The sequence below is a fragment of the Cupressus sempervirens genome, chromosome 10, assembly GCF_028749045.1.
Source record: "Cupressus sempervirens isolate cs-2001-9-10 chromosome 10, ASM2874904v1, whole genome shotgun sequence".
NCBI lineage: Eukaryota > Viridiplantae > Streptophyta > Pinopsida > Cupressales > Cupressaceae > Cupressus > Cupressus sempervirens.
In genome coordinates this window covers 767,765,795-767,909,973 of record NC_143127.1, presented here as the reverse complement: position 1 = coordinate 767,909,973, position 144,179 = coordinate 767,765,795, and the positions used below count along the sequence as shown (strand labels likewise).

At 34.4% G+C, this 144,179-nt stretch overlaps 1 protein-coding gene across 5 annotated transcripts; it reads left to right on the top strand.

The window, feature by feature from the left end:
• Positions 1-71,792: 71,792 nt before the first annotated feature.
• On the top strand, positions 71,793-110,876 carry LOC149536119 (V-type proton ATPase subunit G-like). Of its 5 annotated transcripts, none has more exons than XM_089803349.1 (5): positions 71,801-72,132; positions 108,012-108,163; positions 109,782-109,871; positions 110,054-110,154; positions 110,257-110,876. In XM_089803349.1, exons 3-5 carry the CDS (start codon positions 109,784-109,786, stop codon positions 110,272-110,274), a joined length of 207 nt encoding a protein of 68 aa, XP_089659475.1. In that variant the 5' UTR covers positions 71,801-72,132; positions 108,012-108,163; positions 109,782-109,783; the 3' UTR covers positions 110,275-110,876. The 5 variants fall into 5 exon arrangements, with proteins under 5 accessions (XP_089659473.1, XP_089659475.1, XP_089659476.1 ...); XM_089803350.1 differs by having other exon boundaries at positions 108,012-108,214; XM_089803347.1 differs by lacking the exon at positions 108,012-108,163 and having other exon boundaries at positions 71,793-72,132.
• The last annotated feature ends 33,303 nt before the right edge of the window (positions 110,877-144,179 follow it).

The following is a 144,179-nucleotide window of genomic DNA, read 5'->3' as shown; positions in this document are numbered from 1 at the left end:
GAACTTTGTATTCATGAGGGGGTCATCATGTAGCTAGTTATCTTCCCATAAATCAACATTGTTCTCATTCCCCACAACCCAATGAGCTCCCTTCTTGAACATTTTTCTTGTTTTCACAATATTGTTCCATAAAAAAATTTCCTAGGGGGAGTGCCACAATCTAAAGATGTTAATTCAATGCTTCACCCTTGAGATACTTAGCCCTGATAATACTACACCAATTGCTCCAGGAGAAAAACAATTTCCCACCAATCTTAGCCAGGAGGGCATTATTCAAATGTCCAATTCTTCTAATGTTCAGTCCCCCCATTGATTTAGGTTAGCAAACTTTCTCCTAGATGACTAAACTTATTTTTTGTTTTTCCTCCATTCCAAACAATAGGAAATTTCTCAAAAAAAATCAATAATCTCTTTATATCTTCCTAGGAGTTTAAAGAGCGAAAGGAAATACATACGGATTCCCTGTAATGAGGTCATAGGAAGCTGAAGCTTTCCTGTATGGCTCAAAATTTTACCTTTCCACCCCACAAGCTTCCTTTGTAATCATTCCACCAATCCATTCCAATATTGTGAGGTTACTTCTTTCACTATGAGAGGGCGACCAAGATAGGTATTTGTTAAGCACGCCTCTTAGCATTCCAAAATTCTAATAACTTTCCTCCTCAGGTCCTTGTTTGTATTAAAGAAATACACTTTTCTTGTTTTTCATGAATAGAAGATTGGCCAAACAGGAAGGTGTCATCAAAAAATTGTTGGATCACCTACAAAGGGCTAGATGTAGCAGGTTTGATGTCTTTTATCATGCCACTTCCAACCAGGGATTTTGAGTTTCTTCCCATCACCTCCACTAAAATGATTAATAAGTAAGGAGAGAGGAGTTCCCCTTGCCTAAGCCCTTGAGAGGAGGCAAAAATATTACTTGGGGCCCCATTTACTAGGACCAAGAACGGAATGGTATTAACAACAGCCTAGATTATACTAATAAACTTCTCCTTGCATCCTAATTTGATTAGAATCTCAAATTAAAATTCCCTCAATATCTTATCATAGGTTTTGGTAATGTCAAGTTTTAGAGCCATACCTGGGTTCCCACACCTTTCTATAGAATGTAACACCTCATGGGTGGTGATGACCGCATCCAAAGTTTGTCTGCCAGGGACAAACCCATTATGATATGGATCTATAAACTTATCAAGTAGGGCCTTGATACATTTCATCATGACCTTAGAGATGATCTTATAAATTATGTCACAAAGGCTTATGGGTTTGAATTCCTTAAGATATGTCTCTCCCTCCATCTTAGGTATTAACACTATGAAAGTCTAGTTGAGTTCCTTAAGTAGCATGCCCATTCTCACAAAATCACCTACACCATGTGTAACATCATACTTGATAATATCCCAAAATTCCTAGAAAAAACCAGGAGGGAATCCATCTAGGCCTGGTTCTTTGAATTGGTTCATACTAAAAACAACTTTCCCCACTTCCTCCTCTATAACTTTGATAGTCAAATCATTGTTCATTTGATCATTCACCACTAGGTGCATAACCCTTAACATATCCTCTTGAGTGTTAATGCTAATTTGATTTGGTAGGGGGCTGTAGATCTCCTAAAAGTATTTAGAATCCATTTCCTCTATCTCTTCTTCCCAAAGTATTTCCTTCCATTATTGTCTACTAATAGATTGATAGTTTTTTTTTCTCTTTGATGCCAATCTATGGAAGAAGGCAATGTTCCTATCGCCCACCTTCAGCCACTAAACTCTAGATCATTGCTTCTAGAATATTTCCTCCATTCTAACAGTCCTTTCCACTTAGTCTAACATTCCTTTTCTTCATTATGATGATTCAAAGAGCAAATACCACTTCCTAGACTAGCTTGGAGGGATTATAATTTCTTTTTAGTTATCTTCTTTTCCTTGAAGATGTTGTAAAAAGATGCCTTGCTCCATCCTCTAACCTCCTTGCAAATTATTTCAAGTTTCCTAGCCATGCAGATCATAGTAGATCCTTGGACCAATATGCTCCACCATTGGGAGACATATTCTCTAAACTTTGGGTGAGAGTGCCACATTATCTCGTACCTAAAGGGTCTTCGTCTATTTACCTAGTTCTACTTCCACAAGAAACACAACATGGAGTGATCAGAGATGGTCCTCAAGTAGGCATTTAAGGAGGTGTGCTAGAGAATGTCCCATCCCACTGAGATAAGGACACAAGCAAGCCTAACCTAAATTAGATTGTTCCCTAATATGTTATTCACCTAGGTGTAGGGGGTTGCTTGAAGATCAATAACTATCAAATCATTTATCTTCAAAAAAAAAAGCTAAGTCATGCATACTCTTAGAGAAGTGCTATAGGCCACCCAATACTTTTGAAGGATACAGGGGGGTGTTAAAGTCTCCCATACATCAAATGTTATCCTACCTCATGGTATTAGCAATTTTCATTGCCTCCTCCCGTTATGGGTATTGGGTGAATAGAAGTTAAATAAGTTCTAGCTACAAGATTTGGTAGTGAAGCCCGCCACTATAAAATGAGGGTTTAGGAAAATTTCCCTACTTGTCACTCTGTTTGGATTCCAAGGTGTTGCTATGCCTCTTCAAGCACCCATCGCAACACTATAAGAGAACTTAGCTCCTAGCCATAGATAGTTAGCCACTTTATTGAACACCTACTCTATCATTTTTACTTCTTGCAAAAGAATCATGTCAACCTTAAGTTCCATAATCTTTTGTTTGACTTCATACTACTTCTTGGGGCTATTCAACTCTCTCACATTCAAGGATATTATCTTCATCTTTTGTGTGATTTGATCTCGACCAGGGTCCTCTATTTCCCCTATGCTATCTCTTTGATGTCTCCTTAATTTAGAGGTTTTTAGTTAGTGGCCTCCCTACATTCACTGTTGTTCCAACGTCTTCTTTGTTACATCCTCTTCCCTTCCTTTTAGGGACAATCCATCCATCCCTATCCAGGATGTCAAAACTAGTTCCATTTTGGGTTCGGGAATATATTTCAAAAATACCCAATAGTGCCACCACTAGAGTGTCATCCCTAAAAGGTGAGAAATTTCCCTTTACTGAGGAGATGTTATAGGGTTTTGTGGCCTCAAGAAATTCCTCCTCATCTAGGAGGTTCAAAAAGAAATTCTCTTTTGCCCCCAACAAACTGGGTAACCTACTTGATCTACAATACATCAATCTCCCCTTCTTCAAGTTCAGAATTTGCTTTGTCCTCTACCATATCGGTATTGTCAAAAATCTCCTTCTCTTTTGCGTTATTGGTATGCCACATTTCCAAGATCCTCTCATACTCCTTTTCCTTGGTTTAGTTCTCATCCTTTTCCAAGGGTTTATCTTATTCACCAAAAGAATACGCCTCCATCGGCTACACGATCACTAGGGTATCCCCTTTGGCCTCATCCTTAGGATCTAAATTCTTCAAACACTTCATCACAACCACTCTAGGTGAGGAGACTTGAACTCATTAACTTTCTCACTTCGTCTGTAGTCCAGAACCAAATGGCCAAACATATTATAGTTTTGACAAAAGGGAGCTACATTTTTGTATAAAATCTATTGTGACCAAGCTTGCCATTTTGATTTTAGAGCCATTGTAGTTGAAAAAGGTTTATTCATCCCTAGATTGTCACAAATTCTAGAAAAACCTAGCTTAGTCTTGGAGATAGTGGATAAATCTAGCTTAATGAAGTGTCCAAAGGAATCTAATCCATTTGAACACTCTCTCATCCCAATATTCTAGCAGAAGCTTGGGTAACCTAACCCAAGTAGGTGCCAAACTAAATATGTCCTAGGTAAGGTAGAACCCTAGTTTTCATCTAGTGATCATCAACATATTCTTTCCATAGTGCCAAGAGTTCACTAGGATGGTATTATGATCTGTCTCAGTAGTGAATTTGAACAGGAAGAGGGAGCCTTTCATCGTTGAGACCATTACCAATCCAAATAGTCTCCATCTTGAAGAGCACCATTTCCTAACCATGTCCACACTAGGTTTGAGAAAAAAAAAATTACCAACAAGGCTCAAGGCGGGTCTCGAGGAAATTGAGTCAACCATAGAATTCAGAAGAGAAATCTCCAACCTTGTAACACTTGAAACCATTGTTGGTTTCACCCTAGTCTCAACAGGACTCTTGGATCCAACCACTACCTCATTCCAATTTGGTTTGAGGGGATCAATTCTCATGTGACTCAAATCCTTTGTGGGTCCCCTCAAAGGTCAAAGTCCCAAATAGGCCAACTCATCAGAGACTCTAAACGCCTCAACTGGGTTAAAACCCTAATGCATAGAACAAATCCCATTTTGGGCATTTTGGGTATTGGCAAACCAAACAAATGTCCAAACAATCCTACACCTGAACCGGTGGAGGAGGAAGGGGAGGGGGAGGGGGACTCCATCCCTTCAAGACAATGAAAGCATGTAAGGTGCAAAGGCAGGAAATTGCAGAGCTCTTGAACAAATATTCTGAAGATTCTATCTAAACAAATAAATAGATAATATGTTGTTAATAACTTTACATAAAATAATTTATAAATAGATTAAAAGCTATTTAACATTCACTTCATCAACAAATCAAACCATCTAAATGATCTTAATTATTTCATTATAATATCAAAAATTTAAGTCAAATTTTATTTTTATTTTATTTTATTTATTAAACAAAGTTTGAAAATGAATATAACAATATCTCTAAAGTACATCATAGTACAAATACTAGTAAACAGCTTAAGGCTGTCTCACACTCCTATCAAATTAATTAACAGTTTAAACTAAATATCTAATAAAGGAATCATCGCAATACAAGTGTAAATATTATAAAATTTATATATATAAAAAAATCTGAAACAAGATAAGTTTCACTACCATAGTTGATCTTAGCAACAAAAATAATAATAATAATAATAATAATAATGAAAATGCCAAGAGCTTAAAAAATACCATACTTCACACATATGCTTATGACACCTTAGCTATTTTCTTTTCTAATAACGAACACATTAGTTATTAGAGGTAGAGAGAAAAATTTACACTAGAAAATATTTGAGATTGTGCTTTGAAGGATCTGTTCTGCAAGTTTATCAGAGGGTTCTCCACCGGATAGGCATCTTCAAAGAGAGTGCAACCAAAACCAAATAAAAGAGGATTGAAAGAATTAAAATAAGTTAAATGCTTAACAAAAAGTATTACTTGTGGGTCCAAATGAGCTTTCCCTGTATTATTAGTCGTTTTTAAAATAAATGTCAATCCATAGGAAATTGGTCAACTATATAGTTTAGCTTCCCATTTATCATGCCTTAGTGAGAATACTTTTTGTCCTATATTAATGATTCAATATTATTTTACAATCATTAAATTTAAGTCTTAAAATTATTCAAATATACTTATACAATTTTTCATCATAAACATATATTATAATTAAATAAATCATATTTAATTTTTTTTAAAATATTTCAATTATTACAAAGTCAAATCTATTATTAACTTAGTAGTAACTGCTAGGTGCAAACTGAATACTATCCCAAGGGACTTGGCAGCAACTGTAGAACTCGGTAGAAATTGAAATGCTTGGTCAACACTGTTAACTATACAATATACTTGGTAGATACTTACAATTTGAATAAGTGTATGCCACTAATAATAAACATGATTGAGATGTCAACAATCTCCCCCTTTGCATTAGTGACAAAAACACTTATCAGTCAAAACTGAATTCAAAATGTTCAAGAACACCTTTATCCATCACCTTATGTCTCCAACTCGGTAAAGTATACTATTTTTGAGATTTTTCAAATTTGGTTTTATAAGAGATGTATTTCTATACATGAATAATATAGTAATGCTCCCCATACATAATATATAGTATACTTTACGTCTTTTCACATCTAATATATACATTTTCTCCTCTTTTCTATACATCTTTTTCCTTTTCACAATACATCTATATACATCTTCTCCCCCTTTATGCAATATACATCTTCTAAAATCTTCTCCTCCTTTTTGACATTAATACCAAAGATTTATGCTATATATACTATACAGTAATGCCAAAATGTGACAAGAAATTTGAATGCACCTTCAAGATAAGTGCCAAAGTCTTGTCCCAATTTTCTTGCAACACCTTGCATGTGTGCAATGCAATCTGCACTTCTGCTAACAGTTTTATCACATGGTCTGCAATGGAGAAGTTGTTGTCATGGATGAGTGTTTTTGCATGTGCAATGTGTTTCTGCAATGCATCCATGTTTGGGAGAATTATACTCTGTATATTTATCAATGTAGCTCTTATTCTTGCCTCTTCTCTCAACAATTCTACCTATATATCAGTTAGAAATCTAATCTTGTTGTAATAGGTAGAGTTGTAGCTTGGGTCAAGTTGAAACTATTGTGCACTTGCCTTCAGATCCTCATCAATCTTTAATAGTTTATCTTTTATTTCCTTAGTGAAAATTGATTGTGCAGAGTTTATCGAATAGCAAAGACACATTGTTACAAGAGGTCTCCAATGAGCCTAGAATAGTAGATAATTCTACTTGATGGATAGCAATGTATTGAGCCATAAGTTCTAAAACTTTATTGTCAAACTTCTTCTTAGCTCTCTGCAACAATTTTTCTTGTCCATTCAAATCATTATTGAATTTTTGGACTACTTCTGCTAATTGATTCAAAATTGGTTAAGAAGTATCAACCTCTATGTTTAGAGCCTCTACAAGGATATTCTTTGCATCCTCAATTATCTAGAATTCCTTATTCCTTTCTTCTCTAAGCCTCTACTACTTAGCTTTCTTCTAAAGAATTTCTCCAAAAATATGCATCTGATCAAGATTGAGATTTGAGATGTCCCAATTAGGAATAACAATCTCCTCATCAAGATCTATGTCTTCTTCCTTCTTTTTTCCTCTACCCAAAAATCTTGTGATTGGTTGAGGCTTGGTCTCAATTGTCTTTGCACTTATTAATTGCATGCTAGGAATACAAATAATTTTAGAAGTGGTATGACTCACTGAAAATGTTGATACTGCACTTATTTCTAAAATACCAATAGTAGAAATACTTGGAGTTACCAAAATTGATGTAGAGGGAAGTGTTGGTTGCTTGGTAGATGAAGTGCTTGTCACTTCTATCAATGTGGTGCTAAGTTAGATGGGTGCAAAAATTGATTGAGTGCTTGTGCTAATTATGTTTTTCACAATCAATCCTACTAAAGGTTTCTCTAGGCTTGATGTTTTCAAAACTTTGCTTGAAGAATGAGGAAGTGAGGCTATGACCGCTATAGCAATTTTCACTAGGTTGGTCTCCTTAGTAGCTTGTACATCTGGTAAATCTTCCTTGGTAGCTCCCTGCCCCTATTCCTCTTCCTCATCATCTACCTTATCCAAATGAGTAACTTCTTTAGCATCAATTTCTTCATCCTTTTCTAGTTCATCATCATCATCATCTTTGTCACTGACACTAACTACAAAATCACTCAACTTGTGAAGAAGATAAACATTCTTCCATGTGTTTGTAGCATTCTTCACTACATGCCCAATGTCTTTCAATAGTACAAGACAAGTGTTGAATCTCAAAGTAAGCTTTTCTTCACTTTTCTTCAGAGATTCCTTTATCTCCTTGTCATCCAAATTTGACATGAGTTGCCTCAAGCTCTATTCATATATGTCTTTTGCAATCTTCATGGCATTCTCCCATCTTGGCTTGACCTTCTCCATTAGAACATTCAAAATTTGCTGAGCAAGCTAGTCTAGGGAGTACTTCCACTTACCCATTTTAGTTATTAAATTATCTTCTATTTTCTTTTTCTCTTCTACATTCCTAGACTCATACTTAAGTGCATTGAAATATTTTTTGTCAAATCCTTATTCTAATTCTTTCATCCTTTCCTCAAAAGTCGAGGCCTCTTGAAGATTACATCTCCTCCTTTATTTGCTTTCTTCCTAGATGATCTTCTGGTAAACACAATAGTAAATGTCAAGGTGAGGTTAGAGAAGAGATGGAAGATGGTGAATTTGATTTTTTCATCAATTAATTTCTTGGAAACTTGGGCTCGGTAGAGAATGAGGTTGTGTCTACTAAGAGCAAAAGAATCTGCCATGTGCACTGGTAGGCTGGCTAGGAAAATAAGCCTGAAGCTAAACTAGAAGTTTTGTAAAGATCTTAAATATTAGCTTATTGTAATTATTTAGTGTACAGGCATTAATAAGAAAGTAGTCATGGAAGAATTATGGAAGCGAACAAGAGAAGATAAGACGAGTGAGTCTATAAAATGCCTAGTGTTGGCATATTATAAAATGAATTCTCTTATATTTGGTTCCAACCTCAATGATATAAATAATTTTTCATCCAGAGTTCATAGGATGTTGTAGCTTAAGTATTTTGAATAGCAATCCAAGTTTCCTATAGAAGTTGATGAAGAGACAATTGAAAGGGAAGAAAACATGACTGCCAACACAGTTGAGAAAAGAGGCTTATCAATTTACCATGCAGGAGGTTAGAAAGTCCAAGTTATTTCTTAATCTATAAAAGAAGAGTAGAAAAATAAAGAATACTTCTCTAATAGTGTGGTTTTTAATATGGATCCAAAAGAGTTCACCACAGAAAATGGTGAAGGGAAATACAAAGAGAAAGAGCCACATAGCTATCAAGGATTTTGTAGTGGAGAAAAGACAATTGATAATGTTGCAACCTTGATAGAGGTTAAATTCCAACCGCCAAATATTTTCTATCAAAATGGCAAGGTTAAGGCTTAGGATTATTATCAGAGGCAAAAAATAAGGGGTCATATCCTCAAGTTGGTCATCACCGGAGTTCCCAGAGTCCCAAACAAAACTAGGAGGATGTGGGAAGGGCACAGTCTCCTGAACACTATGAAAGGAGTCCAATGGATGCTGTGGAGAACAATATTGTTCCCTATTCTCAATATGTGTAGACCCTAAATTCATCTTGGGGCTAGTCACACAAGTCCTGGTCTCTCTATAGCATGCCCGACAATGACATGTTTGCCTCACATGACCCAATTTTGGAGACTTTATATGAGGAAAATATTTTCTCGACCACATAGAATGATGAACAAGCTAGAGCTTAATGCACATACAAAGGAGTCAAACCTTGTGACTAATGCAGAGTAGAGAGGGAATGAATCGATCTTCTAATGAATATTTTATTCCAAGTCACTCACACACAGAGGTGCAATATATATGGAAATAATTATCTCTTACAATCCACAGTCAATTATGGATGTCAAGCTTATATGGTGAATGTTAACTTCAATCCTTTGCATGATGAAATAAATGTAGGAGTCCAAACTATTGGCCCACTATCATACACAGCATGGGATCAATAAAACACTAGAAGTTGTAGTCAAGGAAATGTTACATTGTTCTTGTGTATTGCCAATGAGAATATTTGTAAGGACTCAGAGACTGTGGAATTTGTTGATAGTGAAAATCCTATATAAGGGTTGTGTGCAACCCATGTAATCGTATCAATTATTGATTAATAAAGTATTCTCTACTGGAGTGTGGGCATAGCCAAGTTTTTCTAAACCATGATAAATACCTATGTTATGTATTTCATCTCCGTTGATTATGTTTCTTTACTCAATTTAATATTTACACATTTGACATCCTCCTATGCAAACTAGAAGTTTAAGAGTCCAATACATTCCAAAATAGACCAGATAAAATATTAGTCTCATCATTTATATTGTAATGTTTAATATATTATAAATATTTATTCAGTTCTAGTTATTATGATTTTATATTTTTAATCAGAAATTCAAATGTGCATTTAAGAGTCAATAATCAACTTGACTTGACTTGGGCTACAACATGATGACAAGTCAACTAAGGTATAGCTTCACCAAACAACTTAACTCAAACTACACAAGTTAACTTGAATTGATTCTCTGACATAATAAATCATCAAATTAGTACGTGGAGAGTATAAAAAAACTTTAATCTTTTTCTAAATATTTTAATTAATGAAAAATCAAATATATTAACAAGTGGTGAGTACTTGTAAAGTTTTGTAGTGAAAGAATTTAATAGTAACTAACATTTTTATATTTAATAATTATTTGTATAGATTATTACAACTATATATTATACTTTGTAAGAAATTAAAAATTGATTTATTTAGTTTATTATTTAATTATCTTAAGTATTGATTTTCATTTACCTATTATAATAAATATTAATTATTTATTTATTTTAATTCTAAAATATAAATTTTATTTAAAGTGAGATTGTTTGTCAAATTGTAGTAAGGAGTTCTTGAAAACTTGTTACATAGATTTAGAAATGAGATAATTAATATTTTAAAATTTAGATTTAGAAATGTAGATGGTGTAATGTCATTAAATTTTCCTAATATATAAGATTAAAGTTCTTTTCTTTATAGCTAAAAAGAGCTCCTATAACACAAAATTAAATCATCCAATCATATAATTATATAATAAATTAAAATAATAAATAAATTATAAAACATTAGACATATTTCAGTTGTTTAAAAATACTTATTTGTGATTGGTGAAACTAATTGAGTAATCAGACAATAGTACATTGCTACAACAAGGTACAATAATTAATTAGAATTTAGCATCATCCAAAATCTATTAAATATAAAATTGTTTATTTTGAAAATTTATTAATTCTCTAACTCAATATTTCTTAATCTAAATATAATAAATTTAATAAAAATAATTTAAAGTAAATAAATAATTAATTGAGCTTAATAAAAGAATTTTGGAATAATTTACCATTATAAGTGTGAACACAATGATAAGGAAGAATCTAAAATAATCACCAAACCCTGTTTTAACTATTTGATATTTCCTTTACTTTACCATGAATGTAAATGATTGTGGATGTGCAATCATGAAATTTCTAGATGACTTTATTCTATGCTTGCTACTAACGTGAATTCGAGATTTACAAGGAATGATACAAAGGTCTAAAGTTTTACATAAATCCTTTTAGATAAGAATGTTTCATAAAGCTCACATTTTTAAAATACAATTTGTTGAGAGATACAAATAGAATTGTAAACATTTTAGCATGCAAACTCTATACATGTGTGTAATTAATGATATGAAGTTTTCTGATCAGTAAAATTTCTACTTCTTGGTAATCTTGCAATTATATAACTTTACTCCATCCTACAAAATTTAACAATAAAATTGATTTCATGTGAGTAGTAAACCTTGGTGGACAAGTCAAATGTAAGATTCCTGATAAGACCTCTGATAACACTTTTTTTCCCTTGGAAATACAAATTGTCCTTTATTCCGCTCATTGTTTTCCCAACACAATCTTGTTGCTCCCAAATTGTTAGATAATGACAACAATTGAAGAAAAGCAGAAAAAAATAAGATTGTGAAAACAATCTTTTTCCTATTTTAGTAAAAGAATAGTAAGGCACAAAATAATGTTTGAATAGAAATATTGTAGCAGCAATTGTGAAGTTGGAGATGTAATGAGTTTCTTCTAAGAAATATGAATACTAATACTTGTCCCGTGGATGTTTCCTTGACATATTGACAAGGTTTTATCACATATATATGTGCATTGTCATTTCTCTTCTTATTACTACTTATTTCTCTTATTATTTCTTTGTGTCTAACTTGTGTTGTAAGTATATTGTTTTTGGTTAATGATTTTGCTTCCATATCAAGTGGTATCAGAGAAATTTATTTTTGGAGTAGTTGTGTTAGAATTTGGTGTTGAGTTTTTTGTAGCATCAAATGGCAAAGGGTTTGAATGCAAGATTTGAGGTGGAGAAATTTAATGGCAAAAACAACTTTGAGCTATGGAAGTTCAAGACACATGATTTGTTAGTGCAACAAGGATTGCATAAGGCATTAGCTAGAAAGTCAAAGAGACCAATAAATATGATAGAGGATGATTGGGAATATTTGGATATGAGAGCCCTAAGTACAATCCAATTGTGTTTGGCAGATGAGGTTCTTTTTAATATTGTTGAAGAAGATATAGTTGCAAGTTTATGAGGTAGAATGGAGAGTCTTTATATGACAAAATCCTTGACAAATTGAATCTACTTGAAGAGGCAACTGTATAGCCTATGAATGAAGGTATAAAAATTGTTGATCATTTAAATGTTTTCAATACTCTATTTTTTCAATTGGTTAGTAGGGATGTAAAAATTGAAGATGAACACAAAGCAATTATATTTTTATGTTCTTTTCCCAAATCCTAGAATCACTTAGTTATTTCTATTAGTTTTAGTACAATTGACTCCCTTGAATTTGATTTTGTTGTGGGAGCTTTGTTGTCTAAAGAGGTATGAAGGAAGTCTAATATAGAAACCTCCACACCAAAAGAAATGGTGGCTATAGTTCGTTCGATAGAAAAAGGTGAAGGTTAGAGAGATAATCTAGATCCAAGTCAAGAGGCAAAAAGAGTAAGGGAAAATGTTGGTATAAAGCAGGGCATCTCAAGAAAGATTGTTGGAAAAGAAAGGAAAAGAATGATGAATCCAAAAAGGAAGCAAGTCTAAATGAGGTAAATTCAAGTACGGTTGGTGAAGTGTTACCTATTTTTGATATCTTACAACATCAAGATGAATGGATTTTAGATTTTGGTGCTTTGGATTTCATGTGTCCACATAGGAGTTGGTTTTCTTCTTACCAACCTATTGATGGAGGTGTTGTTTTTATGGGAAATAATGTTCCTTGTAAGAATGTTGGGATTGGGAGTATTAGAATCAAGATGTTTGATGGTATTGTAAAGACAATAATAGAAGTAAGACATGTACTGTTGTTATATCTTATTGGAAAGAATGCTTCTGAGAGGGGGGGGGGTGAATCAGAAGTACTAGCTTCTAACCTATTTTAAATCCTTAATAACATATCTTTGAAATGAACATGCATGCATAGAAACATTAAGCAATCATGAGAAACTTATATGCATCACCACATAACACTTGAGATTTTGGTAACCCAGAAACCTTACAGGAATAAAAAGGTAAAACTGGGGTGGGGATGATACCCACAAAATCACTGCAGTAATAATGTTTGACCACTTCTAATGATCTGCCCTATTAAAGGCTTTACACTGTATCAATAGTGACCTGGTTAAAGGATTTACAAACACTTTACATGAAGTTTTACCGTGTCAAAGGATTTAATCACATGTGTAAAGGATCTACAAAATAGCCGTTAAGCTAACCTATCATCATAGGATTTCCTTTCTAATACAATGACTAAAGAGTATTAGGTATAATAAACCTGATAGCTTACAATCCTTGATTGCTAAATACAGGCACTTGATCTGCTTTCTTCTGATCTTGATCCTCTGAGATCTGATATTCTTCACTTTGAAAATAGTTTTCCTTTCACACCTTCATCCCTCTTCATATAATGAGACTTATTCTTCCTTATAAAGACATTCAAAGACTTAGGGTTAGATGTGGATCTATGATCCATATTGAATCTCTATTTCCCACTCATTCCTTATACTTCTATCATTGGTTGTATGCCTTCTCCAATTTTCTTATTGGCTGCATGTAGATTGCATAGGAAATATAAATGATTTGATCTTATCACTTAAATCCTTTGAGATTCATCATATGTCAACCATGAAAATGGGTTACATATGAGTTTTTGAAGTTACAAACTCATATGTTAATTCTGAGTTACTCGGCACTTACAGATTTCTGATGCTCGGCACCTTCTGTAACTCAGCTCCTGTATCATTCCTATCTTGCTGGGCATTGTTTATGACTCGGTACCTGAATATTGCTCAGCACTTGGATCATGCTCAGCACCTATAGTCACTCGGCATTTGATCTTCACTCGGCACCTCATGGCTTTCCTAACTCAGCATAAGCTGTGGCTCAGCATACATAGTGTACTTAACTTTAATGTAGAAAGTGGTTAAGTGTGTTGGCACTCAAGTGTCAAAACCATTCTTAGACTAACATGTACCAGAACTAAAAATGAATTTAATTTCCTTGGGTTTTTTGGATTTTGGTGGTTATAAATTCTCTTATCAAGGTGGAGTTCTTAAATTTTTTTAATGAAATTTTAGTGGTGCTAATGGCTACAAAATTTGGAAACCTTTATAGGCTAGAAGGAAGTACAAATATAAATTATGCAATAGTGGGATCTAAGGAAAATGATGAATTTACTCATTTATGGCATCAATGATTGGGTCATATGAGCAAGAAAGGGATGAAGGTACTAGTAAATCATATGTTTCTCCCAAACTTAAAATCTTTGAATTTGAATTTTTGCAAGCATTGTGTCTTTGGAAAGTAATGTAGAAAAAAGTTTAAATCTGGTAGCCATACAAGAAAAGGTATTCTAGACTATATTCATTCATATGTTTCAGGTCCATCCCCTATAGTTTCTTTTCGAGGAGCATCATATTTTGTGATATTTATAGATGACTACTCAAGAAAAGTATGGGTCTTTTGTTAGTTTGTGGTGACTGATCAAGAAAGTATTGTACGTACTTCATGAAATAAAAAAAATTGGGTCATGGTCAATGTTGTGGCCGACATATGGTCGACATGTTGTAACCCTAAAGTGGCATAAAAATACTTGTATAAAATGGATTAGGATTAGGTATTTTTATTAAGTTTTGATGCGAAATTGGTTCTTGTGACAGTATTGAGTTGTAAGGGATTACAAATTGTAATTAGGTTGTAATCACTAGATCATAATAATATCAGACTTTTTGTTTGGTGGATGTAGCCCAAGGATTGGGTGAACCACATTAAATCTTGGTATCTTGTGTTCTTTTCTTTGTGATCTATTATTTTCAGTTATTGGTTATATTTGCATGTAATTGTTATCTCTATTCGTGGTTTAATCATAACATCTTTTTTATTAAAAGTAAAGTTGATGTGTTTGGTGTATTCAAACATCTTAGAGGTTTTGTTGAAAAGAGTACAGGCAGATCAGTCAAGTATTTGAGAACAGATAATGGAGGTGAGTTCATATCTCTAGAGTTTGAGAACTATTGCAAAGAAGCTAGGATCATAAGGCATAAAACACAATTTACACTCCTCAACAAAAATAATGTTGTTGAATGTATGAATAGGAGTCTTCTAGAGAGAGCAAGAAGTATGCTCAGTAATGCCAAATTGCAGGAAGAGTTGTGGGTAGAAGCAGTAAATATAACATGCTATCTGGTAAATCGATCACCATCAATTGCAATAAATTGCAAGATTCCTGAAGAGGTATGGAGAGGTCATTTATGTGATTTTTTAAATCTGAAAATATTTTGTTCTGATGCTTATGCTCTTGTTTCTAAAAGCCAGTGTTCTAAGTTAGACCCCAAATCCAAGAAATGCTCCTTTGGTGGCTATGGTGATAGAGTTAAGGGATATAGATTGTGGGATCCTACTATCCATTAAATCATCATTAGCAGAGTTTTAGTATTTAATGAATCCTCTCTAACAAAATCAGATTTTGGAATAGGAAGAAGTAGCACAATATCAACAAGTTCAGTTGGAAACTCATCCATCTATAGGAGAAAAGGAGCAAGTAGATCTCTTTGAAGAAGAAGGTGCAGATTTAGAAAATGTACAAGAAACTATGGAAATACAACAACCATCTCTTAGAAGATCTACACAAGTTAAGAATCCAACTAAAAGGTATGATGATTTCATTTCATCAGTTATTTTTATTTCTAATGATGGGGAACCAAGTTGTTATCAAGAAGTAATGAGTTATGCTAAATGGAAAATAGAAATGAAAGAAGAAATGGATGCATTAGAGAAGAATAAGACATGGGACTTGCTAGAACTTTCAAAGGGTAGAAAGGTTGTTGGTTGCAATTGGGTCTACAAGCTAAAGAAGGGTGTTGATTATAAAATTAAAAGGTACAAGGAAAGGCTGGTAGCAAAAGGATATTCTCAAAAAAAAGGTATTGATTTTCATGAGATTTTTTCACTAGTTGTTAAGCTTGATTCTATTTGGATTGTATTAGCATTAGTTTCATTACTTAATCTTGAGTTAGAGCAACTAGATGTTAAAACAGCATATCTACATGGAGATTTCGACGAGGATGGAACAACCAGAAGGGTTTGTATAAGATCACAATAGAAAATTTGTTTACAAACTCGAGAAATCATTGTATGGCTTGAAGTAGTCACCCATTCAATGGTACAAGAAGTTTGATTCCTTCATGGTGATCCAAAACTTTGTAAGAAGTGAGTATGACCATTGTGTTTACTTTAAAAGTTTAGAAATTGGATTATTCATTATCTTGGTATTATATGTTGATGATATGCTTGTAGTAAGTAAAAGCATGGCTGAAATTAATAAGTTGAAGGCTCGGTTGGCTAGGATGTTTGATATGAAGGATTTAGGAGCAACAAAGCAAATTTTAGTTATAGAGATACATAGCAATAGGGAACATGGTAAGCTTTGGTTATCACAAAAGAAATATGTTGAGAAGATTCTCATCAGATCCAATATGCAAAATGTGAAACCTATTAATATCCCTTTGGCTTCCCATTTTAAGCTTCTTGAAGTTTATGTCCTAGTACTACTCGAAAGAAAAGGATTGTATGTCTCATGTACCTTATGCAAATGCAGTAGGAAGTTTAATGCAAGTGATGGTATGTACAAGACCAAATATTTCACATACAGTGGGTGTTGTCAGTAGATACATGACAAATCCAGGTAAAGAGCATTAGGTAGCAGTGAAATGGGTGCTTCAGTATCTTAGAGGCACAAGTAATTATTGTATCACCTATAATGATCGTAGTGATTCAATGGGTGGTTATGTTGATTTTGATTTTTTAGGTGATTTGGAAAAAAGGATATCTACATCAGGTTATGTCTTTACTCTTGCAGGTGGAGCAATTAGTTGGATGTCAAAACTCCAAGCAACAATTGCTCAATCTACAAATGAGATAGAATATATGGTTGTCTCACGGGCATGTAAAGAGGCAATTTGGTTTAAGGGTATTTTTGAGTGAGTTTGGAAAAGTGTAGGATAATATGATTATATTTTTTGATAGTCAAAGTGCTATCCATTTGGCTAAAAATCTAACTTATCATAGTAAAACTAAGCATATTGAGATTAAGTACCATTTTGTAAGATATGTTATTAAAGAAGGTGGAGTATCGCTTGAAAAGGTCCATACACCTAAAAATTGTGCAGATATGTTTCCTAAACCAATGTTGGTAGAGAAGCTAAAGTGGAGTGTGGCTTCTCTTTGTTTGCAAAAGGGGTGATACATGGGCTTGGGCAAGTATTAGGTAAATTGTTTTCAAGGTGGAGATTGTTAGATAATGGCAACAGTTGAAGAAAAGCAGAAAAAAACAAGATTGTCAAAACAATCTTTTTTCTATTTTAGAGAAGGAATCATTTTTATCTTCAAAAGGAAATTTTAAGTTTTTTAAAGGAATAAATCAAGTTTTATTCTATATTGTGAAGTTTTTATCTTATCTTCAAGAGGTTATATATTTCTTCTCTATGAAGGCATAAAATAATGTCTGAATAAGATTATTGCAGTAACAACTGCGAAGTTGGGACGTAATGAGTTTCTTCTAAGCAATAAGAATACCAATACTTCCCCCATGGATGTTTCCTTGACATTTTGTCAAGGTTCTACCATGTATATCTTTGTATTGTTGTTTCTCTTGTTATTGCTATTTATTTCTCTTATTATTTCTTTGTATCTAACTTGTGTTGTAAGTATATTATTTATTGTTAATGCTTTTGCTTCCATATCATGAACATTAAATATTTAATTGACAGATGTTTGTTTCAAATAGAATAACATTTCCTCTCTACCAATTACCTCTTACATGCTTTAAGATGTTGCATAGTTATTTGCAAGCTGAAAATATTAACTTTGTCGACATTATTGATTGGCTATAAAATGCCCTATTTTTGTAATTAGTAAGAATATATTAATTATATTATATTAATTCAAAATTTTAATAGGTTTTGATTAATAATGAATAGTTTTAATAAACTTATATAAGATTACATAATTTTGCTTTTAACTCAATAATATTTATTTAAAATCATTGTAGTCAGTCATAGTCAATTTTTCTTTACTTTAGACTCACGATCTATTATGATAATGTATAATAACATTGCATCATGATGATGTTGCTTCTGGATTTGATTGTGTAAGTTTTTTTTATCATCAACGTTTCGGATCACACTCTGTGATCCATCATCAGGATGAGAGAAGGATGTGATCCTTCTCTCATCCTGATGATGGATCACAGAGTGTGATCCGAAACGTTGATGATAAAAAAAACTTACACAATCAAATCCAGAAGCAACATTATCATTAGCAATAGATTGTGGAAATCTGAGATTATTAACATTGCATCACTCTAATGAAGTTGTTAGTTCCACTTTAACATAATCAAGTCCTTACTCTATTCTATATGCTCTAAACCCACTTTACTAAATTCTTCAATCCCTCTCTATTGTCCTCAATTGAAATTTATGTGCGTGCATATACACCACATTCTATAAGTATGCAATAATTGTTTTAATAGAAAACTAATGTTTAGTGGTAGATACATTTTAGCTCTAATTCTGATTAGAATATCCTTATGTTTGAAATCTTAATAGGAGAGAATATTGTCATAGTTGGTAGTCTAAAATATTAAGCTTGACCTGATCTCCACGCTCAAGAATCAACTTGACCTGAGGTTCAGAGTCACGAGTCAACATGGGCTCCAGTCAACGTGAAGTGTGTCGATTTATAATATTTTTACCGTCTCATGGGCCCTTTTCTGAATTCCTTGGACCGATTTCACACTTGAGTTGCTTTAATATCATGACTTAATTATGAATCATGCTGCCAGTTCCGCTAAGTTTTGTTGTTTAGTGCCTACACGCATTTCAATATGGAATCTTCAACTTCTTTATCTTTTTCTTTTGTCTGTGGGGTTTTTCAGAATGGAATCTCACGAAAAATATGCATTTATGAGGGGAAGAAGCAACAGAAATCATAGATGGAGTAAGGTAGGTGAAGATGAGCAGAATAATGAGAAGCAACACATGGTAAGGCTTAATACTTTTATGCATTAACTCATCTATTCATGATATGATAAGTTAATGTTCGAGTATACTTTTTTGAAGTATACTCGAACATTGCCATATTTCGCTTCTAGACAATGTTTGTTAGCCTGTTTCGGGTATTTTGTCATTAAGAATACTGAAATTTTTGAAGCTCACACTTAAAAAGGAACACTATAAATTATACTGTTGTTAACAAAATATTCATTATTATTATTTTAGGTCAGATATATATGGATTCTATTATCCTCCCTACAAATTGTATCATTGAGTAAATTTTAAAAAAATGAAAACACAATGAATTTTTTTAAAATTTTCATCATTTGATCTTCATCATCTATATATTTTGTGATCAAAAACAATAAAATTTTTGAGAAAATTTCGGTATATTTTCGTGAATCTGAAAAAGAATCATGTTTGACTTTGTTTTGTCTCAATATATTAGGCTTAACTTCAACTTAGCTAAAAGTAAACTTGACTTGAGTTTCAAAATCAAGAATTAACTTGGGTTCCAGTCAACCTGAAGCATGTTTCTTTATTTTATTAGTTACTGCAGGAAACTATAGTGGAGGACTAATAGTTAAACAGTGGTTACACCAAACATTAACAACCAAACACCATTCAACATTTTCTAAGTATTTATGTTAGCACTTATGTTGATGAAGTTGCACATTTTTTACCCCATCTTTTTATGGAAAGAATTTTGTTCATCTGTGATTGGCACTACAGAAGGTGGGCTGAACTATTTGTAAACCCCAATGCAAGAGAAGGCACAAGAAACTATGTCATTACTAGTGCATTGCAAGGTTGGCAGTGCCTTGCAGATGACACAAGAAAGTGTCAAGACAAGGGAAGGCCAAACAATCACATGAATAGTCCAAGTGTCTTGTTTTGTGTTTTTGCATTTTTAATACATTCTAGCTAAGTCCGTTATCACTGTATAGAAGTTTGTGCCTCAGAAAAGAAGTGAGAGAGAGTCTTTGCATGATGCATGTCCTTAAAAATGGATGCTTGTAGGCAGCTTGTTGGGCTCGCTGGTTTGATTTTATGTTTGTGAAATAATTTTGTTGCTTTTGCCTCCTTGTGGGTTTTGGGAGTGGAAGTTTGTGTCAAATGGTTCTATGATTTCAGTTTGAAAATTCCCAATGTAGCAGCTTTTAGGCTTATTTGTCCATGATTTGTGCATACGTATCAATTTTCAAACATGTCCATCTATCGAACAAATCTCCTTTATTGTGATAAAACATGTTGTAGTTAATTGAATAGATTTGGCCATCAAATGTGTCCTAACAAAGTTGTTCTAGATCTCCATATTTGAGACCTTTGGCTTTGAGGAAAGGGTGGATGAGATCAAGTAGATCATTCCAATTGTGGGCACCTTATATATCTCTCCATATGTCACGCAACCCTCCTTCTCTTTATTATCGCTTACACTCTAGGAAGTGCATAACCCAATGTTTTCTTCTTCAAGCTAACGTAAAGAAAATACTGCCATTTTTCTGCTAAAATAGATAGATTGATAAACGAAACAATAGGATATTTGATTAAGTGTTACAAGTAATTAATTATTATTTCTAAAGATCACAGTGGGCATCGGGAGCATTGCCCACAAGCCTTGCTTAGAGGAGCCATTTGGTCTCTGATAATTTAGGGGAACATTGGTTGGAAGCTATTTTGTAGAATAGAAATAGGTTATCTCTGATCTATTATTCTAACTAGTAAATGGTATCTAAGATTGTAATACCAATAGTGATTTTCTGTGGTTTTTTAGTCTTTGAGAAACTGTTCTTTCTAGTTTCATTTGATCTCATGAAATAATTTTGTACAGATTTTTTATGCAATTCTTATCATTTTTTTACAATTTTTTTTTTTTTTTTTCAAATGAAAGGCATAAAGAGCCTATAAATTTTTTTGCAATGTTACTAGAAGTGAGGCTTAGGCATTTCAAGACTATATCCTAATTAGACCAACAAATTTGATAGCAGAATCGCAACAAGATAACAAACCAAAATCTTAAATACATATACTTGTATGATAAGCATGAATTTGTCTCTACACTATTATAAAATGCATTTCCACATGCCTAATCTTCAGCAAGCTAGCATCTAAATTTCTAGATTTTCTTCAAACTAGCTTGCCAATTTGTTCAACTTTCTAAGCTAAACATTAAAGTCTCTAAATTAAATTGTATGGCACTAAATCCAATCTATTGGGAATAGATTGAAGTAGGTCTTGTTGAGATTGATTTTGGTCCATATCTTTGATGAAAACTCTTTAATATTGTCGGTCATTGCCATACTAGAGGTAGTATATAGATTTTATATTTTTTCAATCACTGCCATGACGCAAATAGAAAAACAAGAAAGTTGCTTTACCACAAGGATTATTAATGAAAAAATTTGATAAATTCTTTGTGCAAATTTTTGTTGCTCACATGGAGTTGAGGCATTTCACCAAGGAAGGTTGGTTTTTACGAGTACATGTTGGGGTTTGGCCATTTGCAATGGTCTAGATTTTAGATATTTGGTTAAATTTAAAAATTATTTTCTTATTTTTTTATTTTATGAGTTGGAATCCATAATATTTTTTTTTTCTTGCAGTGAAGAGTTTAATGCATAAAACCTATCAATTCTTATTGGTAAGATAGATTATCCCTATAGCCGAATCACCATACTAAATGTGAGGTTATGCTTGTAACTGGAAAAAATAGTATAATCATCCTTCTTTATTTCATTGACTCATCAAACTAAATGTTTAGAAATCTGGCAGTCATTTTTTTAAAAATCTTTTATTACATCTCTACTTAAATCTCTTTTGTTTTGCATATGGTGTTATCATTCTATTTAATTTTATTTTCCAATTCTTATCAGTGTGACAGTCTGCATCGAAGCATGACAATATTGTTCTCATCTTACTTTTACTCCACTCTCAAACATGAAGGTAAACAATTTTGATTTTCCATTTGTACTAATTGCATACCAAGTAGTGTCCTCCAAAAAATTAAATTAGTAAATTATATGGAAAGAAGTTTCTTATCTTAGTGATCTAATCAGCTGCATAAACGATAGAAGCATGTTTTAATTCTGAGAAAGAGTATAGAGATATTAAGATATTGTTTATGCAATGTGCTTTTCCATGTCCTATCAATATTCTAATTCTTCACTTTAGAGTAAATAATTGATCCCAATAATCGTCTTCAAAGTTATATATCTTAGAGACAACTATAATGAGAGAACTAGGCATAATATCTAGAATAGCACAATATCATTAGGAAAAGTTAGCTACACAATTTATGCCAATTTTCTCAATATAGACCTTTATTTTAATTTTAAGTCTTGGGAGATATTTAATTAATTCACAACTTGAATAATTCACACAAAATATTACGTAGTCAAATCCAAAAATAATACAAATTGTTGTTTATTAGGGAATTGATATTTTTATTTTCAATCTTCAATCTTCTATATTTATGCATGAATATTTCATAAATGGCTATTACTCTTTTGGCCTCCCAAAATAAAATACATATATTTTATGCATGAATATTTCTTAAATGGCTATTACTCTTTTGGCCTTCCAAAATAGAATACATATATTTAAACTCCATAAGTTTAAAGTAGGTGGTAGCAGTAAACATTGTAGGTTGAACTTAGGAAGATGAATTGATAACCATTTTCAGATTTGAAACTTAGTATTTTATATATGTTCATTTGTATTCCAAGTTTGAACAATTAAGTTTGTGATGAATAAAGTTTTTTTTCTCCTCAAATGAATGATTAAAATATAGGTAACTTAACTTATGAATGAAGCAATACCAAAGTAGCTGAATTGAAACAATAGCATCCTTTCCTAGGTTATGTCGTGTTTCATCTAATCATAGTACTATGAATAAGCTACAAGCTCACAAAATTCAAAGCCCATATTGTAAATTTTTTATTGTCAGAGAAACCAAGGTTGTCATCGCTAAATTGTTTTAAATTTGTTTGTATTGTTCCTTATAGTAAGTAGGTATAATTTTTATGGCAATTCTCTAAGCTGGGTTGGTATAACTTTTATTCTAATTCTCCAAGTTATTGTATGACATATTCACCTGTATTACACAATTTTTTTTTAATGAAAACAATTAAACTATTTTTTTTTCTTTTTTGATTAGGTACAATCCATTAATGATGAATCTAAGTGTAATCTCTACCAACACTCGGATATCTCAACATAACTTTTTCCAACTTCTCCTTCATCTTCTCTTATTTTCCAAAGTCTCCCTACCAACTTTTGGCAGGAACTAAGCTGCCCTGTAGCACTTATTTTTACTGCCTCTTAGGTGCTTTTCTTAATAGCTTGGATCTATTTCACCCCTCAACTAGTTTGGTATTATGAATAGATCATGCTCTCAGTTGGTAAAGTTTGTTCTTTAGTGGTTACAAGACCTTCAATATGGAATATGTGACTTCTTATCTTTTATTCTGTTGTCGGTGGGGTTTAGCATGTGGAGTCTTCATCAGCATGCAGAATGGAATATTATAAGAAAATGCACACATAATGAGATGAAGAAATTAGGAATAGAGGTTGGTAAAGATGAGGAGCAACATTGTAAGAAATGATTCTCTACATAATAAGTCATATGCATATTGCACTACAATATTTCTATTGTAGAACCAAACCTTTGTTGGTATTTCTAGAGTCAAATTATCTTTCAATTTTTAAAAAGTGTAGCCATATTAATCATTTTAATGTTTATTGGGCACTTTTTTTTTGTTTTTAATTATATATAATAGATTAGTAAAAAATAAAGTAAATCTTTTATGTAATTATTGAAATTACTATTATAAAAAAAAATTTATGTTTAATTAAGTTTTTCTTTTTTTAAAGGCAAGACCCTACAACATAATGGTAAACTCTGAGTCTCTAAATTAGACTTCTTGTGCTTCAACTTCTGGCTAGACCCAAGGGATCTCCTCCTACCCACATTGACCTCAACATCAAAGTCAATAAAATTAATATACTTTTCTATCTTAACCTATTGGAGGTCACAAGAAGGGGTGGATTTAAGCCTTTTTGGATATGAAAGTAGGGGCAGCATCAACAAAAATTTGAGTAGAGATGGAAAGAAAAGGGTTGGGAGGGAGACATTGAACAAAAATGATACAAGGGGAATAAAGAGCCAAATAGAAGTTTCAAAAGGCAGAACATGAAGGCTTGATGTAGAATAGTGAAGGATTTACCATATTTTCTTTTCTTCCTAACATTCAAAATAGTATCTTCCATCAAATGTAGAATAAGATAAGGGAATGAAATAAGATCACAAAATTCCTAAAATGACTTAAAATGGAAAAATGGTAATAATAGAGGATATAAAACTAGCCTTCTAGAGTGAGATAGCACATGATAGCATAAAATACCTCATCCTAGGGTGGGGGAAAGGGCTTCTCTATCAAAACCACCATGCATACACACTGATTCTTCATCAAGTTAGAAAAAATCCTTAAGTTAGCTTCGTCAAAAACCCTAGTTTGTTTACACCATTTCTACCATCAAGGGATAACCCACTAGTTGTAGAAATACTTCTTCATTCATCTCGAATGATATACCATTAATGGTAGCGTATCTATCATTCCAAGAATCGATAAAGTGCATAGAAAAAATCTCAAATCGTAACCCTCAATGCACTCCACAAAGGGAACCATACCACCCTCACATAAATAAACCCAAGCCACCTCATTCCCTTTGATAGAATCCTCAATTTTACTTTGGTCAATCTGAAGAAGGCTTCCTCCCATATCAACACTCTTTCCAAGCTCCACAATCAGGTCCTCAATGGTATTTGACATAATCATTCCTTCTTCAAGAAAAGCCACATAGAAAAGTCAAACAAAAATGTACCTGCTAATGATCTTTTTCTTCAAACAACTCACCCTGTAGTGATATTTTATGGGAATGATGCCTAAACAACATGTATTCTTCACATGGGAAAAAAGAACATTAAAGAAAACACTATATTCTATTTAATATGTCACTGCATAAAAGTATTAGGCCTTACCATATCATGATTATGTGGCTCCTCATTATTAATTAAGTTAGTCATATTGGTTCTAACAAGATTGCCCCATATATTGTCATGGGTGTTGAACATATCCCAATGACAGAAGAAAAGATAATAGGATTAAACTAAAATAATCATAATGAGCTAGAAACCAATTCAAATTAAAAATGGCATTCCTGCCTGCCCATAAGATAGCCAACCCAAGGTGGTCATTAATATACTACTAAGTTTTAAATAGTTGAATCATTAAATTTCCATTAAAGTTGTGTTTTCCCTACAAGGGCTTGAATCAAAATTGGAAGGTTGTCCACATTTCTCTAGCACCTTTACCCCATAAGATTATGATCATACATTGCTAGGTCGTATGTCACCTCATTCCCCTCACTATAAATATAACTGAATGGAGGCATTATCAAGTCTATCAATTTAAGGTCTAGATTTCATTAATGATCCAAGTGATCATCTGATTCATATTTTGTCCACCTCGAACTGCCTCAACAATGAGCTAAGAGTCACCATTAACCACCAATTGAGATAGTAGCCTACATACCCAAAAAGAGACCATAGCTTCAACCTCATTTATTGACACCTTGCCATAATTTCCCACATAAGCCACCACTAATCTACCTTGTTTATCCTAGGTGATTCTCCCAGATCCCTCTAAGTAGAGCCATCAAAATTAAATTTCTACGATGAGGTCAAAGGAGACTGCTACTTAGTATTTTGCCTAACGATAATTTTAGAATTATCAAATTTTGATATTAATGGAAGAATGTTTCATTGCTCCACTCAAACCTAGTCACTCATAGGAGGAGGAAAAGGGGGAGTTTTCCACTTCCAATTAAGAGTACATTCCTTAAGGAGATTAATGGTGATTTGAAAAATAATCGAATGTGGAGAGGATTTTTCTCTAAAGATGTAATTATTACACTCCTTGCATATGTTCCAATAGACATACAGAGGGATAGCCTTCTATATGGTCCTTATAAGAAGATGACTTGAGGGGAAGGTTTGGTTAGGGATAAATTGTTGAAGATTTCCATTGAATACCTAGGATAGTCCCAATTTATTCAGAATTCCTAACCAAACCACGAATGCTTACAAGCAATGGATGAGAAGGTAGTCAATAGTTTCCTCCTCATTAATACATAAAACACACCAATGGACCAATTAGAATTCCCTCCTATTAAGATTGCCAATTGTGAGTATATTGTCATGAAGAGTTGACCACAAAAATAAATTAATTTGAAGAGAAAAAAAGGGATTCCACACATGCTCCAATAGTCTAAATTAACCCCTAAATTAATACTAATATCACTAAAAGGATTCAACACCCAAACTATAGAATCCTCTTTAGGGAAGAAATGGATATGAATACCCTTGATAGATAAGTTTATTTATAACCCTAGCCTCTCTTATTAAGGATATCCCATATAGAAAAGTGTTATCAACAAATTGTTGTAGCACCTTCAAAGGGAGAGTTTATGTCAGTTTATTCCCTTTCATCCTACTCTACTCAGCTAAAGTAATTAAGTTCATTTAAAGTACCTTTACCACCATAATAAATAAATATGGTGACAAGGGGTCACCTTGTCATGATCTTTGATGTGTCATTCACTAACACACAAAATTGGACACTACCCACAACCTCCTTAATTAGTAGTATATTATTTTTCTCCAAAGCTAAGTTTAGCAAGGATATCATATAAGAATTCCCTCCTAACCTTGTCATAGGCTTTCGATATATCAAGTTTCATAGCCATACCTAGGTTTCTACTTTCTCCATGGAATGCAATACTTCATGGGAGGTAATCATAGCATTAAGAATCTAGTGACTAGGTGCAAACCCATTCTAAGAGGGACTGATAAGTTTATTCAGATGGTTTAAGGTAGTTTACTAGATCACTTTTGAGATGATCTTATAAATAGTATTGCATAAACTTATTGGTTTGAGCTCTTTCATTGTACTGGGTAATCCTACCTCGAGAACAAGGACAATATAGGTTTGATTGAGTTCCTTTGGAATTTTACCTTTCCTTATGAAATCATTGGTCACATGAACCAAGTCATACCAGTCAAACTCATGTTTTACTCAACTTCTTGACTTTTATCAATCATCTATTCTATACTTCAACTCATCGTTCTTTTTCACTTAATATAATAATCAAACAACATATTTTCTTGTCAAATATTGACTGATCAAGTGCCCTTGTAATTCCGTCATACATATGCCTCTTTACCCAATAACTTTACTAGTTTATCTTGTTATCTCTCTTTTCAAATCATCTTCATCAATTAAATAATATGACACTCTAAAACTTTCAGCAAATGCCTTACCAATAAGGTTTAACATCAATGACAACATAATAAGTGTTCCAATTGTAGTTTCCAATAGTAAATACCATCTAAGGTAGAAGTTGTGTGTTAGATTTAATAGAGGTCCTTATTATAGGAACAATAAGATCCCTACCCTATAAACTTGTTGCATCAGGTCCCTACAACTACAACAGGCAAAGTAGACTACAAAACTTTCCCTATGATACACAATGGAAGGAAGGGAAGCTTATCCATCTTCCTATTAAGAATAAAAATGACAAAAATAATCCTTATCCTTTGTAGAGGTATTTAGCAAATGTTGTAGAAAATGTGCCCTAGTGTATTTCTTGCTAATCACCACACTTGTCTGATTAACTTTGTGTAGTTGAACAATTACTATCTGTTGCTCAAGAAAATGATTCAGAGGATAATATTGATGAAAGAAACACTAATAAAATGGTATGCAATCTTGCTAGATATTATTTTTAACATATTAATATTCCCAATTAGGATGCATTTGAGGTTGATGTGAATGTACAGAGACATAACCATGAGTTTTGATTAAGTAAAAATAGGTTTTAAGGACCCGAAACCTTATTAGAAAAGGACAAACTCAGAAAAGATTGTCTCAAATTTTAGCAATAGTTTTGAGAGTGAAAATTTAGAATTGGATCAAAAGAATTGTTGAAAGTTTTAGAGAGTTTGGATTTGCATGCATTCACAGATTGTCTCAAATTTTAGCTATGGTTTTAAGGTAGGGTTTAAAAACCCATTGTAGAATTTTATTAAAAGATCTGTCTACTTCGTGTCTACCTGGGTGTTTGCATATTGCTTATTAATTTATTATATTGATTGTTGAATAAAGAATTATGTTGTAGATTTTGAAAAAGGAAAAGTTATTAATCAAGAAAACTTGACTGCAAAAAATCTGTAGAAAATTATTATGACTATATTATTTTAAAACTCCTTCTAATATAACAAAAATTTGATTATTGAATATTAGAAGAAAATAATAAATTGAACAGTTAGGGTTTCAACTTTAAATTTGTCATTAGAACCATGAGATTATCATAAATTTTCTAAATATAGATAAATATTATTCTTATATTTAAAATAATTTAATTGCAAAATTTATTGGGAAAAGAAAAAAAAAAGATTAATTGAGTGGAAAGCATGTTGTAAATAAACGTATGCATGCATGTGAAAACAAATATGTTAAAAATAGAAACTACGTATAGTATGGTTTCATGCATGTGAAAATAAATATGCTAAAAATATAAAGCTAAGTATAGTATGGTTACATGCATGTGAAAACAAATATGCTAAAAATAGAAAAACTAAGTGCTAAAAATAGAAAACTAAGTATAGTAAGTTTGCATGATTTGAGAGATCAAAGACATGCGAAAATACTAATTGCATGTATATTTTTACTTTATATAATTTAATTTTCAGATTTATTTATTTAAAAAATAATAATAATTTATTAATTTCTAAAATTAAATAAATATTATTCCTTTAGTTATAAAGTGAATGTTAGTATTAGTGATTATTTAAGTCTAATTAAACTCTTAATTGCATATAAATGATTTTATAATTATTAATGCAAGAGGGAAGTTAATAAATAAATATTTAAAATTTTATTATAGTTTAAGAGAAGTTGTGGTAGAGTTCACTTTGTAATCATTTAGTTAATAACTATTTGACATTATAAGAGAAATTATAAATAATTAAATTAAATTTATAATTTTATCTCTAGTTGCATTAATATGAACTAAAGGAAAAGTAAATATTAATATTGGACTTAAATAGAAGTCAAATTAATATTATAGAAATGAAATTGATATTAGTATGTAATCTAATAATATACATTTATGTCATTAATTAAATTTATGATTTAAGATTATTTAAATTAATAGCATGATAATATTGCATGATATTTTATATGCACAAAAAGATTGGATATTTAAATACTTATTGTTTTAAATACATATATTAGTATAACAAGTTATATTAACATATATATTCTTACTTTATTTCTAAACACGTCTTTATGACCTAAACTAAACAAGAGAAATTTCAGGAATTAAATCATGTGGCTGAAAATTATGTGTTTTCTAATATTTTATTCATAATCTTGTGATGTTTATTTTCTTGATAGTTTTTCTTTGTGGGTTGTTTAGTTGGCCAAGTTAGGATGTGTACTAGAAGTGTTTTTGAGATTTTTTTTTTGTGATTATTTGACTGGATGTCATGATCAACTTTATGATTTGAATTGAGATTTACGTTTTATGAGATTTATACTATTGATTATTTATGAGAACTTGGGTTTCGAGAACCAATGTTATTTTTTGGGTTGTCTATTAAGGAACCAAATTCAACCAATATTACTTTTATGGTATGGTACACTATTGTGGTTTGTGATTTTTGGGAAGGTAGTCTAGGTGCATGCCTATGGGAGTGACTTGCAATGGGGGTTGGGGCTCATAGTGGCTGCCAAGATAACTCATTGTAAGTTGTGTAACAAGTGATAACATAGTAATTAAAATATCTTGCCTAGCCCTTTTTCTTGAGATACATTAAAAAAATAAGTTAGAGATTTTTCCTCATCCATGCCTTGAGTGCTTGTATAAACTAGGGATGAGATGGAGATGATATCTTGAGAGGTATGACTCATTTCCTCATCTTCGTGAAAGGGTATCCTAGTTATGCATAAAGTCACTAGGGGGTCAGGGTCTTGAGAGACTACCAAGGTAACCTTGGAGTTGGCTCATGTGATGACACTCCATAGTATGTAGCCTAAGTCTCCTTCATGATTTTTTTATATTTGCCTCTAGTGGTATACTTGTTGAATATTATTTTTGATGTTGTACTTATTGTGAGTTGTTACTCATTGATTGGATTTCATTTATTGTTGACAGTTGACTTTTATTAATAAATTATCAATTATTCATTAGTGGTTTTTTTATTGTTGGAGTTAGTTATTGGTAGTTTACTTTTATTGATGATAGTTATTATCTGTAGGTCTTTGTGCTTGTGACACTTGACATTCATTTTGAGGTGGTTGTATATTTTTGGTCTTGGTATTTGTATGTTGACTTGGTATGAGATGTTAGTATTAGAATGAGTGTCCTTTCGATTTTGATTATCTTTTCTTCTTGAGTAGTTTATGTTGCCCTTGAGGTAGTTTTGGCTATCAAAATTCCTTGCCTAGGATTAATTTATGATTTGATTATCTATGTGTGTATCGTACATTATCTCTCCTACACAGTGAGAGTGGAAGCCTGATTAGGTGACCACACAGTTGGGAGGTAGCCTATTTTCTTACTAATTGGGTCCCCCTCAGATTAACAGATGTTGGGTGCTCCTTGATATAGTCGTACCATTATCATTCTTCCTCTTATCTTGAAGACTTGAATTTATTTGATTTATCTATGCATCATGTGTTTTGAGATCCTACGAGATGTTGTATTGTATATTGATGTACTTGTATCTATTTTCACATACCCTATGACATGTGCAGTGGATGTTATTCATTAAATTTGTTTTCATATTATTAGTTGTACTTATGCATTTTCTTATATGACTATGTATGTGTTTATTCATTTTATGATTATGGACATTGTAATTGACACTTAAACTTATTAATAAAACTTTACTAAATTTAATTCAACGTGAAGGAACTCTTAAGGAATATAAACTGTATTTGTAATTGATTACGTGTTCTTGATGTGTATGTATATATTGCTTCCGCATTATTGTTACTTTAATGTTATTTAAACTTTTAAAAAAATTAGTAAACTTTGTAACATATTAGGTTTATTTCTTTTGGGTTCCTGAGCGAGGCGTTATAAGTGTTACTCCCATAAATATTCATGTTGCCAATTAGTGTCAAAAAGAGTGAAGGAGAAGTGAATATGTTAGTTGATGAACACTATTGCCGAGTTCTTATATTGCCCAATCAATGAAGGAGGGGATGAATGAGTTTATAGTTAGAGCTGAGCTTAGTACTTGCTGAGTGTTTCTATATTCATCGATAAGAGACATTACTAAACAAGATGGTTATAACTAAGTATAATTATCACCGAGAAACAACATTTCTACCAAGCAGGAATAATATGTTTACCAAGTGAAGTAGAGTACACCTCAATGTTTGAATTGACACTAAAAAATAATTTTAATGATCTCATCGAGTGGGAAACAAGATTCTCATAGATCGAGGCAAAGATTTGAAAATATTTATCCGCAAGAGTGTATTGACCGTTATATGATTTCAAGGTAGAGAAGACCAATGATAAAGAAGAAAGGAAAGTAAAGAACATAGATTATTCTAGATCATTGATTTTGATCAATGATACATTCTAGAGAGTTCCTAAACCCTAATTATGTTAGAGATAGAAGAGGCAAAAGAAAACAATAAAAGGACCTCTAGGAAGACATTTTAAATTTTTTGTTGAAATGTGGAAAGGGGTACTATTATTGGTGCTAATATGGAGAAGATCTTTATGATAGAAGATTAAAGTGTCAAAGAGTATTAGAGATCAGAGATTCAAAAAGAGTTGGAAGGTACTAAAGATTGGTCATCGCAAGGTGATAAATAGAAAAGTATAAGAGAGATCTTATTGGAAAAGTAAGTTACATTCTACAAATTGGTTTATTGCTATTTTATATTCAATATAGAAGACTAAATCCTTTCACAAGTTAGACTTAATAGTCTTATGTAAAATTTCTTAACCAAGTACACACTTAGCATAGTGTTGTAAAATCCTTAAAGAAGGTAGATCTTAGCAGATTTGTGTTGGGATTCTTTAGAATAACTAAGAGGGGGGGTGAATCAGTTATCCAAGGTCTAGATGTATAAATAAAACTTTTCAATTCTTAGTAGTCTCATATCCATAAATCTTTATCATGCATGCATCCATTAGATCATACAATACTTAACTTTGTAAGTTACTATCCCAGGTCAAAATAACTTTGCAAAAATGTAAACATGACACATCATAAGAACATTCACACAATTTGACACAAGAATTTTATGTGGAAACCTAATTTGGGAAAAACCACCAATAACATGCTACTAATTATCACTCTTTTGAAGTGATGCCATGTGAAAGGCCAACCATGTTAAAGGTTACAATGCAAACTATTAAATGTGACTTGGTTAAAGGATTTCAATCACCCTATTAGGAATGAGCCTTGTTAGAGGACTTTAGACCATTCCATTAGAATGTCTCTCGGTCAAAGGTTTTACAATGACTATTAGGTCAACCTTAATCCAAAGGATTTACCCTAGACTAGTACAATGATTAGAAAGTAATAATAAGGCTTGATCTAATAACAACATACAACACACTTGTAGATAACATATCTCTATTTCAGTCCTCCATTTTGTTTAGCTTTCACACACTTCAGCTCTGATAGCTTGTTCACCCTTAAAGCATCCATACCCTTAAGCCTTCTTGCTTTGCTTGATAATGCAGTCTCTTCTATTAGGTCAGTGAATGAAGAAATACCCTAGACTCTTTGTCTTCCTTAGGTTCTCACACATGACAACCTTTTCTTCTGACTAGTTATCTCTATAAATAGAGAATTAAGATCTCTTTTTGCTTAACCACAATCGTTCATTTTAGGTTTAGGTAGGATACAATGAATCTACCCACTTTTCCATTTGGTTCCTCTAGAAACTTCTTCTACAATATTCTTTGAATTCACCTCAAAATGGTTTACCTTGAATTTTGTGCCACCAACTCATCATAGTTATCTTCCACATGCTTCACACAATTCAAGAAAATAAAATAGTCAGCTTAGATTCATCAAATCTTCAATTTAACATTATTTTTTATCATTTACCAACTATATTGTTTAGTCACTCTACCAACACAAGTTTACTCAGAAAACATTATAGTTTATTGATGCTCGGCACCAACTAAAATTTACTCATCATATACTAACAATCACTTGGCTTGCACTATTTTTCATCTTTGTTTGGCACCTCTTGTATTTCACTCTACTTCCATTGGTTTCTGCTCAACTTGCACTAACTACTCAACAAGGCTTGGTAGACACTTTTCTTACTTGATCTTCTTCTATTCTTAACTTGAGTAATTTTTCATTTCAAACTTTAAGTAGATAAACAATACACTATAGTAGCAATGTCTTACTTGGTCTTAGTGTTTCTTTTACATACCAAATAACTCAACCTTTCTCTAGGTGCTATTGTTATCTCCTCTTTTCAAATCCTCTTCACCAATCAATTGTCTCACCAACAAATAGTAGGTTTGACATCATTGACAAAATAATGATTTTTCTATTAAAGGTTCTTTTCTTTAAAACAATCTTATATCAACAATCTCCCTCTTTGGCATTGATGGCAAACCAATACCAACAACAACACCAAAAAGAAAATAAATCTTTGAAATTTCTCATTCTATCAGTGTAGTATATGTCCTTCCTCTATGTAGGGTAATGTGAGCTTTGTCGATTTCCTTTACTATATCTTCTCCCTCTGAATTATATCTTCTTCTTTAGAGTATCTCTCCCTCTTTCTGATATTCAAGTTTCTATATGCTCTATTCTTATATCTCCTTCAGTACTTTCTCCATGTTACTAGGTTTATGTATATTGTTGAAGTTGATGAAAGATCAACCCTGGAGCTCCCAAGAATCATCTACATGCAAAAAACTATCACAAAGAAAGAGTGAAGCAAAAAGCTATGGAGGCTAGAATTGTTTGATCCACAAATGAGACATTCTTGATGAGCAAAAAGAGAAAATACTATTATCAAAAGTGAATTAATAATTACAAAGAGAGATCATCCTTATAAAGGAGATCAAAACCCTAAAAAGATCTAACCTAGGTTACATCATAATAATTAATAAAAGAATTAATTATTAGGTGCCTAAAGTTTAGCTTAAGAAAACTAGAGTTAATTAGAAAATATCTAATTACTATAACACTCCCCTAATATAAACTTAGGGAGTAGCTAAAAACCTAGAAATTACTATTAAAAGTAGAATTGGATCCTGGAAATAAAGCCCAATGAGGTACCCAAGCACAACCAAATCTCTGAAAAGAGGAGAATTAGAGAAAACCACATGGAAAAAACCCTACTCCAAAAAGAAATGGAAATAATGTTGAAAAGAACTAGTGAAGGACTGAAGAAGCCTCCAAACTAGGGAATATCCATGAAGATAGGAACAAAAGATGATCACGAAGAACACCACTGAAGCATGTAGAATTTGTAAAACTCTGTCAAAAGTAACTATTGATCTAAAGAACCTCCACTAAAATAGAACTTGACCAAGTAGGGAAGACTACAATCTGCATCAAATTAGGAGACACGCAAAGGTAAACAACTGAATTTTAAAATACAAATGGCATGAAACACCAATGCTAGAAGAGTTGATCAATTGAACCAAGGAAGCATGAGAAATAATAGAAAAACCCCCCTAATGCAGACAAGGGTGAGGTAACAGGCAACTAGAAAAGTGGGCCAAAAGAACTACATGTCAAGGAACCACGGTCAAGATTTACAAAATAGTACATATGTGTGTACTTAGGTGATCTATCTCAGACACGATATGACGCTAATGTCACTGAAGGGACACTCACTAGACAAAGGAAGATGGAAAACAATGAAAAAACATCAACCCCCCATGGCACTTTATCAGAGTAATGCATGTACAAGAAGGCACAAGACATAATGAATCCCAATAATACAATAATCTGCATGAGTGTCCTTAGATGACACTACTCGAATTAGAAGGCAAAACAACTAAAACAAAAATACAGATGGACTATGGCACCTTATCTTAGTGTGTTTGCAAGAATGCATACAAATGATGTCTAAATAGACTAGAAGAGACATAAGAATAATATAATAGATAGTACAAGTCATGACAAATCATCTAAAGCAATGAAATCGATCCTCAGACCTGAAACAATCAAGATATCCACCAAAATGTAAAAATGAAAAAGACTAAATAGAATGTGCCTAGAGAAGAATCTAAAAAAATAACTAGATCATTGGAAAGAGATCAGAAAGACCTTTCCAAGGATATAAAGACTTCCCAAATCATAGATCGGATGCTCAAGATATGTCTCTCAGAGTGCAAAACTATACCCCTAACTTTGATAGTAGAAAAAGCCATTAAAAAGCATCAAAACTAAAAAATAAATATACTACTATAACGGGCTTGGAACAAGCTTTCCAGTGATATCTTATTTTTGGAAAATGGAGTCCATATGCCTGAAATATGAGCAAAAATGTGAAGGTCGGTCCAAATAGAGCCCTAGGAGGTGATAGGAACGTTGATGCAATGTTGATGCAACGTTGATGTCAACAAGTGATGAGCCCAAATTTTATGGTCAATTGGTCATCAAGGAAAAGAAAAATACCTAAAAAATTATCCCTACCGAAAAAAAATATCCAACCATCGGAAACATAGAGTTGGGCAAAGGGTCGGTGCTGGAAAAAAATCCAGTGGCCAAAGAGTGTCTTTTCCAAGCAAAAAATCACCAATTGACCAAGGTGGAATCGACGCATGCAAGCCAAAAATAGATGTCTTGGAAATAACATCATCATCACCAATATAAATGGCCAAACTCCACCATTGATGCCAAATAGCACTAATAAAGGTGTCTACATAGACTAAGCATGTTGCAAAAAGGAAAAGAATTTTGATGCGCAATCAAATGGTCATATCAATTAGCGCACAAGGCTAAGAGGGTCATACACATCAAGCACCCTCCATACAACTCCAAATATCTCCCAAGTGTGACAACAAATAATGCCAAAGAAAGCACAATCGCAAAAAATCCTTCAATTTGGCCAAAAAATGCCAAACCACATTCATAGCAATTTTTCTTTTTGCTCATCAAAAATGTCTCATCTCTTGATTAGGCAATTCCAGCCTCCATCACTTTTTATTTTACTCTTCCTTTGTGACAGGTGTTTGCATGTAGGTGATTCTTGGGAGCTGTGGGGTTGATCTTTTATCAACTTCAAAATATATGTATGTCTCCCTTTATCTAGTTATTTCTCCCTCTTTGACAAAATTCCAAGGACTTGTCATCTTTGTATGCAAATATAATCAATTCTAGATTCTCCCTTTATAACCTTTAATGTGACTATAAATCTTCTAATTTAGCTCCTTCATTACTTTAGGCAGATGCTAAAGTAATATCCACTACATCAAGTTGTAAGATACAACATTTAGCTCAGTTGATGTAGGGCACTACTTATGCTTCTTAAGTAGCTTTAGATAGGGGTATCACCCCTAGTTTACCTCTTAGATACTCATGAGAATCCTTAGCTAAAGATTTTGTGAAGATATCAGCTATCTATTCTTTTGTATTCACATATTCTATCCTCACTTCTTTGTCTTGAACTAACTCTCTCAAGTAATGATACTTGATTATTGTGTGCTTAGTCTTTGTGTGCATTACAGGGTTCTTTGATATATTTATAGAACTTGTATTATCACAATAAAGTACCATAGGATCAGTGATTTCCTCCTTCATACCTTTGAGTAGATGTTTGATCCATACAATATTTATACAATTTACTATAGTAGCCACATATTCAACTTCAATAGTAGATTGAGATATGCAATTTTGTTTCTTGCTAGTCCAGCTGATCAACCTCTTTCCTAAGAAAAATGCTCCACTACTTGTGCTCTTTCTTTCATCAATGTTTCTAGCCCAATCAACATCAATGTAGGCTCTCAACTCAAATTTTTCATTTTTCTTGTAGTATAGGCCATAGTTTTATGTTCCTTTCAAATATGTCATAATTCTTTTAAAATCCATTTAATGATTCTCCTTATGATTTTTAATGAATCTTGCAACAATCCCAATAGATAATGCAATATAAGGTCTGCAATGCACTACATATTGCAATTTGCCAATCATAAGCCTGTACAATGTTTAATTCATCATCGTTCTTTGACAACTTGTGTCATGTCACCATAGGTGTGCTAACTAGTTTGGAATCTTCCAATCCAAAAAAATTCAATAGTTCCTTCACATACTTAGACTGGGTGATGTATATACCATATTTCATCTTATATACTTGCAACTTAACAAAGAACTTGATCTCTCTGATCATGCGATGTGAACACCTACTATCAATGATCCATCTGTCACTCTTGTCCACATAAGATACTGTTGGAATTATTTACAATAACTGAGAGGGGGGGTGAATCAATTATCCAAGGTCTAGATCTACAATTAAAAAATTTCACATCTTAGTGAACCCATATCCATAAAACATTTTTATCATGCATGCATCCATTAGATTATGTAATCACTTAAACTTGTAGGTTACTGTCAAATAAATTTGCAGAAATGTAAACATGAAACATAAAAAATTCAATAACACATTTGGCACAATGATTTAACATCGATACCCAATTTGGGAAATACCACTAGAAACATGCTACTCATTCTCATTCTTTTGAAGTGGTGCCTTGTAAAAGGCCAACCCTATTAAAGGTTACAATGCATACTGTTAAATGTGACCTAGTTAAAGGATTTCAATCACCCTATTAGGGATGAGCCTTGTTAGAGGACTTTAGATCATTCACTTGGAATGTCATCCAATTAAAGGATTTACAAATGAATGTTAAGTCAACCTTAATCCAAAGGATTTACCCTAGACTAATACAATAGTTATAGAGTAATAGTAAGGCTTGATCTGATAACAACTTACAACACACTTGTAAATTATAGATCTTTGTTTCAGTCCTCCATTCTACTTGGCTTTCATACACTTCAACTCTAATAACTTGTTCACCCTTCAAGCATCCATACCCTTAAGCCTTCTTGTTTTTCTTGCCAATGTAGTCTCTTCTCTTAGGTCACTAAATGAAGTAATACCCTAGACTCCTCATCTTCCTTAGGTTCTCACACATAACAACCTTTGCTTCTGACCAGCCATCTCTATAAATAGAGAATTAAGATCTTTTTTCATTCATCCTCCATCGTCCATTTTAGGGTTAGGTTAGGTTAGGTAGGATTCAATGAGTCTACCCCTTATTTCATTTCATTCCCTTCTTTAAACTTCTCCTTCAATTCTCTTTATATTCACCTCAAAATGGTTCACCATGAATTCTGTGCCATGGGCTCATCAATCCTATCTTCCACACGGTTCACTTAATCTAAGAAATCAAACTTATCAACTCAGATTCATCAAATTCTTGATCTTCCTCATAATGCTAACACTCGACATTAACTGGCTTCTGATGCTCAGCACATACTATATTTCTCACCATCCACTATCAAAACACTCAACATGAACTAAAGTTTACTAGTGCTCAACATCAACTAAACTTTACTCAGCTTACAGTGAAATTGACTTTGCTCGGTTCCAACTAATTTTTTTCTCAGCTTGCACTAACTTTGCTCGGCACCTACCATCTACTCAATCAAGCTTGGTAAACAAACTTCTTTTAACTTGTTCTTGTAGACTTACTCAATGTAACCAATCTTTGCAACCTTAAGTAGATTACCAATGCATTATAATATCACTATCTTAATTAATTCTTGTACTCCTTTTCATATCATAACTCAACCTTTCCTCTAGGTGCTATTATTACCTCATTTGATCAAATCCTCTTCATCAATCAAATAAATGATAGTACTTAAATCATGTAAACAATTATCTTACTAGCAAGTAGTAGGTTTGAAATTAGTGACAAAATATTGATTGAAACACATTTATCATACTAGTGTCAATCTATTTTCAACAATCTCCCTCTTTTGAATTGATGGCAAACCAAACTAACCACACTTACTCAGTCATCAGCTAATCAGTAAGACCAACAAAATACCAAAAAGAAAATAATTCCTTGTATTGCAATCTCTCCCTCTATCAGCAACTTCCATCTTCTAAATAGGTTACAAAATTATGTCCTAATCAATAGAAAATCAATCAACTCATCTGTATGGCTCCCTTTTGATCACTTCTTATATCTCTCTCAACATTATCTCCCTCTTACTAGGTAGATGTAATCAGCAAGTATGCTTGTACACTTTCTCCTTTTGAGTAGATATTTCATAGTTTTGTATCTTCTATATCTAGATTTCTCCCTCTATGATTTCCTAAACTCAATACACTTTTCTTGACAATAATTTCTCCCTCTTTGACATCAATGTCAAAGACATGTCATCTTCATACGAAGATATGAATATTTTTTAGTTTCTTTCTCTGTCACCTTGCTTGTGACTAATTTATAGCTCCATCTCTTCGATTACTTTAGGCAACTCATAAAGTAAGATTCATTACATCAATGTGTAACATATGTAAATCAAATTGTTTGATGTAGGGCACTCCTCATGCTTCTTTAGATAGCCTTTGATAGGGGTATCATCCCTAGTTTACCTCTTAGATACTCATGAGCATCCTTAGGTAATACTTTTGTGAAGATATCCGCTATTTGCTCTTTTGTATTAACTTATTTCATCTTCACCTCTTTATCTTGAACTAATTCTCTCAAATAATGATACTTGATTGCAATGTGCTTAGTCTTTGTATACATCACAAGATTCTTTGATATATTTATGACACTTGTATAATCACAATAAAGTATCACGGATTCAGTGATTTCCTTCTTCATACCTTAGAGTAGTTATTTTATCCATATAATGTTTGTACAATTTATTGTAGTAGCAACATATTTAGCTTTAGTAGTAGATTGAGAAATGTAGTTTTGTTTCTTGCTAGTCCATGTAACTAGCCTTTTGCCTAAGAAAAATGCTCCTCTACTGGTGCTCTTTTTTTCATCAATATTTTCAGCCCAATCAGCATTAGTATAATCTCTCAATTCAAATTTCTCATTTTTCTGGTAGTATAGACCATAGTCCTCTATTTCTTTCAGATATCTCATTATTCTCTTTACTTCCATCAAGTGATTCTCCCTGGGATTAGCAGAGAATCTCGCAACTATCCTTATAGATAATGCAACATCAAGTTTGCTATGTACTACATACTATAATTTCCCAATCATAGACCTATATAATGTTTGATTCACCTCAGCTGAATCATCATTCTTTGACAATTTATGTCATGTCACCATAGGTGTACTTACTAGCTTGAAATCTTCCAATCCAAAAAAAATCAATATCTCCTTTACATACTTTGACTGAGTGATGTATATACCATATTTCATCTAATGTACTTGCAAACCCACAAAGAACTTGATCTCTCCAAACATAGACATCTCAAATTCTTGCTTCATTTCATTTGCAAAAGCCTTACATAAAGTATCTTGACCTCCAAATATGATATCATCAACAAAAATTTTAGATAACAAAATACTTTTTCCTTTCTCTTCCTTCAAGTATAGATTGTTGGTATCATCAGTCCTTTCAAATCCAATCTTCACTAGATAATTATGTAGCCTCGCATACCATGCTCTTGGTGTTTGCTTCAAACCATATAAAGCTTTGTGTATTCTAGATACCCTGTTTTTGTTGTTAACATCACCAAATCCTCTTGGTTTTTCTATATAAACCTCTTCCTCCAATATACCATTTAGAAATGCAAACTTAACATCCATTTCATAAACTTTGAAACCTTTGTATGCAAAGTAAGCAAGCAGAGTTCTTACTCCTTCCAATCTTGCAACAAGGGAAAATGTCTGTCCATATCCCTTCTTCTTGTGCATATCCTTTACAAACTAATCTTGCATTGTTCCTTATGACTTCACCATTTTCATCTAACTTTTTTTGGTATACCCACTTGGTATCAATCACATTTTTATCTTCTAGTCCAAGAACTAGAGTCCATGTCTTATTTTTCTCAATGTGTTTAATCTCTTCTTCCATGGCTTCACTCCAGTCCACATCTTCTAAGGCATCTTTCACTATTTTAGGTTCTTACATACTCAACAAATATGTACCATTTCTCAACTTTTTCCTTGTCATTGGTCTAGCATCTTTATCTCCAATGATCTGTGCAGTAGGGTGATGCCTCTTGACATACTTAGACAATCTTGGTTCAGCTCTAGCTTCTACATTTGGTCTCTCAACTTCTGAACTGTTTACCTCTCTATCGAGTAGTTTAGCATCTCTTTCATGTACACTAATTTTAGAATCAGAATGTGCCTCAACTTCATTATGTAACTCGGCACCTAAATGTAGCTTGGTTCCTGAATGCAACTCGACATTCATAGTATATGACTCAATAATCACTAAAACTTGTTGTTGGTTTGCAACTTGGTTGACAACATCTTCATTAGTAGGCATACCTTCATAAAAGTATACACATGATTTATATTTTTTTGGTTCCTTCATAGGTTCAACCTCATATACTTCTATATATTCATTAAATTTCACATTTGTGCTTTTCACAACTTTGTTAGTGTTAGCATTTAAGCACTTATAAGCTTTACTTCTTGTGGAATAACCAAGAAATATTCCTTCTTCACTTTTTGCATCTAGTTTACAATTCCTAAAATCTTTGAGAATATAGGATTTGTTTCCAAATACCTTAAAATATTTTACATCGGGTGAGTATCCATACCATAGTTCAAAAGGTGTTGAATGAGTACCTTTCTTGACTTGTACATGGTTCAAGGTATAGATAGTTGTACTTACAGCTTCTCTTCACTATTTCAAAGCAACATTTTTCTCTGTCATGAGTGTCCTAGCACTATCCATTATAGACCTATTCCTCCTTTCAGCAATTCCATTTTGTGGAGGGGTTATAAGAGAATATGTCTATCTTTTGATTCCTTTGTCATTACAAAACATCTCAAACTCATTTGAGGTAAATTCTCCTCCTCTATCAAATCTCCAACATTTTAGAATTTTACCTATTTCCTTTTCAACTCTTGCTAAGTACCACTTAAACATTTGGAAAGCATCAAATTTCTATTTCAGAAACATAACAATCATCATTCTAGCATAATCATCAACAAGTAGCATAATGTAGTTATCTCCTTTGTAGCTTTGCACTTCAATTGGTCCACACAAGTCAGTATGAAAAATCTCTAATATTTCTTTAGAGTTATGAGTCTTACTCTTAAAAGTTGACTTTGTCATTTTGCTTAACTAACATTGTTTTCAAATTATATTGTCAGGCTTCTTCAACTTAGGAAAACCTCTAACTCTTCTTTAGTTACTGATATTGACTAAGTTGTCAAAATTAACATAACATAATCTCTTGTGCCATAGCCACACATCATCAAGTTCTACAAGTAAACAAGTAGCATCCTCTATATCAAGGTAGAATAGATTACCTCTAGTTTGATCACCTTTTCCAATCAGTTTTCTATCAATATCATATATCTTAGCAATCTTATTCTCAAACTCAACCTTACAACCCAAATTATTTAGTTGTGACACACTCAACAAATTATAGTTAAGTCCTTCAACATAGTAAGCATTGTCATATAAAATATTTTCTGTGAACTTGATAGAACATTTTCCTTTTATCAGACATGGTGCATAATTACCAAATCTTACACTATTTCCATCATAATATTTTAAGGTAATGAACTTACTTTTATCTCTAGTCATGCAATGTGAACACTCACTATCAATGATCCATCTATCTTTCTTGTTCACATAAGACACTAGTGCAGTTTCCTCATCCTCATCAAATTCATCCTTCATTGCAACATACACCACTTCATCATCATGATCTTTAGATCCATCTTTTGTTTCCTCTTCAGTAATGTAGCAAGACTTCTTGCCTTTATCTTTGTAGTCTTTGTTGTCTTCATCTCTTCTACTTTTGTACTTGTCACCACCTCTATAATTCTTCTTCTATGGACATCTAGTAGCAATATGATCAACCTCATTGCAATTGAAACACATAATAGCTAACTTACCTTTAAACTCACCTTTACCTCTATGAAATCTCCTTGCTAATAGTGCTTCAAGTTAATCTACATCTTCCTTATCTATATCATTGTCATTAGACACATATTTTGTCTTCTTCTTCTTCTTCTTCTCATCAGGTTCCTTCAATGATAGCTTAGCTTTGAAAGTAGATTCAATATTTTCAAGTCTGTAATTATCAAAATTGGATAGCTCAAAAGTAGTAAGCCTACCTACCAGACCTTTAAGAGATAGATCATTCCCTGGCATACATCTCAATTCTTGTATTGCAGAAACTCTAATAGCATAAATAGGCAACAATGTTCTCAAAATTTTACTTAATACAATATCATCATCTATTTTACTAGTAGCTCCTTTTATTACATTAACAACATCTTTTTTCCTAGAGAAATATTGAGCAATATTCTCACCTTCTTGCATTCTCATGTCATCAAACTTACCTCTGAGACTTTTAACTTTAGATCTTAAAACATTCTTGTCACCTCCATAGATAGTGTGTAGGGCATCCCACATTTTCTTTGCACTATTACAACTTTTGATATCATCAAACTTGGCATAGCTTTGGGCAGAGGCAATCTCCAACATTGCTTGGTTGTGTTCTTTCTTTTTTTTCAGATCTTCAACAGTTAGGGCTCCAACAGAATCAGTATGCTCAACACCAATGATAGATTTTGCATGATCTCCTAGACCTCCTAGGTGTAGCTTCATCAGACTTTTTCATGCAAGAAAGTTATCTCTATTAAGCTTGGGTACTTCTCTTTTTGACATCTTGATCTTTGTATTTTTGGTACCTTCAAACTAGTCCTCTTAAGTAGATAGGCTCTAATACTAATTGTTGGAATTCTTTAGAATAACTGAGGGGGGGTGAATTAGTTATCCAAGGTCCAGATGTACAATTAAAACTTTTCATAGCTTAGTGAAACCATATCCATAAAACATTTTCATCATGCATGCATCCATTAGATTATGCAATCACTTAAACTTGTAGGTTACTGTCAAATCAATTTGCAGAAATATAAACATGAAACATAACAGATTCAATAACACATTTGACAAAATGATTTAATGTGGAAATCTAATTTGGGAAAAACCACCAGTAACATGCTATTCATTCTCACTCTTCTAAAGTGATGCCCTATGAAAGGCCAACCTTGCTAAAGGTTATAATGCACACTATTAAATGTGACTTGGTTAAAGGATTTCAATCACCATATTAGGAGTGAGCCTTATTAGAGAACTTTAGATCATTCACTTGGAATGTCAACCGGTTAAAGGATTTACAAACAAGTGTTAGTTCAACCTTAATCCAAAGGATTTACCCTAGACTGATACAATGATTAAAGAGTAATAGTAAGGCTTGATATGATAAAAACTTACAACACACTTACAGATTATAGATCTTTGCTTCAGTCCTCCATTCTTCTTGACTTTCATACACTTCAACTCTAATAGCTTGTTCACCCTTCAAGCATCCATACCCTTAAGCCTTCTTGCTTTTCTTACCAATGCAGTCTCTTCTCTTAAGTCACTGAATGAAGCAATACCCTAGACTACTTGTCTTCCTTAGGTTCTCACACATGAAAACCTTTGCTTCTGACTAGCCATCTCTATAAATAAAGAATTAAGATCTTTTTTCATTCATCCTCCATCATCCATTTTAGGAATAGGTTAGATTAGGTAGGATTTAATGAATCTACCCCACATTTCATTTCATTCCCTTCTAGAAACTTCTCCTTCAATTATCTTTGTATTCACCTCAAAATGGTTCACCATGAATTCTGTACCACTAGCTCATCAATCTTATCTTCCATGTAGCTCACTCAATCCAAGAAATCAAACTTGTCAGCTCGGATTCATCAAATTCTCAATCTTTCTCATAATGTTGACACTTGGCATTAATTGGCTTCTGACGCTTGACACATACTGTGTTTCTCAACATCCACTGCCAAAACAATTGGCATGAACTAAAGTTTATTGGTGCTCGATATCAACTAAGCTTTACTTGGCTTACACTAAAATTAACTTTTCTCGGTTCCAACTAATTTTTGGTTCAACTTGCAATAACTTTGCTTGGCACCTACTGTCTACTCAATCAAACTTGGTAGACAAACTTTGTTTAACTTGTTCTTCTAGACTTACTCGATGTAACCAACCTTTGCAACCTTAAGTAGATTATCAGTGTACTATAATATCACTGTCTTAACTGATTCTTGTACTCCTTTTCATATCATAACTCAACCTTTCCTCTAGGTTCTATTGTTACCTCATTTGATAAAATCCTCTTCATCAATCAAATAAATGATAGTACTTAAATCATATAAGAAATTGTCTTACCAACAAGTAGCAGGTTTGACATCAGTGACAAAATAATGATTGAAACACATTTATCATACTTGTATCAATCTATTTTCAATAGATACTACTACAATTGATTCATTCTCATCAGAATCATCCTTCATTGCAACATACACCACTTCATCATCATGGTTGTCAAATCCATCTTTAGTTTCCTCTTCAGTAATGTAGCAAGACTTCCTGCCTTTATCTTTATAATTTGTGTTGTCATCATCTCTTTTACTTTTGTATTTGTCTCCACCTCTATTTTTCTTCTTCTTTGGACATCTAGCAACAATATGACCAACCTCATTGCAATTAAAACACATGATAGGCAACTTACCTTTGAATTTTCCTTTGCCTCTATGAAATCTCCTTGCTAGCAGTGCTTCAAGTTGTTCTACATCTTCCTCGTCTGTGTCACAGTCACTAGAAACATATTTGACCTTTTTCTTCTTCTCTTTAGGTTCTTTTAATGATAGTTTAGCTTTGAAAGCATATTCAACATTCTTAGATTTGAAATTATCAAAATTAGAGAGTTCAAAAGTAGTGAGTCCACCTATCAATCCTTCAAGGGCCAAATCATTACCAGGTGTACACCTCAGTCCTTGTATGTCAAAAAATCTAATAGCATAGATGGGTAATAGGGTTCTTAGTACTTTGTTGATCACAATCTCATCTTCAATCCTACCAGTTGTTCCTCTAATAGCATTGACTACTTCTTTTACTCTAGCCCAATATTGAACTATATTCTCACCTTCTTGCACTCTCATATCATCAAACTTACCTCTTAAACTTTCAAATTTGGCTCTTAGTACATTTTTGTCTCCTCCATAGATATTTTCTATAGCATCCCACATCTTCTTAGCTATAGCACATTCTTTGATGTCATCAAACTCAGTGTAGCTTAGGGCAAATGCAATCTCTAACATTACCTTATTGTGTTCTTTCTTCTTTTTCAAACCCTCAACAATTAGGGCTCTAGCAAGGTCCACATGCTCAGTGGTGATAGTAGATTGTGCATGGTCTCCAAGACATCCTAGGTGTAGCTTCATCAGACTTTTCCATGCAAGAAAGTTCTCCTTGTTAAGCTTGGGTACCTCTCTTTTGGACATCTTGATCTTTGGTTTCTAGTAACTTCAAACTAGTCCTCTTAAGTAGATAGGCTCTGATACCAATTATTGGAATTCTTTAGAATAACTGAGGGGGAGGGTTTAATCAGTTATCCAAGGTCTAGATGTATAAATAAAGCTTTTCAATGCTTAGCAGACCCATATCCATAAATCCTTATCATCCATGTATCTATTAGATCATACAATACTTAAACTTTGTAAGTTATTGTCCTAGATCAAAATAACTTCGCAGAAATGTAAACATGAAAAAACATAAGAACATTCACACAATTTGACACAAGAATTTTATGTGGAAATCCAATTTGGGAAAAACCACCAGTAACATGCTACTAATTCTCACTCTTCTGAAGTAATGCCCTGTGAAAGGCTAACCCTATTAAAGGTTACAATACACACTGTTAAATGTGACCTGGTTAAAGGATTTTGATCACCCTATTAGGAGTGAGAATTTTTAGAGGAATTTTGACCATTCCATTAGAATGTCACCTGATTAAAGGATTTACAAATGCGTGTTAGGTCAACCTTAATCTGAAGGATTTACCTTGGACTGATACAATGATTAGAAAGTAATAGTAAGGCTTGATCTAATAACAAATTACAACTCAGTTGCAGATTATAGATCTTTGTTTTAGTCCTCCATTTTTCTTGACATTCACACACTTCAACTTTGTTAGCTTTTTCACCTTCAAGCATTCATACTCTTAAGCCTTTGTGCTTTGCATGCCAATTGCAGTCACTTTTGTTCTGCCACTAAATGAAACAATACTCTAGACTCTTTTTATTCCTTAGGTTCTCACACATGACAACCTTTGCTTCTGACTAGCTATCTCTATTAATAGAGAATTAAGATCTTTTTCTTCTTAACCACAGTTGTCCATTTTAGGGTTAGGTAGGATATAATGAATCTACCCACTTTTCTATTTGGTTCCTCTAGGAAATTCTACAATCTTCCTTGAATTTGCCTCAAAATGGTTTACCTTGAATTCTATGCCACCAACTCATCATAGTTATCTTCCACACACTTCACATAATTCAAGAAAACAAAATAGTTGGCTCAAATTCGTCAAATCTTTGATTTACCACTATTTGTTGTCACTTGGCAACTATACTATTCAGTTACTTAGCCAACACTAATTCACTCAGAAAACACTAAAGTTTACTAATGCTCGACACCAACTAAACTTTACTTGGCATATACTAACAATCACTTGGCTTGCACTAATTTTTATCTTTTCTCAGCACCTCTTATATTTCACTCGGATTCCATTGATTTCTACTTGGCTTGTACTGACTGCTCGATAAGGCTTGGTAGACACTTTTCTTACTTGATCTTCTTCTAGTCTTAACTTGAGTAATCATTTAGTTTAGACTTTAAGTAGATAAATAATACACTATAGTATCAATTTCTTACTTGGTCTTAGTGCTTCTTTTACATACCAAATAACTCAACATTTCTCTAGGTGCTATTGTTATCTCCTCTTTTCAATTCCTCTTCACTGATCAACTGAATGATAGCTTTCAAAACAAAAAGAAATTTTCTCACTATTAGGTAGAAGGTTTGACATCATTGAAAAAATAATGATTGTTCCGTTACAAGTTCTTTACTTCAAAACAATCTTATATCAAAAATTTGATCGTATACTCTTAACAGAGTATGTCACCAGAAGTGAAAAGGGTATTGTAACTCTAGCAAGGCACCCTCTTACTATAATAGTGATAGATTTTTGGGTACCATCCCTCACCACATTTTTCCCTCTAACCAAGGGTTTCTACATGACCAAATACATGTGTTATGTATTATGAGTTTTTGTTTTTGTTTATAAGGTTTGGAAAATATATTAGATAAATTTATTTCATTTATAAGTATTGTGATAAGTAATAAGAGCTTATTGAATTGTGAAAAGGATAAGGGCATCACAAAGTTTGTTTAAGGCTAAAGTTTTAGAGGATATTGATTCACCCCCACCACTACCCCCTCTTAGCACCCCACCTTTCCTAATATTCCAACAATTGATATCAAAGAATAGTTCTCTTGTTGAGGATTTTACCACCTAAGAGCATAAGATCTTAATCTTGGAGAGGTAAAATCTTAACAAAACCATTAAAAATTAGTAACTCTAGAATTATGGATGGTCATGAATCAAATCAATGAGATGAAAGATAAACTAAGGTAGTCAATGAATAGAAGGAAGCAAATTGAGCAACAAATGAATGAAACTACATATCACGAAGAGACGATTGAAGAATTTTCAGATGGAAACATGTCTAATGAATTCAATACTACCATAGCTGATCTGTTGGAGAAAATCATAGTCTTATTGAGTAGATAAAATTGTTAAAAATGGAACAAGAGTTGTAATCTACCATGATGTGTGAAGTAATGGAGCAAAAGAGAAAATTTGAGGATGAGAAACAAATAATTGAAGAAGATAAGAGACAAATCACTACAAGACTAGATGCTAAGGATGGAGAAATCACAAGGTTGACTCAAAACCATTAGGATATAGTAAATCAGTTACTCAGTGAAAATCACGAAATTGATAGAAAGATGGAAGAGATTATGGAACTGAGAACAGAAAATGTAAAGTTGAGATGTGGATTGACATTAGAGAAAAAATAATAATAAAATACTGAAGAAATCAGAGGAAAGCATGAGAATATTGGATGAACAAGTTAGAAGATAGAGGCGACCAAGAGACACATCTGGACTAGATTATACCAAGCATTCTACTATGAAGCAAGGAGAATCATATAAGAAAGTTGAACAAAGTAATGTCTATAAAACCCCAAACCAAAAAAGCCCACATGCTATTATTGTGGAAAACTTGAACACACAACAAATGTTTGTAGGAGCAAAATCGGTAAGTCTGATGTTACTCCAACATTTGATGGTTACAATTATCATTGTAATAAGTACAGTCACCAATCATATCAATGTAGATCCAAGTTTTGTTAGTCCCCTAAGAAGTATGCATTCAATGGTTACTGTCATATGTGCAAACAATTTGGACATAAATCTCAACACTTCAGATCAAAGAAGAAGTTTAACTAATCACCAAGAAAGGTAGATAACATGAAACAAAAACACAACATTTACACAAGTATGACACCAATATTTAATGTGGAAACCCCATTTGGGAAAACTATCAAGTAACATGCTACCACTTTCACTCTTCTAAAGTGAGCTCAGTTAAGAGCCAACCCTGTTAAGAGTTACAAAATACACTGTTAGGTGTGGCCCTATTAAAGGATTTAATCACCTTGTTAGGAGTAGCCTCATTAGAGGTCTTTAGAACATTCCATCAAAATGTCACCTTGATTAAAGGAATTACAATATGAGTGTCTGGTTAACCTTGATTAAAGGATTTTACTGCCACAATGGTTAGAAAGTAACAACTAGGTGCATTTGATAAATTACAACTCATTTTGAAAGTTTATGTCTCCAATTCAACTCATTCCTAGTTCATTGACTAGACTTCATCACATTCTCCACCTCTTGAAACTTCTCAAAAATTCTCATTGAATCCTCTCCTTAGATTTCTTAACAAACTCAATTCATTCATTAAATGCTCTAGCTCATCAATCCTTACCTTTTACACATTTTAATCAATCCATAAATTTAACTATGTTGGCCTCAAATCTTGATTCTTTCTTAAATTGTTAATTTGTTGACACTTGGTCATCACTATGTTCTTTAGCTCAATCATTACTAGGTAGCTCAGTGACTACTGATCTGTCTCGCTTGACTTACACTAGCTTTCTCAACCATCATTCTCCTCGACCATTACTTCAATTTACCTTCATTTTTCTCTATCATTTCCAATACTCAACTAATATTATTTTTCTCGGCTATAACATAAATTCCTTAATCTTCTACTTGGTAATGTTTAACTTCTTCATTGACCTAGTAACTTGTCACTCTGTCAAACTCATCGTTTACTTAACTTCTTAACCTCTATTAATTTTCTCTTCTACACTTCAACTCATCATTCTTCTTCACTTAATACAATGATCAAACAACACATTATCTTGATAAGTAGGAGATAACTTCTACAACAATTCAAATTGTGATATTGCTATCAAGATTTAATTGTGTGATTTTGAGTCAAACTCATTGACCCATGTTTCATGAGTAGTAATTCAACATGAATTCAGCTCTCATGAGAATAAATGGAACACTTAGCAATCATTGGATCTAGATGATGCTCACAAGGGTGAAGCACTAGGACTTCTCGAGAGCTCACCCATCCTAGTACTACTCTAGCCTGAGCGTGCTTAACTATGAATTTTCCTCCATGGTTAAACCCAAATCTTGCAACCCCATTTGTAAAACCTTCACCAAGTGTTGTACCTTATGAACCATTCATTATAAATCCCATTGATCTCATCAATTGATAAGTAGGAGATAATTTCCACAGCAAGGCAAATTGTGATATTGCTATCAGGATTTAATTGTGTGATTTTTAGTCAAACTCATTGACCCATGTTTCATGAGTAGTGATTCAACATGAATCCATTTCTCATGAGAATGAATGGAACACTTATCACTCATTGGATCTAGGTGATGCTCATAGGGGTGAAGCATCGAGACTTCCTGGGAGGTCACCCATCCTAGTACTACTCCAGCCTAAGCATACTTAACTACAGAGTTTCCTACATGGTTAAACCCAAAGCTTGCAACCCCATTTGCAAAACCTTCACCAAGTTTTGTGCCTTATGAACCATTCACTAGAAAGTCCCTTAAGCTCATCAATTGATAAGTAGGAGATAATTTCCACAACAAGTGAAATTGTGATATTGCTATCAGGATTTAACTGTGTGATTTTGAGTCAAACTCATTGACCCATGTTTCATGAGTAGTGATTAAACATGAATATATCTCTCATGAGAATAAATGGAACACTTAGAACTCATTAGATCTAGGTGATGCTCAAAGGGGTGAAGCACCAAGACTTCCCGGGAGGTCACCCATCCCAATACTACTCCAACCTGAGCACATTTAACTATGGAGTTTCCTCCATGGTTAAACCCAAAGCTTGCAACCCCATTTGAAAAACCTTCACCAAGTGTTGTGCCTTATGAACCATTCATTAGAAAGTCTTTTAAGCTCATCAATTGATAAATAGGAGATAATTTCCACAGCAAGTCAAATTATCTTGTCAAATACTAATTGATCAAGTGCCCTTTGTAGTTCCATCATACTTACTCCTCTTTACTCAACCAGTTTACTAGTTCATCTTTCACTTTCAAATCCTCTTCATCAATCAAATAATATGGCACTCTACATTGTTATAAAATTTATTACTAGTAAGGTTTGACATCAATGACAATATAACAATTATTCCAATTGTAGTTTCCAATAGGGTTTTGTGGTTGGGGTTTTATGAGGGCTTGCCTTGGTCAAGCCCTTGGTGAAGGAATTAATCGTAAATGATTGAAAGACAAGATAAATGTTATGATTCACCTTTCTTGAAACACTTGTCAATAAGGATTTTGTATATAACATATTTTAGATATTGAACTAGGAATGTAGGGTATCTCCACACTTTGCAATAGATCTACATTAATTCCATCATGGTGCCATGGATATAAATATACATCAATGAAGAAGATGATGAATGATTCGACGTAGATATCCTCCCTTGATGGCTAATAACAAGGTAGATCTTGAAGAGGAAATACTCACAAAGGATCCTTCAATGATAGATAGAAATCTCCTTTCTTGAATGCTTGAAAATTGTGAATACTTAAACTCCTTAAATGCAAAAGGTAGAATTATTGACTTAAGAGAAAAAGCTTGGGAGTGAAATCTGAACTTGGAACTAAACTATGAAAATGAAGCCTTCAAGTCTCCTTATATATGAGTTTTCGAGCTAGAAAGCAATATAATCTGGCATGAGAGGAAAAAAAAACTAACTGAACCCTCGAGGCCTTTCAGGCCCTTAGCCCCAAAATTTTCAAGGACTGGGTCAACGTAGGTCGACCTAGCCCAGAATAGGTTGACCTAGGTTGACCTTGTCTAGAACATGGCAACCTAGATTGACCTAGTCCTAGGGACCAAGTCTAGAGTGCCATAGAAAGTAGAGGCAGATACCAAGAGAAATAGGGTGGAAAGAGGAAGAAGATAGGAAAAAAAGGGTATCAAGCACAAGCATATCCATAGTCCAAAGAAGGCATTATGGAAAGGGTGCTCAAAGGTCTTAAAAGGCTAGTGCATCCATTTTAAGATGGTACAATAACAATAAACATGGAAGTAGGATCAACAAGACACCCATAAGAAGGATATTTAGCAATTTGAGTATCAATTATAAAGAGGACCATCATGAGCCTTGAACTTATTAGCATCACTAAATGAGATAACAAGAGCTCAAAGATGCTTACAATTCAGCTTAGGTTTTAGTTCGTTAGATGTATAGGTAATGTATTTCTTAGGTGGAGATGGAGGTTTAACTACACATTCCACATCATTAACACTATTATCATTCTCTCTTTGTAAGGTATCATAAGAAATATTCACTTTAGGAGGAGAAGAAGAAAGAGGATATTGAACAATAGTATTGGTAGTGTGTTGAGGCAAAGGATTAGTATAGATTTGAAGATTTTGATTTAAAGGAGGTCCCACAAATTTATTCCCATTATCATGACTATAAATAGATAATGCATTAGAATTAATCAAATCTTGAATCACATGTAACAAAGAATAGCAGGCCTCAGTATCATGTCCAGGCTAGAGATTAAATCAACAAAAGGCTTTAGTATTAAAGCATGGACTTGATGTAGAAGAAGGAAGAAGTAGTTTAACAGATGGAAGTATAATCATATTAGCTCTAACCAACCTACTCATAATAGAATGTGAAGACTCAGAAAGAGGAGTAAACTTATTTTTCATTCAAAAAGAAGAAGGAAGAAGTAGCGACACCTTGAGATGCAACAAGTACTTGATCATCTACTGTATTCGTGGATTTGTTATTCTTGATGTATAGTTTTTAGGTTATTGAATTTTTTTATGATTAGGTGTGGCATCACTCTTATCAAAAGGTACATGAGCCATTGGATTGGTTCTCTCAAACTAACTCACTTCTAATTCATAATGATGAAGTGTTGAACAAAGTTTTGAAAAAGAGATAAACTTAGTAAGAATAATCTTATCTCCAATGTCTTTTTGTAAAGTCGCAATAAACATATGTTGAATATCAAGATTAGGCATAGGATAAGAAATGTGAGCATGCAAATGCTTAAATCTACTGACAAAATCAATCACTTTCTCCTTAGGACCTTTTTTATAGTGCATCAAACCAGTCAAAGAAACAAAAGGACCAATATTATATTGAAACTTTTGTATAAAGGCATTAGCAAGCTTATGGAAAGAATCAATAGAACAAGGTGGCAAAGAGTGATACCATTGCAAAGCTTTGCCATGAAAGGTGTGAGAAAATGACTTAGCCAAAATTCTATGGTTATGAGCATAATCACTACATAAAACTTGGAAATTTTTAAGATGTGTCATAGGATCACCTTTACCATTATAAGTGTCAAGGCGAGGCATGTCAGCTTGTTGAAGACTAGTGGTACAGATAATGTCAAAATAAAAAGGACTAACTATTGGTAATTTGGCTAAGGTAGACATTGTATGTTGTCATTTATGGTTACATATCTTCAATATGAAGAGGGCAGACTATGAAGAATGAGTTATGGCATTCATACTTAGAAAATTGTCTAAGTATCACCTAGGTTATCTGGTAGAACATATATAGAGTTTCAATCAATGTGGTTTAATAAGGAAACATGGACATGTGCAAAGTTGGGTATGAATACCTAAGATAGCAAGGATGACATGTTCAAGTTTGTAGGTTAGTACATACAACATGACAAGAGTTATGGATAGTTTACTAGTTACGACATTATATAGGAAAAACAAAGCATAACAAAAAATTGGATATTTTGGGTTAAGGAATTGTTTTTTTACCAAAATAATTACTTAACTAATTAGGGATGACATCCTAGATGTTAACCCTAAGAGGGAAAAAGTTAATAATGTATTTTGTAAAGTGTGTAAAAGCATGAAGGCCAACTGGGCAATAATATTGTAATTATAAAGGTATAAAGGAAAGATAGTGAATGTGAAGTTTTGATAATGCATGTATGTATTATGTGATGTGTGAAATCTGCTGTATGAGCAGGCTTTGGTAAGGTTAGATCTCAATTTTTCATTTTCAAGTCTGAGATCTGATTCAACTTTGCTATCATCTTTCTTCAGGCTCAATTTCATATTAGTGATTTTTAGTTCATGCTTCAAGATCTCATTTTCTTTCTTCAACTTTGAAACTTCATCACTATCCTTGATTTGATCCTTAGGCTCTTTCTTAGTCTTGAGAAAATCAATCTTGTCTTTTATCTTTCCAATGTAGTATGTTGCATCCTCATATATCTTTCTTTCAAATCATCTCTTTCTTTCGTAAGAATATCAATATGCTTAAGAGCTTCTTCTAAGTTCTTCTATAATTGTTCCATATCCATAAGGATTTTACTCAAGTTGTTAAGCCTCTTCTAAGTAACTATGCTCTAACACCAATTGTTAGAAATAGAAAATATTGAGAGGGGGGTGGTGAATAAGTATTTCACAAACTTTAGCCCAAAGTTGGATATTATTAAGAATCTCATAACTATCATAAGAAATTAAACTAACTATGATGAATAGTAAACATAACCATGCAATAAGAGAACTCATAACACCATATTTTGCTAACTAGGGAGACCCTAGCCAAGGGAAAACCCTAGTGGGGCTAGTACCCACAAAATGATCCGCTAATCAAAAGTATCTTGTGAAAGATATTGACCATGTTAGGAGTCTATTACATCTGTATAGTGCCTTAGTATTTGTTAGAGGACTTGGGCCTTGTTAGAAGCCTCAACCCTATTGGGAGCTATAATATACAAATACAAAATGTATGCAAGATGAGCCCACTACCAAAACACGTAATGTACAATGTAGTTCCTTTAATACAAAGAGATAGATACAAAAACCTCTTTACATTGCTAATGATATCTTCAATATCTGATACTGCCTTTGTTGATCAAAAAATTCACATTCCTCTAATCAAACATCAAATTTTTTACATCACATGATACATGCATAAATCATCAAAACTTTATATTTTCAATTTTTCCTTTATACCTTTACAATTAAAATATTACTACCCAGTTGGCTTTCTTGCTTCTACACACTTTATAAAATGCATTATTGTCTTTTGCTAACTTAGGGTTAACATCTAGGATGTCATGCCTAATTAGTTAAGTAATTATTTTGTAAAAAAAACAATTCCTTAACCCAAAATATCCAATTCTCTGTTATGTTATGTTATGTTATGTTATGCCTATATACTATCTATAGACACCCAAAAATTGGCAAAGACATAAATCACGTAATTCTGATCAATCAGTGCAAATTAAACAAAAAATCATCTATCAAATTAATAAGACCTAAATCAACTTCAAAAGAGGAGAGAAACAATTCAAAATCATAAATGAAATTCAAAAAAAAGGAGAGAGAAAAGACAAATTTTTGAGAATAAATGGAACTTTTATTAAATCAATAAATCCATTTATTCTTACAAAATAAAAATCCTCCTTTTATATAAAGAATTAAAAGAAATCCAAATTTTTCCACAAATCATGACTTTTGGGCTCCTTCTCTTGTCTCTCATGAGACATTTTTGTTGAAAATAAAAATCCAAATTTAGCCATAAATCATGACTTTTTGGGCTCCTCCTTTTGTCTCTCATGAGACATTTTTATTGAAAATAAAAGTCTTATTTAGCCACAAATCATGACTTTTGGGCTCCTCCTTTTGTCTCTCATGAGACATTTTTGTTGAAAATAAAAGTCATATTTAGCCACAAATCATGACTTTGGGCTCCTTTTGTCTCTCATGAGACATTTTTGTTGAAAATAAAAGTCATATTTAGCCACAAATCATGACTTTTGGGCTCCTTCTCTTGTCTCTCATGAGACATTTTTGTTGAAAATAAAAGTCATATTTAGCCACAAATCATGACTTTTGAGCTCCTTCTCTTGTCTCTCATGAGACATTTTTGTTGAAATAAAGCCTTATCTAGCCACAAATCATGACTTTTGAGATCCTTCTCTTGTCTCTCATGAGACATTTTGTTTGACGTGAAAAGCACATGGAGCCTCCAATCAAGACTTTTGAGCTCCTTTCCAATTTCACTTCTACCCACCAAGTGAAAAGGTAAAACCCAAATTCTTACCCCAACCCCTTCTAAAATCCTATAAATAGAAGGAGAATTCAAGAGCAAAAGAACCCAAGTCTTAGGCATTTTGCACTATAGGCACATCTTGATTCATCATCTAGCATTCTTATTGTAGCATTTTCATAGCATTTTAGCATTATTTTGTATTATTTAGCATCATTTATCACTTGTTAGTTCATTACATATTTATTTTTCAACATTCTCCTATTCTAGAACTGTCACTAAGATGCTAGTCTAAGAGCTATTTTAGCAGTTGTATTTAGGGAAACATGAGACACTTGTAGAGATTACATTTTGATGATGATATCTTGGGTTTAGTTTAGTTCATCGTCAGTCCATTTGCATTCTACACTAAGGTTTCATGAATACACATTTACACCGTGTACACTACCATAACTGGTAAACTGTCCATAACTCTTGTCGCACTAACCTGTAGACTATAACATGCCATCCTTGTCATCTTAGGTATCGGTACCTAACTTTTCACATGTCCATGTTTCCTCCATAAACCACATTGATCAAAACTCTATATGTTCTGTCAGAGAAACTAAGTGATACTTGTATATGAGCAATGTTAGTATGCTAATAGAAACCAAATTTAAATAAAGCTTCTACAAACTAAACAAAATTCATAAACTTCAAGATAGACTAAGATGAGCTCTCAATTGAGAATATGAGCCATTAATGGGCTCTCTCAATGAGAAGCTCTCTTGTTGAGTAGGTTTGTCTAAATAGATAGGATGTATGCTCAAGCTTATGCTTCAAAAAGGGCTTCAAATGGAGTTGGAATTTGGGTGTGAGTGTATGGTTTTGATGTAAAATGGCTTCTCAAAATGGCATTATGACTTTACTTCATGGATTGTGTTATTTTGCAAAGGGGAAGGATCCAATTTATAGGCAAGAGGCTTGAGGGATTGAGGGCTAAGATGCAAGGATGGGAAAAAGCTCATGGAGGGCTCAGATTGCATGAGAAGAGAGCACATGGATTGTGCTTCTTTATAGCCAATCAAAGAGTGACACATGTCACATGGTGAGAGGATGGAAGAAAGGGGAAGGATGAGTCAACAAAGGAGGCTCAAGGGATAAAATCTTCATAAAGACCCTCATAATGACTTGTAAGAGCAATAAAAGGGCTTGGAAGAGTCATTTATGGCCTAGTGGGCTTCATAAAGTTTTATGGTTGAGATATTTTGAGGGAGATGAGAGCAATTTCGACTTGGGCTTGATTAGGAAGGTTTTAAGCTTGCTTAGGCTTGTGCAAATGATTAGAGGATGGATTAGGATGGTTTAGGATTAGCTTAGGGATAGGCAAGTGGATGGCATTTAATGAGGGTGGGTGAAGGAGGAGATATTTGTTAACGTTGGCTTGGGTTAGTAAGTCTTAACCCATGTTTAGAGAATGTGACAAGGTTAGGAGGGGATTAGGATTAGGTTTAAAGACATCTTCTAGAAGAGTCTAGACTTTGGATGAGGATAAAGACTTTCTAGAATAGTTTAGAATTTCTTAGCATGAGGATGAAGACTTTCTAGAAGAGTCTAGAACTTCTTAGGATGAGGATAAATTAGATTTTTAGGAAATAAATAAAGTTTTATTTATTTCAAGGGTTTGGGTTGAGGAGATATTTATTAAAACTTTTTTAATAAACATGAGGATTAATATTTAATCTTAATTAAATATTTTGAGTTGGGATTAGGGGTAGGAAATGATGGGATTAGCCTTTAATTAAAATTAAAGAAGGATTAGAAGATTTTGGAAGAGGTTAGTGGTCTTAAGGAATTTGGCCAAGTTTTGGGCAAAAAATAATTTTTTTATTTATTTTGAATTTTTTGGTCAATTTATTAATTAAATAATTAATAAATAAGGAAATAATGTTTAAATAAGATTTAAACATTTTTGAGAGGGATTCCTTAATTAAATATTTTTAATTAAGATCAAGGGATTTAATGGCATAAAAATAAATAAATTAATTAAATAATTAATTAATTAATAAATGATGATGTCATTAGGAATTTTTTAGAAAATAAAAATACTTTATTTTCTAAAGGTTTTTAGGTGTCTACAATACTTAGACAAAAAAATTTAAGTATGAATGTCAAAACTCATTCTTCATAGTTTGTCCTCTTCATACTAAAGGCATGTTTCCATAAATGGCAACATACAATGTCTACCTTAGCAAAAATTTCAAAAATCTCCCCCTTTGGCATTGATGGAAACACATGGGAAATCTAGCTAAGTCCCAAAAATTTATAAAACTTGGCCTTAACAAAATTTCAAAACTGTGGATCAATACATTTTAACCATCTTTCCTTTTATATCCTAATTAAATTATATAACCCCCTCTTTGACTATTCTCCCTTTTATACATACATGGGTGAACCCACAATAATGGGTTCCACTTTAGTGGGACGAACAAAAATGAAAAAAATTTCAAAATGAGAAATTGAGTTTACCATATGTTTGCGTGAACTTTTTTTTAATCATGTTCGTGCAAACATATTTCGTATGTTTGCACAAACATGATTTTCATGTTCGCACGAACATACGTTCACGCGAACATGGTAAACGTGTTCGCGCGAAAGACATGTTGGCATGAACATGCAAAATCACAAAAAATTTAATCTTTTTTTCTTTTTCTTTTTTTTTGCTCTTTTGACTGCCATAATTGCAGGAGAATGATCTCCTACTGTAAAATAAAAAATGTCAAAATGTGCTGCTCGGAGCAAGCTTTCCAATGACTATAATTTTATTACATAATTTAATCATTAAGACTTTCAAATATGAGTTTAACTCATTATAGGTTCATTATCTATTGAACATCAACCGACTTTGACACCTCAGAAAAATTAGTAAATTAGGTCAAAAAAAATTTGAAAAATATGGAGGCACTGGATTATTGAGATACCTTTCTATTCAAAAAAAAAAAATGGTTTATGATAAACTGACTTCAAATTATCTGTGTCAAATGGAACGTATGTCTAAATTACGGTTCATGTCACTTCAAAACTTCATAAACTATACAATATTCAACAAAAATAAATCAAACCAAATGCAGGCACTGGATATTGATGTTACAAATCCAATGCCGAAAGAATTACTTCATTATCATTTCTAGAAAAAAAGTTATGTGTGTCAAACAGACTGTCACTTTTTAAAATATTGAATTTTATTATGTACCACTTTTTGGAGGAGATAAAAAAAATTGACATAAATAATTTTATTTTTTAGATTAAAAAATATGGTTACAAAGTAGGAACAAAGTACTCAAAATCACTAGTTTATGTCATCTTGAAATTATTTATAGTTTTGGAGATATAGTCACTTGAACGTGACATTTGTTGCAAAAATATTGATTTCAGTGTCAAAATTGGTCAAAAAGTGGAACCCATTATTGTGGGATCACCCACATATATGTATGTATATATATAGATATATATGTATATATGTATATGTATGTATGTATGTATATAAATTCATATACATATATACATATATCTATCTATCTATCTATCTATCTATCTATCTATCTATCTATCTATCTATCTATCTATATATATATGTATGTATGTATATATAATATATATTTTCCTTATCCTTCTACATATATGCATTTGTATAATTATCCTTCTCTACAATTTGCCTTATCCTTCTCTCCCCTTTTGACATCAACAAAAAAGGTGTCAAAATTTATGTATAGGTCAAAATTGCATTACATTCATGGTTGTTTCTGGCTAGAGATTTGTGTGGTGCAATCACCAAAGTTCTATTTCAACATGGTGAATTCCATGTCCCACTTGTCTTTCACTACATCACCTACACTCAAAACTGTGCATAGAGCATATGATGCTATCTCTAATGCACCTAAGTTTGTGTAGGAAAACTTATCATAAGATGTCTTTATTGCTAGACATTCTTCCAACTGTCTCTATACTAGATCAATTTTCAATGCAAGGTATTCCCTTAGCAATGAGAATCTCTTTAGCTTCATTTCCTTATGTAGTTATAACATGTTGATGTCATCATTTATTTTTCTAACTCTATTCTCAAGATATGCAATCTTGACCAAGGAATCTTGCACTTCATTCATTAGTGCTTCTAGTTCTCTTTTTTTTCTATTCATCCCATCTGTGATGTCCTTGATTTGTGTATGAACACACACACACACTTTCCATAAACTGCCTTACCTTCTATCAAACAATGTCTTAGCTCCTTAGTCTTTTCATCAAGGTTCTTTAGATCATCCTTCATATTTTCATAGACCTTTCTAGATATCTCTACATCATGCAAAGTTTGTGCCTTTACTACTTCTATATCTGAAAGAGTAATGAATTCAATATCAAAAGCTTGGACAACAACTTTTTCTCTATCCTCTAGATCTAGTACAATCATCTTTATTGATATAGTGTTTTGTAATCTATCAATTACCTCTGCCAGTGTGTTATGTAGACTCTTCACCTACCTATTATTTTCAATTATTTTACTGAGTAATGTGATCAATTCACTTTGATCATAATCATCATCAAATGTTGTAAGTGTTGTTAATGTAAGGGGTGTCCTAGAAGAACTAGGTGCACTCACCTTCATCTTCTTTTCCTCTTTTTTCTTCTTCTCATCTTGGTTATTTTTCTTCTTCTCCTTGTCCTCTTTAATCTTCTTATCTTCTTCCTATTTTTTTCGTATCTTCTTCTTTTGTCTTCTTTCTTTCTTCCTCCTTCTTCTTCATCTCTACTTTTCTTTTCTTATTTTGTTTTTCTTATTTCCTCTTTTTCTCCTCTTCCTCCAATTTCTTTTTCTTTACATTTTCTGCCTTCCTTTCTTCTACTTCTCTATTCTCCTCTTCAACTTTCCTCTTACTCTTTTCTTCTTTCCTTTTCATTTCTTCTTCAACTTTCTTCTTTTCTTCTTCCTTCCTCTTCTTGTTCTTTGCTTCTTTATTTTTCTCCCCTTCTTCTTCTTCTTCCTCATTCTCAGATCTGGTGTAGCTCACCAAATTGCCAACAATTGATGGTCCATAATCCTTGAATGGATCCTCTATTTTATCCAAGGTGATTCTTGTATTGTCCACTTGCATGGTATCAATACCAATAGTTACTTGTGGGGTAGCCTTTATTGTTGATGTATTCTTTACTACCTTAGCCATTGATATAACTATTGGTAAAGTATTTGTAGACTTCTTTGTTGCTACTGTGAACTCAAGTGGTAATGTCTTCTCTTCTACCATAGCGATTGCTCCCTTACTTGTCTGCACAAAACTAGGTATAGAGGTCATAAATGTACCAATTAAATGTCTTGTCTCCTTGTGCACTTCCTCATAATTTCCACCCATCAAAACAATTTCTCTTTTCTTATTTCTTAGTAAGGGTTCAATACCCTTAATTATCCTCTCCATATCCTCATCATTGTTTACTTCGCACAATTTTATGATTAGGTTTTCTCTAATTCTTTTAGCTTCATCTGCTACTCTTCTTCTTCAATTTATTAACCTATTGTAAAAGTCTTGTGGTATATCCTTTTCTATATCTTCAAATCTCTTATCCACCAATATCAAATGTATAACTACATTCTCTAACTGTAGTCTATCTATATTACTGTACAAATCATAGTATTTGTTTAATTGTACAAAATTGTTGTTGTTAATAATTTGAACATTCAAATTCTCAACCTTTGGCTTCCAAAATTTCTTACTAGAGACTTTCTTTACCTCTGTTTATGCTCTCTCAATTAGTTTGTCCTCTAATTCCTCTTCATCAGACTCGTCTAATTCAACTATCTACAATGTTTTTCTTCTCTTACTTGGTCCATTAGACATTTGCTTTGTTCTCTTCTTGGGATGTGGTTCAGCTTGTTCTTGCTTTACTTCTGTCAACCTTGCTAAACTCCTAATGTTGGGAGGGGTTACTATCTGAACCTTTGTTATACTTATTTCCTCTTCATCTTTGTCCTTCTATACTAGTTGTACAACAATAGGTTATACTTGTGATGTTGCAACATATGGTGCATTCACTGATTGTCCTACTACTGTATCTCCTTGTGAAGTACCAACTTCAACTGCTTGGAGTTTAGCTATCAGCACTTATGTCTGACCACCAGCCCTCATTTCCGTAGCTATTTACACTGCCTCTTTACATTCTTCCCTTGTCATTCCTGATTCCTTTAACATTGCATCAATTTTCTTCTCAACTTTCTTCTTGATATCTTTGCTATGAAGTTCATTGTGAACATCCTTAGCCTTTTCTTCATAAGTCCCTCATCTAGGACTTTCATCATCTCTTTCAGATTCCAAAATGATCTTTGCATAACATTTAATCAACTCTTCTATCATTTCATAACCCATAGGGTCAATGAATTTGACTCTAGGCTCCACTGCTTCCATACACGTAACATCTGTCTCTATCATGAAACAGATAACATTTTTGTACTTCTCAACTAGAGCTGGTGGACTTTTGAATTATTTTTTCATAGCTATCTAGAAACTCTTCATCATCCTTGTATATTCTTTAGTTACCCTTTCCTCTAATTTCTTTTTGTAATATTGTGTTATCGCACTCATTGTGCATCAATTGTTGTCCCATTCCTAGTTAGGCATACTAGGGAAACTTCTAATAACTTGAAAGAATAGGTGTGTTAGTAAATACTCAAATATGGATACAACATTATTTTTTTCCTTCAACTTCTCATTTTTATCTAGCAACTATTATTTCACAATTTCACACATGTTTATTTTCTCCTTCTTAACCATCACAAGGTAAGTTACATGGATAAATCCAACAGGCACAAAGTTCACTCTAGAAATGTAGTTCATCTTGCACCCAATAATCTTGCTAATAACTTTTACATCAATTTTAGTTACTTGGTTTTTAGGTTTGTCTCCACTAACTTCTTCACATTCTTCTCATTAACAAGATTACAACCCTCATTATTGAGACCAATGAGTTTGTGAATTATATCATTATCAATCATGATAGGGATATCTCCTACCTAATTCTTCTTGGTATAATTATGGTCTATTCATGGTTATCAATCTCAGTGTAAAACATATGTCTGATAATGTTTAACTCATTCAAGTGCTCAAACCCTTGCTTCAATGATAGGTCATTGTTGCAAACTAGATCTAGGTATTTGTGGATATCACTATCACCAATGCTTTCAAATTTGTAATGAATGTATGCCCTAACATCCTCAATGTGTAATATGTTATGTGGTACTTGTGAAAATGCTCCTAGGGGATCATCCTCCATAGAAATATATGGGTGTTTCTTGAACTTGTACCGAGGCCTCTCACTCACATCACATATAGTAAGATTCACCATTTGTTCAAATTAAGACCTCAAATTACAATTGCGCAAGTGATAAATACCTTGATTTTGCAAAAATAGTGCTTGCTTCAATTCCTTTTAGAACACTTCAAATTTTACTTAAATTCACTCTAAAGCTCTCCTTTAACTCTTGGATGATCGAATGGTGCTCAATAACTTGATTTCAACCTTTAAATTGCTTTCAATTCATCATTACATTAATTGCATAAGTACATAATCAACAAAAAAAAATCTAATTACAGGGCAACTTGATTTCTTTTGGACACTTGCATACAATCTCCAAATCATCTACACTCTTAACCACAACTTCAAGACATCATAGTGTACCTCATACTAACTACACAAACCTTAACTTGCTTTCTATCATCACTTTTAACTCTCTGATGCTCGATCTCTTACGAAAAGTACTTAATTCAATTAAGATGAATCAAATACAATTTTTTACTTCAATCTACCTCTAGGTGCTTTAGATGACTATTCTTCTAACATTGCATGGGAACTGGATGGATCTTTAGCTTTGATAAATACCTCTTTAAATTCTTCTACATGTTCCTTTATGTTGTCTTTTTGACTGCCATTGCTCTTATCTATTCTTATGTCATTCCTATTCACATTTCTTTTGAAGTTCAAATTCCTTGTGTTGTTCCTCATATCTATTCTGCAAAATCTTTCTATGTGGCCAAAGTTGTTACACAATTGGCATACTGGTGCATTATTTCCAAATCTAGGTCTAGGTTGGTTTACAGGTGCTATACAATTTTTGGCAATGTGTCCAAAGTTGTTACACTTGTAACATACAATGTTGTTCCTTGCTCCATTGTTTCCTTCTTTAGATCTTCTTCCTGTAGGGTTAGTACCTCTAAACATTCTACTATTGTAATTATTGTTATCAAATTTAGCTTTCTTACAGTTAACTTCTCTATGACCAAAACCATGACAATTATAACAATAAAATAAGTAACTAGTTTGAATGACTTACCTATGCAGTTTCTTTTCATATGATCAAGTTCATTATGTGCATAACATCTACCTTTGAATTCATATATCACTCCTTTAGGTGATTCAACTTGCTCAGATTGCTTAGGTTCATCAACTTGTTTAGGTTGATTAGCTTGATCAATCTCCTTAGGTGCATTATCGGATTGCTTTGACTCAACCTTATTTAGATCTTCTTTATCTTTCATAGGCTGATAAATTTCAGGATTAGGTTCCTTTCTAGCTTTAGATTTCTTAGCTAACTTTTCTCTAATGAAATATCCAAGACCAGTCTTATCATAAGAAGGTCTCTGAAAAGACATTTGTTCATCAATCTTCTTACTACTAGAATATAATATCTCAAGTCGTTGCTTAGTCTAGGTTAACTCTCCATTCACAATTGTATTGTATTTCTCAAGTTCTGCATACTGCAACTCAGTGGATTCAAGTTCAGATGCAACTTTTGTAAGGTTGGATCTTAGATCTACATTCTCAGATTTCATATCTAACTCAACTTTTCCTTCAAGCTCAATTTCAGATTAGTAATTTTTCGTTTATGCTTCAGGAACTCAATTTCTTTCTTTAGTCTTGAAACTTCATCACTATCCTTGATTTGATCCTTAGGCTCTTTCCAGGACTTAAGATGATCAATCTTGTCTTTCAACTTTCCAATGTAGTCTTTTGCATCCTCACATCTTTCTTTCGAAGCATCTCTTTCTTCAGTATGAATATCAATTTTCTCAAAAGCTTCTTCTAGGTTCTTTTGTAACTGTTACATAGCCATAGGGATCATACTCAAGCTATTAAGCCTCTTTTGAGTAATTATGCTCTGATACCAATTATTAGAAATAGGAAATACTAAGAGGGGGGGGGGGAATCAATATTTTACAAACTTTAGTAACAAACTATTAACATCATTAACAATCTTATAACTTTCATAAGAAAGTAAACTAACTATGCTGAATAGTAAACATAACCATGCAATAAGAGAATTCATAACACCATATTTTGTTAACTAGGGAGACCCTGGCCAAGGGAAAATCCTGGTGGGGATGGTACCCACAAAATGATCCACTAATCAAAAGTATCTTGTGAAAGACATTGACCATGTTAGGATTCTATTACATCTGTATAGTGTCTCAGTCCTTGTTAGAGGACTTAGGCCTTGTTAGAAGCCTTAAACCTGTTAAGAGTTGTAATTACAAATACAAAATGTATACAAGATGAGGCCACTACCCAAACATGCAATATACAATTTAATTCCTTTAATACAAATCTAGATAGATACAAAAACATCTTTACATTGTTGCTGATATCTTCAATATCTAATACTGCCTTTGCTACTCACAAAATTCACATTCCTCTGATCAAACATTAGATTTCACACATCACATAATACATACATGCATCATCAAAACTTTGCATTCACAACCTTTCCTTTATACCTTTACAATTGCAATATTACTGCCTAGTTGGCCTTCATCCTTCTACACACTTTACAAAATACATCATTATCTTTTGTTGACTTAGGGTTAAATCTAGGATGTTGTCCCTAATTAGTTAAATAATTATTCCTTAACTCAAAATATCTAGTTCTTTGTTATGCTCTGTTTTGCATGTATACTATCGTAACTGGCAAATTGTCCATAACTCTTGTTGTAATATTTGTATTGACCTGTGGACTTGAACATGTCATCCTTGTTGTCTCACATATTCATACCCAACTTCTCACATGTCTATGGTTCCTCTATAAACCATGTTGATCAAAACTCTATCTATTTTGCTAGATAAGCTAGCTGATACTTAGACAATTTTCTTAAGTATGAATGCCATAACTTATTCTTCACAATCCAACCTCTTCATACTGAAGATATGTTACCATAAATGACAACATCCAATGTCTTCCTTAGCCAAATTGCCAACAATCTTAAAACCCTTTACGATGGACAATGCATGTCATGATATCGAAAGACATACCATAAAGGTTTAACCTTTTAAATCCATTATGGTAGATAGCTCATGTGGTCATATCCAATGACATGCCACCATGGTAGATATCATAAATTCATTATGAAGGATAGCACATGTAGTGGTATCCAAGGATAGAATGGTATATATCTTAAATCCCTCAATGTTGGATAACACATGCGGTGGTATCCAAGGACATGTCATAAAGGTAGCATTTTAAAAATCCACTATGGTGGATATTACATGAGGTGATATCTAAAGTCATGCCATGTGGTAGATATATCCAAAATGATCATATCACAGGAGGTGATATTTGAAGATATGGCATATAGAGATATCTAAAATTCATTGTGACGTTTATATTAAATCTTAATGATAAATTCACTACGATTTATTCTATTATGAAAGCCTCCCTAACTAAAAGGGATTGTTGAAGTTAGCTTCATGAGACATACATATTTAATTCATACTAATGCCTCAAATAACACAAAGTATTATTTGAGGCATTAAATAATTAATGATAAATAAATATTATTATAATATAATGACTATATTTATTATTATATTATTTTAATATTAATAATATTATTAATTATTATGTATTATGATATACTTGCTATAATATAATAATATAATATATTATTCTAATTGATTAAATTTAGCCAACAATGGTACCCTTTAGTGGAGAGGCACCACCAATGTATAGAAAGGAAGACAAAATCTTCCTCTTGAATACAATGAAGAAAGTCTACATGTATAATTAGAATGTTAAACACTGCAATATGTAAGAATAATTTTCCCAACCTCATCACCAGATTGCACATTAGTGATCCATTTGGTGCACAAAGCAAGAGCTTCTTTTGGATTGAGAGAAAATCAAACCCTCTAGATTCCTTGGGAAGGAAACACTAGTCCCATAAAGCTCAGTGAACTCCGTGATGGTCAACTCCAAAAGCCCAAAGAAAATTTTGTAATAACTTTTTCAACTTCATGTAAGAGGCCTTGGAATGAGCTTAATGTGAAAATTAATATATGTGAGTGACAACTAGCACTTTTGTTAGCTAGAAAGAGAGGTTTGGTTATGGAATAAGTTTAGCTTCTTCTCAATCCCAACTAAAAGAACATATTTTAAAATTAATTATTATTTGTTAAATTTGACTCAAACCCAAAACCTCATAAATATAAGAATCACAATTTAACCATTGTGAACTATTGCCTTACAATTTTTAATTGTTAATAAACACTTTTTAATTATAATAACATTGTAGATTTAATATATTTTCTTTCACTTTAAGTTTATTACTATAATATAATAAAGCCGATAGGCTTATATGTGGGAGCTTTGCTCCTAGATTTTACAAAATTTCACTAGAAAATTGTCAGCCCCATGCTTAAAAATTTATTTTTGGTTAAATGTTTTTCTGTTATTTTAGAATTTTTTTTATATTTCCAACCCTTTCTATTCTATTGCCAACTCACAATTCTAAAATTAAGAAAAATTGAAAAGAAGGCTTGAAGAAATAGGCTTAAATTAGATTCAACAATGCTGTTTGGATGTAAATACATATGACAATTGGAAGACGAAATGATGCATTTTAATCATTCTCAAATGTCATTGCTAAATTCGAATAGACAACATAAAGGTGAAATACATTTGCATGAGTTCTCAAATGATCCTAATGAGATAGGTCTATTCATTTTTGCATGAAGGATTACATTTGAATGTTTGATTTTTTCTACAATGCTCTGAAATTTCAAAAGATTGGTGAGCTAAGATTGATAGGAGATTCAAGATCTTTGATTTTCTAAGAAACTTTCTTTATATGATTTATTTTGTGAAATACATTTGCATGAGTTCTCAAACAATCCTAATGAGATAGGTCTATTCATTTTTGCATGAAGGATTGCATTTGAATGTTTGATTTTTTCTACAATGCTCTGAAATTTCAAAAGATTGGTGAGCTAAGATTGATAGTAGATTCGAGATCTTTGATTTTCTAAGAAACTTTCTTTATATGATTTATTTTGCAGCCTATATTGAATAGTTAGTTCTCTAATTAGATCGGTTATCTGAAATGTGGTTGTCTAAAATGTAGGTTGCATGAATGGATCATATCCAATAGTGCCCAACATGACCTATGATCAAATATTTTGAGAATTAATAATTCCTAGATTGCTATGATTATTGATGGTGGTCTATTTTTAATGACATAAATCTTTGTAGGATGATTGTTTTGGTCTTATTCTTATCTGGCTTAGATTTGGAATATGATGGTATGTGGCCTATTTTTATTATATTTTAGTTATATAAAATTTTCAACAGACTCAGAAAGCCATTTTAAAATATGTTTATGTTAAAAAAACATTCTATGTGCTTTATCCTGCTTTGTTTTGCAATCATGTTGACAACATTTGTAGCTATAGTATTTGATGAAAATCCTTAGGTAATGTTATTTTGGACACAATTCATATCCTATTGAAATCTTTCATTTAGACTCAATTAAGAAGAATGAGCCAAAAGAAAATATTTTTAAATCGATGACATGTTCTACATATTTTTCTATATACAATTTTTACAATCATTGCATGCCATTGTAGCCATATTTCTGAGAGATTGGAAATTTGAATGTGCCAAACAAATTGGACATACAAACAAGTTTGACGTGATTATAGTAGCTTGGAAAATTTAGAAAGAATTAGTTTATTAATAGATTTTTTTATTAGAATAAAATGAAGTCTATCATTAAGAAACATATTTTTTATTTCTAACTTTTGTGTTTACATTCTATTATATAATTATTTGACATAAATTTTATCCTTTCATATTTATAAATATTAGGATTTCTTCATTGAAATACCTATAAAATTTATACAATAACAAGTTAATTCGAAAATAAAGGTCATACTACTAATACAATAAAAATGCAATTAGAAACATCTTATTTTGCTTATTAAAAATAGACATGTTTCTATATTTTATTTATTTATTTTTATTTAGATGTCATTTTGTACTTTTCAATTAAAAGTATCTTTATTCTGAGTTAGAAAAGAAAATTATTAAAAGAATAGAAAGAAAATATCATAAGATCTTATTAAAATCTTCTAGATAAGATAGATTTTAGAAAATTATTTTTACATTATTTTTTCATAATTATTTTTTTTCTATTTGATGTCTTTAATTCTATTAATTAATTATTTGACATAAATTAAATCATTCCATATTTAAAAATATTAAGATTTCTTCTTTGAAAATTTATATAATAATAAGAAGATAATTTGAAAATAAAGATGCATACTAATAATACAATAATTAGAAATATCTTATTTTTAAAATTAAAAATTGACATGTTTCTATTTGTCTATTGAATTTTTTGTAATTAGATGTTTCTATATTCATTTTGGACTTTTCAATTAGAAATATCTTTATTCTCCTTTAGAAAAAAGAATATATTAAAAATGTAGAAAGAGAATATCAAAATATCTTACTTTATTTTTCAATGAAATTATTAGAATAAATATTAATATAAATATAATAACATAATATTTCTCTTATATCTATAAACTATTTGTAAGATGTTTCTAATTTTTTTGAAATATTTGTAAAATGCAACTACATGAATAGTTTTTTACATTTTTATAATAATTATTAAAAAATATAATTTTAAAAATATTTTAAAAAATAAAATTATTGAAGAGTTCTTATTTACTATTATTAATAATCTTTTATGATTTAAATTTGAAAAGCGAATCATTATATACACACAATTAATTTATATTACTATTTGAAACTAGTATTCTTAGGTGAATTGAAAGTAATACAAATTCAATAAAAAGTTTGATCAAATTAGAATTAATATTAAAGATATACATATATAAATATAAATATAAGTGAGAAGAACTAAGTTTATATGTATGACATTTAGAAAAATAATAGTCATCCATTATTTCTTTTTTTAAAATAAATTTAATTAGAAGGTATTGGACATGATTAAATGCTTATATGATAAGATCAATATTTTGTAAAAATCCAACAATATGAAATAAAAAATAAGATTCACATGATGGATAAAGAAGTGTATAATATAATTAATTTTAAAGAATTATAATTGAAATATATAAGTAGCTTTCTAACATTTTAACCACAAATAAGACTAAATTTTTGTCACACTTTAAATAGTTGACGAAGTAGATGAAGTGTGAATAAAAAAATGGGATAATTATTATTTTATTTGAAATTAAATTTTGAAAATAAAATCTTTAGATATAAAAGTGAACTAATTATTATAAAAACTAACACATAGCATCATTTTGTGGACATAATATATAGGGTTGATGTATGAACATTTGTGTAATTTTATAAAAAAAATCCAATTTTATTACGATATTTATATATAAATATAAGATGAGGCTAAAAATTATACAATTTTATTACAATTATTATTACAATTATGAAATAAATTTGTTGTTTTCTCTTAAGAATCAACGTGTCTATTTGTTTTATCATAATCTTATTGTTTTCGTGTCTATTTGTTTCGTCAAAATATTTTTATTAATTATGTCTAATGTCCTTCCCGAAAATCTTATATTATCTTATCGTTGCGCGTACCAAAACGAGGAACTGCTAGTATATTATCATTACAGATAAACCATTCCTGTGAATTCTATATAGGTATGCGCCAACAAAAACTTAATGATCCTACTTGCTAATCCGGAGTCACCGATCTCATTTTCTTGAGATAAATCGGCAGTGGCGAATTGTTTTTACGATTAGACAGTGAATATAAGATCCAACTGCAAGGTTTGAGGGACCAAGGACATCACAAACATAAACAAATCACAAAGATTGCCTTACAGGGAAACGATCCGAGCCACCGGGAAATCTTCTCTTTTTGAAGGTAGTTTACATGAATCCTTTGCTTTTGCAGTGTTAAAAATAAAATCTATTTGCTGCATTCTAACTTGTGCAGAAAACAAAAGAGAAACCCCACGGATGTCTTTTTCAGAAATACCAACATCGTGGCCAAAATTTAGTTAACGCAATGATGTTCCCATTGTCCTTCGTATCATATTTTATTTGACCCGAGGAAATATTCCCTTAATTCTGTAGATAAAAGGGTTTTGCAGAAAGATCAGGCATTTTCTAATTTGCAAAATAGAGTATACAACGAGGGATGTCGTAGTTGTATGCGATGATGAGATTGAAGTGATCTAATAATCATTGAACCATTTGTATTGCCAAGTGGATCTTCGAGGAATATTCAATTTTGTCCATTGGCGATGACCATCTTGGTCATTGACCACTGCATTTCTAGAGCTGTAGAAAGCATTGCGTTTGATTTCGAGAATGTAGCCGCGCTAAAATACCTCAGTCATTGATCTGTGTTGTCTTTCTATTAAAATTTGGTCTCAGAACATCCAATTAGGAAAAAACTGTCACCCAACAAATGGAATTTTGGGAACTAGTCGGGGAGTGCAAGATTTAAGATCTGCGTTTTGAATGTCTTATGCCTTGTCGTGGATGGAAAAAATAGAGAATTTCATGTTAGATATGGTAGACAATCTGCAAAGTTTAGGCAGAGAAAAATTTGCGATTCCGTGTTTATACCTTTTTGGTAACATCTGTGTGTTGACTTGCGAAACGTGAGCAAACTGGGGCCTCTGAATTTATCCCACAACTAACCCAGCTGGCGAAGGGCTGTTATACATCAAAATTACGCCGATCACAAGCCTTTGTTTTGCAAGTCAAATTTTGTTCAATATTTCTGCATATTTTGTGTTTTTTGTTGAGTTACATGCAGGGTCCCTGGGATGCCTCCCCTAGTTTCTGCGACTGTTTTAAATGCTTTAGATATGCAAAAGGAACATTTCCCAGGGACGTTTTATCTGTTTTATTATTCGCTGGATGTTTTCTTTTAGGTAGAGGATACTTAGGGTCTGACTTGATCCTCACCAGACATCCAAGGACATACCTTTTCTTTTGGTATTCTTAGGGTCATACTGGTAACATTCTATGCCCCTTGTCAACAACTGTCAAAGATATATTATCCCTAGCTCTCGCACCAAATGAGGTGCAACGAGTTAGCTGACAGTGATCAAATATCGTAAATGTTTCATGCTATTAAAACTTGATTGTGTTGGTGGTGACATCTATATTGGTCGATTTATGGTTGTTTTAGTAACAATCAGAAGAAGATGTACATGTACAGTAGAAGAAAATCAAATGTTGATTATAGAAAATAGCACAATACAAAGTCCTTTGTGGTGCAGGTTTCAAGAAAATAGATCTGCACAACCTTTAGATTTTTAACTGGTTTTGTTGATGACAGAGTTTAAGTGAAATCTTTTGCTTGTGGTGGAAAGTTGTAATTTAGAACAGTAGATAACTTATAGTAAGCTGTAACAATGTTAGGTGGCAGGATATCGAGCATTATGAATAGTATTTGTATTCGATGGAAAACCTGTAATTTGCAAGTGGACAAAAATATATTGACATTAATGAATTCTTAATCTCCACGAAAGATTTATAAGATATATTAAGAAAATAATTGCTTATTAAAATAATATCTTTCTATACTGAACAGATCATTTTGGTGTATATATTTATACATGAAATTGAACCATTAGGGCCCGTTTGGTTGCCAAAATTGGACTGAAATTAGCATCGCCTAAATCCAAAAATGAAAACTACTATGTTTGGAACCAAAATAAATTATAATGAAAAGTGAATAGAAGTGTGTGAAATACTGTTATCTCCAAATTCCATATTTCACACTACCACCTCAACAGGTGGAATTGGAAATCAAATCCAGATTTGGAACAAAATGAGCATTTGTACAATCCAATTTACCCAAAAAGTCATCCCTTTGGCAGTTCATATGTTTTGGACGAAGGATTTTGGTTTAGACATTTTGGTGCATTTTGTTGAGCAGTTCATATGTTTGGAACCAAAATAAATTATAATGAAAAGTGAATAGAAGTGTGTGAAATACTGTTATCTCCAAATTCCATATTTCACACTACCACCTCAACAGGTGGAATTGGAAATCAAATCCAGATTTGGAACAAAATGAGCATTTGTACAATCCAATTTACCCAAAAAGTCATCCCTTTGGCAGTTCATATGTTTTGGACGAAGGATTTTGGTTTAGACATTTTGGTGCATTTTGTTGAGCAGAAAGGACAACATTATTCCTGCGCAGAACAGAAAAATCACAGGTGCAAGCCATGGGTATTCTCTGCCATTTAAATATTACACATTTTGGTTTGCTTTTTCTATTAATCCGCTCGGCTCCTCTATTGCAGGAATGCTCGTGTGGGGTCTTACTCTGTTTGGAATCTTGTAGTAGGTATCTTATGACAGTTTTACTGTGCTGTCCTTTTTACTTTTTTGTGGTCTGGCTTTCTTGTGTGCTGATGGTGGTTTTGTATTTTCTCTGGCGTTAAAAGAAAATGGATTGAAGATCATGTTATAAGGGCACAAAGTGTTGTTTCATCTCCTGCCGCATGTTTTGAATGCTTTGCTTTTCTGTCGTTAGAAACAACTAAGATTAGATTTTGCCTCTGTATTATGAGAGGTTTCAATGGGAAAAGTGAGCGTCCATATGCTGGTTGCAATCCTGGCTTGTAAACATACGTCTCGGGAAGCTAAAGCTGTGCAAGTCCTCCTCACACGATGAGAAGGTAAAGATGTGTTAATACCAGCATGACTTTGTGAATGCAACAGATCTGAATCTAACTTCTCTGCAGAACTCCCAAATAACACAGTTTTCATGTCAGCAACACTTTGTTTTGCAGGATCGGGAACATTTTTTGCTTGTGTCACAAGCTTCAACTACTTTGGTGCCGGTTTTTCTTCCTCTTTGTTTCTAGGATCCTTACTTGGATTTTCTTAGATGTTACAATGAGCTTAGAGAAGGAAGAATTGGTAGGTTTTTTCTTCATGACCTGCTTCTTCTTTTCACCAACCTTCTTGACCATTTTTTCAACAGTTAGACTCGACTGAGCTTTAGCTAGTGCTAATGAAGAGCCTGAGACAAATTTATTTTGCTCGTTTTTTTCAATCTACCATCTATATCAATCTAATATGTAGTAATGGGTTTCAATTGTTTTAGTTAGTGCCAACCTCATTGTTAAATTTAATCATTCGATGCTGTTGGAAAACCTTTTGAAGACAATTTTGTTTGCTTGTTAAAATTTGGTGTAATCCGAAGACAAGAAGAACATTGATGTCATATATATATATATATATATATATATATATATACCCTGATGTCTGCAGCTGCCAAGGGTTTCATATAAGTCTGTAGCGTTGGTTACATATTCTTGCAAGTCTACAAGAGTTCTCAATGTAATCGTTCTTCTAAAATAGGCATCTCTGAGGAGTTTCTATGCATGCCATGGTTCCATTTTTATGTATCTTCTTATTTTCATTACTTTGAGCTCCATGATTTTCCAGAATATTGTTGACCAAATCATTTGATATTTGTTTGGTTAAGATCCCATCTCGAATCTTCTCAATATCTGCTTTTAAGTTTTCAAGTCTCTTGGCCTCTTCATCTAATCTGAGCCATTTTGTGTAAGCTTCCTGCTTCATATAGGAAGCTGTTGGCTCCTGATTTAACAGTGTTTAAATAACCATGAAGCTGAAACAAAATATATCTAAGGGTAGCTAATTCCTATGATTGATGCATTTGAATAGAACTTGGGTCAACTATAAGGCACCTATCCTTCTACACTTTAGGCTCTGCAAAACCTAGGCGGGTAGACCTTAGATTCATCAATGTCACCAGTGCAAGAACATAGATCTGAATCTAAACAAAACAGATAATACCCTGATTCTTTTAGATTTATGCAACAAACTGGATGTGCAGTAGCTAATCACACAAACTAGAATCTCACAAGCTAAGTGGGGGTCTTCCTTTCGGCTCTACAAACAGGAAAGGGAAATGGTCACTTTAATTTTAAAAGATTTCAGCAAGAACCAGATATGAAACAACAAGAACATGTGATTTCCTGGCTGAGATCAGTGCCTAATCTATTGGGCAATTAGACTTACAAGAAATGCAGCAATGTAATGCAAACTTATGAAGTAACCCAGATCTATGAAATAATGCTTTGCAACATCTCATATCAGTGATTTGAATTCAACCTACTAATTAGACCCATATGTAGTATCAGCAGTTCCATAACCTTTACCAAGCATTTAGTCAAATGACAAATGAGTATGTATCTCACAACAAGACACTAAAAGGAAAAGAAACTTTGTTTCATTCATTTCAAAACCCTACTAATATACACAGATGGAGAGAGCCAAATCTGAAATCATTTTCGTTAAAACTTTGTTATTCTTCATTTACAATGCATACTTGACTCATAAAACTCACAAAATAATAAAGGACTTAACATAGATCCATATATCTGCTCTAAGAAATGTACAATATATTGTTCATACAAGAGAAATGTTGAAGTGTAGCTTCAATCAAAGTGAAGTACTCATTATATTGAGTATATGTATTCATGATTTACATGAACATTTGTTTTACATCTTATATTCTTGATTAGTATTATATATATATATATATATATATATATATAGACAAGTTTATTCATAAATGTTATTCCTTCTCTTATCGGGCTCTTATTATAAGAAGAGACAAACTAAATAGTGCACCGAATGATTATCGGTTGAAAGACATCTTAATGTATTTGTTAACCACTGAATTATGATCGGTTATGGTTTATTACTAAGTTACCGATTCAGATGTGGATTCCGAAGCGGATTCCAGAAGCGGATACGGGATGCGGGGTTTTTTTTTTTTTTTTTGGATGCGGATGCGGGAGGAAACGTGTATATATATATATATATATATATATATATATATATATAAACATATGCAAAGAAATGCAAGAAATATACAAAAAAAAAAATTTGATAAATCATAATATGACTATGAATCTATGATACTTAACAGTTCACTGAACCCTTAAACAAAATTCAAGATATTTCAAAATTCATATGATATTCATATATTAATATCAATATGTGCTTGTCCAACATTAGCGTTTAGTCTTGACTCTTAAACAATAAGTTCAAATAGGTCATGTTCAAGATTCCAACAAAATAAAATTTAAAAACATGGTAAATGATTGAAGTTTGAAGATTCAATCAATCAGAGTCTTGACTCTGAATCATAGGGATTTGCAAGAAAATCCACATTCTCATTGTCATCTCCAACTGCTGAAAGATCATTTGAACCAAGCATGGTTCCACTTATGCTAGATGCACTACGTGCCACACTAACATCATCACCGTCTCCAACTGTAACAAGATCATGAAGTGTTGCACCCAAATCTGCACACTCAGGGGCTACATCCCGAAGCTTTGTTGCCCCTTCCTTGTAATGATCATTCTTACATGACAAAAGACACAAGTTGGTGTGGACAAAGACCAAGTCCTCAGCTTTCTTGGAGCCTAACTGGTTGCGCTTCACCGAATGGATAAAGGACTATGTACTCCAATTCCTTTCAGCAGCAGAAGAACTAGCAACCTATATAGTTGTCACAAAACATACAAATGAAAAGCAAATTAATTTTATAGAATGTGTGAAACACTAAATTCTACAATGCAAGTGTAAACATAAAATTTAAAAACAAATTTACAAAACAAAATAAAAAACTTACTTGTGATAGGACTTTGATTGCAAGAGGTTGAAGATGCTTGAAAGGTTGACCATACATGTACCACCATGTGATAGCTCCCATTCTATTTTGGTCCTTTAGTGCAAATGGAGAATGCTTTAACCCTGAAGCAAACAACCCAAATTCTTCCCTCACTTTTTCATGCATTTCTTCCAGTGGGAAGAGTCTTGAAAGGGCTTTGTGGCACCCCTCAGCAACCTCCTCATCTGCAAATGGTGCAACTCTACCCGGCATACCAGCTATCTCCTCACTATAGTACCTAGGAGATAAGGCATATGCAAGGAGGTGCAATGGGGTAGTCATCTTTATTCCAGCGATGGTTGATAATTGCTTGCACTTCTTTGCATAAGGCTTCACATTGTGTGGGGTCACTCTCATGTGCTTGTATAGAATGTTTTACCTTCTCAACCATGGTGTCTATGCCATCATACACATCCCCTAAGCAAGGTGTATCTGTATCAGCAAAACGGAGCATAGTCATGATTGGCTCGGTGAAATCCAATACATATGCCACACGAGCCCACCAACTCTCATTCAAGATCAAATTCCTGATCCTTTGTGCTCTTTCTGAATTTGAGGTCTTCCATACACCCCATTGATGACCGATGACCATTTGACTTAATGCATCTTTTGCCTTGAGGAGTCGTCTCATAACAATTGTATGAGATGCAAAACGGGTCTCAGCAACCTAAGCAAGTTAACAATATGTCAATTGACAATATAATTATAAATTTTAATTTTTAACTAAATTACAAAACCATGAAACTTAGTAATTTAAAAAAATTAATTTCCCTTCAGCAACTCCAATTTTGAGTATGTTCTAAAAATGGATTGTGACATGTGGTGGTTGGTCACAATCATTTGTATGTCCTCCCCCTCTTCATATATTTTCTTCACCCAATCTACTTCAGTGCCAATCCTTTGCATGATCAAGTTAAGGGAGTGAACAGTGCATGGAGTCCAAAAAAATGGTCATACCGACTCTCAATTAAAGCACCCGCACCCCTGCAATTTTTGGCATTGTCAGTGACCACTTGTACCACATTCTCACTACCCACCATCTCGATGGCCTCAATGAGAATTCTGGAAATGAATTCCGAATCCTTCACTTGCCCTTCACAATCAATGGCCTTCAAAATCATTGCCCCTTTGGGGGAAATTGCAATCACATTAATTAGTGGCCGGTTTCTTGTATCCTTCCAACCATCTGACACAATAGTTAGACCCGAAGTTTTCCAAGATTTTTTGATTGGTTGAAGGTCTCTCTCTATATGTGCCCTCTCTTGTTGCAATAAAGTTGTACGCACCTTTTCATAGCTTGGGCTTGTGTAGTCAGCAGGTGATTCTTTGATTGCTACCACCATTTCCTTCCAATATGGTGATCTCACCAAGTTGAAAGAAAGCCCATTCGCATAGAGGCAACGTGCAATAGCTTCATCAGCGCGGTCTCTTGCCCCCATTTTAAATGCGGTGTCCAATGGGCCTCTTTTGCGGGTTGAAATTTCCACTTCTTCCTCATCCTCTCCTAGCACAGGTACCTGCAAGAATGGGTGTTGGGAGGATGCAATTGGTTCAGTGGGTGTCTGTGGCTTGCTCTTTGAGGAAGGACCTTGATAGTAGCTTTTTTTTGATCTATTGATCAATGCATCAGCAGCTTCTTGTTCTCTTACAAATGAAAGTATTTCCGCGCTAGTCATCCCAGTACCATTTTTGCCTTTGCACATTCCAAATCCTTTGTCAACAGGGCCCATAAAATGAAGCTTCACTCGGGAATATGAGCTATTGAAAGGTTTTCCTTTGTTACTTTGACAATAATTGCACTTCCAATAGTATGAGCCACCTCCTGAAACCTGCGATATCCGTGTTGTATGTCTCCACAAAGGAGAACCTACATCAATTTTGAAATTATCAGTCCCTTCCCCTCCTTGGCCCCCCACTGAACTTTGACTAGCACTACCACTGGAATCCATTCTTGCTTAGTTTTTCGCAACCTATTTTATAAGAAAATAAATAAATTTTAATTAGTTCCTAACAACTATGAACATCAATGATCATGCATACAAGTGGAAAGAAGTGAGAAAAACTACTAAAATAGATACCCAAAGTTGCTTCTACATATCTTTCAAAAAAAAAAATTTGAAAAAAAACTTTAAAAAAATCTTCAAAAATTTGAAAAAAAACTTTAAAAAAATCTTCAAAAATTTGAAAAAAATCATCAAAAACTCAATTTTTTTAATCTAAATACTCAAGAAAAGGATTGATCACTTACCTTGAATGGTTTAAACTTCTTTGAGAAAACTATCTCTCCCTCTTCGATCAATCCTTGTCGAAAATGCTGAACTTAGCTTCACAATGAAGGAGTGGCTGTAGGTGCAATTTTTTTTTAAAAATGGCTCTTGTGAATGCTTCAATGTTGACTTCTAGGGTCATTTTAGGGTTTTATTGTGAAAAAACACTTTAAAAATGCTTTTAGTCACATGTTGTTATGGAAGTTTAAGTTAAAATAAACTATATTTTATTGCTTTGCTGGCTAAGCCCCGTGGATGCCCTCGGATGTGCTCGGATGCCCTATGGGTGCTACCCGAAAGCCACCCACAGGCATCCGGATGCGGGTGGAAGCTGATAGGGGTGCTGCCCAGAAGCCACCCGCAAGCATCCGGATGCGGGTGGAAGCTAAGCTTCCACCCACATCCAGATGCTTGCGGGTGGCTTCCGGGCAACACCCGTAGCGCATCCAGAGGCTTCCTGCATCCGTCCGCATCGGATGCAAAAGCCAGGCCCTACTGGCACGAATCGGTATCTGAGGTTTATTACTATGTCCACATAGGGACATGACCCTATGTGGCCGTTGGCCATGTAGAGTCATGTCTCTATGAAGACATACTACTTTGCATATATAACAAAGGAGTTATCGGTAGTTTGTAAATCAGTTACAAGGCATTCTTAGTCTCGACGATTACTCCAGCAAATAAAGACATTTATCATTGTTCAGTCAATGATTGTATCAACAAACAAGATATTAATCACAGCAAGTTTGTCTACCCTCAGTGACTACCCAGTCTCAAAGATCTGCACATTCAGAAGAACATAGTACATAGTATCAAATTGGTAAGTAAGTCTGAGTCTGGCCTATTCTATCAATAATTATATCTATTGTTTCTATCAGAGATCCTGAATTAACAAGAAATGTTGAAGAATGGTGGAAACACAGCTTGAGAACTTGCTCAAAACAATTGGAACCAACCCTGCACAATGAGAAGAGAGAAGAAGATATAGGAAAGTGAATATGGTCAGATGTGATCTTTGGATGCCAAATGTCACCTCCATTTTCCATCTGCTGTTGTTGCAAAGCCTCTCTCATCTCTCCCCAACTGAAAACCAATTAAAATCTCATCATTCGGCACAACAAACTTGTCAAATATCTCCCTAAAATGATGAGAAAACCCCTTTGAAGGAAAAGCCAATTTGCTGACAAAATCATTACTAAAATGCCCACTAAATGAATGAGGAAGAAAAATAACACTAATGACAAGACCCTCTCCAAGTTAAAGCAAATCCACATCACTATTTGTTGAAAATTGATTCTGAACTGCTATGGAAGAATCAAGGAAACTAGTCAAGAATGGTCTTGGTTTACAAATCTGAGAATAACTTTCATCCATTAAGACCTGCACATGTTTTGACTGCAAAAAAGGAATCTACGCTCCGAGACCTCTCCAACGGTATATAGTAGTCCTATGTTTGGCCTCCATTCATGCCCTTGGCATCCATTTGAAGTTGTAGGCTTGGACAATGAAACATGACCCTTTAAAATTTGAAAATATCTCCTTTTAATATATAGTCAAAACTATACATTAAAATGCAAGCCAGTTTAATATTTCTTTTCATTATTTTGCACATTGAGTATTTTTATGAAAGGATATATTAATAATTATCTTGGAACTGTTCGAAATAGTTTTTCCCTCCATACTTATCAAATCTGGTCAAACCTTGGTCAACCGACTAGTAAGTGGCACGTGTCACTATTTGAAAGGACCGCTTGTTCTGCATCATTTGCCACATCACTGGTTCATCAACATCCACCTGGGCGCCTGCCATGTCGTTGCCACATGGCGCACTCTGATTGCTCGATCCACCCCAGTCCACGTGCCACGTGGCACAATGTCGCAATATCACAATTGTCATCCTTTGAACAACTTCCCTTTGTGACATTGCAACAACCATCTGATCCACGCAACATGTCGACATTTGCTTCATCCTCTCTTGACCTAGCTCGCTTTGCCACATGGCGGGCTATTGCGATGTCGTGATGAATTTTTGAATTTGCCACATCATTCGTGACATTGTGACATGACGACACATGTCAAACTTGCTCAGTCATCTGTCTCAAACCGTGTGCCATGTGGTACCTTCTCATTGGTATGTCAAAATTTCCACATCATCTTCCTCTCACGGGTTGGCTTGGTCAAAATTTTGCTACGTTGACATCCCACTGGGCCCACGTTCAACTTGCACCTCTGGTTTTAAATCACGAGCTTTAGACATTTAAAATATGTGCGTTTGTCTATATAAAGATATCAAAAGGCCATGATATGGAGAATGTGGGACAAAAGAAATACATTGTGTTTAATAAGACAAACTGTTACATCCCAATATTTGACCTAATTTGAAATATAGCCGTTGAGGTTCACATGAAGTCAGTTGGTAGTTTAATTTGTTATAATCTTGCGAAATGATAAGATGGTAGTTGTTATAATTTCAAGTGAAGATAACAAGCTAGTTGATCATTTATCACGAATTCATGGAATTGAGAAGATGGTTAACCGTTATGATTATTTATGATTAAATAATTTATTATGATAATATAATTTAACTGCGGAGAATTTCCTTGTGAGAAACATGTCGAAGGGGTGGAAGCATTGTCAGAAAAGAATTAGGGACAGGAGCACCACCATCACTGGGCAGATGGGTTGAGGGCCTAGCGACTTGAAACATGATACATCTGTGGGACTTGCATGAGCTATTTAAATAAATAATTTGAGAAACATAAATAATTGAGTTAAAATATAAAATGTACCTTAAAGGATTTAATTTGATCTTTCACCTTATTATTATAATAGATATATCTATATACGTACGTATAGATATTAAAATGAGATGGCGCCATTTTATTATAATAATAAAATGATGTCAGCCTATTAATATATTTACATGTACATATATAAATATAAGATTATAATAATATTTGAAATATAATAACATTCGAATTATAATAATATTCGAATTATAATCTTCCAACTCTATTTTTTTCCTTTTTAATATTCTTTGTTTTTAACCGATTAACACTTGGCATGATAAATCGATTTAATACTTGGTATTCGAATTAAAACATTTGAAATTTGAATTGGCTATAATCTTTTTAAACCAATAGAAGCCATGAAGCCACGACTAGTTCTTTAAGAGAAGCCGTACCAAGACCTTAGATATCAATCCAAGTTGAGTCCATACATTCCAAACCGGGATAGGAGTCGGATTATTTCAGGCTGACTCACCATTCTTCTGCTACGTTTACCACATATTCAGCTTGTTTACACTAAGTCTTCACCATTATCTCTCACTTTCCACTAGACCCTGCAAATATCCGAACCATACTATAATCGAGATTGGGTGGTGTATTGAGCTGAGCAAGAGTACTGGTTAGAGGATGGTAGGAAGCCAAGTTCCAAATCAATTCTCAATTGCATACATAACAAGTTATTGTTGTCTTTCCGTCATGAATTATACTTCCATCATCTTTGATTTATAAGTCTGATTACAGTCGGCTAGGTATAAGAAAGACAAACAATAGAACTGAGATTATATTATGATTACTTGCTGATGGTTCTTGTGATTTCCATATAGTCCTGCTGATCTTTTAATTATTGAACACTACCACCATCATTAAGAAGTCAAAATGATAGCTGTAGAGTATTGTAATGATTGTATAAACCATCACCATTAATTCAAATATCAATGGCATTAACCATGCAGTCTTGATCCATGACATAAAGAACATAATGCTCTTAAATTCTCAAACACCTAGGATTCACCTGCAATGAAGCCATGAAATGGTGAAGAGGTGTAAATAAAACAAAATGATCATAATCTTTCAGGCACCTAGGATTCACCAGCAAAAAAGCCATGAAATGGTGAAGAGGTGGAATGAATCTGCAAGAACGCAGAAGAGAAATCAGATATGATTAAATTAATTTATAAAACAATAAATTCTGCAATCTTTAAGAATATCCTTTTCAAATCACAAATTGTGATAAGCTAGAACATATATGTTATTCATGAATTTGTTGGGAATCAATAGACAGAGCCGATTGCTCTGAGTTCCAAACACCTAAGATTCACCGGTTGTATAGCCATGGAAAAGGGTGAAGAGGTGAGATGGAGTCTGCAATGACTTAGTAAATAAAAGTTAGATATGATACATGATATCTAGAATAATATCATTTAATAGCTCATGCATGGTCCAGTTATTGTAATCTCCTGCTGTCAAATCTAGTGGTGTGGTTAGATACCAGGATGCATAGTAGATGACAGATGTTCCAAGTTCAATTCCGGGTAGGGAGGACCTTTCTCGTTGGAGATTGTATGGGGAATAAGTTAAGGTCCGAGGTTGGGTGGTTAAGCCCCCGACAATGTTTCACCTCTTCCAAGTTGTCGGACATACAACAGACAAAGATAAGCTATACATTCAATTGTTTGTCGAAAATAGGTATTTTTACTTTTATGATGTATACGCAAGACTAAGGTAAGAATAATTGAGTTTTATCATCATTACAATTATTTTACACCTAGATGCGAGAGATAGATTTATGGATTGTTTTTCATTTATATGATTATCGAATATAAGCATAGCTTCTAATCTTATGTTATTGCCACAGTTAAGAAATTGGAAGAAAATGAATGATACAGTGGTATTTGAAGTCCTAATTGATTTAGCGGTATCTGAAGCAATAAATGATACAGTGGTATCTGAAGCCCTAATTGATTCAGTGTTATCTGAAGCCCTGATTGATATAGTGGTATTTGATGCCCTAAATGATCTAGTGGTAATTGAAGCCCTAAGTGATACAGTGGTATCTGAAGCCCTAAATGATCCAATGGTAATCGATGCCCTAATAGATACAATGGTATGTGATGCCCTAATTTTATATAGTGGTATTTAATGATAATCGTCATTTGATTTCAATATAGCTGTATTGGATGGAAGTTGTTATTTGATATTGTTATAGTGGTACTTGTGGACTAACTTGGGTGGTTGCAGAAGCATCCCTACAATGATTTCTGATTTTAAATTCCATGGTATGTGGTTTTTAATTTCTATAGTAATTCATTGATGATGTTTTAAGTTCTTAGTTAAGAAATTTTGTTTAACTGATTTTAACCGTCAATCTCTTTCATATGAACGAAATTGATTTAACTGTCTTCCTATGAAAATGAAGCATTAATTGTATTTCTTTGAGTATGTTAGTCGTAAATTAAGACCCGAGAAAACTGAATGTCACACAAACCCAATGTGTGACCTGCGCAAGAGTTTCGCCCCAAACACGTCATACCTATGTATGGTAGTGCTTTTCTTACACTTACATAACCGTCTAAAAGAATTCAATTGAGACTGGCAGTAGGAGTCATTCATATTCATCTTTGTTCAGGGACATTCTTCCTTTGACGTTTCTCGAATTCACTTCACGTTTTCCCCATTCGATACCTCCCTTCACAATGAAAATCTTGCAACTTTCATCGTACCAACCCCCTTTCTTGTTCAATTGCAAGTCATCTCTGTCCAACATGCACAAACTTGGTTGATGGAGATCATTTCAGATTAGCACAAAGATTCATCCGTATTCTATCTTTGGTATATGCATGATTGCTATTTTCGATATTTTGGGAAGCTCCAAAATCCCTAACAAACTGCGAATTCGACACCCTTTGCCCTTGATATTGATGATCTTGGCCTTCAAAATCCTTGCTACCCCTCTTCCAAGGACTTAGTGCCTTGTTCATCACACCTCGAGATTGAACTGCATTGGAGATTTGAGAATTGGACGAAGCGGAAAATGACTAGGGCATTGTGAGAAGAATTTCTGCCATGGAATTGGTTAGCATGTGTTCTGAGATTCGATTCACAACAGAGTCCACCCATGCCCCCTTTTGATTACATTCCAAAGGGTAATCCTCGGAAACAAAACTGCCAAACCCATCAAATTGCAATGCATTTTAAATTCATTCTTTGATGGTAGCAACGAAATTAAAATCCTCCTTTTGGTATATGCTGCTTGGGAAATGGAAGGACCTCTTTGACTATGCGACTCCACACTTCTCATCTACACACAATCCTCATATCATATTTTGCAAAAGGCAAAATAAGCTCCCTCGATCTATATGGTGGAGGATAAACGAAGCAACCCATTTGTTTTCTTGTGTTTTTCTTGTATGTGTACCATAATTGAACAAACACATATTCTCAATACTTACTGCAACATGAACTCAAAAGTAACATTATATCCTGTGAAAACCAACACACCAAGCCTTTTATATTAGCACTTTAACTAAGAGATAATTCCAATCAAAACGATAGTTCTTTGCAAACATTCACCAAATGGTGACTCCCTATCATACTACGCTCCTTCAACATACAATGAAAAGAAACGCTGGCCCATGTTTAGCATAGTCATTACCCATAAACATGTGGGTCCCTTGCGCAAGTTTTTGCTTCACACGGTCTCCCATGTGTAGAACGTAGGTCCCCTTTCTTATTAACCCTATAAGAAGTCAAGTAGTATTCCCTCACAACCCATATGTTAGATTTTGCAAAAAACTAAAAGAACGATAGTTGAAACAATCTGTTTATTCTCTTGTGCTTTTGTGAGCAAATTGGGAATAGAATTCAATAATAAAGGCCCTCTACTTTGGTTAGTGTCATGATAAGGGTGATTGTTCAACTCCTCCTTTGGCTCGGAGTCCACTCTGATCATGAAAAACTCACAACACATTTCCGTGAGAAAGGCTTTGGATAACATTTGTCAAATAAATACAAGGGGTAATACTGAAATGAACCACAACAAATGCGAGCCTTGGAACCCTTTTGGTATGCTCAATCCTTTCCTTTAATGTTCATTGTGTATGCAATCCTACATGCCCATTTAATCTCAGCTGATACTGTGCACACTAAAATATTATAATGATCACAATCACCCTAATTTATTTCAAACATTTTGATTCCCACAACATTATCTTGTCAATTCAATAAAGATTAGTCGGGTACCAAAGTGGGTTGGGCTAAATTTTTTTTTTCCAATTTTAAACACCTAACTCCTTAAACAGATTCTGGGACATCCTTGCATTGATTGGATTCAAAATCAATCATTGATTGAACACTTCAAAACTCATTTTTTTACCTTTCTTGAGAGGTGTCCATTTTGTGCTGGGAGGCCTTAAGACCAACTTTAAAAACTGACAAGAACACCTGACTGGGGGCTGACACTTTGCATTCATGTTCTTTGGCACATACTCTTTCAGTCTGCAAAATCTCATCTCATGACGATTTTCTAGTCAAAAGATATTAGTCTCAGAAGTTGCACATTTTAATTTATCCTGCAAACAACTTGTTAAAACCAAGAAAATGCATCTGGAATCAGCTTAAAAAATGAGTCAAATGGACACTTGGGACACTTGGACACTGGGGTATAGCATCACTTTTATATGGGGAGTATGAATTTGCATTTTAGGCTCATGACGAATAACTAGGCAAGTTTGGCAAATGTGCAAAGTTGGCTTCCAGGAATTGCAGAACTGGGCAACTTGTCAAAATAGTGATTTTTGCATATGAAATGGCTTCAGAAAAGTGCTCCAATGGATTGGTGAAAACTTGCAAGTTGACAAAATTGGAGTATTTTCAGTATAAAATACAATGGTGAAAACTGTTTAGGCTCATCAATCACGGATTCAAAGTTATAACTTCTCGAACAGGCCTACCAATCAATCTGCGAAACTGATCTGCATCAACATGTTAATAATTGCAAATGGAATCATGTTTGGAAACTGATCAAATGGATTAGTCATAAGCTCACATTTGAAACTTATGTGTCTTTGACCTCAAGCATGCAACAGAAAAAGAATTTTTTTATCAATGTGGTCAACCAGGTCAAAGTTATATTCGGTCAAATAGGGCTTCCTGGATAATTGTCATAAAAGACAACTAGGCAGTTTCAAGTTTTTGCAAATGGAATTGTCCTGGGAAACTTATCAAATGAATTCATTAGGGTTTCAAATTGCAAACATAGGATATCATTTATGACTTAAATGCAGTAACATGATCATTTCTTTAAAAGACTCAACAGATCATAAAATATTCACTGTCAAATAGGGCCTCCCGGATTAATGCAAAAAGTGCGACAATAGGACATCAACGGACAACCAACTTTGGGGAACTGAAAAGCCTATCAAAACTTATCGAAATGACTCGAAATCTGAAACATAGGTTATCTAATATGCATACTAAACATTCCCAAAGTGGCAAGTCCTAAAACTTTACCGGGTGCAAGATATTCAAATGCAAACTAGCCCTCCGAACATTGTTTGATACTTAGGCAAAAATGCAAATATGACAAGTGCTCAAAACAACACCTCACAAAATGACTCGGAATTACAATCTAACAATTTTAGACGAATGTATATATCAAATGACAGACAATGAACACCTGAAACTCATCTTTGGCCTCAAAATGACAGCCAGGTTCATATGCAAGAAAAGCATATATACGGGTTGTTTTAACAATTTTTTCAAAAATGGTACTCAAAACTCTTGTGGATTTTTGAGTCCCAACAGAAGCTTCTAATCTTTTTTCTGCTTGGGCTTCCAATGTGCAACTATCTCTTCTTGGGTTCGAACTGCCTGTCCTCGCTTAGCAAGCTCCTCTTCTTTCCTATGAACATGTCTTTCTCTACCATCATATGTAGCATCTAACGTATTCCATAACTTGTAGCAGTTGTCCCGATCAGCCTCAATGTTGTGGTCCTGACTCCTGAATATGAGAGTAATAAAAAACTCCTTGTTTATCTTTGTTATATGGATCTCTGTCAGCTTGTTATTTATCTTTTTCCTGCCCTTTTTCAAATCCTGAGTAATATTTAGGATTGCAGATGTCATTTTGGGAACCACTGGACACCCTTTGGCAAATACCTACTGGACGGCAACCTCAGGTTTAGAGTGCATTTCAACCTAAATAAGTGAAAATGCACGATTGCTTGGAATAAATATTTACAAATCCTAATCCTCCCCTGTACAATGGCTGACTTACAACGTAAAAATCACCACAATTTTCTGACAAGCATGTTAGTGTATGGAATCTCATCAACAACAGGACCAGTAGACACATTTCTGAGAAAATCAAGAGTCTGTTGCCCTGGAAAAAGCTCTTAATCTGGTCTCATTGATTTTTTGTTCATTCATTAGATAACTTTTAACAAAGGAGCCATCCATATGTCCTATGGAGATGTTGCTTGCTGTCAGAGATTCTGTAAGCTTGCCAAGGATTTTTAATGATTCATAGCTGGAGGCATTCTGACATGTATGCATGTGAATGGTGATAAAATGAAAATAAACATCCATGCAAATGGTGTATCTTAAATCAGTTATATTGATTGTTTGTCTGTATTGCTGCTTGTGGCCTGACCGAACACAAAAGATGTGTAATAAATGATATATTGATTTGGACAAATAATAAACAGAATTGATTTAAAGAGGATAGATATATTTAATAATTAATCTAAAAACCTTCAGCAGAATTCAAAAATAGTAGAAGAAGTGGGCTTAAGGTTGATTTTAATATCTGTTGATAATAACAAGATTTTGATTCAAGAGATGTTCATCATGAAGTACAAATATCAGGAGTAAGACTATGCCCCCACAGAAACTGTCTATGATATGAAACTTGGCCATGTTGACCTTAGAGCTTTTTTGTTATCAGATCTTTAGTTGCAAGTTTTTGTTAGCAGAAAAATGTTTCTTTGAGCATATATCATTGGTTCAGCGCTAATGTTTTTTGGTTCAGCATGGGTTTGTCACCCCATGTAGTTATCGCGGACCGGTCCTAATGCAGATTCAAGTTAATAGGTTTTATATAGTTTGTTGGAATCAATTCAAGTATCATCTATTTCCATAGTTATAAAAATGGAAGGAATGTTTTCAAGCTATTAACAGGGACTTGTTCATCTGAATAATGTTCTGCTTTCAATGATCTTGATATTTTACTATATTCTATTTTCAGATATTTTCTTCGATGATCTTGGTACTGTACCAGTAGTACAAAGAACTTGCAGCAAATAATAAAATGACAGGATTTAAACTTATTAAATGGGCTGTTTGCAAGCTCAGGGTGATTTTGGATTTGAGTGTTTTTACAAGCCAACATTAGCTTCAGATTTGAGTATGAACTATAATATAACCATGTAAATGAAGAGATATCTGCTATGACAAACTTCAGATTCAATTCTATACAATTTTATATAACCCTTTATATGAACATATATCTGCCATGAAATATTTACTATTAAGCGCAGAAACAAACATATTAAATATGTACAAAATGGGTAAGTCATGTGCTGTCAGTCATCTCTGATATATTTACTACAGTTGTAAATCATTTCTGATATCTCTCTCATCACATTGGTTTTGGGTCACTGATGGATCTGATTAAGGATATTAACATTCAAGGACACATTGTCAGGAAGACTAGAGTCATTTGTGCTCTTGTAGTTGCTCTGTCTGCCTTTGCTGCAGCTGTAGCAGCGTCTACGCAAGAAGGTAGACAAGAAATACTTAAACGTAAAAGAGGACAAAATTCTTTTTTACAAACGTATTATCTATTCTAACGAGACTGATTGTCATGACCAAATTCGCATGAGTAGAGGAGCCTTCTTTCATCTAGCAAGAATTCTAAGGCGAAAAGGAAACATTACAAATATGATGCACATAATGTTATAAGAACTACTAGTGATGTTCCTCCATACCCTAGAGCATAATATGAGGAATCGTAGGATTGCCCATAACTTTGGTCACTTAGGAGAGACAATAAGCCAATACTTCACAAGGTTTTGACGACTATCTTGGCATTCCATGCCGATTATCCTTTACCACCTGGTCGAAACACTCCTCAAGAAATTAGTGGGAAGGACCGTTTCGATCCATACTTCAAGGTATATCTCCTAGTGGTACAATTTTGTTTCCTTGACTGTTAATTTTATTACTGCATGTCCATTTGATTATAAATAATCTGACCATAGGATTGTGTGGGAGCAATTGATGGAACCCATATTCCAGTCACTATCGATGTTGATATACAAGCTAATTACCACAATAGGAAAGGAAACTTGTTGCAAAATGTTATGGGTGTGTCTTCATTTGATAATAAGCTAAGATACCGATGCGTCTAAGAAATGTCCAGGTGCAGGTTCTGATGCTTCTGGATGCACCAATGCTTTTGGGTGCTGCACCGGTGCTCTGTTGTAACAGTTAAAAGCTTTTACCATCTGTCACCTCCTCCCATATTATCGCAGTTTATCTCTTCTCACCTTTTAAGAGCAATCTTCCTCTTTCATACACGGGTATCCTTTTAGTAGACCAGTTTGTATCTGATTTTATTCACCGTTTTTAGTATATTTCATACTGTTAACACATGCAAAAAAAACGGCATAGGAAATTTCAAAAAACCAATTGCCATCGGCAGTTGCAACTTAAAATTGTAGACAATTTCCAGCAGGCCCTGTTATTATGGAATGTTTTACACGCGCGCGCGTGCGCACACACATGCACACACACACGCACACACACACACACACCCAAATGCATCCAAAATCTCCAAAAAAAACAACAATTGCGCATCCGCGCATCAGAACCCCACACCCACATCAGCATTAGAACCAGAATTGGTAACTTAGATTATAAGTTCCATTACATGCTTGCTGGTTGGGAAGGGTTTGTTGTAGATAGTTGAGTTCTGGGTAATCCATTCACCCGATTGCTAATTGATTACTTCTATGAATGAGGTTGATTCTCTCCTTCATTTTATTTGTTTTAGGGTTTGCTGCATTTGCTTTGCAGAGATCTAACACAGGGGATTCATACTTTTGAGTCAGTCCCACTTTGTATTTTGAAGAATACCTTCATTCAAAATAGCATTTGTGCACATAGAGAGCCCTTAGCTCATTAGCAATAGGAGCTTTGTCAGCCATTAAAGGACAATCCAAACCGAAAACTGGAGCTGCACTTTTTCTAAAATTTTAACATATAGTTTTACTAATTGATATTGTATATAGATGAAAATGAATGACTAATCAAAAATACCTTTGAGGTCGACCCTTTTGGAGCCTTCCATCACCGCCTTAGAAGCAGCTGTGGACCCTGTGGAGCAGAATTGTTCTCCTGCGCCAAGCCTTTGAATCCTTCTCTCAACAAGCCCAAGCTAGTAGCGATCCCCAAGGAACAAAACTGTTTTGTCAAGCTAACTATTTCAACATTCGTGACAATTTATTTGTTATTTATGACGGTACGTGGTCATTCATTTTGGCTTCCCCGTGCCTGCTAGCTGGCACTGCATAGTGATCCACTATTTGCTATGGTAGTGGGTAGGGGTGTCAGGCATCGTCTAATTTGGTGGCACCGTTTTTTATTGGAATGCAGGTCCGGGCTGTGTGAGACATTTTCAGCTGGCTGTGCCTGCATAGGGAAAGCCTAATAAACTAAATATACTTCTTTTAAATATAGGAAAATATTATTTAGTCGATGCTGGATATCGCAATGTACCAGGATTTCTCGCTCCTTATTGGTGTACATGGTAACACCTAAAGGTGTTTTAAAGAGCGAACCCAAAAAACACTTCACAAGAGTTGTTAATCATTGACACTCCTCGCGTAGGAATGCGATAGAGCGTACATTTGCATATTGAAACAACGTTTTCCTATCCTGAGGCATGCAATGTCCTATTAGATCATGACCCAAACAAAGATTTTTTTTGCATGTTGCATTCTCCACAACTTCATAACCACAGAGGACAACATTCCTCCTGAAATAGACATTGAAGAGGAAGATGACCGCAAGGGGATAAATGTACCAATGCTTGAGACATATGGTATTCCATAACCGTGAAACTATGTGGACACTAAAGTGTGTTAGCCAGTTCTTTTCTATTTGTATCAGCAGTGCTCCTTGTGAGCCCTGAGACCAATGTGGATAACCAACACAGCCTTGAAACTTTAAATGCATATAGATAAACCACCACATAACCCAAAATTTCCAAGCATGTCCCCTGGTTCATGAAACAAAATCGCAGCACAAGGCTTCAGGCTTCATTCCTGCATTGAATTGATCAATGATAGTTTGACTACATGCCATGTGTGGCAATCAAAGTTTGAGTCTAGTGTGACCATCTATTGTTTTTGTTTTTCTTCCTTGTCTGATAAACCTAAATAAGATGATTATAGCTTAGTGTTAGCATTTGTTGTTTAGCAGTCCATGGTCACTGTCTGTTGATCTTGTTTCTTCCTACTGGGATAGATGATACTCTGGGACATGCCAAATGTTATTATTGTAGTTAGTAGTTTAGTTTGAGCATTTGTTGTGTTTGAACTTTGGACCTTCCTAGTTTACATGCAAAACGTAGTGAGCAATTTTTATTAGTCAAGTGGGTTCATCTTCTTTTCAAATAATCTTTGAATGCTCTGCCTAATTCTGATTTTCCTTTTCCTAATTCTGATTCAGTCTAAACAGAAGTAAGAAAAAAGACAAAGTTTTGTCATTGCTCCACATCTTCATGATAAAATAAGATAAAATTAAGTCTACATGCTGAGTGTGTGCTTAATTTCAAACTTCAAATTGATTAGTAATTTTTTAGATGGTGATAATTTGAACTCTACATAGATCTGCCAAAAGACAGAATGCACAACAATGCAGAGTCTTGCTCTGGAAGAGTAAATTATTGTGCCTTGGTTGTTGAAAGCATATGGAAAGAAATGTATGATACCATTTTGTTTTCCTGTGGCACCCCACCAATCTCTACCTCTGTACAAAATTTGGAAGATGATTAGATGCAAAATGTCCTTATTTTGTGTTTGTAAAGGAAACATTTTTTTTGTTATAAATGTGGGTTAATATTATAAATTCAGCCATAATTGTGCCAGAGTTGATTCGTGCATGACTGTCGGTATGTTACCAATGCATGAACATCCGATATGAATCAGAGATGCAAATTATAACGAGTACATGTTTGAAAGTGTATGAGTCATATTTCTACAGAATTAGAAATAGTTGCTGGACTATATGGACATACTTGTAAATCAAACTACTAAAATGAACACAATGGACTTTGGAGCAGAAAGAATACATGAAAATGTAAGCAAAAAGGTAGATCTGCTCAGAATTTGTCTGTGGATTTGTAGCATAAGCTTGAGTTAGATGAACATAATTTTCATCCTATAGGTGTCTGCGGCTCAAGATTGAATAAGTTTATTGTGAGGAATGTGTAATATCATAGTCAGCTTACTGTAAGAGGTGAATACTAATACCATTTTTTAATTGTTATTGAAACTTTGAAGCTTTTGCTTATAAGAAAATGTATGATACCATTCTTTTTTCTGGGTTGAAGATTGAGTCATTATATTTTTGCACCGGTATTCCTTGGTCTCTGATATGAATTGGAGTACAGTGTTTTGCTTTTTATTGACCGATACCCCATGGTGGTAGTTTGGTTGGCAGACTTTTGTAGAGAGGCTGTCTGCTGTAGATTGGGGTTGTTTAAAGCTTGAATTGGCTCTATTGTAAGAAATACATAATATTAATCTTCTTTCTTTTTTTGTTGAAGCTTCAACTATGTGACTAAGAAATGCATGATTCCATTCTCCTGTGCTGTATACTGAAGTTGACTAGTCGAACTGGTTTTACTAACAAATAAGCATTTCACTTCAAGCAGAAGCATAACGTGATACGTGTACTCTAAATCAGATGTGTTTGTATTAGAGTAACGTGAATCGCCACGATTCAGGCGATTCAGCGATCCGACTAAGGCCAAGCGATTCATGGTGAGTCGGTGAATCAGCTTGCTGATTTTTGGGTCAGAAATCACCAAAATCGCGATTCACTAAAAATTGTCCAAAATCGCCTCGAAAAATCAGCAAATGTTTCATTATAGAGATTTCATTACTTGACAAATATTTCCCAAATCTGGACAATCTCATCGATGGATTTGCATCAAATACTTAGTACGGATGCACGATTGAATCTCGTCCTATATCATATTTGAATTCATGAGAGAATTGAGTTAAAATGGCAAGCATAATTTCCCATCAGATTTATGTAATATTATGAAGGCACCAGATTTAGCTAAAGAAGCTATGTTGATTCATGAAGAATATCAGAATGCAATTTCCTTTCCTGCATTTCCTTATGGTAGCATCGACACATATTCATCCACAAGAGCTTCATTTTTCTCAGAAAACCCTAATTTTTAACTTAAAATCGCAACATCAAGAAACCTAATATTGAGAGCTTGCGAATACGGGAAATCGCAAGGATAGGATTGGAGGATGCTGGAAATTGTGAAATGGTAAGTAAAAATGATGAGTAATGTTTTAATATATATATTATATTATTCTTTATCATTTTATTTATTTATTTCTTTAGGAGATTAAAATGATGAAAAACATTCTTATTCCTCATTTATACTTTCATATATGTTTTAAAAGGTAAAAGAAATTTGATCTTTATTAAATTTTTTAAAATTTAATATATATACAAGTAAGAGATTAATATAAACTTGGAGATACTTATATAATCTTTCACAATGTTATGAAAATTTATAAATATTGACAACATTTATTATTCTATAATCTATATATCTATGTCATGACTCATTATGATCCTATGATTTTTATTTACTTAAGCTACAATTTACATTTTACGTATGTGATGGATTTATCAATTAGGTTTCTTGTTTATGTATGTTAACTTCTATTTGATGATGTTATAGTGTTTTTTAGTTATATTCGGTAAAGAGTGCATGAAACAAGTTTTAAATCGTTAAAATCTTTAAATTTCAAGGGTTTTTTCACTTTGCCAATTCATAGCGGTGATTCAGGCAAGTCATAGGCGATTCATGATTCAAGTAAGCCTTGCCGATTCCGATCCAATTCCAATTTTTGGTTCTTTGGTTTATATTCTTATTTCTTATAAGAGGATACTTCCACATACATTCAACATGTCCTAATTGTAATTTGTACATATAGAGCACTTAAATAGATTCAACCATTTATGTGCTGACGATGACATTGTGCTCTTCATGTGTTGGGGCATTTTGGTAGAAGCTGTCGGATATTGCGATTATATCTATTTGTTCTTTTGCTACTGCCATGTTGTGGTCACCAGAGGAAAGAACAATGAGAGTGTAAAATTGAACTTCAAGGCAAACTCAAAATTGAAGGGTATGCATATCATAATCAACTAAACATAACAAGCTCAACACAAATTCAATTCAAAGATGAAAGCTATTAAACATGGGTACGTGAATCAGACGAACAAATTGAAATCAGATTCAGATTTATTTTGACAACAATATATAGTTAAAGGAATTAGGTTTCCACAAGCCATTAGAATTGTAAACAGTTTTCTGGAAATTGATTGTGTAGAAATTTTGATTATCAACGTTTTAGATCACACACAATGATCCATCATCAGGATGAAGGAGAGTGCAAGATAGTAAAAAAATAAGATGCTGGATCACTCATCAGGCTGAAGGAGAGTGCAAGAGAGTAGAAAAATAAGATGCTGGATCCTACACAGTGATCCATCATCTTATTGTATGATCCATCATCTTATTTTTCTACTCAATCATCTTATTGTATGATCCATCATCTTATTTTTCTACTCTCTTGCACTCTCCTTCATCCTGATGATGGATCACTGTGTGTGATCTGAAATGTTGATGATAAAAATTTCTACACAATCAATTTCCTGAAAACTGTTTACAACAATATATAGGCCAAATTATTTACTGTACAGAAATTCAAAACAAGTTTGAAGTACACTGAAAATGGACATGTATATGATGAGAAGAGAAAATCAAAATCCAGCACAGGTTTTATTGCAGGACAAGATACATACAATGAGAAGAATACAAAGCAGGTACTCTAATCACAATGTCAGTTCGAAATCCTTGAAATGGCTTCATTGTCAAAGAGTGATATGGAGAAAAGTGAAACCTCCAGCCTGCAAGTGAAAGCTGCAGGAGCTCTTTGGGAATGACTCGGACTTGGATTTATGTTCTGTTTGTGGAAGCAATCATGGTGTGTTCTTGTCTTTGTAGAATTGACTATCACTTGTTTCTACAATGATTATATGAGAAAATATCTTTGGTCTGAAATCAAAATACCTCAAACCTCTGTGATTGATTGTCTGTCTCACTTTTGGATTAATGGGGTATGTCAATGGTGCATGATCTTTTCTTTTAGGGTGGAAAAATATACTGTCCTAATTTCATCACATATGGTACAGTAAAACAAGATACGTTTCTCATGGTTCAGGCATATGATTTTCATACCACATAAATACTTGAAAGGGCTTTATCTGAAGCCCAAAAGGTGCCTGTTGATTTTGTTCTAGATCTAACGTTGGTAACTGTGATCTTTATATGAACCTTTTAAATACCATTTTTTAATTTTTTGGAAATCAACAGTGCTGAAGTATAAATTCTGTGTTGAGTTTTATTGAATCCATTTCCAAGACAAAAACCAGCTTGTTGAGTCTATATGCTACGAAGCACTTTGATAACATATTAGATGTTGAAATTGTTCTCTGTATCGTATCAACAAGCAAAGGTGCTGCTAAGAGAAAAGATACAATGATTTAATATCTTTGATGGAGTTTAAATACCATTCCATTTAATAATGAATGTGAAATGTATTGAATGAGGAGAAAGGTGATGCAGAACTTCCCTGAGCTGCAGGTACTCAGAGCTGTCATCTCACAGTTTACTCTTGATGAGATTTTAGTATTTACTCTTAGGAGCTACCACTAGTCCACTGGCCATTATCAATGTATTCTTTGGCAATATTCTTAAAAATTGCATCTTGATTTTTCAAAACAGTATGAAAGTTGATTTTATGAGGGTAACAAATCCATTCCAGTGGTGTGAGCTTTGATTTCATCCAAATGTGAAGAGATTACATTAAGTGTCTAACCAAATGCCTACAGCATATGAGGAAAAGCCATTCCTTTCATTAGTTGATATGTTAGACATATATTTTGCCAATTGACTCATTTTGGAAGTCAAACAAAGTTGGTTCTGTATTGTTTTCTTGATTGTGATCACAAGTCAAATAGAGGTACATATAGAATCAACCACACCAATCAGGTGTAAGGGTGTATAGTGTCTGAAACATGCCTTCACTTTGTGTTTGTGAAATTTCAATTTGTGCCGAATGATCAAATCTGAACTGCTGCTGAATTGGAGAATATAGCATGTCACAATAGTGCTGAATGATCAAACCAGAATTTTTGTAAAATTCAAGAAGATACGATTTGAGATCACTACATGTTCACTGTAGAGTTTGGCCAACAATTGCACTGTCTTCGTCATGGAGGGATGAGTAATGCCAACGTTCCCTGCAAAATGTGTCAATCAGTAAATGATATATCAAAAACCTTTGGATTTATTGCAACCCATTTTGATGCTTTCAAAAATGATTAAAGACTCATCCATTTTCTGATTTTTTTAATCAACCCACTAAATGTGACCACATTATATTCCAAATCAATAAAATGAGGCATGATGATTGTCTGCTGAATAGTATCACTTTCATACACATGTTTGCATCTGCGACAGATGAAAAATGTTGGTGGCTTGTACAAGGATTTGATTGAATGAAAATTCATCTTGTGTATTTTTTTAACCTGTCCAGAAAGGGACATACAGATAAATTATTATCAATTTACAAGTTTTAACAGCTAAACTTTTTACCAATTTATTACTACCACGATTATATGCTGCATTTTGTTAAGCTTCACAGATCTCTAAGGAGTTGCTATTACAATAATAGATAAGACGTCTATTATTAGTTAATGGTTATCTTGTAAATATCTTTAGCTTTAGTTTGCTTTCTCTGGAATAGAATGTTTCTATTCTTTACGATTGTTTCCTAAGGAAACATAGTCTCATTCTTTTGTATAAATTGACCTCTCGGTCTCTATTATTAACAAGCAAGTATTTACCAATTACCTCGTAATATGGTATCAGAGCATAGCTCTTAATTTTTTCGAAAATTATAATTTCTTTTCCGAAATTATCAGAACCAATTTTCAAAATTATTCTGTGATTCTTGCTTTCTAAAAACCTTAGATTTTCGACTAAGGTTTTTTTGTTGAGTTTTTCAAAAATCGCAACTGTAATAGTTTTCGGCCAGGTTTAAAGAAAAAAAATTCTGCATTCCGCGCGATTTGCATCTGTCTGGATCTTCAAATAGTAATTTTCGCAGGAAAAAGTGCAGTTTTTCTGAAAAATCATCAGTGATTTTACACCAAAAACGGCTTTGCATTTTTCTTTAGATGACTTGGATTTTGGAAATCAGTCATCTGCGTTTTTTATGGTCGTTTTTTCCTGTGCCTGACCTCAAGGCGTCGGTTTTCTGACCTCCATACTGCCGTGACCAGCTTTAGTCGACTGAAAACCACCATTTTTATCAAGAAATCTGAAGTTTTTCAAATTTTTTTCAGCCAGGGCCTTTTTTTTCGAAACCCTAATTTTTGGGGTCGAGAAAATTTTTTGTTTGCAAATTGTTGGTGGCTTTTTCGAGAGCTCAACTGGGTTGTCATCCGTTTTTTCTGGGTGCCTCGATATTTGTGCCTCAATTTTTGAGCCAGCGGATTCAGAAAACGACAGTAGATTCTTTTAGGGTTTTTCGAGCTCTCTTCTGGGTCATTCTCTGATTCTTCTGTATCTTTGCCTCGAAGAATGTGCCTTCACAGATTTTCACAGTTTTTCATTGAAAAACGTGCCATGGCATATCTGACAAATATTCTGCTCGAGCATAATTCCAAATTCAATGGTCGCAATTATGGAACCTAGAAGCAGCACATCATTGCAATCTTCGAATATTGAAACACCGATCAACTTGTTCTGGGTGTTAAGTAGCGTCCGACTTCTCCGGGTCCTGATCAAGATACATGGGATCTGAACAATCGAGAGGCAGTAATGCTTCTTAAACTATCCGTAGCTGATGACCAGCTTTCTCAGATTCCATCCGGCAAGACAGCGGCCGAAATCTGGACACATCTCAAAGGTCTTCATGAGACTTCCGACAAGAGCAGAGCCTTCTTTCTGAAAAACACTCTGTTTTCTATTGTCATGGATGAGCGCACCTCGCTCTAGGCACACCTGAATCGGATTCAGGAAATCCGTGATCAGTTACTTGCCATCGGTCGCAAGATGGAGGAAGAGCATATTGTGGTAATCACTCTTCGGAGTTTACCAAATTCCTATGAGCATTTTATCGAGACTCTCAACATCACATCTACTGGTGTTGATCTAAAGTTCACTAATCTCTGCACCCTGCTACTTCAGCAAGATCGGTGGAAACAACAGTTCGGTAGCAGCTTCAGTTCCACCTCCACTGAGCAAGCCTTTGCTGCGAAATCCTTTCAGAAGGATAAGGGCAAGTTTCAGCAACCATCTCAGCAGAAGTCTTCTGCTCCAGCATCCGATGGTACCAAAAAGGAGAACATTCAATGCAACTATTGCCACAAGTATGGTCACATAAAGGTTGCATGTCGGAAACGCTTAGCTGCCCAGTCTAAGCAATCAGGTTCGCAACCCAAAGCGAACAGTGCAGAGCACACTGAGCAGGCGAAATCTGCCTTTTATGCCTTCATGGCTAAAAAACCCACAGATCATGTGCAGTCATCTGCCTGGTACATTGATTTAGGTGCCTCTCGACATTTCATTCACCGCAGAGACTAGTTTACTGACTACCAGCCTTATTCAGATTTTGTTATCTTTGGTGGTGGAGAAGAGTACACGGTTGTTGGTAAAGGCAACATTCAAATTCAGTCTGTTGGGAGGAAGCTCATATTCCTTGATGTGTACTATGTTCCAGGGATGGAACTAAATCTACTCTCGGTGAGTCAGTTGCTGCGACATTCTCCACACTTGGCAGTCACCTTCAGTTCACATCAGTGCACCATCACTGATCGGGCGACTAAGTCTACTGTTGCAGTTGGTCTTGAGGATCATGGTCTTTTTAGACTTACTGATTCTGGTGATTCTCAGGACTTAGCTATGGCTGCTCGGCGATCTTCCATCAGCACACTTTGGCATCAGTGATATGGGCACTTACATGTGCATTATCTCTCACAACTTGCTCGGGATGAGCTTGTTCTTGGTTTGCCAGAGATTCAAACACAACACCTTGGAGTTTGTGACGCATGTCAGGCTAGGAAGCAACATCGCACACCTTTCCCCAGTGGCGATTCTTGGCGAGCTTCTCAAGTACTTTAACTTGTTCATGCTGATATCTGCGGCCCTATGGCCGCTCCTTCTGTTCTTGGGTACAAGTATTTTCTGTTGTTTGTAGATGATTTCAGTAAAAAAATGTGGGTGTATTTCCTTAAAAAGAAATCCGATGCATTTACTGTATTTCAGAAGTTTAAACCCTTAGTTGAAAAAGAGTCTGGGAAATCTATTATTACTCTTAGATCAGACAATGGGGGGGAATTTTGTTCTAATGTTTTCTCCAGCTTCTTGGATACACATGGCATCCAACGCCAGTTCACCACACCCCACACGCCACAACAGAACAGTGTAGTTGAACGTCGGAACAGGACAATCACCGAGATGGCTCGTTCCATGCTCGAACACAGACATGTTCCGAAGCGTTTTTGGGCAGAAGCAGTTAACACTGCAGTTTATCTGTTGAACCGGTCACCCACAGTGGCGATCAAAGGTAAAACTCCAGAAGAGGCCTGGTCAGGTCGCAAGCCCAGAATCAGTCACCTAAAGGTTTTTGGCTCTCTTGCTTTTGTTTGGATCCCTGATGCTTCACGCACCAAGTTGGATGCCAAGAGTCAGAAACTGATGCTTGTTGGATATAGCAGTCTTCACAAAGCCTACCGCCTTATTGATGTTGAGACATCTCGTCTCATATACAACTGCGATGTAGTCTTTGATGAGCAGCGAGGACCATTCATGCCTGTTTCTCCTATTCCTGATCCAGCAGACCAGCCTATGCAGGTTCATGATTTGGGAGTTCGGCTTCCATTAGGTCCACCTGATGGGAGGGCTCCAGTAGCTCCTACAACTCCAGTCTTGCCAGTGATACCTGTACAGACACCTCCGGCTTCTCCTGCAGGATCAACTCGTTTTGAAGATGCTTCACCTGAGTTTGATCCAGATTCTTCTGATGAGGATCCTGCTGATCAAGCATCTCCTAGTACTACTGTTGGTCATTCTCCTCTCCGGCCTAAGTGGTGGGCTAAGACACTTGCTGATCTTCATGATGATGAGCTCATTGATGGGAGAACTACTCGGAAAAAGAGCAAAACTACAGATTCTGTTAACTTTGCTCTTATGGCCAACATTCACAGTGTTTTTGAACCTCAAACATATTCCGAGGCTAAAGGAATTCCAGAGTGGGAACAAGCCATGCAATCTGAACACCAGAGCCTGCTGAAGAACAACACTTGGGTCCTTTCTGATCTTCCCCCAGGGAAGAAACCCATTAACTGCAAATGGGTCTACAAAATCAAATACAAATCAGATGGTACTTTGGATAAGTACAAAGCTCGTTTAGTGGCAAAGGGCTTTTCTCAGCGTCAGGGCATTGATTATGAGGAGACCTTTGCTCCTACTGCAAAGATGAGCACCATCAGATTAGTCCTAGCCATGGCAGCACAGTTTGGCTGGAAGGTCTATCAGATGGACGTAAAGAGTGCTTTCCTGAATGGTGATCTCCACGAAGAGGTCTACATGACGCAGCCTCCTGGTTTCAAAGTTGCTGGTAAAGACCATCAGGTTCTCAGATTGGTAAAAGCTCTCTATGGTTTGAAGCAGGCCCCTCGGGCATGGTACATCAAGATTGATACGTACCTCAGTGATCAAGGCTTCAAGAAGAGTTCTTCAGACTTAAATCTGTACATCAAGACTACTGACAGTGACATCATCCTTCTGGTTATCTATGTGGATGATCTGATCATCACTGACAGTTCGGCATCTTTGATTCAGGGAATCAAACAACACTTATGCCAGTCCTTTGATATGACTGACCTTGGGCTCATGCATTATTGCTTAGGTGTTGAAGTTTGGCAACAGTCTTTTGGTATATTCATCTCTCAGTCCAAATATGCCAGGGCCTTGTTAGACAAATTCCGAATGCAGGATTGCAAACCTGCATCTACGCCTATGGAGAAAGGTCTCAAGTTATCAGCCAAGTTTGATTCTCCTTCCATTGATGATACTACGTATAGACAACTAGTAGGCAGCCTCATCTACCTATCTGCTACTAGGCCTGATATCAGCTTCGCAGTCAGCTATATTTCACGCTTTATGACAGCTCCTAAGGCTGATCATTGGATGGCAGCAAAGCGTGTGCTTCGTTATGTGAAGGGCACTTCTGATTATGGACTTCTATATTCTCAGAGTTCTAATCCTAAACTCAGTGGGTTCACAGATTCAGATTGGGCAGGCTCTGTTGATGATAAAAAGTCAACATTTGGATATGTGTTCAGTTTGGGATCCAGTGCAGTCACATGGACCAGCAAGAAGCAGCAGGCAGTTTCTCTCTCTTCTACAGAGGCTGAATACAGAGGGACTATTAAGGCAGGATGTGAAGCTGTCTGGCTTCGTCGGATGGTTGGGGATATGCAGATGTCACCAGCAGGACCGACTACTCTGTTTGTTGATAACGAAGGCGTTATCAAGTTAGCACGGAATCCAGTCTTCCATGAACGAACCAAGCATGTGGATGTTCATTTTCATTACATACGACAGCTGGTTGAAGACGAGACTATAGATCTGCAGTATGTTCCTACCACAGATCAGACTGCAGACATTCTCACCAAGCCTCTTGGTCCTGATAAGTTTGTCAAATTCAGAGGACAGCTTGGTGTGTTAGATAGATTAACCATTAAGGGAGGGTATTACAATAATAGATAAGACGTCTATTATTAGTTAATGGTTATCTTGTAAATATCTTTAGCTTTAGTTTGCTTTCGTTTTTTGCTTTCTCTGGAATAGAATGTTTCTATTCTTTACGATCGTTTCCTAAGGAAACATCGTCTCATTCTTTTGTATAAATTGACCTCTCGGTCTCTGTTATTAACAAGCAAGTATTTACCAATTACCTCGTAATAGTTGCCAGGTAAAACTAAAATGTGAATGCAGGGATTAAGAACAACAGCAGTAGAATACAGATTGTTACTTCCTATTGCATTTTCTGTTCTATGATTTGATTAAGCTGATTTATGATGTGCAAAATTAAACTGATTTCAAAACATGCAGAAGGAATCTCAATCTCCACTAGTTTTGAAAGAAGTATTGAAAATCAGACAAATTTACGTTCACAATCCAACATATCAAAACAGAGCATCCTTAAAAAATGATTAAGTGTATTTTTCTACAAATGGAAGATGAAAATGAAAATATACTTAACCCAATCCTCACCCGTGTATCTATCTAGTTGTTCACCAAATGCTATAATAGAAAGATCAGAGACAAAGAAAATATAGGTAGGTAGAGCGAAAGTTCTACATGAACAAGAACATATTATATACGCATTTACATGGTACAAAAACAGGATCAAATTGAAATGAATAGTTTTGCAAAAAACAAACAAAAAACAATTCAATACTGTCACAAATGTTTATATGTGTCTGTCAACGTGTCTGCGCATGTATAAAGTGTATGCATATATGTATATAGACAGAGGTTGCATTGTTAGACAATCTAAATGTGTATTCCGAAGTATTCTCATTACAACAGCAATGACCCTTGCATCGAGTCTGGAAGGATGCACTTTGTATCCATCATCAGCAATATTGTACCCTGCCTTTTTATCAGTTTAACCCTTATTCTCAATGCCTGTATAGCTCTCGGCCTTTAAATTTTACAAATGCAAGAAGGCATCACGAGAGCTGCAAATGAATCTGATATTTATGTAGCCAATTCACTCATTAGTTTGTATGCAAGATGTAGGTGTGTGGATTTTGCATGCGAAATGTTTCACAAAATGCTGCAAATAGATGTAGTGACATTGAATTATATAATCGTGGGGTATGCCTAGATTGGTAATGGGTTTGCAGAATTGCGAGTCTTTTCTCAAATGAGAAACCGTGGTATGCTCCCCAGTATTATAACTCTCATCAGTGCATGCCTCTGCCGTTACTTAAAAAATAGAAGATTTGTACTTGAATATTTCCCAATGCAAAGCAAATCCTAACTAAAATGGAGAGGCACGCTGATTAGGCTGGAGCTTTATAGATTCTGTCTGCAACATTTTGGTGCAGGGTTTTAAATAGGATGGAAAGACTGCAATTGAAGGGGAGAATATTGCAGCAATTTTGTGCTCACCTGGCTAGTGGCAATAGGTAGATAGTTGTAGATCAGATCCACTGGGGTAGAATCTACATCAATTCTGAAAAGAGTTGCCAGATTGTACACACACTTTCACACTGCAATTGAGTGACTTCATCTTCGTGGACGCGTCTGTTTCATTTTCTCCCACTTCCGTATAAAAGTAACTGAAAGCTATACTCAATAAAACAGAAAATTGAAGAACTTCACCATTAAAAACTAGACAAGAGTCTAAACAGCTGACTGTAAATATCTGGTTCTAAATGAACAAAACTGAGTTCAAATGTACAAGATTTTTATGAAAGCACAAACTTTAACTGAGACCTGGGGCTTGAAAGGATGACTGCAGAGAAGGGAAGCAGAACGACATAGTATCGGCATGAAATGCCATTCTTCAAGCCATAGCCATCATCGTCATAGCTGTCTCTCTCTTCAATGGCATTGCACTAAGGCCACCCTTTGGCATTAGGCTTCCCCTAAGGAATGATGCAGTGGAGAAGCTGCGGGGTTCAGCACAGGTGTTAACTGGAATGACACTTTTTCACCATTGTGGGAAGATTCCCTTGATGGGCTCTGCACAAAGTGGAACGGTGGATGCTCATCACATTTGAATCTAATTTCACATGCATGTTTAAAATCTGCCTAGCCACCTACATTAAGGTTTTACAGGATCAGATTCGAACATGAGACCACCTTGGAATTGTTTGCTGGTCCTATAATTTTGTTCAGTTTTTGGGAGCAGGATTCCAGCCTGTCATGTTGAGTTTGACTGCTCATGTTTCCGAATTGCCATGTTGGATCATTGCCTGTGACATGATCCTCTCTCTCCTTTTGTTATACAAAGTTATTTGCATTCAACATTTTGTTCTTTGGTGTTGCTTTGGCTTATTCTTCGTCGGATGCAACACATCTGAAGGCGGTGCCCACCCGACCACTCAAATTCCACAGGAAAACTCCTGCAAACCATCCTCCAGTGGTCAACTTACAGTGTGGTGCCAACATTGGACATTTTTAGGCAACACAATGCTGATAGCGCGAGAAAGGAACCAGACCAGTTAAATAAAAAATAATAAAATGAGCGTGAGACATGTGCCTGCAGTGGTAAATCCTATTCACTAATAAAAGTAGAAAAAAATACAAGTGGGCGTGTTTTGAAATTTTATTTTTAGGATCAATGATAACATTACAAGTGGAAATTCATATTTATATTTCAGCTTTTCAGTTAATTTTGTATTTCAATTTCAGTTGAATATTTAATGTAATTGATTTCATTGCTCTTCGAATTTCATGTCTTTTAATGATGGTGAATGTGAGATTTTCACAACCCAGGAAATATAGCAACATGCTTCTCGAAAAAAACTTCACATTTAATTTTCATATGTTTTTTGCAATCTTCGAATACAGTAAATTTAGACAATCATAGTTAACATGACCCTAGTTTTTGGATGTTATCTGTGTATGTATGGGGCTGGTACCAGGTGGATGCAAAATTGCAAATCTGGTTAATTTTTATTTATAATATTTGAATGAAGGCTTGTGTAATTTTCTTCTTGTCAGCACCATCTTGAAGGGTATTGCCAAAAATCTCCCTATATTATTCTAATAACTTGGTTCATAGAAATTCAATCTCTGTGCTATCTCAAGTTTCAACAATACCCCAGATGTGCCCTTTGTGTTTTTGGCTGATCTGGGAAATACTTAAGATGAAACGAGGTGCTCTCAATTTTAGAATGGATAGCGTGTTATTTTTATAGTCCAAACATCAGATCAATTAAACAAGCTAATATTCTTAAACTGATTTATTGGAGTTTGTTGGAGTAACTATGAAAATCTATCTTCCATCTAATGCTCTCATTTTAAGAATCAACAAAGTTGCACCGCGCTTAATCCATTTCTTCATCTAACACAGATTATGATTATTGGCCATTCCAACATTTTGCACCTTTGAAGTTATTTGAGAAAACTGGGAAACTGGAAAACTAGTTGCTATATAATTCATAAAATGGAGCCACTCTCTTTTCTTCCAGGGCTGGGGATATTGTATGATTTAAAAGCCTTCTTCTATAAACAAGGGTAATCTTCAATAGAATTTTCAATTTGGTCATATTATTTGAGCTGCATGCTCTTTGTTGGAACTTGGAAGAAGAGGAAGAACATAATCAGAGGATAATCACAATTCTGTGATGATTTTAAAAGAATATATTGATCTGTAGTTATCCAAGCTTCTGTTTAGGAGAGGCATAACTTTATCCACTCCCTTAGAATTCTATATTTTACTTCCTGGTTTTCTATCCTCTACATTGGGTAGGTAGCTTTGTTTTCTTTCAAAATGATTGAAGCCTCTTTTCCTAATTTTTTAATGAATATTGTGTCTGATTTCTATTAATTTATAATGTACAACTATTCACAAAAAAATGTAGGACACATGGTAACTCTGAGTGACATGGCTGGAGCTTGGAACCAGAAAACGTGGGCAGAGCCTGGGAAGCTTGAAAACAAAAAAGACAAGCCACTTAAGTGGCAAAGGCAGCATAGTCCCTGTCATCCTGCTTCCTCTGTGCACCAACAGTAGGTGAGACCACCCTGCATCAACAGCAGCCTCCTCCTTTGTCCTCACGAGCTGGTATTTAGTTTACATCTTCCCGTGATAAATAATTATATTTGAGGTATTGTTCAACATCTTCCAAAATATTGATTACCTGTTAATAAAATATCAACAATTTTCTATTTGCATGGGCTAATAGGGTAGAGTCTTCAAGACTCATCAAAGAATAGTTGAAGTCCTAACTTTCAAGACAACAGAGGTTTCCTTAATTGATAATCTTTTGACTTCGGAATCAGATACAAGGACAAAAAGATACTTTTAATGAAGTTTTAACTTTAAGCATATACCTTTATGCTCTATTCTAAGATAGTCTGAAAGTTATCACATTCTAAAGTAGATGCAGACCCCTGTTTTTCATTGCCATAAAAAAATTATTACCAGAACTATAATCGGGTTTGCAGAAAACTACCCACAAGTAACTTGCCCATAGGAAATTTACTTATAATATGTTTGTGACTCTAAACTAGATCAATTTTTTGGCACTGTATATTGAAATACAAGCATGTACACTAATCTATAACTGGAGTTGCAAACATGCGCACTTTATGCTAAAAATAAAATTGACTTCTGGACTTTTTGACAATCTTTCTCTCACAAACTGCAGTCACTCGTTTTCTGCATTCTTCTGTCATACTGTGAATTTCTCTTTCACAAAATCCTCTCAAGATATTTCTCAAAGTTCCGAATTCCCAAAGGAAAACTTGATTATCTATCCCGGGACCTTTGGTTGTTATAAGAGAAAATAACAACTGCTTGAAAATACAGGCGATTCATTTTACATTAGTTGTTTAATGTGTTTGCCTTTCAATGGAAAAAGTGTCTATTTTGAACTTAATTTCTCATGATCCAAATTTGGTTCAATCGTACTGGATGCTTGTCAGGACCCTTAGCTGGCATTGGAAAGCTCATCTTTGTATAATTTTAGATTGTGGGAAAAGTTATGTTGTTGTCTTGAACTTGGTTACAAATTAATCCAAATATGGTTTTATAGTACTGGATTCATGTCAAGACCTTTAGCTTGCATTGGAAAATTCATCATCAAATTTTCACGCTGATATGTATACTTGAGATGGGGGAAGTTCCGGTCCCTTATCTGATCAGATTCCCTTCCCACCTGTTTTATCTCCAGGAACTTTGGGAGAAGGTGCAGTTGCTTTATTTAAGCCCTTGGATTCTTATCCAGAACTTTTTTGGTGTCTATATACATGTTATGCACCCTCCTCAAAAAAATAATTGAGTGCCAACCCCCTTTATAAAGTATCCCACTTATTAACAGGAGAAATCTCTCTCTCTCTCTCTCTCTCTCTCTCTCTCTCTCTCGCTATATATATATATGTGTGTGTGTGTGTGAAAACTTTCCTTCGACATTAAAATGTAATTAGCATGGCTATCAGATTCACTGCATATTTTTGTCAACATTTGATAAATCACTTGAATCAGAATTGAGTTTGATTTTTTCTGGTTTTTGAAACTGTTCTACTTTGCTAATAATTTGAATCCAGATAGATTCAGTTTTCTAATTATTTTAGCAGTGTGTTGATTCTATTTACATTTCTTTTTATGGAATCAGTGTATGTACTTGCAGACATGGATTCAAACAAGGCACAGGGTGGGATACAACTGTTATTGGTTGCAGAGCAGGAAGCTGAGCACATTATTGGTTCTGCAAGAGCTGGTTGGTCTTTTTTTTCTTTTTTTTTCGTATTACTTTTAAAAAAAAAAATTTCATTTTTTGTGCTTTTGAGAAATTAAACTAATTGTTGAAATGGAAGCTTTTCTTTTCACACCTGATTTTGAAGTGACATCCCTCATTTTATTGATGTACTGAAGACTAAAGTTAGTTTTTGTCACTTATAGCAAAATCTGCTAGATTGAAACAAGCAAAAGAGGAAGCTGAAAGAGAAATTGCTGCCTATCGGGCGCAGAGAGAAAATGAGTTTCGGAAGAAGGTTGCAGAGGTAAAAAAAGTTTCATACTGCTTGATTTACTTGTTCTAAGGGTATTTGTTGTTTCAAGAGTGAAGTTTTCTTTGTTGATCAAAATCTGGGTTTGGATTTAAGGAAACGGTCGGGTGGTGATTCTGGATCCAATGTCAAGCGTCTTGAGGAAGAAACAGAAATAAAAATTGAACAGTTGAAAAGTGAAGCATCTAAAGTTTCTCCAGAGGTGGTTGCCATGCTTATGAAGTATGTCACTACTGTGAAGAACTGATGAAAATGGAACTAGAAGAGTCCGCAGAGGTGTATCTCCCATTGAGTTCCACTTGTCCAGTTTTCCTAGTCAAATCAATGTTGGGTTTGATTGGAAGATTACTGAAAGATTTCTGTCATTGGGATTAGATTGCTGCAAATGGAAATACATATCAGATTAGAGTAGGCAACAGAGACTATTCTGTGTATGGTGTGGTGCTGCAACATGCAGAATAAATGTCATTTTATAATATGTATTCCAGATTTGCAAAATTCCAGACTAGTATTTATTTGTTACTAGATAGTATCTGGTAACTTTAGTTTAACTAAACTATTTATTAGCAATTGTTTGGTTTGTTTAGAGCAATTTAGGCCAAGATAGTTTGCAGTTTAAGTCAATCTCTTTGTTTTTTATTAGTAGAAACCTGTAATTATATTTGATTTTTTAAATAAAAACATGTTTGAAATCAAGGACAATATTTTTTATTGTACGAGTTGGAGCCTTTACAAAGTTGTTTTGCACATTAGTGGGATGCGTGAGTTGGAAGCTTTACAAAATGGGATGTATTAGATCTGATAATCTGTTGTCTTTCCTTATGCTTTTTTTTTAATGTCATATTGATAGTTTCTCTTTTCTTCTAAACGTTTGTGAGAATGGGCTTATCAAGAGATAAGAGTGTGGATCAAGTAATAGATTGGTAAACAGTTTATTCACCAGAACAATAATATGATTTGTGAGTAGCTCTATCAACAACATTCACAAGTGGGTGGGGTAGTATTCCTTTTTGTCTTGCTGCTAAATTACATGCATTCCTCTTATAATAATGGTTACAACTATGATACTTTGAATTGAAGAAAGTACCTATAAAGCTCGGTTGAGAAGTTTGAATTAGAAAAGATGAGATGCTTCACGTATTAAGAATGCTTTTGCCTTTACATTGCAATAGAGTTAACCCATAATTCAACTTGTTTTACTCCATTATGATCCTTTTAATACTCAGCCATCTAATATTACTAAGTTTTATAGCATTAGGCTATTTTCACCCCGATAAGCTATTTTCATAAGTATATTTGTTAGTCCGTTCTAGTTGAACATGTGCCATGCCCACCACTAGTTGAGTACTCCATCTTCTAATGTGCAATGTAATATTGTGAACACCAAAGACCTAGTAGGACTCAGAAATTTATGGACACTTGTGTGTCGTGCTCTGCTATACATAAACTAATCAAATCCTTATATTCAATCCCATCTATTAGATGCCTACCATAAGACGAAAAGCTCAAATTCTTCTCCCCTTAATATTGGCTAGATCTTGATTGTTGGACACCTTACAATATTTTTTCTAATGGCATAAGAGTCTTTCAATGTAGTGTAATTTTGTGTAATTTTTTAACCTGCTTTACCTCCACTTAGCACTTCAAATTTCTAAATTTTGGTACCGGAGTCTCGAATTATTGCAGGTTGATGCAAGGTGCCAAAACACGTGTTTTCGATGGCAACATTAACCTTTAAAGCTTAAAAGAGTTAAGAGAAACATTCCAAACATGCATTCCGAACCTTGAACCTTAACCTCCAAAACTAAAAAGGTTAAGCATAAGGCTCAAAATACGTGTTTTGGATATGGTTATCAACCTCTTTGTATAGTTAAGGTTAAAAATTGAAAGGCAAAGCATCTCAAAAGCGTGTGTGATGGAAAATACATATCAAACATGAAGGGATGGAATCGATGGATTGAAGATGAGAAGCCATGACAAATCCAACATTATTTAGGAAAACTTCTTGTGTTTTACCAAACAAATAATGCTCAAAGCATCGGTGGGAGAAAAGTGTAGTTTCAAAGTTTCTAATGAATGTAAAGAGTAAATCATACCAACTTTTAGCTTGCAGCATGCCATTCCTCAATGGCTAAGAGAATGTTTAATACAATGAGGGAACATTGCACAGTGTCTAGTTAATAAAGTGATCACACGTAGACAATGAACATGAACTATTTTATGGAGAGACATCGTGGTTCATGGAATCATAGGCGAGCCATATGCATTGCTTCCAAAATGCCTTGGGAAGATTGTGTAATCACGATTATTGCACATGATTTGGTTGATAGAATGTCTGAAAACATAGAAGCAATGATAAGGTATTCGAACCATTTTATCCTTATGCAAATAGTGAAGGCATATGTAAGAATACTTCAAGATCCCTAATCCACAACACATTGAATGGTTGGTGAAGGAAGTCAAACATGGTGTGGGAAAGAGATCGATAATCCAAGTTTGCAGTGATCATCTTGCCATGTGAACAGAGTAGTTTCAAATGCCAATAGTGTAAGCAAAATGTCACATACTAGGAGGAAGTAAGAGCAACGTTGTACACAATGCTTGCCCATATATGACAGTCTCAAGGTATCTATTGGAGTAGTGTCGAGTCCTAGAAAAGATCTGTGATGATCGAAGTCTTGTGGAGTACATGCACGATAATCAATGCTTACCTCCATCTTGTAAGGAAACTTAGGTGCGGAAATAGCTTCCTACACTAATCTTTTAAGAGAAGTATGGTGCAAATCCTATTAAAATCTTTTACACTTACAAATTCAATATCATGTAAACAACAATATTTCAGCCAACCAAGCATAAAGAAAATAGATAGAGGAAGAAACACATAACACAAAGATTTTCCGATGGGGAAAAACCTTTCGGTAAAACAACCCCACCCCTCCAGAACCTGCACAATGTATTATCTTCAACACAAGGTCACAATACACTTGCAATGCAAGTTCAACAGTGACAACAGAAGACACCAATAGCAAGTCACAGTACCAACAATAAACTTTCTCGCATGCCACCTCTTCGCAACTCTAAAAACGCTTATAACATGCGCTTCACTTTAGGGCTACTCTCAAAGGTAACCGTGTTAGCGTTTTACCATTCTCCGAGAAAATAGGAACCCACCCCACTATTGGGGTAGAGTGTATAGTACTCAAATTTATCAATTGCCACATGTCTTCACCTATCATTGAATCTTCTTGACATAGCTCTTAAGTGTCATAGGAATCCGTCATAATCGTTTTAGTGATGATCTCCTTATACACAATTCAAGATGCCGACACATCAACATTATTTGCAAGAAATACATTTTACAAAACAAATAATAAAAATAGGAATTATCCAAGGTTGAGACACCTTATTCCTAACACATCTCACATCTTGTATACCATCGATGGAAGGGAGAATCCAAACGACCGATTTGTGGGAAGTCAATAACTCTTGTCTACAGTGAATCCTATGAGGACAAAGAGAGTCTTTGGTGCCAATTTTATAAGCAAGAAGTTGCCTGTGACCAGTTTGATGAGATGTGCATCAATCATGTTTATGTCTCTGTCAATGCCCATAATATGTATTCGAATTAGTAATAGTTAGAGTGATTATTACTTAGGAGGCACTACTTAACTCCCAAGTCATTGGTAGCATATCTATGGAAATGGTAAGAATCACGATGGCAATATTAAGTGGGAGAACTGGCAATGTTTTGACAATCATTTAAAGGAGTTTCTTGAAGTTGGAGAAGATTGGGTTGCAACTCCGGATTATTATTTTACAAATTCATTAATTTCCACCAACCTCCTGACACCCACTCAACATGTCCAATGCAAACAACTATATTACAAATATAGAATGTAAGAATGATTGATGTGTACTAGGGGGTGTTCAATTGATTCCATTGCATAGAGAAATCGACGTAAGCATCAAAAGTTTTAAAGATGAAATATAAATATGAGAGAACTAATTATGCTCCTATTTAGAAAAGCACTCTTCTCGATGTTGGGGACACCATTCTAGGAAGTGTCAGCCTGCAAGATTTTTGGTCATCTCTTGAAAGTGGCGATAGGACCCCTTGGCCACAAAGATCTTGGAAAGCGGAATAGTCCAAGCTGGAGGTAATCCCATCTCAACACAGTGTCCTGAACTAGTGTTGGAATGTATGAAGGCTTACCACCCAAACATTAGAGAAGTAATTACATCAAATAGTAAGGTATCGTTCTATTGGATCTTGTTTCTATTGCCATAGCTTTATGGTTGCCTATTAGAGAACAATATGTCGGCATAGAGGTCATGGTTCTCATAGCCAAGGAAAGGTAAATCTCAATTAGCGAAGTCCATCCATAGGTCATCATTGAAGGAAGATGTGGCAAATATGGTAATCCTTATGAGTAGAATAATGAGACTCAGGGACTCGTATAAGTTCGAAGGCTGAATGTTTTTGTTTACCAACATGATTTGGGAAAGGAAGCAACACATTGATTGGGCAAAGCTTATCAGTGACAACCTTCATAAACAACTCCTAGATCTTCAAACTAATGATTGTTAGAAAAATCTTCTAGGTCAAGTTGGGTTTCATATAGATTTTTAGACCACTTATCACATTTTTCCCTTACGGGCCATCATTGAGGAGGCTCGCCATCGCTCTATGAAAGTCTATTGCTGTTTTGTTGACATTCGTAAAGCCTTCGACTCTGTTCCTTAGGCGGGTCTTTTTCAACGTCTTAGGGACATCAAGATCTTAGAGATTCTCCTTACAACTATTATGAGGTTGTACAAGTGCGTGGTGGGCAGATTTAGGACTCCAAAGGGCTTCTCTGACCCTATTTAGAGCACTATCTCTGCCTTCTCTCCCCCACCGTCTTTGACATATACATCGACAAGCTTGAGACATTTCTCTATGATTGCTTGCTACTTGATGATGGTTGTTACTTACATTAGGTGTTGATCTCTATTCTCCTATTCACTAATGATGTGATTCTCCTAGCATCTTCTCTCGATGGTCTTCAGTGGCTCCTTGATGGCTTGGCCTCTTTCTATGACTCACGTGAGCTTGTTGTAAATCTAGACAAAACTCGGGTGATGGTCTTCAATTGCTTGAAGACATCACACCTCCATTTTTACTTCGAGGGTACCAAAATCGAGATTGCATTTTCATATACTTACTTGGGGGTTAAGTTTTCTGGACCTTAGTTCAGCTTGAGACCAACCACGCAGCCTCGAGTCAACAAGGGGCTTGGGTCCCTCGCTATTCTTGGGCGACAGTGCTTTTGACACCACTTCCAGGACACTACGACTAAGATGTCCCTTCTTGACTCCTTGGTCAAGTCGACTGTCCTCTATGGCCCCTCCCTCTTGGAGTCTGACTGTGCCTCTGTTGAGAGAGTCCAAACTCTTTTCCTTCAGTGGCATTATCAGATGTCATCGATCCACACCACACAACATCATTCTGGCAGAGTTTGGTGCTCACCCTTTCAGATTGGGGACCATCTTTGATTTAGTTTGGCTTCTTCATTGGCTCCGAAGATTCGTTGATTCCCCTAATGGTCGTCACAGATATTCCTACCCAGCTTACTATTCCTTCAAGGAGGTTGCGAGTTCGGACTCTGGTCATAGATCTCGTTGTTGGTACACCTAGGTCTCTACCCTCTTGGGCTCGATTGGCATTGGTATGGATTGTCTTCCCCCCTTTCAGTTTTCTTTGGATGCTCCAACCCACCTTCCACCTCAGTGGGAGTAGCCTACATTTATAATCACCTTCCTTAGATGTCGTATGGGAGTAGCCTACATCATTTCAGGAGAGTGAATGATGTATTCACAATGTTGACAGCAAGAGAACTTCAAGGAAACATAGGACTCATAATTTTACCGGAAGTAGCAGTAGCAATCCAAAAATATGGAAATTACTTTATATAGTTCCCGAAGTTCAGTTATATCCAATTGGTAGCTTATGATGGATACCCCCTCATGCTACCTAGGTTCATTGATGGTAAACTAGTGTTGATCGAGATGTGCAGGAAAATTAGTCAAATTAAGCTTTGCAAAAACATGAGAGTAGATGAGATCTCCTTTCCTAGTGGCATCAGACATCACAAGTGTGACACATCAATAGATGCAAAGAACATAGAGAGATTGCTAAAATCAATTTCTATCCTTATACCATGCAGTTCCCTTACTATAGTAAAGGCTATGTAGTCAACGAATTAAAGCTAATTCTTGACCTTGGTCACTTTCTAGCTTAGAAGAATTTTGGGAAGATTGTGAAAGTGATTTCAAAGTCACGGAACGAGATTGGATGAGTCTCACTATAAGAAAAGTGATAGATTTCAAAGTGGATATTGATGTGACAAGCATAAAAGAGGGCGAATGTTCATTTGTCGATTCTTTTTACGATGAGAAGATTGAGTTGTTGGAACTCCCACCAATTGATTGGTCTATTTAGGTATTGAGAAATTTGAAGGAAAGAATCACCTATGTCATCAAGAGAACAAAAGAATGAGTACATAAAATAAGGATAGAAAATAAAACTACTAGCCCTCAAGGTAGAGGGGATTCCTACCAAAAGAAACAACAATCAAGGAGAAACATCTCGTATGGCACTTGAAGTGACCTCAAATAAGAAATTGCAACAACTGAATTCAGGTAATAATTGTGGCGACAAAGATCCAAATCAACCAATTGATTTATCCAAAGCATGCAAAGTTGAATTCACAATCAAGAGAAAGAGGTCAAAGTCGAAAGATAAAGATGGCAAGGTAAATCAGGAAGCAAATAGACCCATTAAAAATATTAAAAAATCTCCTAGAACTGTTGAACAGTCTATTCTAGTTACTTCTTCGCCTGTAATAGTAGCTTCTCCTCATAATTTTTCTCCTTCCGAGATATCATTGATTGACATCGTGTAGGTGGATAATGAGTTATCCAACACTGAAGGTTTAATGGTGATTACTAAACATCAAGCAAATAATATACAGGTATCATCACAAGCCCCTACACCCTCATGGTTGCGAGTGAGTCTACAAAGGAAGAAGAAGGTAGTCCAAATGGTTCCACCTCCATTTGATGTGATTTATGGTTTTCTCCAAAAACCACCTAAAGTGAAGAGGACTAAGGTAATGTCTAGGTTAACCATCGATGAAGCTTCAGACAATTTATATGTAGAGATGGCAAGGCCTGTAACAAAGAAGGATATAGAAGAAGCTACAAAGTTAGGTTTCGCTTTGAGTAATGTAGATCTCGGTCCGTCAATTGCCGAAGGAGATTTTTAAACATACCAATTTCGACATATGTTTAAGTAGCCTAATCACAGAATGTTGTAGGGAAAATAAAATAACAATATATTTATACATATGCAATAAAATATATGGCTTTGACCAAAGCACTTTGATCCAGATTTAGCTAATAAAAAGAAACAAAACACGTTATATCTATTTCTAATCAGAACTGACAGATAGAAAGAAACAAAGAATATTGTATCCATTTCTATCCCTCCCATTTTTCCACATTACACCCATCCTATAAGGAAGTCTAAATGCACTCAAATCTAAGAAGTACTAATAATTTCAGAATTTAACAACAAATTCCATATGCACTTAACATTTCAAATGCACTATTTACACATAGGCATTCCATCAATTATTTCCAATAAATTACCATCCCCTACAGAAATGATCAAAATGCAACATTACTAACATGTTAGATTTATCAACAATTCCATGTTATCTACATAAGCATACTTGCAGAATCATGAAAAATGGTTGAATCGAGACTTTAAACACACAATTGTTACAATGTAATAAGGTGTTCATCTAACTACACAATGAACAAAACTTCAAATTACAAACAAATTTATTTAAGTCCCAAAAACTAATCCATCTCAAGTGGGTATAGAGTGTGAATGCTCTTACATGGCTCAATTTCTAGTGGGTTGATGGATTTTAGTTTATAACCCATATAACAACATCTAAAATGCATATAATTGCTTGCTATTATAACATCAACGAGGTGACAATCAAATGATTCACAACTATGGAAAATAACACAACTCAACAATAGTAGGCAAGAGCCTACAACACAACGGTAACTTGTGAGGCTCTCATGTGGGAAGTCTTGGGTTTGAATTCGCTTAACACATAAAAATAATTAATTACAACAAATAACAATAATTAATCTAGGCTTCGGCCATTACCGATCCAGCATAAAGCTAAATAAAATAAATTTGAAAAAAAAATAGTACTTTGATTCCTCATGTGGTCTTAATACAAACATTCTCTCAAGATATTTTATCTTTATATTTAAAAAAAGGTATAAATCAAACCAACTTATATTTCAAAGTATTTTGAATTAGATTTCTCACATTGTTGCCACAATGGAAAATCTAGAAGACTGATCTAAGGGTCCGTTTGGTTCGTGGAATTTAAAAAATTCAGATTTCTACAAATCTTGGTTTAGCCAAATCAAGGTTTTTTGTATATCTTCTTTTCGATTTTTGTGATTTTACTAAAACCATTTGTTTCACTGGGAAGATGCGTGTGAGGACACATTTTTATGCGTAATCTTGGAGTTGAAGGCAAATTTCAAAAAGTAGTCCAATCTATTATTTTTACACTTCTTAAAAAACAAAACCAAGTTTTGATTTTCAATTCCTACTTTTTTTAGGAAGTTGGAAAACTTGGTTTTGAGGCAAAATTGGAAGTCCCGTATGCTAATTCCATTTTGCAAATTTTTAAACAAATGCACAAATTTTCAAATCCGGATTTTGAAAAAGCCAATTCCTGTCATCTTCCAGAACCAAACGGACCCTAATTTACTTGGACAAAACCTACAAGCATGCATGAGATAACCAATGTCAAATACCGAAACTAATTCAACATCAAGCCTTCTTTTTAAAAACTAGTGACAAGCACTATCCATTGGCGTAATATATCTATCCCATATTGACGGCTTTCAGATTTAATATAGCAATAAAATTATTTGTTTGCTATGAATAACACACATTAATGACAACTGCAGCCTTCACAAAGGTTGATATGAAATCAAGACACCCGACTCTTAGGTAATTGTTTTCTCAAAACAAGGCACTGTTATTTGTACGAAGAAGAACAGAGGAGGATCGCATGTGCAGGATAACAAGGCTGAGAATTAGATTGGTTATCGACAACAACGAAATCCTATGGCAACTGTTCTATCATGCCACCCTTGGAGTTCTTTCCAAGTATTAACATTAATCAGGATTATAATAATTAAAAGAATGAGCAATGTCGTCTCCCTTCATTTTGGGTCTGTTATGAGCGTATCAAGCTTAATCCCAAATCCCAATTTTGTTTCATGCAAGTTTGATATGAAAATATAACATCGAGTTCCTTGGAATCGATGCTCACTAGAATTGTAATTGATTCCTTAACAATGGTTGAGAAATGCCATCTAAAATGTATTACACGATTCATCAGAATGGGCTAAGAGGTTCTGCCTTTCGTGTGGACACCGTGGTCTTGGGTCCTTGACAACGACGACGGTAAGATCATTAAGCAGGTAACCACTGATTCAATTGGAGATTCAATCATATTTTAGGGTCTGTTTGGTAGCAGGAATTACACTGGAATAGGCATATGTGAATTCCTAAAATATCAAATCTTCTGTTTGGGCACGCCAGATCAAAATTGAGAATATGACCATGTGTTCCAATTTTAGCCCAAAAAGGAGCATTTGTTATTCCATCTAAATAGGTGGAATTGGAATATGTATTCCTATTCCGATTTTACTTTTTCATAATTTATCAAAATTTGAAATCTTCTGGCCAAGATTGAGAAGGTGAGAGCAATGAGAAATTACATAGGAATGCTCAAAGGTTGTGATGGTTTGGTAGTTGAGGTAGTAGAAGGAATCAAGAGATCCATGATTAGTACCCAACGGTGGACCACTACACCTACATTTGTATTTGCACTCACTAGGTCAATGGGACTGGAGAAATTTGTTTCATTTTATAAATGTCGGGATAGTCCACAAACTCCAACACATTTAGTGTCTCCTTGTACACTGTAATCACATCCTTCATGTCCACCCCTATCGCCATATCGACAATATCACAAAATATTCTTGACATTGTTTCCATCCAACTTTTCCTGATGGGTCATAGACACTACTCTTGAGGAAGTTTAGGTTTTCCAATTATTGAAAGCAATTTGGGGCTTTGTTGAATTGTACGATTGTCATCCACCATACCCCTTATTTTGAGATATGATTTTATATTCACTATCCAGAAAGTGTGCCTAACATCATAACTAGTGCCTAGCACATCCACTATTGGCCAATATACCACTTAGATTCATCAATTATAAAATGTGCTTGTCAAGTTTGCAAAGATGTTGAAAGTGCCAATTCCCAAATACTGCATGCGAGAAACACCAACTCATAATGTAGAATAGTTCTAGGAAAAGAATTGGGATAGGGAATGTTGCGAGGGATACATAATGTTGTTGAGAAGTTTGATCAAATCTTTAAAGAAAAAAAGAGGAGAAAAACCTTGGCCAATTTTTACTTTTTTTATGCACTATTCAACTAGATGTGTTGTTATCCAAATTTGGGTGAGGTTAAATGAGACTGTGAATAAAAAATTGAGAATTAGTTTTGTAGAACCAAATAGATTTAGAATAACAAATCCAAAATTAGTTTTGTAGAACCAAACATGGTGTAGAATAAAAAATCATGAATAACAAATCCCTATTCCCCAATTCCTATTCTTGCAGCCAAATGCACATACACAGTTCCAAGATGAACATGCAGGTAATGTAATGTGTAGTCCAAGTAATACACAAACTACCATTATAAGACCCAATCCTTTCTCGTGTTACTCAATCTCTAAGAGATATCAGGGCATTCACTAATTGGACAAGATAAGAAGGGAATCTGGTGGTTTGATGGTTTCCAAGCTCATTTCCCAATCTCCTTGCAGTTTCCAAAGCTACGTTCTTCCTACCTGCATGCTAGTTGTTGTGTGTTTTTGATGTATAACTGAATATTTTTATTAATCTTGAAAATATAACTGACCCAATTCTTCCCCCGTTCCCTCGAGGACAAAGTCACTTCTTACCACTTTTACTATGCCATTAGGATAAGGTAAGAAAAGTGAAACATTGCATACTGACATTTTTTTCCTTTTGTTTTACCTTTGAATTTCTCATTTATGTATATAAATATAAGCAATCACATTAAAATTTATCATTTCAAATATCATGTAACTCATTAATAGTTTACTCATTCCTTGGATGTATTAGATAAAAGTCACTAAGTGATAACCATGCACATTATTTATTCATTGATCACTTAGCTTGTAATTCAACCAACATTAAGATATTCTTTTCTATCATCATATATTTATCATCCAGGAGCTTAGGGAAAAATAAAATGTAAAGAAAATTACATTATAGAGTTCCTAGGTGGTGTGTGGGCTACCCAAAGATCCGACCATCCCCTTCCAAGGAGCTAACCTCCTCTACCTCAACCACACTCTCGTCTCAACGTCCTTGCAACCACTCTAACACATAACAAGGAACTAGTTAGTATGTATATAATCAAAATTGATAAACATTGTAACTAATCTAATGACTTATTAGTATCATGTTCTTATAATGAGATAATATATAACATCATTAACATCATGATTCAGTAGAGTCAAATTATGCATTTCTAGTAATTGCAAGATTAATTACATCCACATGTCATATAATCCCATTGAAACAAAAAAAATGATGCATAATTAACTTTAATTATTTCATTAACTAATGTCATAACCCTAGTTTGACCTATTAATGATATACTAGGTCTTCACATAAGTAGGAAACTAGGAATACCAAAAGATGAGACATGACAATCCTCCCTAACAGGAAGAGACATTGTCCCAATATCAATCATTACAAAAATGATCACACAACACACCCAAAACTGAAAAGTAGGACCTATACATAACCTTTACATCCTCACAAGAACACTAATCATTAAGGAACATAGAATTCACAATTTCTATCCCTTGATCCAACTTGGGCCTTGTTCCTATTTGTGGAATTTGAGTGTTGTTGACAACTAAAGGAATAGCAATTGCCTCCACACACAAGGTAAGCATGTGAGTAATATCATATTGTAAGAATTTGCCTAAGAGTAAAATTCACCCAGGAACTAAGAACTCAAACACAAGCACACAGTAGACCAAAGAGAGAGAGAGTATGATCAGAATGACAATGTAATCAATATGTCATCATTAATGCAATGTAGTGTAAAAGTACACTAGGAGTGCCTGTATATAAAGGCCTCTGAGATACATCTAGAATGCCTCGTAATCAACACCATGATCTGTCATACAACCAAGCACATGTCCACCAGATATGGGTTATCCTCCATTAAACACAAAGGTAAGTGCGGTGATGAGAGGATAAGCCTACAAGGGTGTGACATGCAAATTAGTGTTGTAGACACCATGTGCTAAAATAGAGTTGCATACTTCTGTGTTGTCTACATGACAACTCAAAAAGGTGCGCAAACTCCTAAGTGTCTCACAAATAAAGATAATAAAATAATGTAAAATAATTAAATAATGTATTAACCTAAGTAAACTTAAGTAAGTGTAAATAGTAAAGTAGGTATTTACACCAACACCCCCCCTTAAGTGCAACTTAGGGGAATGCCCTTAAGTTTACAAACTAGGATGAAAATGCAGAATGGGTCCCGGCTACTAGGCCATGTTAGGTATGCATGTACATAATGATATGCAATCTACCATAAATCGGGGAAAGAGGAAAAACCTCATGGGAAAAACCCTCCCTCAAAAAGAGAGATAAATAAGGATGCATCGATGGATGGAGTAATCAAGACCCCCCCATTACGTCATACATCTAGTATATACATAAGAGAATGAGAGAAGGAAGAGAGACAGAATAGGCTCCCTCCCCCAAAAGAAGAATGCCAACAAGTGAAAGTCACTCCGATGAAGAAGCGGGTCCAAGAATATAGAATGGTGTTCCTCCCCTTAGGAAGAAACAATGGCAAAGGTACACTCCTGAAGATGTTTGCTGGCCCTAAAACCTGCTCAAGTATCCCTGTACTGATGCTGATGTTCACCCCTTCCAATTATGCTAAAAAGAATGAATGCAGATCTGACAAGGATGTCTGTTGAACTTGTTCCACTAAACCATATGTCGTCTCCACTGACAAAGAGACTTCCACTAATTGCTGTTCATAAGGATCCACAATCACGCCAACCTATGAAGATTGATCATGTAGAGAATGGACATGAGGGTCAGAGTGAGCCCTTGCAACAACTGTAGAAGAATAATCATCAATGAGAAGATGTATGTCCTCAGGTCTGTCTCCCAAGTCAACTGAAGCTAGAGCTGGAAGACGAGATGTACCATGATGTGTTGGACCTTTCACTGTGGCAATATAAGCATGTGGACTGAAGTGATGTGACTTCTCACTGCAACTATCGATAGAAACCCACATGTCTGAACCTGTTGAAGCACTATCACTGGTGTCACTATTAGTTTCCACTGTGTATGATGTGCGGAGAGGACTAGAAGATAAGCTTGGTGAACTCTCCTCAAAATGTACATCCTTCTCCACAAAAATCTCATGTGTCTCTGGATCCATCAGTCTGTAAGCCTTCACATTGTCTTCATAACCAATAAAGGTACAAGGCCTAGATGTCGGTGCCTTGCAACTCTTGGAAGAAAGGTTTGCCCATGCTAGACAACTGAAGACTCTAAGGTGACTCACAACTGGTTTTCTACCACACCATGCCTCAAAAGGAGTCTTTCCATCTAAGGCTAGATGAGGAGACCTGTTAAGTATGTGAGTAGCACTGCTAATGGCTTCAACTTCAAGTGTAGGATCAAGAGACTTGGCCTTTATCATGCAACTTGCCATGGTCTTGAGAGTCCTAATCCTCATAGCTGCAACATCTGTCTTGTGCGGACTGAATGCTGGTGAGTTTTGAAGATCAATCCCCTCAATTTTGCAAAAGTTCTTAAGTCTTCTGTCTACATATCTGTTCTCATTGTCCACCCTAAGTACCTTGATGAATTTCCTTGACTTGTGTTCAAAATGAGCCTTGAAATCTTGAAGTTTATGAACTAATTCATTCTTATGATGAAGGAAGAAGAACCAAGTGAATCTTGAAAAGTTATCAACAAATGTGAATATGTAGTAGCCTTGGTTGACTGAAGTCACTGCAAAGGGTCCTGCTAATACCATGTTAACTAGCTGAAGAACAACCGGAGCTCGAGAAGAGTTCCCTTTATCATACTTCTCCTTGAGATTTATATCCATTGAACAATATGAACATTTTCCCTTAGAAAAGCTGATATTAGGTAGACCTTTGACCAAATGTTTTGAGCAAAGTTGCTAAAGAGAGCGAAAGTCAAGGTGACCAAACCACTCATGCCATAAGTTGATGTTTGAAGTATAGTGAGTTAACAAGGCTTGGGAAGGACTCTTAGGCACAAAGTGGGAGAAGGAATAAAGCCTCTTGTTATCATTGACTTTCCCCACTGCTACTAATGAATCATCTTTAAGATTTCGCACCATCACTGAATCTTGAAGGAAAATAACCTTATGACCATCTCCAAGGTGAGTGATTTGGTAAACTGATAGGAGATTGGAGCTTAGATTTGGAACGTAGAGAACTTCTTTGAATTCTCCATTTTCCATTTCTACATGTCCTTTCCCTTCAACTTCCATTTTAGTATCATCTCCCACGAAGATGTGTGGTACCTTTGACTGCTTCAATGAAGAAAAGTCTTCCTTTGAAGAACCCATGTGGTAAGAGGCACCTAAGTCAAGTATCCATTCCGAAGAACTTGTGTTTGCCATAAGTGCTTGACCTTTACCTTTTGAAGAGGTAGGAGTAGAATCCTTGGAAGTACCTGGCACTTGAATCTTGTTCTTCTTGAGTAGATTTTCTAACTCATCAATTCTTTTTGTCTTGCAATGATGCTCGTCATGATTTCGCTTTTTGCAATATTCACAAAAGAGTTTGTCCTTCTTTTCATTACTTCCTTCTTGTTTGAAGAAGAACTGCCTTGTTGAGAGGAGGATTGTTGTGTCTCAGATTGTGTTTTCTGCTTCCACTGCTTCTTCTTCTTGTTGCTTTCCCCCCCTTGACTTGATTTGTGATCATCACTAGCCACCAAGGCTTTGGTCTTCGATGACTTGAGAAGTCCAAAATCCACCAAGTGAGATTGTTCAACAATCAACATGTCTGCAAACCCTTCAAAGGAAGGCTTCTGGTAAGTGATCCCATGGTCAACTTATGAGTATTAAAACTCGAAACAAAGTTAGCGTACTCAGAAGGTAGCTTCTTCAGGATGTGATGAATCAACCTGTCATCCTTCATGGGATTTTCACAATATTTCAAAAGTGCCCTATACTCATTGACTTTGATGATATAGTCCTGAATTGTGTCATAATTCTTAGGATCCAAGAGAAGTAGATCATCTTCAATCTGAAATCCCTTTTCTTCATCCACTTTACCATACAACTGTTCAAGTTTATCCCAAGCTTCTTTGGATTCTGAACAATTTTTAATGTGAAAGAGAAGATCCCCATGTACACAACTCCTAATTACTCCTAAAGCTTGTTGATCTTGTCTTTGCCAATCAATGAGTCATTTAGCATTAGTAGGTTTGGTAATTGTACCATCAACATACATGCTATATCCTTTTTCCATTAATCTACTCCATGCAATATCTTTCCATGTAGAATAGTTGCGTGAAGTTAGAGGAGGACATTTAAAACCCATGATGCAGAAAATGAAAAGAGCACAATAGAGAGACACAAAACACAGTACACATCCCTCCTTTTCACTCAATCAAAAGACCCCCCCAAAAGAGATGCTGTTGGCACTTTATAACTAGTGCATTTATAATGGGCCACTTGTCAAAATGAACAAAGTGGACTTTCTGATTTTGCTTTTACAACTGCTTTATGAGGCTTAAATCTGTCACTTAAGCACTGTAGCTTAGTTTTACAACAATTCAAAAATAGAACCAAAGCTTTACTATGCCAAAGAAAACCTAATTCTGAAAGTGAGAAATTTGTCCACACAACCCTAGAATCTGACTTCAGATCTGGAAAGTAGACAAAAAAATACACACTTTAAAAAAAAATGAACCTGAAAAAGTGACCAGATGTGCCTGTACGGAGCTTCTGAAGTTGCAAAATGCAGGATTATGCAGGTACAATTGTAAAAAAAAAATGCAATTTCTACAAAATTTGTGCACCAAAACCAAAAAAACACCACCACTAGAAAATTCAAAAAATTTTACCTGATTTCAAAAAAAAATTGCACTTAAATCGGAGTCCGGATGTTAGAGATATCGGCTCGCAAACTTAGGCTGCCAAACTGAAAAGCAATCTGGAGAGAGGTCTAGAGGAGAAACTGCGAGTATAAATTTGATGGCCAAATGGCCATCACTACAGTTAAAAAGCGCCTAGAAATGACGATCAAAAGGTCATCAACTTTGTCCCAGTGAAAATGTGACATCAGAAAAAATCAGCACATGGGCGGACGTGGCAGACTGAGTCATATTGTCGTACTGTACGAAATTGTATGTGGTGCACGAAATCCGACGTGGCACTAGATGGGTGATGTGGCAGTCTCGGTATTACAACTGTTGACGTGGCTGAGGGTTTGGCGTGTCAAAATGCACACGTGGCAGTCTGCGTGGCAATGACTGTTTAAGCCTACGTGGACTTGAGCTAGGCAAGAAATGTACAGCCTGAGTTGGCCTAGTGGCGGAGAACTTGTACATTTGAAAGAGAGGTCACAAGTTCAAATCCCACTAGGGGGTAGGGTATGTACGCTTCGTTTGTGGCGCCAAGTGCTTCTCGAAAAAGAGTACGAGGTAGTCCCATATCACTGTCACCATATGTAAACCCAAAAAATATGGCATAGTGTCGTGGACTATAAAACCACCTTACCTTACCTTACCTTACCTTTATGCTACGTGATACTGTTATAGTACTCCATGTGGCGCCGAGCTATTGCAGGCTGGAAAAGTGCCGTAGTTTTTACGTGAGCCGGAGAACTTGCCAGAAACCTCCAATTTCGTACCCGGATAATAGTCTGTGATTGCGAATGACGCAAAAGGAAAAACATGGTCGGATATGACGCTGCCCTTGCCGGGAATAGGCAATGTTACCGGAATAAAGTTCGTTGCCGAGTTTTGTAACTACGTCACCGGAAATCTGCGCAGAACTACGTCGAGAACCACAAGTCTGCGAGCACCGAGGAAAAAAAAAACTCCAACGCTGTGTGAAGCCGGATTTCTCCAAAACAAAACGTGTCATCAGAGGAATCTTAACTGCCGGAGTTTATAAACCCCTGTAGGAAAAAGAGAATTGTTGCCGAAAATCACAGGATCAGGGGTTTCTGTGACTTCGACCTTGCCGGACGAATTTACCGATCTGTAGGCGGAGTCTGCGAAGGATGCTGAAAAATTGAGAACAGGGGCCGGAATACGAGGTGGGATTAGTCCCACATTCAGTGTGGCTCAGTGATATGAGCTGTTTAAAATTAAACCCCCGCAGTAGCACTAGCACTAGCACTAGCACTAGCATTAGCAAAGAGGTTTTCCAACGGTGGAGTGTTGTGAATGGTATTCGACTGTCGGTTGAACAAGCCGGATTTATATATAAAGCCTTCGATATTATTATATAACCCAAATTAATAGGTTATATTGCCCACAGATTTAATAAAAAAAATCTGCTAAAATAAATGATAATATTTCGCCAAATTTGCAAGGTTAGGATTTGGTAGCCTGATACTGCAAATTTTTTTCCCTAACCAGAATTGGAAAAACTAATTTCAAAAAACAGAAAAAAAAATTAAATTACACATCTAAAAAAGACCATACCCAAACTGCAAATCGGGGCCTCCGGCTTTCGATTTGCAAAATTATTCTTTTCCACACGGTCAACTTTGAGTCAAAGTAGCTGAGTTTATAGTCGATTTTCACCGATTTAGCATTTCAGACGCAATGGCGATGTCAGATTTAGTGCTGGGCACTCTCAATTTTTGCAGCACTTCGAATTCGAGCTAAAGTGATGAAGCAAGCATGGTCTCGAACGACTATGTGATGAGAAAGTCTCCAAGTTGCTATGATACCATGTAAGAATTTGCCTAAGGAAAAAATTCACCCAAAAACTAAAAACTCAAACACAAGCACACAGTAGACCAAAGAGAGAGAGAGAATGATCAGAATGACAATGTAATCAATATGTCATCATTAATGCAATGTAATGTAGAAGTACACTAAGAGTGCCTGTATATAAAGGCCTCTGAGATACATGTAGAATGGTTTGTAATCAACACCATGATGTGTCATACAACCAAGCACATGTCCACCAAATATGGGTTATCCTCCATTAAGCATAGAAGTAAGTGCGGTGATGAGAGGATAAGCCTACAAGGGTGTGACACGCAAATCAGTGTTGTAGACACCATGTGCTAAAATAGAGTTGCGTACTTCTGTGTTGTCTACATGACAACTCAAAAAGGTGCGCAAACTCCTAAGTGTATCAAAAATAAAAATAATAAAATAATGCAAAATAATTAAATAATGTATTAACCTAAGTAAACTTAAGTAAGTGTAAATAGTAAAGTACGTATTTACACACACACACACACACACACACACACACACCCACACACACACACAATATAGTCACAATATTCTCAGTTCATTACAATGTAAATAGCTCAAGGAGTTAAGATTTCAAAATTAGTATCAAGACAACATTTTTTTTAAACTTATGATTTCTTAACTCATCTTTAATCACATCTTGATACTAAGTAATATGAATAATCATTTGTATGGGCCATCTAACATGTGGCATTTACTAAGTGAGTAAGCATCCACAACATTAGGTCAATGTCCACAAAAACATATACTCAGGTAATGCAATAACATTCATTTATTTCATCACTAATTGAGTCAAAGTAGCCGAGTTTATAGTCGATTTTCAGCGATTTAGCATTTCAGACGCAATGGCGATGTCAGATTTAGTGCTGGGCACTCTCAATTTTTGCAGCACTTCGGATTCGAGCTAAAGTGATGAAGCAAGCATGGTCTCGAACGACTATGTGATGAGAAAGTCTCCAAGTTGCTCTGATACCATGTAAGAATTTGCCTAAGAAAAAAATTCACCCAAGAACTAAGAACTCAAACACAAGCACACAGTAGACCAAAGAGAGAGAGAGAATGATCAGAATGACAATGTAATCAATATGTCATCATTAATGCAATGTAATGTAAAAGTACACTAAGAGTGCCTGTATATAAAGGCCTCTGAGATACATGTAGAATGGTTTGTAATCAACACCATGATGTGTCATACAACCAAGCACATGTCCACCAAATATGGGTTATCCTCCATTAAGCATAGAAGTAAGTGCGGTGATGAGAGGATAAGCCTACAAGGGTGTGACACGCAAATCAGTGTTGTAGACACCATGTGCTAAAATAGAGTTGCGTACTTCTGTGTTGTCTACATGACAACTCAAAAAGATGCGCAAACTCCTAAGTGTATCAAAAATAAAAATAATAAAATAATGCAAAATAATTAAATAATGTATTAACCTAAGTAAACTTAAGTAAGTGTAAATAGTAAAGTACGTATTTACACACACACACACACACACACACACACACACACACACAATATAGTCACAATATTCTCAGTTCATTACAATGTAAATAGCTCAAGGAGTTAAGATTTCAAAATTAGTATCAAGACAACATTTTTTTTAAACTTATGATTTCTTAACTCATCTTTAATCACATCTTGATACTAAGTAATATGAATAATCATTTGTATGGGCCATCTAACATGTGGCATTTACTAAGTGAGTAAGCATCCACAACATTAGGTCAATGTCCACAAAAACATATACTCAGGTAATGCAATAACATTCATCTATTTCATCACTAATTGAGTCAAAGTAGCCGAGTTTATAGTCGATTTTCAGCGATTTAGCATTTCAGACGCAATGGCGATGTCAGATTTAGTGCTGGGCACTCTCAATTTTTGCAGCACTTCAGATTCGAGCTAAAGTGATGAAGCAAGCATGGTCTCGAACGACTATGTGATGAGAAAGTCTCCAAGTTGCTCTGATACCATGTAAGAATTTGCCTAAGAAAAAAATTCACCCAAGAACTAAGAACTCAAACACAAGCACACAGTAGACCAAAGAGAGAGAGAGAATGATCAGAATGACAATGTAATCAATATGTCATCATTAATGCAATGTAATGTAAAAGTACACTAAGAGTGCCTGTATATAAAGGCCTCTGAGATACATGTAGAATGGTTTGTAATCAACACCATGATGTGTCATACAACCAAGCACATGTCCACCAAATATGGGTTATCCTCCATTAAGCATAGAAGTAAGTGCGGTGATGAGAGGATAAGCCTACAAGGGTGTGACACGCAAATCAGTGTTGTAGACACCATGTGCTAAAATAGAGTTGCATACTTCTGTGTTGTCTACATGACAACTCAAAAAGATGCGCAAACTCCTAAGTGTATCAAAAATAAAAATAATAAAATAATGCAAAATAATTAAATAATGTATTAACCTAAGTAAACTTAAGTAAGTGTAAATAGTAAAGTACGTATTTACACACACACACACACACACACACACACACACACACACACACACAATATAGTCACAATATTCTCAGTTCATTACAATGTAAATAGCTCAAGGAGTTAAGATTTCAAAATTAGTATCAAGACAACATTTTTTTTAAACTTATGATTTCTTAACTCATCTTTAATCACATCTTGATACTAAGTAATATGAATAATCATTTGTATGGGCCATCTAACATGTGGCATTTACTAAGTGAGTAAGCATCCACAACATTAGGTCAATGTCCACAAAAACATATACTCAGGTAATGCAATAACATTCATCTATTTCATCACTAATTAAGTCAAAGTAGCCGAGTTTATAGTCGATTTTCACCGATTTAGCATTTCAGACGCGATGGCGATGTCAGATTTAGTGCTGGGCACTCTCAATTTTTGTAGCACTTCAGATTCGAGCTAAAGTGATGAAGCAAGCATGGTCTCGAACGACTATGTGATGAGAAAGTCTCCAAGTTGCTCTGATACCATGTAAGAATTTGCCTAAGGAAAAAATTCACCCAAGAACTAAGAACTCAAACACAAGCACACAGTAGACCAAAGAGAGAGAGAGAATGATCAGAATGACAATGTAATCAATATGTCATCATTAATGCAATGTAATGTAAAAGTACACTAAGAGTGTCTGTATATAAAGGCCTCTGAGATACATGTAGAATGGTTTGTAATCAACATTATGATGTGTCATACAACCAAGCACATGTCCACCAAATATGGGTTATCCTCCATTAAGCATAGAAGTAAGTGCGATGATGAGAGGATAAGCCTACAAGGGTGTGACACGCAAATCAGTGTTGTAGACACCATGTGCTAAAATAGAGTTGCGTACTTCTGTGTTGTCTACATGACAACTCAAAAAGGTGCGCACACTCCTAAGTGTATCAAAAATAAAAATAATAAAATAATGCAAAATAATTAAATAATGTATTAACCTAAGTAAACTTAAGTAAGTGTAAATAGTAAAGTACGTATTTACACACACACACACACACACACACACACACACACAATATAGTCACAATATTCTCAGTTCATTACAATGTAAATAGCTCAAGGAGTTAAGATTTCAAAATTAGTATCAAGACAACATTTTTTTTAAACTTATGATTTCTTAACTCATCTTTAATCAAATCTTGATACTAAGTAATATGAATAATCATTTGTATGGGCCATCTAACATGTGGCATTTACTAAGTGAGTAAGCATCCACAACATTAGGTCAATGTCCACAAAAACATATACTCAGGTAATGCAATAACATTCATCTATTTCATCACTAATTGAGTCAAAGTAGCCGAGTTTATAGTCAATTTTCAGCGATTTAGCATTTCAGACGCAATGGCGATGTCAGATTTAGTGCTGGGCACTCTCAATTTTTGCAGCACTTCGGATTCGAGCTAAAGTGATGAAGCAAGCATGGTCTCAAACGACTATGTGATGAGAAAGTCTCCAAGTTGCTCTGATACCATGTAAGAATTTGCCTAAGGAAAAAATTCACCCAAGAACTAAGAACTCAAACACAAGCACACAGTAGACCAAAGAGAGAGAGAGAATGATCAGAATGACAATGTAATCAATATGTCATCATTAATGCAATGTAATGTAAAAATACACTAAGAGTGCCTGTATATAAAGGCCTCTGAGATACATGTAGAATGGTTTGTAATCAACACCATGATGTGTCATACAACCAAGCACATGTCCACCAAATATGGGTTATCCTCCATTAAGCATAGAAGTAAGTGCGGTGATGAGAGGATAAGCCTACAAGGGTGTGACACGCAAATCAGTGTTGTAGACACCATGTGCTAAAATAGAGTTGCGTACTTCTGTGTTGTCTACATGACAACTCAAAAAGGTGCGCAAACTCCTAAGTGTATCAAAAATAAAAATAATAAAATAATGCAAAATAATTAAATAATGTATTAACCTAAGTAAACTTAAGTAAGTGTAAATAGTAAAATACGTATTTACACACACACACACACACACACACACACACACACACACACAATATAGTCACAATATTCTCAGTTCATTACAATGTAAATAGCTCAAGGAGTTAAGATTTCAAAATTAGTATCAAGACAACAGTTTTTTTAAACTTATGATTTCTTAACTCATCTTTAATCACATCTTGATACTAAGTAATATGAATAATCATTTGTATGGGCCATCTAACATGTGGCATTTACTAAGTGAGTAAGCATCCACAACAGTAGGTCAATGTCCACAAAAACATATACTCAGGTAATGCAATAACATTCATCTATTTCATCACTAATTGAATCATCATGAAATATAACAACATCCACATATAACATCAAGAATGTACTCATTAACATTTAATCATCATTAATGCATTTCAACACTTGTAGAAGTTGACATCCAATTGTAACATATCATTTAGCTCACTATTAACGACATACATCGAAAAGTTCCATTTCTATTTCAAAAGTTAAACTAGATTCCAACTGCACACATTAGCCAAAAGTCTAAGTCATATACATAATTACCAAGTCTGTGTCAAACAACATATTGACTAGGAGTTGAAACAAACAACTCAAGACGACCAAATTGTCAGATGATGTTAATTGACCAAGTCGACTAAGTCAAACATGTTGACAACTTCCTATAAAATAGGAGTCACAATATCAACTTCCCTTTGTCAATATTTCCGTACACATGCCACATAGCCCAAAAAGTCAAGTCAATTCAAAAGTTGACTACATATAGTCAATCAATTAGTAGTTAAAATATCTTCTAATTAGTTTGTATCTTTACATTGGTTTTCTACCTACACATCGAAATGATAGATACAACAATGATTACATTTCATATGCTGATTATCGACCCAACTTTCGACCACAACATGTCATCACATGACTTTTCCATAATGATTACATCAAACATAAATTCAAATGTCCTACCTCAATAAGCATTGTAGAAAATGTTGACCTGTATGTCAGACATGGAGCGGTAAGTACACCATATAAGTACAATACCATCTATCATGCAATTTTTATAATTAAGTTAATGATCTAGGTATGCTCGCTAATCACCTGCAAAGATTGGTAGACCCACTTTTTGTAACCTAGGCCCTTAAGCCCGTCTCATCACCACAATATTTCAAGGAAATTTTAAGTCAGTAAATGTTTCATCTTAATAAAATTCATAGTTTTATTTATATAAGTGTGCTTAATCCACATATAAGCACAAGATGTGATGTATGACCTTCTCGCGATTCAATCATCACTGGTAGGAAATTACAAAACATAAAAATATGGATGAAGTGTCTTCCTGCTCCACCCATGAATCCTTACACTTCCTTGGGATTCTACCTAACATGTAGAATTACCAACCCTATAATGCCCATACAATACAAAAGGACGTATTTGGTGCAACCATGAAACATACTACTTCCCACATATGTTCAAGTAGCCCTAATCTTGGATGTGGAAGGGAGATGGAACACAGGTAAGCATATCGAATAAACATATGCACATAGCTTTGGCCAAAGCATTTTAGTACCAAATTTATACTGGCAAGTAGAGTGTGAAGGAAAGCAACACTTCTACCCTTCCATGTCTATCCATGTTCGGTACCCACACCGAAAGGTAAGCTTCCCAAATCTCATACATAAAATGATATAAATTTAATGCAAGAAGAATGACACATTCTTTGTGCAATCTACTCCCTTCTACATCCTACCAATATTCCACACTAAACATGATAGATGACACCACTTTTAGATCATAGGACTAGCATCATAAAAAAAACACACACACACGCACACCCTAGCCACCCCAAGATCAAACAAATCTTGAAATTAAGATTCACAATTCTCAAATCAAAGTCCAAAAGGAGACATAAAACCAATAAAAATAAAAGTAAACAAGGGTCACAATAGATATATCACTGAGAAAATAGGTGGTTAGGTGGTCACAAGGAACATATAAAAATTTCAAGCTAGCCCTTCATCACTTTAGAGTTCATAAAGACTAAAAGATCACATAATAAAATGAAGACCAATTCACATAAAACATGGCGATTCTCACTAATCACCGAGAGGGAGTAGATTCTACACAACACCTTGTGTCCAAGAAGCGTTAAGAACATGATCAAACTTCAAAAATATGCATCACATGCAATACACCTTATTATTTATATCATTTTCTTTTACAATCTCATGCGCTCCTAGTGCAAAACACACCAAGTAATACTCTTACAAACAAAATCCTTACTCTTCCTTCATATCATGCTAGATTATTCCAACAATCTCATGAATCTAGTATCATATTTCTTGTATTGTCTATGCAACTTATGTCACTTACACAATATAAGACATATTTCCATTGCTATCACAAGCCAAGTATGGAATCTTATGAACATTCCCAATCATCAATTAACTACGTCAATGGATAATAGTAATTTACATCCTTCTTGCTTCACACATGCAAGAATCAAGTACTTTATTTTAAATTATAACATAAACAATATGCATATTTTGCATACATTTGAATTCATGTACAATCATACCCATATGAGGTACTCAACTTACGAATCATTTCAAGGGAGTTCCATTTTAACAATCTTTAAAAGAATGCAAGGTCAACCTAAGGCCACAACATACTTAAGGAGCATCCTATCTTTTCTTGTGGGAAGTAATCATAACTTAGAGAGACAATAATCATCCTAGTATTCTATGCACCTATACACATAGACTAAGCTTAGTTGATTTGCAGTTGTGTAATCTAAGGTCACAACTAAGCCTAGTGAACTCAAGGCCCTAGTGTGGAACCAAGAGCTCTGATACCATACGTAAGATCCATGTCCTACTAAGAAAATGCCACATCATCAAATTAGCAAAAAGTGCAGAAAACATTCATGGAACCCTAGTTGACTATTCAACCATCGATGTCATCAAACATAATCAAGGATTAACAATAATTACTCATTAAATAAAGTATTTATAGTGTCAATTCAATGTTGATCTACATGCCATACATCCATGACATAATATTACAACCATACATTTAATGTATCACATTGAATTTTGTACAATCAAATGTATGGTTATAATATTATGTCATGGATGTATGACATGTAGGTCAAATCATTGAATTGATAGCATAAATACCTTATTTAATGAGTAATTATTGTTAATCCTAGATTACATTTAATGACATGGATGGTTGAATAGTCAACTAGGGTTCCATGAATGTTTTCCTCACTTTTTGCTAATTTGATGATGTGGTGTTTTATTAGTTGCACATGGATCTTACAAAAAAATTCTAGGACTCCATTTCTCAATGATTTTTAGAAAGAGGTCTGCAATTGGATTTAAGATTGACACCTGCATACATTTTGTTGTTGTTTTAAGCTGTGAAATACTTGCAAAATTTTCCCTAGAATATTACTCTCAATGCTATTAAGATATGTATATTAGTGGAGTGATAATATGTAGAGCTATCTCCTAAGATAATTAGTGACCTTTTTCTAGATGTTACTAAGCAATTCTCCCTTACTACTAAATTGGGAAAAAATGGTCTTATTCTACAATAAAACAATTTGCTTCCGATACAAAAAGTATCCTTCGAGTACTACTCATAAATTATTTTGACCATAATTAGTCAAATTCAAGAGGGGGGAGGAATATGTTCATATTAATTGATTTTGATACTATTAAAAAATTAAAGATAACATCATGCTTTTCAACTATAATTATTTGGGATAATAATATTTGCATTATGTAATATTATTCTTTTAGTGACAATATCATTTACATAATGATATTGGATAGAGGCCCTAATTGAAATGAGCATTACTCAACTATCCTTAAAAATCTAAAACATGTGTGAAATATTAGATTCTGTACTAGAAAATGTGTATAGTTTTCACACATATAAAATAATAAAGATGAAATTATCTTATCAAATGTTTTGCCTATTAAATAATATTACTAAGGGACTTTTTACATAAAAATGTAATAAAAAATATAATAATATTTCTTAATATATATATAGCACTATGGACATAATCTTTACATCCTTTAAAGATGCACATAATCTTTACATCCTTTAAAGATGCCAATACAAGCAATATATAGAACTATCTCCTAAAGTAATTTGTGACCTTTCCTTAAGTTAATAAATAATTCTTCCTTACCACTAAACTTTGAAAAAAGATTGATTATTCTACACACAATTTGCTCCCCATAAAAAAATGTACCCTCTGAGTACTGTCCGTAAATTATTTTGACCATATGTTAGTCAAATTCAATGTTAGTCAAATTCAAGTCCTATGTGCAACAATTACTCAGTACATTGAAATGTCCGTATTCATCTAGTATGTCTGTATTCAGTGAATGCATATTAGCATACATGGGCTATTTTCTTGAAAATCGTTTACGTTCTATATAGAACTAACAGGTCAAAATACAGCCCCTTGTCTGTATGTTCATTCTTTAAGAATAACATATGTTTAGGCTTAGTTTTTATGCTTCAGAACACCATGCTAATGGCAATCTGTTTCTCCCTTTTGCTCCTTCAATTATCACATGCTCTTCACTTCAATGTTAATTTTATATTGATAAAAATTGTTAAAAGAGAGATTGAATTGTTGTTGGAATATTTAGTATTGCAATTTTTTTTTTCTCTCATTTCATATAAGAACAGTTTCTGCAGTTTTTAATTTAGTTATAATATTATACGAACTTTATGCTATAAGTTTTTTAAAATATAAGATGTATCAAAGGCTTTTATAGAGTGAGACAATTATAATTCATTCATCATCGCTAAATTTGATCAATAAGTTTATATAATATCTTTAAACCATAGAACAATTTATCCGTATTTCAATTTTATATTTCTTTTCATGCTGAACTAAACCTAATTATATTAATAAACAGTTATTAAACCCACAGATTTTCTTGAAAATGAACTGAATCAAATCTATATTGTTGTAAACAGATTATCAAAATATTTATCAAAACAAATGTGTAGAAGTATGTATTGTTTAGCTCACGATGACGTCAATGATAATTGTGATAACATGGCAAACAAGCTGTGGTGCAGAAAACATGAGTGTGAATCGAAAGTACAAAACAGATTAGCACGGGGTTTACCACAAACAACCGATTGGTATGAGGGTTTAAAAAAACAATTTATTTGTTGGGATGCATTCAATGAGATATAATCTCATTGAGGCATTCTGTCAAACAATTCGCATGCCTTCTTCATGCTTCCACATTTTGTATGGGTTTCTACAAGGGAATTTGCAAGAACAACAGCTAACAGAATTCTTGTGTGCATTATGCTTGGATGGATGTCCATAGCTGTTCCAAAGCTCCATATTTGCACAGCTAGCAAGCTTGCGGAATTTGTCTTTGCACCTCCCAAATGCATTGGCTTCAAAGTTTCTCAAGGTTTTTCACCAAATCCATATTGTGCTTACCCTGCAATCATTGTAGTTCCAGACATTTCATTTATTTGAGTAATTCTATCAAACGATTCACATGCCTTTATATATATGTCCAGCACTGCAGTTGCAACACATGAATGTCTATAAAAGCTTCTGGTTGCAGAGTTATATTCATTGTAAGTGCAAACAAATAGGCAATTATTGAGAAGAACGAAGCTCATGGTATTTGGTTTTACACCTAGCTCTTGCATTTGCCTAAGTTTGTATAGCCTTTTCGACAAATCCATTTGTTTCTTATGCTGTAATCATTGCATTCCATGAGGTATTGTCTCCTTAAGCATTCTGTCATACAGTTTGTATTCTTGTATATTTTCACCAATTTTTGCATACATGTCAACAGCAACACTTTGCGTATTATGGTGAGTAAAGATTCCTTGCTCGAGCAGTAAGGAAGACGGCATTGATTGAGGAATTTGGCTTTACGCAAACCATTGTATTTACTCAAAGTGCGCGAACAAATACGTTTCATCATGCTTCTTATAATCAATTCCTTGCCTCTTTTGTTACCCTGCATAAAAGTCGATGGTTTTTAAGCCCATTTATGCCTCTCGTGTAATCGATTGTAGCGTGTCATTTACACTTCTACTTGTCCAACGAGACGGAACGGTCCATAAGTCTTTTCAATCCAGACTCAATTAAATTTACATAGTTTAGTACCATAGGTGGGGTTAAATATATATTTTATATTCTGATCAAAATTTAAATATTGTTATTATCAAATTTTAAATATTATTAGTTTTACAAATGGAGTTGTAAGTAAAGTGAGCTTGATTTTAAATGGAATTCTATTGTTAAGTGTGTTTGAGTTAGAGTAGTATTGGGATGAGTGAACTTGTGGGAACTCTGAACAATTTACCCATGTGAGCATCACCTAGAAGCAATGAGTACAAAGTGTTTCACTCACTCTCATGAAAGATGAACCACTACTCATGAAACTCATGAAACATGAGTAAATGAATTTAATGGAAAAATGATTGTTAAATCATCTAAATATATGACAATAATCTTATCCTTGAGATTTGCAAAGGATGAATTCATAGCTCTCTGAAAGGTAGCTCTAGCATTGTTTAGGTTTTGGTAAAGATTATTTTAAGTGGATAATTGATTAGTTCATAATAAAGTTCAGCCCAATTACATTAGGTTCATAAAAGCTTCGTTATGAACTATTAGTTCATAATTCAAATAGTTAAAGGTTGGCGATCATACATCAATTCACACATAACAATTTTGTTGTGAACTATTAGTTCATAATTGGAATAGTTAAAGGCTGGCAAACATGCTTAGAATAGTTCAATTATTATGAACTAATCTAATTATACAAGTTCAACCAAATTTTGTTAGGAATTTCTCTAATTATAAAAGTTTAGCCTATTGTATAATTTAGATCATTATGAACTATTCTAATTTGGACCGTTGAATGACTCATTGATATTCAATATTGCAAATTTTTTTAGAGTGATCATTAAGAAGTTATGTTGTGCTTGTTTCCTAACAAATGGTGGAAGTCTTTCTCTCTAGGACAATTTGTGGCACTGATATTTTTGAAATGACTTCCTGACAGCACTAAGTTGTAGCACAAATACAACCTACTAGCCCATCTTTACATGGATATATTAAATATAGGTTATTTGGACTTGTAAACAAATGAAATTGTGCATAGTGGTTAATGGTGAAAGTCTTCCTCTCCAACTAACATAATCCTATTAAATCTAGAGTTGTGCATTTAGAAATGCATAGTCAAGGTAGACTCTTAAATCAAAATCAAGGTGGCTCTGATACCACTTGATGCAGAGACTTGTTAGCAAAAGGTGGATTCAAACATAAAGATGCAATATTGCTCAATTCCTTGAGAGAGTATTGATCTCAAAAATGTGATTACAAGGGCTTGGAAAGTTTCCACTACCTGACTACAATATCCAATTGATCCCCTTACTCAGATCCTTTAATAACTTTCTTTCACCAATCACCAAACTATGAAACTAGAAAATTGCACTTTTAGGCCTAATGTCCAATTAGCCCTCCTAACTCGATATTTCCCAAATAACTCAAATTTTCTCCAAAAGAATTGGTAAATGAATTAGGGATTTTGATACCCTTTTTGGATTTCTAAGAGACTACAAGGTTCGAGATTCCAACCCTACTCCAACATCCCAAAATGGTCCTAAGACTCACAAACCTATTAGGCTTAATTAGGTGTGGTTTCTTAATGAACTACTCTAAAATGGGTTCATGGAATTGAAATGCTATTACCAACTAGTGTCCTGAATCCAAAATACACCAAATCCACTCTCACTTAGCCAAATCAATACTTCTTAGTCATCTGATCCTTCAAACACAGTCACTAGATGCTAAATACATAGAGATATTTAGCCTAGGGCAAGGAAGGAAAAATAGAAAACTCTATCCCCTTGGGTCTGTGCCTTTGGAATCTAATTAGTCATCATCATAACTTGATCCCTCTAAGTGGCCATACAAATCCACTAGTGGGAAGTCAAGTTAGGGCCCTATTTTGATGATTACCTTAAATTTAAGGGTTGGACATACCAATTTTACAAAAATCAACACAAATTGCTCCTTGATTGATGGAATGACCTCAAACCAACTGTAATAGCATGATAACTTTCCCCTCTATGCAATCATGTCACTTGCAGATGTCATAACATCCATACCAATTCATACCAATCTTAGTTACAACAAAAATACATAGAAACAAGGTACATTTTATTAATTTGATGCAGTGCAAGGTAGGGAGAATCCCTAAAGGAGATGTCCTAGCCCCCAGCTATACAACCACATAGCGGAAACACAACAACAAGAAATAATAATGTAAGATCTTATACCAAATTACAATTCTTGATTCATAGATATATAATTGATTACATGCAATATGCCCAACTGTAAGGCCTTCTGGGTTAGGGCCAAATACAAATAGAAAATTACAAAATTAGTTTTACAAGATCCAACATGATCTAACTTACAACCAATTACAGCTAGTCCAGATACACAATTGGATAAGAACACCAAGAAGAATCGACACTTGTATTCGTAGGTCTACCAAGAGATCCTCTAGTTCCTAAGTCGCAGCTCTAGCTCTACAAATTCACATCTATCCTTCCTTCTATCCCAAGTCCATAATGACTGCAAGACTCCCCAAGACTCCTACTTATACTAATCTAAGCCACAAGTCAGCCCAAAACACAAATTAAACGTAAATACATAAATTAAATGCCACAAGTTGGCTTGCAACAACAATTAAATGTCCATAAATTGATATCTGAGTAAAATTGTGATATCTCCTAGCTCTGATTGAATTAGAACTCGTGCTTCAAAATAAAGGTAGAAATCCAGGTCCTCTAAAAAACCTCTTAAATGTACAAATACTGATTCCCCAAGGAAAAGTGCACATCCGTCCTAAAAGTCACTCATAGCGACCTATCGAGCAATCTACCAAAAATTGATACTGTAGGAGAATCATCATATCTCCCAACCTATAAAGAGTTAGAACTTACGCAATTGAAACAAGGACATACTCTAGGCCCTCTTCAAACCTTGAAGTGAATAGCTTCTCATTCATTAAGGATAATTAGTTATATTCTCTACAATAGGCACCCAAAAACTAGAAAAACACAGTTCCAACAACAAGGTTCAAATAGTTACAACTTCAACACAATCCATCCAATCTCTATGAAATCATGAGGAAAGGTTCTCCAATGTGTCCCCAAAACATCCTTAACTATGAAAACATAGCTCCACCAAAATCAAAGCTTGATACTCCTCAACACTTAACCAAAATCCCTCCAAAAATGTAGGATTGCAGAAAAGCCTAGGATGCCCCTACATCAGGCACCCCAGGTTTGAAAAGATGTTCTAGTAACTAGAAGAACATCTTCTGGGATTCAAAACATAAATCCAAAATTGGTTCTTCACATACATGTCCTCCAAGTCTTCAACTTGCACACTCTTTCCCTTTTTTTCTTCTTCTTCATATCCGCCACAAGTGTTCCATAAGTTTTCTTTCCATGCTAATCTCCAACCTTCTCAGAATTTGCCAACTTAACTCGACTACCAATATTTAGGTTCCTCCTACCAAGCTCTTCATTTTGCAAAGGAATCAGGGAAACTTCCTACCACCCTTCTCAACAATAAACACATTCTTGACATAATCATGCACAATGCTGCAATCATACTGCCAAGGTCTGCCAAGTAACACATGAAAACTATTCATATCCACAATATCACACGACACTGATCCTTATACTACCCTATTTGGAAATCAATAAGGCATTACTCCCTCACTTCCAAAGCATGCTCACCTTGTAACCAACCAATCCTATAAGGATAAGGATGTCTCATTCTCTTCAAACACAGTTTCTGAACCATCTCTTTAGCAACAAGGTTATCAGTACTACCACCATCCACAATCATTTTGCAAAATTTACCACCAAAATTACAATGAGTTTTGAATAAACTGGTCCTTTGACAAGAATCCAATGTCCTCTCACCAATCAATACTCGTCAAGCCAACAAACTCTCTCCTTGCTCCGGCTGACTGCCCTAGACTTCAACTTCATTCACAACAACAACTATCCTACCAATTAGTAATTCAAAATATTCATGCCCTTCTTGACCACACTTGAAATAATTACCTCTAAAATTACCTCCACTTGTCCTCTTTTTCTGATTAGCAGGTTTTGGTTCACCATCTTATTTTGGTTTAGCTTGTGCTAAACTATCCTACTTCTCCTGCCCTTGGGAACTACCTTGATTCTTCCTCTTTAGCTTCTCCTCTACTCTCAAAGCATACTGATAAGCATCCTCAACTGAAGAAATATTTAGCATAACAACCTCATCCTAAATATTGAATCTCAAACCATTAATATATTGAGCTACCTTCTCTTTTGACAATTCTCTATGCCTAGACTAAATAGTCAACTTGTAGAACTCCTTTGTATAATCTTTCATAGTCATATCCTTCTACTTTGAATTTTGCAACCTTTTAAACAACTCAAGTGCATAACCACCAGGAATGAACTTAGCCTTAATCTAGTCACCATTAATTTCCATCTAGTGATCTTCATTTCACCTTCCTCTTCTCTGTCTCTTTGTAGTTCCTTCCAGTAAAGAGCAACATGTCCCTTCAACTTAGTTTGTGCCAACCTTACTCTAAGTGGATCCTCAATATCCTCAAGATTAAAGTAGTCTTCTAATTCACCAATCCAATTAATCAGGTCTTCAGGTTTCAAAGTACCCAAAAAATTAGAAACTTCCATCTTATGCTTCAGTTTTAATTGAGATCTAGGTCTAGCAAACTGACCAACCCTATTTCCCATAGGTCTCTCCATACGATCAGTTTTGGCCTCACCACTTGATTCATCAAATTCAAAGTCTTCAACAACTTCCTCATAACCATCTTTAGTACCCACAAGTCTAGGTACACCACCTAAAGCAATTACAATTTCAGCAATCATGTCACTCTTCATCGATGTAATCTTAGATCCGAATTTTGCTCTCATCTTTTCTGATAGCAATTTCCCTAGGGTCCAATCTTCTTGGAGGCATCTTCCAAAATTTAGCAAACAGTAATCGATAAATCCACCAATCAAGAAGATCAATCAACCACAAGATCAACCTTCTTCAACCCAAGTCTAGGTTGAAACTACCTCAGCTTCAACTATCTATCTACACACTTAGGAACAACCTTCACTCTGATACCACCTAATGTAGTGCAAGGTAGGGAGAATCCCTAAAGGAGATGTCCTAGCCCCCATCTATACAACCACAAAATGGAAACA

Excerpts from the sequence above, each read along its gene's own strand:
- LOC149536119 (XM_089803347.1), top strand. The coding sequence starts at position 109,784 with ATGGATTCAAACAAGGCACAGGGTGGGATACAACTGTTATTGGTTGCA. Across the intron at positions 109,872-110,053 it reads TATTGGTTCTGCAAGAGCTG|CAAAATCTGCTAGATTGAAA; the intron begins GTTGGTCTTTTT and ends TGTCACTTATAG.